Raw genomic sequence first — 108,233 nt, 5'->3', positions numbered from 1 at the left:
TTATATTTTCTTAGTCCACTATTCCTCTTAAATCTCCCTGTCTGCCCTCTGTTTTTCTTCTTGTATTCTATTGTGTTTTACACTAACGTGCTTACCTGGCTTTTCTTTAGATTTAAACTGCCTACTTTTTCTTTTTACATTGCTTTATTTTTAAGTCTTTGGTAGAAGTTCTTTTTTCCTCCTGATTTAATGGCTGCAGCCTCTAGATGGGTGGGGGTGTTTTGAGAAGGGATCACTCAAAGTGGGTTATGGGTTGTGTGTTTGGTTTAATGAGAATCTGCTTTTCACAAACTTTTTTTTTTTCTTTTCTTTTCTGTTTTGTGGTTTTTTTTACGGTTTTTGGCTGGGGCTGGGTTTGAACCCATCACCTCCGGCATATGGGGCCCGCACCCTACTCCTTTGAGCCACAGGCACCACCCTGCTTTTTACAAATTTTTGATTCTGATTCCACTGGACATTATTCTGTGACCCTGAACTTCTGCTACAATCGGTTGGAATACAGTCCCACATGGTCCCTTGCATGTATGCACATGTGAGTGGAAACACTGGCCGCTTTTGTTCTGGACTGACTTTTGAAGGATGTCTGGTCAGCAGCCTTGGAAGAGAAGAAGAGTGTCTCCCTGGAGAGTAAGAGGCAGGTTGGCTTACAGGTTTGGAAGAGAGGAGTTGACGTGAAAAGGCAGGCTTGCCCCAGCCCCTTATCAAAGACACAGGTTTCCTGAGCTCAGACTTCCTTTCCTGTAGTGCAGCCCACTACACGTGGGAGCATCACCTGTTCTGCCTGCGACACCAGCCCCTGTCACATGGTGTGAATCAGATCTCAGAGAAGTAGCAAGCAAATGTTTAAGTCTGGCTGCTCCACTCTTGTCACCATAAAATGACCTTGTCTATTGCCTGAGTCTGGATCTTCCACCAATATCCATAAAACTGAGGCAGCCTACCGTGTACATAACCTGAATGCTCAGGCCCTTCGTGCCCTGGACACTTTTCTTCTGCCTTAAAGTGATAAAAGGCTGGGAAAGGGCCCACCCAGTCGAGCTGAAATAAACCCCTCAGGTCTCCCCCATAGCATTGGCCTCACACTTCTGACTTCAGTTTTTCTGCTCCCACCAAAGCACAGAGGCCTTCCATCTTCTAAGAGATCTCTAATAAGGTTTTCCCTAATTGTTTTCATCTGTATTTCTTACTTAGTCCATCATTTCTACAATTGGGCTGGGGAAGAGAACACAGATTATGTGTTTCCTCAGTATCTCATCAGACCACATAGAATTTCCATGATTTAAATTAGTTATACATTTATCTTAACATGAAGTGTTTGGTTTCTATGTTATATCCTTTCCAATCAGCGCAGTGATTCAAAAACACATATTTGACACACTGGAAAATTGCAGCCTTATGATACACACAGGATGCTTTATAAAAATGATACCTGACGGTGATAAAATTAATTAAAAATCCCCAGGGTCAAAATGTACACAAGCCTAAGAATCATTTTGGCATAAATTAACAGAATGAATAAAAAAGTTTATAGCACTAATTACCCGGGATCTATAAAGAATTTGAGACAGACTAGAAGAACACGTAATAAAAATCACATACACAGTTGAAACAGCCTCTGTGAACCAGACCGATTCATTCTATAAAGTAGATATAGAAAGGTAACCACTTTCAGAAATGATGGGCTATTTTTATGAAGTCATTTAAATGACTTTAAACATGAATTACTTTCATTGCCAAAAAAGAATGCAGGAAATGAGCTGCAATTAAAATACAGATTATTTAAATTGAAGTTATAGATCATTAAAAAAGGAATTATTCAATAGTTTCTTCAGATTATGCTTTTATTTCTTTAACCTCTCTTGCAACAATGCAGTAACCTAATGGTATAACATGACACAAAATCTTTAATGATAGGATACTCAGGTAAGCTAGACGTGTGTATTTAGTCAATATAAATACACAGAGCCTCACTTTTCTCATTTATAAAATGGGGGTGCTGCTTTTTAGAGTTGATTGAATGGAATGATTATCTTAAAAGTCTATTATAAGACTTAACACGTGTTACAAATTTTAAAATATGTACAGCTTTTTAATAGGTCATATTCGGTATATGTAGGTTTTTTTAGGGAAGACCGGATAATTTATTCAGAAGTTAATGATCACGGAATATAAAAGTAGAATTTTTCATTACTAGTAAGGTCAATATCAAATGGAAATAATTCCTGTTTATGGAAAATTTTTGCCCCCACATCAGCTATGTCTTAGGAATTCTTTTTTTTTTTTTTTTGTAGAGACAGAGTCTCACTGTACCGCCCTCGGGTAGAGTGCCATGGCGTCACACGGCTCACAGCAACCTCTAACTCTTGGGCTTACGCGATTCTCTTGCCTCAGCCTCCCGAGCAGCTGGGACTACAGGCTATTTTGTTGTTGTTGCAGCTTGGCTGGAGCTGGGTTTGAACCCACCACCCTCGGCATATGGGGCCGGCGCCCAACTCACTGAGCCACAGGCACCATTGTCTTAGGAATTCTGAGAGGAAAAAATACATCACAAAACTTTAAAAGTAAGTGTGTCTATACTCATTCTAGTAGCACTTTTTATCAATATGTAATTATATGCAATTTAAATACATCCATACAATTATTTTTATTTCTCCATAGATATAATTGACATATAATACATATTATAAAATGTGGTACATATAATTACATCTGTTACCCGAATTTACCCCAATGATATATTTGAACATTCTGTCTTCTGATAATTCTTCATTCAACTGAGTGTTCATTTCAATGAAAAAAATTAAAGATAAACTTATGGTTACTGTGCAATATTATTGGAGTTACAGTTCTTCAATCTGAAGGCAGCAGGCTGTAACGTCATTCCAGGCACATTTCTCAGTGGCTGCCGTGTCTTTCGGTCTTCCATGTACTGGCTGTTCTGTTCCCATCTTCAGATTAGACTCGCGGGCTATGACTGTAATATCGTGTGTGAGCGGGTGATGCAGACGCTTTTAAACTGTCCCTGCATATGTGTTCCTTATTCTGTTTATACGGCCTTCCAGCGGCCTTCTAGCCTTTGTCCTACAGGCTGACTGTTGGTGGTTGTCCCAATTGCTATGAGGCAACGTGATCAGATTTATTTGATGAAAATGTATTTTAATATAAATCATTTTTGGGTATATGATACATAAATCATGGGCAGAATGCATGTATGGAACATTAATTTGAAGCAGTGAGAATAAACAGCTGTGCTTCCCTGATATGATAACTATAGCTTTTATGTTAATTATCTCATGAAATGAAATCTTTGGAATAGGAAATTCATTGTAGTACATTAAGGAGAGAGGAAATCAAAATACTTAATATTTATTCATTTTAAAGTGTACTCTGCTCACCCACATGACCACAAAACCCATAATAATGGATTTTTATTCTTTATGTTGTTTGTTGGGGGGTATATGTGTGCATTTGTGAACTGTGAATATATATATGGCTTTTTTTTTTTTGAGACAATTTCACTATGTCGCCCTCAGTAGAGTGCTATGGCGTCACAGCTCACAGCAGTCTCAAACTCTTGGGCTTAAGTGATTCTCTTGCCTCAGCCTCCCAAGTAGCTGGGACTATACATGCTCACCACAACACCTACCTATTTTTTTTTTGTAGTTGTCATTGTTATTTAGCAGGCCCAGGCCGGGTTTGAACCCACTAGCCCTGGTGTGTGTGGCTTGCGCCCTAACCACGGTGCTATGGGAGCCGAGCCTATGTATGGCCTTTTAATATTTTAAAATAATAAACTTAATTCACCCCAGTGAAGAATTATGATCTAATGTGAGTGTATCCCGAAAATAAAAGTTCATTTCAATATTAATTGTTAGTACATTTTCAATATTTTAGTTGAACTAATACAAATAGAAATGCAATGTAAATAGAAACACTTTCTAAAAATGGAATGTTTCATGAAAATTTAAAATGTTCAAGACCATATTAAAAGTAAATTTAAATAAACAAAGGCAAATACCACGTCCAAGAATTGGGAAACATCAAAATTAATCTTTAGAATTAATGACATCTTAGTAAAACTCTTAGCTGACATTTCAGTTGAAATTTAGAAACATTAAAAAATTTGTAAGAACTCCCTTAGGATCAGAATAGCCAGGACACTGAAGAAAATAAAGAATTCGGTTTTCGAAAGTACCGTTGACCCTTGAACAGCATGGGTTTGAACGGTGCAGGTCCACTTTTTCTATGTTTTTTTTTTTTCACCCAAACACAGATGGAAAATATAGCGTCTGAGAGATGTGAAACTTGTGGATGTGGAAGGGCAACTTTGTGCACAGGCAGGTTCTGCAGAGCTGGCTGTGGGCCTTGGGCAGGCACAATTCTGGTGTGTGCAGGGCCCAGGGGTCACTCCCCAGGGTATGAAGGGATGGTTACTTTGCTCAGGAGTTAGATACACAGCAGCCACAAGCAGTTACAAAGGCAGTGATAGTCATGTGGCTATGAATCGCTTTGGATAACTAACTCAGGAAAAAAGGTGTATTGGAGGGTATTTCGATTATCCCGTCCCCTCAAATTAGAAAATCTTAAAAAGAAAAAAGTTTCAGAATCGGAAGCAAAGCGAGAGAGATAACCTTTTCTATTCCGTCTCTCTCCTGCCATCTCTGTACTCCCACTCTCGTGTGTCTCTCTCAAATGTACGTATTTGTTGTTTGTGTTTCATTTTATTTTAAATAATACTTCCCATGTACCAGATGAGCAAGCTGCTGATACACTGGAAATTTTATTATGTATTTGGTTCGTAGTTTTGAGTGTGATTTGAAGAACCTTAAACTTACCTAAACCTTCAATCTATTTAATGACAACAAGGTAACACACACACAGAATATATCAATATTTTCATATTTGCCTATAGAAAGACTTTGTATCCTTAGTGTCAACCACACAATAAATATTTGTTGATTTAGATGATATGTGAAGGGAAATTACACAGAGCAGGTGTTGGTGACACACTGACTCCTGTGTACGCTCAGTCCACCTGTCAATTCCCTGTACTCAGAGACCATCTGGGATGACATGAAGTTGAATGAAGGCAGGTTGTTTGGCTCATTGAAATAAAGAAAAACACACATTTGGACGTGTGTTGAATTATTTGGGGAAGAGTGCAAAAACCTGTGACTTGACTCTGGAATAGATATCGTCAAGAAGAGATGACAATTTTGTGTTTGGGTGGCTTAATAATTTCTGCTGAGAAGATGGGGGGGTGAAGTTAAACCAAAGCTGTAAGTGGTAAATTTGTAGTCGGACCTTAGTCAGAAAAGGTTGAATAATTTTGTGGCATAGAGAAATTTTTGGTTTTTTCTGTGCTCAAACAGGATTACAGAGTAGTGTGAATTTTTCTCTCGCTCCATCCTGGTCACAGGGAGCTGTGTCTGGGGTGTCCTGAGAAGCAAAACTCACCTGTGAGGCCTGAACAGATCCTAGTAGCACCAGGCTCAGCGGGGGCAGTCCTCCCAGCTGTCCACAGCTGCTTTCCTCTTTCTCAGATGTTGTATCTGGTTTTGATCACATCAGCATTGTGAACTGAATGTCGTGAGCCCCCTCGTATGGTGGAAGCAACAGCAATAACTTGTTAAGATCCACCTGTCTGAGCTGAACCTGGCTTGCACCTGACGCTCACTCAAAATGTCGTTCTAGTTTAACATCCCTTCGTACCAGCTCAGAGGGCATGAAATAGGCAGAGATCTATCAGAACTCTTTGTAGTTTTGAAAGTTAACTTTATTCACTTATTAGCCAGAGGTTTATGATAAACACAGAACAGAGGAACATCTCTAAAATGACCTAAAGATTCTGAATAAGAACCTGAAAGGAAAATGAATTTAGTTATTATTTCATGCACCGTAAGTAGAAGTGCCACAGTAGTATATAATCTGTTTAATAAAAGATGTTTTTATTTTATGGTCACTGTCCTCACTGAAACTTTATAGTAGCCTAAGAAAAAGTGAAAGGCTCGAAAAAGGAAGCAAGAGGACAGAATACAAACAGGGAGACGGAAGAAAGAAAAAATATACATTTCCTGAGCACACCGTCCTGTGACGCTCATCTATTTATCTTTTATTAATACTATGTAAGGTCTTCATTAATGAAGGAAGCATACAAAATGCCTTTACAAACAATTTTGTATTTTATCTAAATGCAGTTCCATTATCTTTTTCTTAATATTCCAGTTTGTAGACTCCAAATCTGTATCAGAAGCAAATTTATATTTATCTTCTAACAACAGATACTTGTTTAAAAGATGACGGAAATCAGTCTTCTGTAGTACTAATCTGATTTGAAGTGGGAACAAAATTACTTGCTTCTATTTGGAAAAATTATGAGGCTTTCACACCATGAAACAGAAGTACCCCTAGTGAGAATCTATCTCATTTTACCCGTCTGTAGATGAGAATATTATAGAAAGAGATTAGAAATGCATGAACCACTCTAGCTATTTCAAGGTAATATGTTGCCATACCACTGTAAGTATTCAAGAAATAAAAGTCAAGGAAGATAGGTAATAGACTCAGATTTTTGCTAGCTCTGTGCATGGCATTAGTCAGCATTGGGCCATCACAACAAAATAACATGGACTATGTGACTCAAGCTGGGTGACCCTATTTTCAGATGGAGTCATGGTAGCATTTAGGGCTTCAACAAATGAGTTTGGGAGGGAAACAATTCGGTCCATAACAGGGAGTGAGATGTAGACTCCAAAATCAGCTCGAGGGAGTGATCTTTGAGGGCTGGGGGAATAACAGCAGCAGGTGCAAAATTCACATCCAACAAGGTCTGCTTGGTCTGGCTAAGGGAACAGAAATAGTACCATGCTCTTCTGTGTTGCAAATATAGCCAGAGTCCCTGCTGAGATGCTGTCTAGTCTGAAAACCTGCTGGCAGGGATTCTGGGAATGCCGTTCAAAGTTTTACAGTCCTACAGGGCAATGAAGTACAAAGGAAGGGAGAATGGTCTTGAGTGGAGAGCAGTCATTATGTCACTGAGATGATATCACAACCAATATGTGGGAGAAAAACCTTCAGAAAAGTCTATGAGCTTCTACAGAAAGAAAATTTTGAACTTCAGAAGATATTACATAACTCAAAATGCCATCTGAGATCAAAAATTCGAAACCATATATAATTTGGGAAGATTGAAAATAGTACAGGCTATTTCTTCTTGTGTAATCAACAGAAGAGTTGAATAGATGATCATTACATTTTGATTTGTTTGTGCAACCTATTTAAAGTTTAGCATTGGTGAAAAGAACTAGCTGAAACTGGAGTTTATTTAATCAAAAAGATATTGTGTCCAGCATTCACTCTGTTCAGCTGCAGCTGTGATCTTGGAGTTCACATTGATGAACAAAATAATGGGACACACTAGTTTGTAACTGGTACACACTGACTTTGCTTTAGTACAGGACCCAGGCCAGGCAGCAACACAACATTCGTCACAGGGAGCGTGGTGACACCCTGTGTGACTTTGGCTAAACGGTTGCTCTGAATCTGGAGTACAGAGGGAATGCAAGGGATGAGGAGGGGAGGGCATGATCTGCCGACCTCCAGGGTCCCCTGGCTGTGGAGGCCTTTACAGTTCTGGGCATAGTTGGCCGCGTACACCAGCTAGACATACGACCGTTGAACGGTTTGTGACTAATGCCTTTCTCCAGGCAAGCTGTGTCACTTCACTGTGGATTACTTATCACTTGAAAAAACTCAACAAGGTGCGAATTCTTGGTCTGGTGTAAGGTACTTGCTAGGTTTTCATTTCTATTTTACCTGATGTAGGTGGACAGTATACCGTTAGCAGTTTCACTTGCGAGACTAAAATAGGTCAGCACAGCACAGTGTGGTTAGGAGAGAGAAAGGAGGGAGAGAGAAAAGCCACGTTCACTTAACATGTATCATAGTGTATTGTTACAATTGTTTTATTAGCAATCCTTGTTAATGTCTTACTGTGGCAAATTTATATTTAAATTGTGTCATAGATGTGTACGCACTGGAATAAAAACAGTATTGATAGGGTTTGGCTCTCTCCGAGGTATTCAAGCATCCCCCATGGGGCTTGGAACAGATCCCGGTGAATAAATGGGCTCCTCTTCTACACTTCCTTGATTAGGAATATGCAGGGATACTCCCTGAGTGTTGTGAGTATCTGAACCTTAATCATAGGGATATAGACTTCTTGACAAAACAATTAATAGTATACAACATTAATTCAAACAATTATATTAAAACTTTGCCAAATGTTTTTACATACCTTGTATAATATGCTCACGTATTTAATAAACATAGGACAAATAGCGTTTAAAGTTTTAAAAATAATATAATATTTTCATTAAGGGCCTTTTCAATTTAACCATTGTTTAACTTTTGCAAAATAAAAGCATCACTTGCAGATAAATTGGCTAAGAAATAAATAATCTCCAAGGAGATGACCCTTGTTATAACAAAATTATTCACTTATGGCAAACAGGACAAAAGGAGATACAAAACATGTAACATCATAAATTGCTTATTATCAAAACACTTAATTTCTTTTTTTTTCTGGTTTTATATACAATTTGAAATATTTTCACCACACTGGTTTACATAGCCTTCCTGGCATTTTCTTAGTTATTGTGTTGAGACATTTACATTCTACATTTAGTAAGTTTCACGTGTACCCTTGTAAGATGCACGTAGGTGTGGTCCCACCAATCACCCTCCCTCCACCCATCCTCCCCCCTCCCCTCCCCTCCCTTTCCCTTTCCCCATATTCTTAGGTTATAACTGGGTTATAGCTTTCATATAGCTTTCAAAGTTTCATAGTAGGGCTGAGTACTTTGGATACTTTTTCTTCCATTCTTGAGATTCTTTGCTAAGAAGAATCCATGTTCCAGCTCCATCCATGTAAACATAAAAGAGATAAAGTCTCCATCTTTCTTTAAGGCTGCATAATAGTCCATGGTGTACATGTACCACAATTTATTAATCCATTCGTGGGTTGATGGACACTTGGGCTTTTTCCACGACTTAGCAATTATGAATTGGGCTGCAGTAAACATTCTGGCACAAATATCTTTGTTATAAGTGACCAAAACACTTAATTTGTTATTGAAATCATTGCAAAGAGTGGAGCTATGTAATGTACTTTGAACCACTAATATGAGGATATTTTCTAATTTGTGGACTTGAATTTAAAAGTGACATGTACATTTTTCTATATTTATGTACATAATATTGGAGTAACAATAAAATGGCAATTAAGCAAATATACTTGTATTTTAACAATAGCAGATAATTTAAGTGTTATTTTTTCAATATTACTTTTAAATAACACTGATTTTCTCCAATTCTCAATTATCTTTAAATCTAGTGTATGGAGTAAAATCTCATTAACATTTCGTTGTGCTTTTCCAAAAAGTAATTATATTGTAATGCAGTTTTTAATTAGACATGTTAGTATACGTGGAAGAAAATTGACTGAATTATTTAAATGATATTTATTGTAAAGGATTTTCTGAAACATATATTTATGGTATTTCATGAACTTGAACATTCATCACCTTTTTCAGGCTTATATATATTGCCCTTGCAAAACCAGACTGTTTTTTATTATTTCAGATGGCTGCCAAATATGCCAACCTTTGAGCTTACAACTTCATTTTTATCCCACAGTAATTCTCTTAATGGCTACTACAATTGATTGTAATAACAGGCAGGCCTTCTATCAATATTATGCAAGAGTAAAAGCAGTTCTGGACAGGCTTCTGAATGGAATTCATCTGATTAAATATGCATTTTTCATTACTGTCCAACCTTCTCCAACCTCTACTATGTGTCTTTTGCCATTAAAGATTAATCATCCAGTCTACTAAACAAAATAATGATCTGAATGGCTCTGCAGTACCTTGCCTCATCTATCAAATCATATCAGACTATTATTTTTATTCTTTGAAATATATGTGACCATCCAGTGGGAAAGAAAATTTAGAATGCAATGCTTTGTTCATAAACTATATGGATAACAAAATCTGTATTCTAAGTATCTAAATTTTTGCCAGGACAAAAGAAGAATCTTGAAGAAAGTAAACAAACAAACAAAACACCCAGAAACTGAATTATCACTATAGTTATTAATTTAGCCAGCCAGCCAATTTCAATAATTGTGAAATCCTGTTTAATATCAGTGTGCTCGTGCAGATTAGCCATTCAAGAAGGGATAAGTATAGCGTGTAGTTTAATTTCCCTTTTGTGAAGACTCAAATATATATATGCATATATACATATGCACGCATACACAAAGCCATAAAATCTTTGCCTGGAAGAAAATACTGTTCTGTGGTAACAAATGAGAAGGATAAAGAGGGTATGGTTGATGGGTACAAAAATACATTTAAATAAAATGAATATAGTACGTAATAGTCAGTAGCACCGTAGGGTGATATAGCTAACAATAATTTGTCATATATGGGGTGGCCATAAATTTTGTGAACAATTCACCTGAACTTTATGGCCACCCTGTATTTTGAATAACTAAAAGAGTAGAATTAAAATATTTCTAACAGAAGAAATTGATAAATGTTTTAACCGACAGATGCTCCTACCTCAGTTATCCTAATTTGATAATTGCACATTGTATATCTGTAAGTTATCACATGTACACCATAAATATATACAACTATCATATATACATAATAATTAAAAACTAAATATTAAAAAAGTCTTACAAAACAAAACCCCCCAGCTGGGCTCCTGTACTCAGTGGTTAGGGCACCAGCCACATGCTCGGGGGCTAGTGGGTTCAAACCCAGCCCACCCTGCTAAACAACAACAAAAAAGAAAATAGCTAGGCATTGTGGCAGGTGCCTCCCAGCTACTAGGGAGGCTGAGGCAAGAGAATCACTTGAGCACAAGAGGTTGCTGTGAGCTATGACTCCAAGGCACTCTACCAAGGGTGACAAAGTGAGACTGTCTCAATAAACACACACACACACACACACACACACACAAACCAAAATCTCCAAAAACCCCTTAAACAGGTGAACAAGTCACAGTTCAGTCAAATTTGAGGCTGTGAAGAAATATTTTCCTCGGGCGGCACCTGTGGCTCAGTGAGTAGGGCGCCAGCCCCATATGCCGAGGGTGGTGGGTTCAAACCTAGCCCCGGCCAAACTGCAACAAAAAAATAGCCGGGCATTGTGGCGGGCGCCTGTAGTCCCAGCTGCTTGGGAGGCTGAGGCAGGAGAATCACCTAAGCCCAGGAGTTGGAGGTTGCTGTGAGCCGTGTGACGCCACAGCACTCTACCAAGGGCAATAAAGTGAAACTCTGTCTCTACAAAAAAAAAAAAAAAAAAGAAATATTTTCCTCTAATAAAGATTGCTAATCTTTATAAATAAATATAATCTTGGTAAGACACATATTATATCACTCTTAGATACGCATATTGGTTGAAAGCATATTAAACATCTTGATAAATTATGCAGAACAATGGAGTTAACAAATTTACATCTCTGTGTTTTTTAAACTTGTTGACTCTGGAACTGTTCTTCAGGAAGCAAAGTGTGCCAGGATACAAATGCCTTCCCGGGGCCCATCTGGGAGATCCTTTGGGAGAGTTGACAGTGTAATCAGAGAGCTTTTCTTGAGCCAGTGATGGCCGGGAACATTCATTCATTATGTCTCGATGGAACACCATTAGTTGAACTGGGGAACCGCTGAGACATGTATGTCTATTTTATCCCATCAGTTCATTCAATAGGCAATTATTAGTATAATTGTCAAGGAAATATTATAATGTGTGAGGTTCATAAAGAAACATACACGAAGATTTGTAAATCTATACAAAGTTTTAAAATATGTCTAAAAATGTATATTTGAAAGATAGAGCTCCTTTAACTCAGACAATGTGAGTTTTAGGTAGTTAAAATTACAGTCTGTGCCACTGTGATAATGTGTCACCTGGTCAATGCTGGCATCCTGTTATGGTCTGAATTACACCCCCATTCATATATTGGGGTCCTAGCCTCTAGCACCTCAAAATATGACTGGATTTGGACATAGGCCTTTAAAGAGGTAGTTATGGTAATATGAATGAGGTCGATAATATGAATGAGGTCATGTGAGTGTCCCTAATCCAGTCTGACTGGTGTCCTGCAGGGAGAGAAGACTGCCACGGTCAAGCCAAGGAGAGATGCCGTGAAAGAAAGCAAACCGGCAGACACCTTGACCTTAGACGTCTGCTCTCTAAAATTGTGATACCCTGTTTCCCCGAAAATAAGACAGTGTCTTATTTTAAGGTGTGCTCCCAAAGATGCGCTAGGTCTTATTTTCGGGGGTTAGCCACCCATAACCAACAGCAGGGAATGGATCCTGAGAAGTTTCAGCATTTGACCAACATGTATGATTTGACTTGGAGTCATATTGTACTACGTATGAAAAGCAACATATAATAACAGCTGCACAACACAAGGCAAAGAGACCACATGCTACTAATCAAAATGACTGATGGGACAATTGCAGTTCCTACTCAAGACGCTGGGTGGAAATATATTAAACAGAGCAAGCAAGAGAAGCTGACAGAGCATCTAGGGATCACATGCAGAACTGTTTCATAGAAGTCATGTGGGAAGTAGAAGTAAAGCAAATAAACTTTTCCAAGTAAGCTGAACTTTTCCAACTAGCATCAGGATAAAAATTTACCCACCTTAAGGGGAAGACTAGTGGAAGCAGTCCAAAATATTAACTTGGACCCTGAATCAGAAAAAGGGAGAATGATGCTTAATACTCATTTTATTAACAAATCATCTCCTGATATCCACGGGAAACTCCAACCTAAAGCTCTGTAACCCCAAAGTGATTCAAATCAGTTACTGAACTTGGCTGTGTTGGTGTTCAACAACCACAACCTGAGGGAGACAAGAATGCCAAATGATTAAATGGTTAGGAGCTATTATTGCTGCCAAAACCTGTGGTCCAGTACGAGGCAGACAAGAAGACAACTGTCTTCTGATTGTGGTGTGAAGTCTGGCCAGGTGTATTTCAACTGTGGGAAACCTGAGCCAGGTCATTTGAGGAGAGAGTGTCACCAGAAGGGGCTCAACATGGAGGTCAGAGGAGACAGGGTATTATCCTGCCATACCTGCTTCCTCTGTGGTGCCCCCAAGACATGGGAACCAAGTAGCCAAGGTGATGACAGTGAACAAAACATCTTCAGATTGAGAGAGCCAACGCTCTTGGGACAAAAGGAGCCATGGGTCATAATGAATGTCTCTGGTAAGCTTGTCACATTGGACATGGGAGCAATAGCTTTTGGTTTTAAAAAAGTCTTTGGTGGTTACCTGTCCTCTTCTTGCTTCATTGTTGACATCAAGGCACAACACATTCCCAGATATTTAAGTGCTTTGCTTTGTAATTAGGACAATGGGCCCACCACTCTTAATATGGACTGTATTCCCCAGGGATTCTGACATACTTCTGGAATTTTGGAAAATTCTCTAAGTAAACTTTTCAGAGAGCTGATCTTGCCTTCTCTAAGGGCACTTATTCAGTAGGTAAATGACTTAGGCTTTGTTCTTTTCCCTGGTGAGAGGAGGCTCTCACCTAAGAGAGTTAAGATAATTTGTTTTCTCACTATCCCCTCCACAAAAAGCAACTTTGAAAATTCCTAGGAACCACAGAGCACTATTGGATATTCTCTCTATATAGAAATTTTCTTAAGCCCGTACATGGTGCTTTAATGGGGGAAGTTGTGGAAGGACTGACATGGATTAGAGAGTAAGAGAAAGCCTTCTAAATATTAAAACAGACTCTTAAATGCACTTTCTTTGAGAATACATAATTTAAAGAAATCTTTCTTTCTATATCCTTGCATTGGGCCTACAATCATGAGCATTCCTCTCTGTCTGCTCAACTTCATTATTAAGTTTGACAGAAAGACAGTTCCAGGGTCCAGCAGTTTCACATTAAGATGATGGTGATGCAGGGACTCCAGCAATTACAGATGAAACCTGTTATCAAGTGGCTAGAAACTTCCAAGCCACAAAACCCCTTTAAAGTAGGGAACTTGAGGAGGGTCTCTGATAGCTGGGCCAATAGCCCATTTTGACAACAGGAAGAAGCTAAGAACGGTAATCATCCATTTCCCTTCAAGAACTGGAAATGAGAAGGAACAATAAGAAAGGGGCATCAAGGCAGGTGGGAGGAAAACCTGGTCTACAAAACTAGGAAGTCTGGAGTGCCCATTAAGAATATGAATAGGAAGTAACCTAGGTAACCAATGACCAATAGAAAACGGCAATATTTGCTAGGGGTGCAGAGAGGCCAGTGAAAGACTTGCAGGCAATTTCAAATGGAGTATTTATAACATTGAAGGCCTTTGAAATAAAATGACATAGGGATAAGAGTAGGTGCAGTAAGTCAATATATTTTATAGAAGAGAAAGAAAAGCAAGGCTTACATCCTATTGATTTTCAAGTTACGTCAAAGGTAGAAAACTGAAAATATTTTGGAGCCTGAAGCATAAGCTTAAGTATTTGTGCATGTGTCTGTATGTGCCTTTGTGTGTTCATTTTTATATGTGTATAATCACAATGATTTTTTATACTAAAAGATTATTTGGAGTTTATGTTAATAATGAGGGGTTTAAGGCTGTTTTTGTTACAATTCCAACCACACATCAATTCTTGATGTATCCCTTGTCATTCTTAATTTATCATAATTGATTGATACTAATCACATCAGGAGGAAATAATTGAACTTTGACCTTTTAAGTTTATTGAAAATAAACACCACAGGGGGAACGGAGGAAACAAAAAGATGTCTGTAAATGTGTGCCTCTGTAGAAAGACTTAAGAGTTTGGTCTCTTGAGCTGAATAAAAAGTTTATTGAGATTAAGTTGACAAAATTACTTGAATACAAATATTATATCCTCTCTTACAATGAATTTAGATATCACAGACCTCTTTTAAATTTCATAAGACATGAATATAATGTAAAATACATAAAAAGGGATAAATTTCCAAGATAGTCATATTTTAAAATTATTCCAGAAATATTTCTGAGACATTTTACTTTTGAAAGACTTGCTCAACAGAGTAAATAATACATATGATATATTTAGTATGTATGTACAGTCTGAAAATATTTATGGCAATTTGCATTTTACTGAGAAGAAACTTTATATACAGGAGTAATAAACATGGAGTCAACAATTCATATCTCAGCCAGTCAACTTAGGTTTGTTGCTACTATTGGATTCCTTGACATTTCATTTCCATTACTTTTATTTTTTCTTTCCTGAAAATATGATAAAATGCTCATACTTCTAGTAACAACATTAATGAACTGGCTATTGAAAGTCATTAGTGACTAGATAAAAGCCTTATGAAAGACAAACATTGAAATAAAGTTAACTTCTAACAATATAATAGGAAGATAAAATTTCAGGGGAAAAAAACAGAAATATAGCTAATATATCTATATTTTATAACGGTTCCTATTATTAGGAACAACTAACATAAGCAAATTTGAAGATGTTATCATTAAAAATTATATTAGCTTATAATAAATTCTATATAATTTAATTAAAATACCAGATTTTTGTGATAAGTTAGCATTTTCTAAATGTGGTTATTTGTAAGTTCAGCAAGTCCAATTTGTATTCTTGTAACATTGTCAAGCAACTATAAAACTTACAAGATCAGATCCAAATGATGTTATTAAGTCTTGATTATAGTAAGAAAGCAAATAGTCACAAAAGATGAACCCTACATTAAGCAAGGAGGAAGGCTAATATGAAGACTTTCTACACATATTTTAATCATTTTCACATCTTCATATGCTATATTTATAATGCTATCAAAAATGCACCGTATGTGTTCTTTTATATTTTATCCTTCTAATTTCTTCCTATTTTTTGGCTCAAAGGAATAAAGTGATCCTTTTAATTATCCTTTAACCATTCCATATTTGAAGACTTCCCATTCAATTTATAATGTCTTCAAAGGATGCCATTCTGTGTCCTGTAAATACAAAAAAAAAAAAAAATGCCACCGTGTTGGTATATTTCAGGAATGCCATTCGACCACCAAGTTCATATGCTATTTAATATGGTTACATATAAGTTATGAATACAGTCATACCCTGTCATACTCAGGTTATATATAGGTATATACAGCACAAAGAATTACACAAACACAAATATTAACATTAAGTGAAGAATGAGATTAAGAGTAGAAGGTATTAAAACTGAAAGTCCTGGCAGTTTTACACACATGAGCAATTCTGGTTTGCTTTACAGGCATCATCACTTGCCAGACTCTGTAGCATTTTGAAGAAGACTGTCTTTTTGTGATAGGTTGATTTCATATTTTAGATGTTAGAAATTGTCCAAGAAATGAGATAAGATATCAAATGATGTAAGAGAAAATGGACCCAGGAACTTTATGCTTAATATTTTGAAGGGTGAGGGCAAACTTGCTGGAAAACACAATTACGCTGGCTAATATGTAGTCAGCTAATAAAAAACAATTCTCAAGTACAAAGTGATATTTACAAACAAAATAATATTCATATATGCATACGTTTTGTCAACTAACATTATTTTTATTATCTTGTCTCTTAAAATAGGATTTTATTTACCAAAGCCCACTCTATCTCTCCAGACCCTATACACCACTAAATCTGTGTTAAACCTAGCATAATTATTGAAGTGGCCATTTGTTTCATGATTGTGTGCACATAGTTAACAACCTTAAGGATCTGAACTAGGTTACATATCGTGGTTATTTATGTGAATTCAAAAAGCATCCTGAAATTACTCTTCCAAATTTGTAATTTTGATGAAGTTGTACGAGTTTATGATTGTCAACTTCTCAGGGTAATTTTGTTAAGACATAATCTTAGAGAGCATATGGTAACATTGTTCTTTAAGTTATGAAATAGGTGAATGCCAAAGAATTGGGTGACTCCTCTATGGTTTGTTTATAAGGATATACATCTCCTAAAACAAGGGTTAAAAAAATCTATTTTAGCAAATATCAGGATAGAATGTACAAACAATATTGACTTATTGTCCCTTGAAAGTCCTTTTTATACAAAAGAATTATTCTTTTCATAGGCCCAATGTGCACAAAAATTGGTGAATTGAAAAGTACCCTGCCTTTGCATCATTATCAGGTAAAACATGAGTTATATGATTTTAAAATTTATCAGCTAATGTTTATTAAATTAACCTTAAAATGAATGAAAGAAAAATAGTATTTTCAGAAAATCCAGTATATTTTCAAATAATGTGACTTTATTACATATAAGAGTATCTGTCAGGCTCTGGTACTCAGAGATCTGCAACACTGCAAACAGATGTGTTCTTTGCTTGCCTGCAGATACTTTATTAAATACCCTTAAATACTGCTTCCAGATACAGTTTTCAATAATGAATATCCATATGTACTTGTATGTTTGAATTTTATAATCAACATTATGTATTTTTTAATGTACAAGACACACCATCCCAGTATTATATTTGAAAAACATTATAGAACTCAAAATAGAAAATTAAGTCCACATATTCCACTGTTACACACACGATTCAAGAAACAAAACTTTTATGAGTTCTCTTGTCTAACCAAAGCAGGTGTGATAAAATATGTAAAGTTGGTTTAACATGAAAGCACTGTATGTTTGCTAAGGCAATCAGTCTAATTGAACCATATCATTCATAAATTTCTAATCTTGTCCCATTTTAATCAGCTCTCTTTAATACCCAGTCTATTAATTGTGCATATTCAGAAGGAAAGAGAACAGTACCACCAACCACAATTTTCTGTTATCTATAAACCCTAGGCTCAAAGCATAACTTTTTAAAGATGCATAACTTGTCCCTTGGGAACTACATGACCTTTAAGAGAGGTTCTATAAGTATCCACATTTGACTGTGGTATAGACTCTGACTTTTTTAACTGAAGAAATCAAAGTGTTAGCAAGAAGCAGGATGTGCACCAGAGCAGTCCCACCTCCAAGTGGAGATCTGTTCTCACATAGGGCAGTGAACCAATTAAAGAGAAGTGTCCTTCTCATTGGTTGATACTTTAAAAGAAGTCAAATCAAATACATAAAAATGTTAATGACAGAATCTAGATGGTGGTGTACAGATTTTCACTATAAGCCTATTACAATGGATAATTTAGTGACTGGAAAATACTTTTAAACACTGGACAAAAAAGTGGAGAATGGGAGAATAGAAGAGAGTGAAAAACCTAGATGCTATAAACCAAACAGCAAAAATTTTTATCACTGCACAGTGCTGCCCAAGGACCATGGAACACAGGTTGGCCAATATGTCTGTCAGTTTGGAAGGAAATAATCTTACAATGGAAAGATGAATTCAGTTATCCCCGCTTAACATTGGTTAGTTAATATTGTCAAACTAACTCCCCTTGTTCTGACACTCAAGCTCAATAAGCAGCCATCTACTGACTGTAATCTGACTTACCACAAGAGTTTTTTCTAGCAAGAGGGAATATACTGGCCAATTAATAGCTACTTGGCAATTAATTTCTTTTCTGTTAGTTAAATAATGGGAGCAATGTGTTTGCTATAATAGACTTATACATTTGGTTAGGCTGACTGGTGTACATCACTAAAGATTTGATCACTAAACCTGATCAAATCGAAGTTCACCCCAATAATTAATGTTTGAATCCAGTCAGATATTGATTTTAAAGGCAACGTAGGCTGGGTGCAGTTGCTCACACATGTATTCTTTGCACTCTGGGAAGCCAAGGCAGGTGGATTGCTAGAGCTCAGGAGTTTGAGATCAACCTGACTAAGAATCAGGTCCTATCACTACTAAAAATAGAAAAACTGGCTAGGCACTGTGGCAGGCACCTGTAGTCTTAGCTACTCAGGAGGCTGAAGAAAGAGGATCATCTGAGCCCAAGAGTTTGGGGCTGTGCTGAGCTATGATGTCACAGCAATCTACCAAGTATGACTGAGTGAGACTCTGCCTCAAAAAAAAAAAAAAAAAGTAGTGGTTCATCTTCAAAACAAATTCTTATGACCTTAGAATCAGAAAGTTTGCTGAGATTGTGGTGTTTATCTATTATTTTCTCATAATTCATTTCTGAGACACTGCATTAATGCCTTTCATTATTCCTTGTTTTTATGCTTAAGGATGATGTTTTCATTTTACTCAGACTAGAAAAAAAAAGGGGGGTGGGCAAAATGTCAGGAGAAGATGCAACTTTAGAGAGTAAGAGCAGTAGAGCAAGGTGAGGATTAGTAATTAAGAACCAGAGAGAGTAGTTCAAAGAAGAGAGAACCAGAGAGAACTGCTTTTAAGATGTGTTGTAACATCTAGCAGGATCTGTGATCATTGTAAAAATATTTTTCCTTGATGGAGGTCCTGGTAGTGTTGGACACCTGAGTGTTCTTTCAGAATGTGTGATAGCAAAAATTAATCCTATAAATTTCTTTTTTTTAATTTTCAACATAATTTTTTTTTTTTTTTTTTTGTAGAGACAGAGTCTCACTGTACCGCCCTCGGGTAGAGTGCCGTGGCGTCACACGGCTCACAGCAACCTCTTAACTCTTGGGCTTACGCGATTCTCTTGCCTCAGCCTCCCGAGCAGCTGGGACTACAGGCGCCCGCCACAACGCCCGGCTATTTTTTGGTTGCAGTTTGGCCGGGGCTGGGTTTGAACCCGCCACTCTCAGCATATGGGGCTGGCGCCCTACTCACTGAGCCACAGGCGCCGCCCAACATAATTTTTATTAAATCATAACTATACAATTGTGGGGTACAATGTGGTGATTTGATATGCAATGTGGAATGCTTATATCAAACTAATATAACTATCACCTTACTTACCTATTTTTGTGGTAAGATCTTTATAATATACTCTTAGCTGTTTTGAAATGCACCCTTGCATTGTATACATTAGGTGAGATCCCGCCAAATACCCTCACTCCATTAGCCCTCCCACCTTCCCCTCCACTCCTTTGTTTGTATTAATGTGTTAGTATTTACATATTGGTTTCATGATAGTACTGAGTACATTGGATACTTTATTTTCTGTTTTTGAGATGCTTTAGTAAGAAGAATATGTTCCAGCTCCGTCCAGGTACACATAAAAGATTAAAGTCTCCCCTTTTTTGGCTGCATAGTATTCCATGGTATATGTATACCACAATTTGTTTCTCCATTCATGGGTTGATACTCATTTACGCTGTTTCCATGACTTGGGTATTGTGAATTGAGCTGTATTAATGGTGCAAATATTTTTGTTGCAAAATGATTTTTGTACATCTGGTTAGATACCTAGTAATGATATAGGAGGATTTAATGGTTAGGTCAACTTTTAGCTCCTTGAGAATTCTCCATACTTTTTTTCCAGGAAGGGTGTATTAGTTTGCAGTCTCATCAGCAGTATTCCTGTTTCTCCACATCAATGCCAACATCTGCAGTTTGAGGATTTATTTTTTATTTTTTATTAAATCATAGCTCTGGGATTCCGAGACAAGATGGCGGACTGAAGCCAGCTTTCAACAAAGGCTCTCGTCCAGAAGGAGAGTTAAGGGACAGGAATTTAGTAAGTATCCTGGTGGACTTGAGCCTCACCAAGAGAGAAGGCTGAAGAACGCACATCAACACCGCTGAGGCAAGTTGTGATCACAAGGACGCAAACAAAAGCTGAGACTTCAAGCCAGAGTAGAAGTTGCAATAGGATCGAACAGAAACCAGCTGAAAACAAGACAGAACCACTTTGCTCCACCACACCAGACAGGGCACCAGTTTCTCAGGCCACAACACTGTACGGGCCCTCGATAAAACCCCAGGGGAAAAACCAAAGGGAGTAAACCATGGGGCGGAATCAGCGGAAAAAATCTGGTAACATGAATAACCAGAATAGATCAACCCCCCCAAGAAAAGATACAACAGATGTGATTGAAGATCCCATTCATAAACAACTGGCTGAGATGTCAGAAGTCGAATTCAGAATTTGGTTTGCAGACAAGATTAATAAAATGGAATTAGGAATTCGAGGAGAAATTCAAAAATTGTCTCAAGAATTTAACGAATTTAAAGACAAAACCACCAAAGACTTAGACACACTGAAACAAGAACTTACAGCCCTCAAAGATATGAAAAATACAGTAGAATCCCTCAGTAACAGAATGGAGCAAGCAGAAGAAAGGATTTCTGACATTGAAGATAAAGTCTTCGAACGCTCCCAATCTCTCAAAGAGGAAGAGAAATGGAGAGCAAAAACGGATCACTCACTCAGAGAACTCTCAGATAATTCGAAAAAAAACAACATAAGGGTTATAGGAATTTCGGAGAACGATGAAGTGGCTGCCAAGGGCACAGAGGCCCTTCTACATGAAATTATGAAAGAAAATTTTCCAGACATGCCTAGAGAATCTGAAATTCAGATAGCAGACAGCTTCAGAACCCCAGCACGATTCAACCCCAATAAGCCATCTCCCAGACATATCATAATTAGCTTCACTAAAGTTAACATGAAAGAGAAGATTCTCAAAGCGGCCCGGCGAAAGAAAACTATAAAGTACAAAGGTAAGAATATTAGAATAACTGCAGATCTCTCTGCTGAAACTTTTCAAGCAAGAAGAGGCTGGTCATCAACTTTTAATCTCCTAAAGCAAAAAAACTTTCAACCCAGGATCTTGTATCCAGCTAAACTGAGTTTCATCTATGATGGAGAAATTAAATACTTCAATGACATTCATATGTTGAAAAAATTTGCCATAAGTAAACCAGCTCTTCAGGATGTTCTCAGACCTATCCTCCACAATGACCAACCCAATCCTATACCACAAAAGTAAACTCACTCAGAAACTTCGGATCAAACTCCAACTTCCACAATGGCGAAAGGATTAAAAATGTCCACTGGACCTTTGAAAAACTCGATACCCAAAATTCCACCAGACTTATCAATACTCTCCATCAATGTGAATGGCTTAAACTGTCCTCTAAAGAGGCATAGGTTAGCTGACTGGATACAAAAACTCAAGCCAGATATTTGTTGCATACAAGAGTCACATCTCAACTTAAAAGACAAATACAGACTCAGGGTGAAAGGATGGTCATCCATATTTCAGGCAAATGGTAATCAGAAAAAAGCAGGTGTTGCAATTTTATTTGCAGATACAGTAGGCTTTAAACCATCAAAAGTAAGGAAGGACAAGAATGGTCACTTCATATTTGTTAAGGGTAATACTCAATATGACGAGATCTCAATTATTAATATCTATGCACCCAACCAGAATGCACCTCAATTTATAGGAGAAACTCTAACAGACATGAGTAACTTGATTTCCTCCAGCTCCATAATCGTTGGAGATTTCAACACTCCCTTGGCAGTGTTGGATCGATCCTCCAGAAAGAAGCTGAGCAAAGAAATCTTAGATTTAAACCTAACCATCCAATATTTAGATTTAGCAAACATCTACAGAACATTTCATCCCAACAAAACTGAATACACATACTTCTCATCAGCCCACGGAACTTACTCCAAAATTGACCACATTTTAGGTCACAAGTCTAACCTCAGTAAATTTAAAGGAATAGAAATTATTCCATGCATCTTCTCTGACCATCATGGAATAAAACTTGAATTGAGTAACAACAGGAATCTGCATACCCATACAAAAACATGGAAGTTAAATAACCTTATGCTGAATGATAGCTGGGTCAGAGATGAGATTAAGAAAGAAATCACCAATTTTTTGGAACAAAATGACAATGAAGACACAAACTATCAGAACCTCTGGGACACTGCAAAGGCAGTTCTAAGAGGGAAATTTATAGCACTGCAAGCCTTCCTCAAGAGAACGGAAAGAGAGGAAGTTAACAACTTAATGGGACATCTCACGCAACTGGAAAAGGAAGAACATTCCAACCCCAAACCCAGTAGAAGAAAAGAAATAACCAAAATTAGAGCAGAATTAAATGAAATTGAAAACAAAAGAATAATACAACAGATCAATAAATCAAAAAGCTGGTTTTTTGAAAAGGTCAATAAAATAGATAAACCTCTGGCCAACCTAATCAGGAAAAAAAGAGTAAAATCTCTAATATCATCAATCAGAAACAACAAAGACGAAATAACCACAGACTCATCAGAAATCCAAAAAATCCTTAATGAATATTACAAGAAACTTTATTCTCAGAAATATGAAAATCTCAAGGAAATAGACCGATACTTGGAAGCATGCCACCTTCCAAGACTTAACCAGAATCAAGTGGAAATGTTGAACAGATCCATATCAAGTTCAGAAATAGCATCAACTATACAAAACCTCCCTAAAAAGAAAAGCCCGGGACCAGATGGTTTCACGTCAGAATTCTACCAAACCTTTAAAGAGGAATTAGTACCTATATTACTCAACCTGTTCCAAAATGTAGAAAAAGAAGGAAGACTACCCAACACGTTCTATGAAGCAAACATCACCCTGATCCCCAAACCAGGAAAAGACCCAACAAGAAAAGAAAATTATAGACCAATATCACTAATGAATATAGATGCAAAAATATTCAACAAGATCCTAACAAACAGAATCCAGCAACACATCAAACAAATTATACATCATGACCAAGTCGGTTTTATCCCAGGGTCTCAAGGCTGGTTCAATATACGTAAATCTATAAATGTAATTCAGCACATAAACAAATTAAAAAACAAAGACCATATGATTCTCTCAATTGATGCAGAAAAAGCTTTTGATAATATCCAGCATCCCTTCATGATCAGAACACTCAAGAAAATTGGTCTAGAAGGGACTTTTCTTAAACTGATAGAGGCTATCTACAGCAAACCCACAGCCAATATCATATTGAATGGAGTTAAATTGGAATCATTTCCACTCAGATCAGGAACCAGACAAGGCTGCCCATTGTCTCCATTGCTTTTCAACATTGTAATGGAAGTTTTAGCCACCGCAATTAGGGAAGAAAAGGCGATCAAGGGTATCCATATAGGGTCAGAAGAGATCAAACTCTCGCTCTTCGCAGATGATATGATTGTGTATCTGGAAAACACTAGGGACTCTACTACAAAACTCCTAGAAGTGATCAAGGAATACAGCAGCGTCTCAGGTTACAAAATCAACATTCATAAATCGGTAGCCTTTATATACACCAACAACAGTCAAATTGAAAAAGCAGTTAAGGACTCTATCCCATTCACAGTAGTGCCAAAGAAGATGAAATATTTGGGAATTTACCTAACAAAAGACGTGAAAGATCTCTATAAAGAGAACTATGAAACTCTAAGAAAAGAAATAGCTGAAAATGTTAACAAATGGAAAAACATACCATGCTCATGGCTAGGAAGAATCAACATTATCAAAATGTCCATACTACCCAAAGCAATATATACTTTCAACGCACTCCCTATTAAAGCTCCACTGTCATATTTTAAAGATCTTGAAAAAACATTACTTCGTTTTATATGGAATCAGAAAAAACCTCGAATAGCCAAGACATTACTCAGAAATAAAAACAAAACAGGAGGAATCACACTACCAGACCTCAGACTTTACTACAAATCGATAGTGATCAAAACAGCATGGTATTGGCACAAAAACAGAGAAGTAGATATCTGGAATAGAATAGAGAACCAAGAGATGAATCCAGCTACTTACCGCTATTTGATTTTTGACAAGCCAATTCAAAACATTCAGTGGGGAAAAGATTCCCTATTTAACAAATGGTGCTGGGTGAACTGGCTGGCAACCTGCAGAAGACTGAAATTGGACCCACACCTTTCACCATTAACTAAGATAGACTCTCATTGGATGAAAGATTTAAACTTAAGACATGAAACTATAAAAATACTAGAGGAGAATTCAGGGAAAACCCTTGAAGAAATTGGCCTGGGTGAGTATTTCATGAGGAAACCCCCCCGGGCAATTGAAGCAGCTTCAAAAATACACTACTGGGACTTGATCAAACTAAAAAGCTTCTGCACAGCTAAGAACACAGTAAGCAGAGCAAGCAGACAGCCCTCAGAATGGGAGAACATATTTGCAGGGTATAACTCTGACAAAGGTTTAATAACCAGAATCCACAGAGAACTCAAACGCATCAGCAAGAAAAAAACAAGGGATCCCATCGCAGGCTGGGCAAGGGATTTGAAGAGAAACTTCTCTGAAGAAGACAGGCGCACGGCCTTCAGACATATGAAAAAATGCTCATCATCTTTAATCATCAGAGAAATGCAAATTAAAACTACTTTGAGATATCATCTAACTCCAATGAGACTAGCCTATATCACAAAATCTCAAGACTAGAGATGTTGGCGTGGATGCGGAGAAAAGGGAACAGTTCTGCACTGCTGGTGGAAATGCAAATTAATACATTCCTTTTGGAAAGATATATGGAGAACACTTCAGAGATCTAAAAATAGATCTGCCATTCAATCCTGTAATTCCTCTGCTGGGCATATACCCAGAAGACCAAAAATCACAACATAACAAAGATATTTGTACCAGAATGTTTATTGCAGCCCAATTCATAATAGCTAAGTCATGGAAAAAGCCCAAGTGCCCATCGATCCACGAATGGATTAATAAATTGTGGTATATGTATACCATGGAATACTATGCAGCCTTAAAGAAAGATGGAGACTTTACCTCTTTCATGTTTACATGGATGGAGCTGGAACATATTCTTCTTAGTAAAGTATCCCAAGAATGGAAGAAAAAATACCCAATGTACACAGCCCTACTATGAAACTAATTTGGGACTCTCACATGAAAGCTATAACCCAGCTACAACTTAACAATAGGGGGAAGTGGGAAAGGGGGGGGTGGGTAGAGGGAGGGGAATCAGTGGGATCACACCTGTGGTGCATATTACAGGGGTATTTGCGAAATTTGGTAAATGTAGAATGTAAATGTTTTGGCACAGTAACTGAGATAACGCCGGAAAGGCTATGTTAACCACTGTGATAAAAATGTGTCAAATGGTTTATGAAGTGAGTGTATGATGCCCCATCATCATATCATTGTATACAGTTATGATTTAATAAAAAAATTAAAAAAAATAGGGGGAAATGGGAAAGGGGGGGTGGGTAGAGGGAGGGGAATCGATGGGAAAAAAAAAACAAAAACCAGTGTGTGATGCCCCATGATCACATTAATGTACACAGCTATGATTTAATAATAAAATAAAATAAAATAAATAAATAAATAAATAAATCATAGCTGTGTACATTAGTATGATCATGGGGCACCATACACTTGGCTCATAGACCATTTGACACATTTTCATCACACTAGTTAACATAGCTTTTCTGGCAGTTTCTTAGTTATTTTGCTAAGACCTTTACATTCCACATTTACTAAGATTCACATATACCCTTGTAAGATGCACCATAGGTGTAATCCCATTAATCCCCCCCTCCACCTACCTCCCCCTTTCCTCCTCCCCCTTTCCACATTCTCCCTATTCCTAGGTTGTAACTGGGTTATAGCTTTCATGTGAAGGTCCTACATTAGTTTCATAATAAGGATGTGTACATTGGGTACTTTTTCTTCCATTCTTGAGACACTTTACTAATAAGAATATGTTCCAGCTCCATCCATGTAAACATGAAAGAGGTAAAGTCTCCATCTTTCTTTAAGGCTGCATAATATTTCATGGTGCACATATACTACAGTTTATTAATCCATTTGTGGATCGATGGGCACTTGGGTTTTTTGCATGACTTAGCAATTATGAATAGGGCTGCAATAAATATTCTGATACAAATATCTTTGTTATGATGTGATTTTTGGTCTTCTGGGTATATGCCCAGTAGAGGGATTACAGGATTGAATGGCAGATTTCTTTTTACATCTCTAAGTGTTCTCCATATCTCTTTCCAAAAGGAATGTATTAATTTGCATTCCCACCAGCAGTGCAAAAGTGTTCCCTTTTCTCCACATCCACGCCAACTTCTCTGGTCTTGGGATTTTGTGATGTAGGCTAGTCTCACTGGAGTTAGATGATATCTCAAAGTAGTTTTGATTTGCATTTCTCTGATGATTAATGATGATGAGCATGTTTTCATATGTCTGAAGGCAGTGTGCCTGTCTTCTTCAGAGAAGTTTCTCTTCAAGTCCCTTGCCTGGCCTGCAATGGGATCCCTTGTTCTTTTCTTGCTAATGCGTTTGAGTTCTCTGTGGATTCTGGTTATTAAACATTTGTCAGAGACATGACCTGCAAATATCTTTTCCCATTCTGAGGGCTGTTTGCTTGCTTTACTTACTGTGTTCTTGGCTGTGCAGAAGCTTTTTAGTTTGATCAAGCCCCAGTAGTGTATTTTTGAAGCAGCTTAAATTGCCCTGCGGGTCCTTCTCATAAAAAACTCGCCCAACCCAATTCCTTCAAGGGTTTTCCCTGCACTCTTTTCTAGTATTTTTATAGTTTCATGTCTTAGGTTTAAATCTTTAATCCAGTGAGAGTCTATCTTGGTTAATGGTGAGTGGTGTGGGTCAAGTTTCAGTCTTCTACAGGTTGCCAGCCAGTTCACCCAGCACCATTTGTTAAATAGGGAATCTTTTCCCCATTGAATGTTTTTAATTGGCTTGTCAAAGATTAAATAATGGTAAGTAGCTGGATTCATCTCTTGGTTATCTATTCTGTTCCAGACATATACTTCTCTGTTTTTGTGCCATTACCATGCTGTTTTGATCACTATTGACTTGTAGTATACTCTGAGGTCTGGCATTGTGATTCCTCCTGCTTTGTTTTTGTTTTTGAGTAATGTCTTGGCTAGTTGAGGATTTTTCTGATTCCATATAAAACGAAGTATTGTTTTTTCAAGATCTTTAAAGTAAGACAGTGGAGCTTTAATGGGGATTGCGTTGAAATTATATATTGCTTCGGGTAGTATGGACATTTTAACAAAGTTGATTCTTCCCAACCATGAGCATGGTATATTTATCCATTTGTTAACATTCTCAGCTATTTCTTTTCTTAGAGTTTCATAGTTCTCTTTATATAGATCTTTCACGTCCTTTGTTAGATAAACTCCCAAATATTTCATCTTCTTTGGCACTACTATGAATGGGATAGAGTCCTTAATTGTTTTTTCAACTTGACTGTTGTTGGTTTATATAAAGGCTACCAATTTATGAATGTTGATTTTTGTAACCTGAGAGGCTGCTGTTATTCCTTGATCACTTCTAAGAGTTTTGTAGTAGAATCCCTAGTGTTTTCCAGATATATAATCATATCATCTGCTAAGAGCGAAAGATTGATCTCTTCTGATCCTATGTGGATACCCTTTATCGCCTTTTCTTCCCTAATTGTGGTGGCTAAAACTTCTATTACAATGTTAGAAAGCAATGGAGACAATGGGCAGCCTTGTCTGCTTCCTGATCTGAGTGGAAATCATTCCAATTTAACTCCATTCAATATGATATTGGCTGTGGGTTTGCTGTAGATGGCCTCTATCAGTTTAAGAAATGTCCCTTCTATACCAATTTTCTTAAGTGTTCTGATCATGAAGGGATGTTGGATGTTATGAAAAACTTTTTCTGCATCGATTGAAAGAATCATATGGTGTTTGTTTTTTAATTTGTTGATGTGCTGAATTACATTTATAGATTTACATATATTGAACCAGCCTGACACCCTGGGATAAAACCTACTTGGTCATGATGTATGATTTTTTTGATATGTTGCTGGATTCTGTTTGTTAGAATCTTGTTGAATATTTTTGTGTCTATATTCATTAGTGATATTGGCCTATAATTTTCTTTTCTTGTTGGGTCTTTTCCTGGTTTGGGGATCAGGGTGATGTTTGCTTCATAGAATGTGTTGGGTACTCTTCCTTCTTTTTCTACCTTTTGGAACAGGTTAAGTAATATAGGTATTAATTCCTCTTTAAAGGTTTGGTACACTTCTGACGTAAAACCATCTGGTTCCTGGCTTTTCTTTTTGGGGAGATTTTGTATGGTTGATGTTATTTCCGAACTTGATATGGGCCTGTTCAACATTTCCACTTAATTTTGGTTAAGTCTTGGAAGGTGACGTGCTTCCGAGTAATGGTCAATTTCCTTCAGATTTTCATATTTCTGAGAGTAAAGTTTCTTGTAATATTCATTAAGGATTTTTTAGATTTCTGAGGAGTCTGTTGTTATTTCGTCTTTGTTATTTCTGATTGATGAGATTAGAGATTTTACTCCTTTTTTTCCTGATTAGGTTGGCCAAAGATTTATCTATTTCGTTGACCTTTTCAAAAAACCAGCTTTTTGATTTATGGATCTGTTGTATTATTCTTTTTTTTTCAATTTCATTTAGTTCTACTCTGATTTTGGTTATTTCTTTTCTTCTAGTGGATTTTGGGTTGGAGAGTTCTTCCTTTTACAGTCACTTGAGACATCCCATTAGGTTGCTTACTTCCTCTCTTTCTGTTCTCCTGAGGAAGGCTTTCAGTACTATAAATTTCCCTCTTAGAACTGCCTTTGCAGTGTACCAGAGGTTCTGATAGTTCATGTCTTAATTGTCGTTTTGTTCCAAAAATTTGGCAATTTCCTTCTTGACCTCATCTCTGACCCAGCTATCATTCAGCATAAGGTTATTTAACTTCCAAGTTTTTGTATGAGTATGCAGATTCCTGTTGTTACTCAGCTCAAGTTTTATTCCTTGGTGGTCCAAGAAGATGCATGGAATAATTTCTATTTCTTTAAATTTACTGAGGTTAGACTTGTGACCTAATATGTGATCGATTTTGGAGTAAGTTCCCTGGGCTGATGAGAAGTATGTGTATTCAGTTTTGTTGGGATGAAATGTTCTGTAGACATCTGCTAAATCTAAATGCTGGATGGTTAGATTTAAATGTAGAATTTCTTTACTCAGCTTTTTGTTGGAGGATCGATCCATCACTGCCAAAGGAGTGTTGAAATCTCTGACGATTATTTAGCTGGAGGAAATCAAGTTTCTCATGTCTGTTAGAGTTTCTCTTATAAATTGAGGTGCATTCTGGTTGGGTGCATAGATATTTGTAATTGAAATCTCATCATATTGAGTCTTACCCTTAACAAATATGAAGTGACCATTCTTGTCCTTCCTTACTTTTGTTTGTTTAAAGCCTATTATATCCGCAAATAAAATTGCAACGCCTGCTTTTTTCTGGTTACCATTTGCCTGAAATATGGATGACCATCCTTTCACGCTGAGTCTGTATTTGTCTTTTAAGTTAAGATGTGACTCTTGTATGCAACCAATGTCAGGCCTAAGTTTTTGTATGCAGTCAGCTAATCTATATCTCTTTAGAGGGCTGTTTAAGCCATTCACATTAATGTAGAGTATTGATAAGTTTGGTGAAATTTTGGGTATTGAGTTTTTCAAAAGTCCAGTGGACATTTTTAGCCATTGTGGAAGTTGGAGTTTGATCAGAAGTTTCTGAGTGAGTTTACTTTTGTAGTAGAGGATTGGGTTCATTATTATGGAGGATAGGTCTGAGAATATCCTGAAGAGCTGGTTTGGTTATGGCCAATTTCTTCAGCATATGAATGTATTAAAGTATTTAATTTCTCCATCATAAATGAAACTCAGTTTAGCTGGTTATAAGATCTGGGGTTGAAAGTTATTTTGCTTTAGGAGATTAAATGTTGATGACCACCCTCTTCTGGCTTGAAAAGTTTCAGCAGAGAGATCTGCAGTCATTCTAATGTTCTTCCCTTTAAAGGTAATAGTTTTCTTTCACCTGGTCGCTTTGAGAATTTTCTCCTTCATATTAACTTTAGTGAAGTTAATTACGCTATGCCTGGGTGATGTCTTGAGTCATGCTGGGGTTCTGAAGCTATCTGCTATCTGAATTTCAGGTTCTCTAGGCATGTCTGGAAAATTCTCTTTTATAATTTCATGCAGAGGGGCCTCTGTACCCAGTTAGGCCACTTCATCTGTTTCAGGAATTCCTATGAGTCAGATATTTGCCTTCTTCGAGTTATCCCAGAGCTCTCTGAGAGAATGATCCATTTTTGCTCTCCATTTCTCTTCCTCTTTGTGAGTTTGGGAGCATTCAAAGGCTTTATCTTCAATGTTTTAAATCCTTTCTTCTGCTTGATCCATTCTGTTGCTAAGGGATTCTACTGTATTTTTCATATCTTTGAGGGCTGCAAATTCTTGCTTCAGTGTGTCTAAGTCTTTGGTGGTTTTGTCTTTAAATTTGTTAAATTCTTGAGACAGCTTTTGAATTTCTGCACGAATTCCTTGTTCCATTTTGTTAATTTTGTTTGCCATCCAAATTCTGAATTTGATTACTGACATCTCAGCCATTTGTTTGTGAATGGGATCTTCAATTACATCTGCTGTATCTTTCCTTGGGGGGGTTCATCTATTCTGGTTATTCATGTTACCAGAGTTTTTCCGCTGATTCCACCCCATGATTGTTTTACTCCCTTTGATTTCTCCCCTGGGGTTTTGTCGAGGACCTGTAGAGTGCTGTGGCCTGAGAAACTGGTGCCCTGTTTGGTGTAGAGGGGCTAAGTGGTTCTGTATTGTTTTCAGCTGGCTTCTATTTGACCCTGGTGAAACAGTTACTGTGGGTTGGAGTCTCAGCTGTGGAGAAATACCAGCAATTAAGTCACTCCACCCACCACGGGCAACAAATGGAAAAGGAAAATCAAACCTTCCTACAACCACACACCCAGGGCACCACCTGGATAGTCCCCAGGTGAGTGGCTCACTTCAAAAGGTCCAAATCAATTGTCTCAGTCGGCAGCTGCTTCAGGTGGGAGAGCTGAAGAGGTCCCTGGGAACTGGATGACAGGGGTCTGTTGACTGCTCTAATATGGTTTGCTCCAGTGCTGTGTGGAGTCAGGAGGAGCCACCAGTAAATAGATTGGTCTAGGAAGATTGATGCCTCTTCTCCACCTTGCAGCTCTGTCACACCCAGTCACTGCTAGCCCCACAGGGCTGTGACCCAGTCAGTTGTCTGCAGTAAGCAGATACTCCAGGGGTTTGCACCTGCCTAAGTCACAGGGTAGTCTGTGTCTGCTCATCTAGGCCGCTACTCTCTGTCTTTATCCAGCAGGGTGTGGTGTGGCCTGTCTACCTCAGGCACTCGATGGAGGCTGGAGGTGTTCACTCAGTTCCAGCCCCACCCTTAGTTTATGTTACTTGGTGAACAGAACAACCCTGTGGGAGTTTGTTTCTGACCCTGCTAGATTTCTCTGCAGAGGACATGCTGATTTGAGTTCCCAGAACCTGTGACTCAGGCCCTGTCTTTAGTTCTGCGGGTTTGTATTCGCAGCACAATTAGTTGTCAGCTGTAGCCTCTTGGCCTCCTTTGTCTATAGGCTGGTGATCCCCTGAGAGCCTGGTGCATCTTAGGCTCAGTAAAGAAGTCCTCTGGATCAGCCCCACCCTGGGAGTTTCCCAGCTCTGTGGGTGTGTTTTCTAGTCCCTGTGTTCCACCCAGGTCAGTGCCGCCTCAGGCAAACCCTTTACTCATGGGGCCTGTGTTTCAGTCCCCGGTCTGTTCCATGGTGGTTGCCATCTGAGAAGATGCTTGGCCTCATCTGGTTGCCCAGGGAGATAGGAGGAGAGGCTATGGAATATCTGGGGGTGGGTCTTGTTATTGCTGAAGACGGCTGTTGCGCTGCACCTCGGGGTACCACCGCTCCAGTGTGATTCCCTCTTAGTCGACCATTGTCTTCTCACTCCTTTGCTGCAAAGTCAGCACTGGCCAGCTGCAGTCCAGCTCCTCTCTATACCTCTTGAGAGTTCACCCAAGAATCTGGACTCCTGGGGCAGCAGGTCTCCATATCACTGAGTGTGAGTGGAGAGGTGTGCTAGGAGCTCAGAGTTGCAGGTCATAACACCAAGCTCATTGAGACCAAATGAACAAATAAACAGATACAAAGGTTGCCAGGCACACAGGCCCATAGATACTGAGACAGAGGGAAGCACATGGACATACAGGCAACAGCCACGACAACAGCAGTAAAAGAACAACTGCAATAAAAATAGTGATAATCATAAAATAATTGAAAGGAAAAAAAGAGAGAAAAAAGTGGTGCTAGTAGAAATGTTAAAAGAGAAGAAGAAATTAAAATTAGAAATATGGAAATAAAAATGTATGTATATAAAAGGTAATAGTAAAAAATTATCGAAATCTCCTCCAAGAAAATGATGAGGAAAAAACAGACCAAAACAAAAAAAAACAAGAAAACCAAAAAAACAGAACAAAACAAAACAAAAAAAGGCACCAACTACAAAAATATTCTTGCATGTAGAAATATACCTATACATATCTGTATGTCTGCTGTAGGGATCAACTTTCATAGGAATATATTCATACTGCAATATACTTTCTGGACACCAGGTGGCACTGTGAGTGGTTCCGGTGCTTATACCTGATTTACAGTTTATACTGTTACCATGGTGACCACCTTCCATGGCCAATCGTCATTTTGGAATTTCTGTAAAAGTTTGTCGCCTAAGAATTGTGTAACCTCAGCTGTTCTTTTCCAGACAGCACTTGCGACCGGCCTTCCCACTCAGTGCAGGTGTCCACACTTCTTAAGTCTTTCCACTCTGTTCCCAGCTTATCCTGCAAACTGGCGACTGCAATAGGTTGTAGGGGGAGTGGTGCTGAATTTGCGGATGTTGGCGGGTTTGCAGTTTTAGCTGCTGTAGCTGGTTCCCGAGGCTGAAGCCAAGTTCACAGCTTCAGTAGCTGTAGCCAGTTTCCGTGGTTGGAGCGTTCGGGGAACTTATTCTGGGTTTTATGGTTCAGAGTTTCCCTTTTGGATTTGCACCCACCAATTCCCCTCGCAGCCTGAACCACCAGCCCCCTCCAACACCTGGGGGAAATGCGCCCGCCCTTCTGGGTAGTTCGAAATGTCTGTTTCCCGGGCAGAATCCCTTCCCTTCAATTGTCCAACAGTTTGCCCAGCTCCCCGTGGTTTTGAGTGGCTCTCTGTTCAGATGCCTCCCTCAGTTCAGGAATAAATACTTGTCAATTGGGTTTTGTCAGCATTTACAAGCTGCTGGCCTCCGTAGGGGAGGTGCCTACTGGCTGGCACGGCCAAGCAGGGAAGAATCTCTACAACAGAGTCTGGTTTTAAATTACCCCTCATATATAGCAATCAGCCAGTTCGCTGTGCGTCTCCAGCTGTCTGTCCACTCACAGGGAATAATCCACACACAGGGAAGGTCCAGACCCCCTTTCCTCTCAGCTGATGGCTTGGGAGACGTGGGATACACATCCGTCCTGTCCGCCATCATGCTCCGCCCCTCCCAGTTTGGGGATTTTTGTAATGTGGGATAATCTTACTGGAGTTAGGTGATGTCTCAAAGTGGTTTTGATTTGATTTATCTGATAAAGATGATGAGCATTTTTTCATGTGTTTATAGGCCATGAGCTTGTCATATTCAGAAAAGTTTCTGTTCAAAACTATTGCTCACAAAGTAATGGGATTGTCTGTTCTTTTCTAATTGATTTGTTTGAGCTCTCTGTGGATTCCAGTTATCAAATCTTTGTCAGAAGGATAAGCTGCAAAAATCTTCTCCCATTCTGATGGTTGTTTGCTTTACTTACAGTGCACTTAGATGTGCAGAAGTTTTTTAGCTTGATCAGATGCCAGTAACATATGCTTCAGTTGCCAGAGAAGTCCTTCTCATAAAATACTTTCCCAGGAAAATATATTCAAGCTTTTACCCTGCACTCTTTTCTAGTATTTTTATAGTTTCATTTCTTAAGTTTATCCTGTGAGAATCAATTTTTGTTAGTGGTTAAAGGTGAGGGTCCAGTTTCCATCTTCTACAGGTCACTATCCTGTTTTTCCAGCACCATTTGTTAAATAGGGTTTTTTTTTGTTTGTTTGTTTTTTACCCCAATGCATGTTTTTGTTATGCTTATCAAAGATCAAATGACATGGGGTGGTGCCTATGGCTCAGTAAGTAGGGCAACAGACCCATATACCAAGAGTAGCAAGTTTGAACCCAGCCTCAGGCAAACTGCAACAAAAATACAGCCAGGCATTGTGGTGGGCACCTGTAGTCTCAGCTACTCGAGAGGTTGAGGCAAGAGAATTGCCTAAGCCCAACAGCTGGAGGTTGTTGTGAGCTGTAACACCACAGCACTCTACTGAGGGTGACAAAGTAAGACTGTTTCTGAAAAAAAAAAAAAATGAAGGAAAAAAAATCAAATGGCAATACGTGCCAGAGTTCATCTCCAGATTTTCTATTTTATTCCATAGATCTATGTCTCTATTTTTGTGTCAATACCATTTTGTTTTGATCACTATAGATTTGTCATATAACCTGAATTCCAGGAATGTGATGCCTCCAGACTTATTTCTATTTCTACGAATTGTATTGGCTATTCAGGGTTTTACTGTGATTCCATATAAAATGAAGTTTTCTTTTTTCATGTTCCTTAAAGTAGCACACTGGTGCATTGATAGAGATACATTAAATCTATAGAATACTTTGGGTATTATGGTTATTTTAATGATGTTGATTCTTCACAACCATGAGTGTGGTATGTTTTTATATTTGTTAACAGCTTCTGCTATTTCTTTTCTCAGGGTTTCATAGTTCTCTTTATAGAGATCTTTCATGTCTTTTGTTAGATATAGTCACAGGTATTTTATCTTCATTGGAATTATTGTAAAAGGAATAGAGTCTTTGATTATATTCCTGGCTTGACTATTGTTGGTATAATAAAGGCACTGATTTGTAAGTATTTTGTATCCTGAGATACCACATAGTCCTTGATCAATTTTAAGAGCTTTATAAAATTATGTCATCTACAAAAAGTGAGCGTTTGAGCTCATCTGTCTCCATTTGAATACATTTGATCTCCTTCTCTTGCCTGATTGTGGTGGCTAGGGCTTCCAGTACTATGATGAATAACAGTGGTGACAATGGGAATCCTTGTCTACTTCCCGATTTGAGGGGAAATGCTTTCAATTTTACTCCATTCAATATGACATTGGCTATGGATTTGTTCTAGATAGCCAATATCAGTTTAAGAAATGTCCCACACTTTATGGGGGCAAGACAAGATTGCAAGAGGGACTTTACCTAACAATTGCAATCAGTGTAACCTGGCTTATTGTACCCTCAATGAATCCCCAACAATAAAAAAAAAAAAGAAAAGAAAAGAAATGTCCCACCTAAGCCTATTTTCTTAAGAGTTCTAATCATGACAGGATGCTGGATATTATAAAAAGCCTTTTCTGCATCAATTGAGAGAATCACAGTCTTCATTTTTTATTTTAATTATATGCCGCAATACATATTTATAGATTTACATACGTTGAACCAATCTTGTAACCCTGCAATAAAACCAACTTTATCATGTGTGTAAAACTTTTTATGTTGCATTGCATTGTCTTTGCTAGGATCTTATTGAATATTTTTGCATCAATATTGATTAATGATATTGATCTTAGTTTTCTCTTTGTTGGGTCCTTTTGTGATTTGAGGATCAGTGTGATATTTACTTCATAGAACATGTTGGGGAGGATTCCTTCCTTCTCTATGTTTTGGAATAGGTTATATAATATAGGTACTAGTTTCTCTTTGAAGGTTTGGTAGGACTCTAATGTGTAACCATCTGGTATTGGATTTTTTTTTGGGGGGGGAGATTTTGTATAGTAAATGCTATTTTAGTGCTTGATATAGGCTGTTCCAATATTTTAATTCTTTCTGGGTGAGTTGGGAAAGGTAGCATGCTTCCAGGTATTGGTCCATTTCCTCCACATTTTCAGATTACTGAGAATAGAGTTTTTTGTAGTAATCATTGAATTTTTTTTTGTATTTCTGTCATATCTGTTGTTATTTCCCCTTTATCATTTCTTATTGAAATTATTAGAGATTTTACTTTTCTGTTTCTTCATAGCCAAAGTATTATCAATCTTAATAATCTTTTCAAAGAATCAACATTTTTTTCATTGATCCACTGAATGATTCTTTTCCTTTCTATATCATTTAATCCTTCCTTAATTTTGTATAATCTTTTCTTCTGCAGGGTTTGGTTTTGGGTTGATCTTCCGTTTACAGATGCTTAAGATGGTGTATTATGTTGCAGACTAGCTCTCTTTCCGTTTTCTTGATGAAAGCTTCTAATGCTATAAATTTCCCTCTTAGGACTGGGTTTGTAGTATCCAATAGTTTCTGACAGTTTGTGTCTTTACTATCTTTTTATTTCAAAATTCGAATGATTTTCTTCTTAATATCTTCTTTGACACAGCTATCATTCACCCTAAGGTTATTTAGTTTCAATGACTGTTTGAGTATTAAAATTTCTGTTGCAGTTGAGTTAAACTTTTATTCTGTGGTAGTCCAAGAAAATACAAGGAGTACTTTCTATTATTTTATGTTTGTTGAGGTTAGACTTGTGTCTTCAGATATAATCATTTTTGGAGGATCATCTATGGGCTGATGAGAAGAATGTGTATTCAGTTTTAGTAGAATGAAATGATCTATGTATGTCTGTTAAGTCCATTTGTTCTAGGGTCAAGTTTAATTCCATTATTTGTTTAGTTTCTTCTTGGAGTATCTAACCAGAACTACATAAAGGGGTCTTAAAATCTCCAACTATTATAGTGCAGTAATAATTGAACTACTGTTCAGAGCCATTAGGGTTTATTTTATAAAAATAGGAGCATTCAGGTAGGGCACATAAATATTAATTATTGAAATGTCTTCATGTTTTGTGTTTTCCTTGACAAACATATAGTGTCCATTCTTGTCTTTTGTTTGTTGGTTTAAATCCTATTGTATCTGCAAATAAAATTGCACCCTCTACTTTTTTCTGATTTCCATTTTCCTGGACTACTGTTGACCATCCTTTCACCCTAAGTCTTATTTTATCCTCTGAGGTAAAGTGTGTCTCTTGGAGGCAATAGATACCTTGCCTGAGTTTGTTTTAATCCACTCAGCCAACGTATGCTTCTTTAGAGGAGAATTTAAGCCACTTACATTAATTGAAAGAATTCATAGTTATGGTAGTGTTTAGTTCTCAAAGGTGCAGTGCATATTTTTAACCCTTTCACCAGTGAGCAAGCTAAGTTTTGTTCTTTAAATTCAGGGTGAGTTTACTTTGGTGGTAGAGAGTCATACTCATCATTATGAAAAATGAGTCTGAGTATTTCCTGGAGAGCTGGTCTAGTAATGGAATTTCTTTTTTAAATATGGATGTCACGAAAGTATTTGCTTTCTCCATCACAAATGAAGCTCACTTTATTCAGATACAGGATCCTGGGCTGAAAGTTGTTTTGTTTTAGAAGGTTGAATGTTAATGACAATCCTCTTCTGGCTTGAAAATCTTTGGCTGAAATATCTGTGGTCATCCTGATATCTTTCTCTTGGTTGGTAACACTATTCTTATGTCTGGTTGCTTGCAGGATTTTCTCTTTCATATTAACTTTGGAAAAATTAATTATAATGTGCCTGTGGGATGCTTCATTTGGATTGAGTTTCACTGGGGTTTTGAAACTATCTACTATCTGAATTTCTGTATCTCTTGTGATGCTTGGGAAATTCTACACCATAATGACTGGAGGTAGAGCTTCTGTGTGTTTGGAACCATCCTCTTCTCCTTCAGGAATCCCTATGATTCACATGTTTGATCTTTTGGAATGATCCCATAACTCTCTCATGGAATATTTTGTATTTTTTCTCTTTTTTCCTGTCTCTCTGAATGCTTGGGATTGTTCCAAAGACTTTTCTTCAACTTCTGAGAGCTTTTATTCTGCTTGCTCAACTCTATTGCTGAGGGCCTTTATTGTATTTCGAAGTTCCATGAATGTCTATTTCAATTCCTTAAGCTCTGCTGTGTCGTTTCTTATTATGTCCATATCCGTGGTCACTTTGTCTTATAATTCATTAATGACTTCAGACAACTTTTGAACTACTTTTTTGATTTCTACTTCCATAGTTTCCTCCATTCTCTTCATTTTATTTGCCATCCACATCCTGTGTTCTATTTCTGACTTTTCAGCAATTTCTCTATAGATGGTATTTTCTGTTGTATTTCCTTTGTCATCCTTTGGGGGAGTTGATCTACTCTTGTTTTCCATGTTGCCAGATTTCATCTGGTGGTTCCCCCCTGCCCCAATCAGTATTTTCCAATATTTGGAAATTAAAACCAGTGGTGTGAGACAGAATTGGGACTGCAGGAACTGGGGCTAAGAAGCCATTCACCAATGATCCTAGGCTTGTGATTGTAGCTTTTACCCTACAACCCTGCAAAGGTTCCTTTAGAACTGTAGCCAGAGATTCTGAGGGCCAGCTTGGTGAGAAATGCTGGCTGGCTCTGTTTGGATATCAGCCTACCTCTACCCTATCCTAATGAATTTTGGTATTAGGCTGGAATATCAGCTGAGGAAAGATACAAACACCTGTGGCACACTGTCACCTGCCAATAACAGCTGGATGAGGAGAATATGTCCCTCTCTACTACAGTACCATTACCACTCAACCTCAGAGGGTCCACAGGTGGACAGCCTTGCTCAGAAGTTCCAATCAGATTGTTCCAGGCAATACAAACCACTGCTCATCCAAAAGAGTTCAAAGGATCATGAAGTGATCAGAAAGCAGAAATCTGTAGGCAAATCCATCTGTCCAATGTGAAGAGGCGGCTGGAACAGGCCAATCTTCCAGTGGGCAAGGGAGTCAGGAAAGATCACCTGCCAAAGTCAGATCTGGGACATCACTGTCTCCATGCCTGCCACTAATTCAGCCCACACCACTGACTCATCAGGTGCTACCATCCCTATATGTGTGCCTCTCTCCCTGAATCTCCTGATTCTGCATCCACCACTGTTTCTGTGCTGCTGTTTGGCAGCCCACACAATGTCTGGGCCACTCAAATACTCCAGGTACTCCAGGTCCTGCAGGGAGAAGTCCTTACATAAGCCAGGATACTGTGTGTTCAGAATTACACAGAAATTATTTCTTCACTTTTGTGCCAGGCAGGATGAAGCCTAGGTTCAGAGGTGAGAAATCCCTAGAGGAGGAGGGCTAGGGTTTAGCAGCTCTTTCCTGTGGGGTAAAGTGATATAACCTCCATGGACTTCCCATTATGGGGAGGGATTCTGCCATCATCCTGCCAATGGATTTCATACCTCATCTTTATTTTCTTTCTTCCTCTTTCTTGGACTCACATCTTATCTCAGCAGAGATGATGTTCACTTCTCTATTTTCTTTCCATGCTCAGCTCCCCCACCTTTGCCTTCATTGAGTCAATTTCTGTCTAATATCTCTCCCTCTGGACAGGATCCTCTGCCAAAAGATGCTTCTATTGTTGGCCATCTTGTCCTGAAACTCCCACAAACTAATTTGAATCCTACTCAATTCACTTCCCTTTATATCAGAGTCATGTTTCATACAGCATTCTATTTAATATCTGGGACATCACTAAAATGTGTTTTGTCCTACAAGGATATTACAATATAAATACAGATTATAACTTTAGTCAGAGGCAGGAAAAATGCAGCAAAGCATTCAGAAGTGGTGTCTTTATTAGACTTTCCATTATTTCAATTGGTTGGAGCAAAGGATATTTTTTAATTGATCCCTGAAAAAACATGAAAATTCTGAAGAGTGGATTTCAAAAGTAGTCAAACAATGACCTTCCAAATCTCAAATGGCCTGGGTTGACTGAACTGCCTGCTCACTCATAGCTTTAAGAAGCTTTGAATTTTGATCCTTCAAACCAACACAGGGAGATTATAGCTCCTCTTCAGTCTTTTGGGTGCTCAAAATGTGAGTGGTCTTCTGTTCCACTTCTGCTTTGTGCTTTTGCTGCAAAGTGCTCTAGTGAGATTCCAGTCCAGCCTTGGATTGGTCTGCTTGCTCCAATTTTTCCAAAAGATGATGGAAGGCGAATGTTCTGTCAGTCACTTCCAATTTCATCTTTCATCTGAATCACAGACTTCTGCCTTTCTGTTTCCCTGGTATTTCTTAAAGTATTACATTCAGCTTCCACATGCTGTAACTGGTGAGAGACTTCTTATAGGTGAAGGATGGAACCAGGCACTTATAATGAAAACAACAATTGCATGAGATTATACATTTTTGGTTCTTGACACCTTTGACAATTTGTGCTCATATATATTTATTTCTGCACTAGCAAATATGTTTATAATGGAACAGACTGTGTCCTTTTTACCCTTTTTCTTCTCCATCATCTACACCATATATGGCACAGAGTGATACTCAGTAAATACTGAGTGAATGAATGAATGCAGACATTCTTTAAAAACTGAATTCAGCAACACTGGAACATATAAAACATAAAACAAAATTACTGAGGGTATGAGACAAAATATTTACAAGGAATTAGCAGGAGCAGAGAAGAAAGAAGGGTTAGGTAAGCCTTCCTAAAAGAAGAGCCACCTCATCTGAGATTTAAATAATGAGGAATCAGCCAGGAAAGTACACATTTTAAAGGGTAGTTTAAGCTGATAAACCAGCCACAAAAAATTTTCTATAGAAGTTAGAAAAAATATGGTTATCTGTATACTTTTCAAATGGTAGTGGGTAAAGTTCTAGCAAGGAAAGGCAAGACAGTCATAAGCCAAATAAATCATAAGAATATTTATATACCATGTTGTCAGAACAATTGAATTTTTCTCTTTTAACTAATGAGGAGCTATTTTTGGATATAGCCCTCTAATTGCTACATCAATGATATGTAGGGTGGGAGGGAGAACAGAGACAGAGAAAAACCTGTCAGGAAGCACTTCCTATACAAAGATGTGACTGACCATAAGTAGGGCACTGACAGTGCTGACAAAGAGAAGAGGATGAATTGAAGAATTATTTAAGAGGTAAAATCAGCAGAACTTGATAATTAATTGTAGGAGTTAAAGAACATGGAGGGAACAAGAAATCCTGACAAGTGTTACTCTTCTGACTGAACCATAGAGTAACAAAGAACTGTGATAAAATATAATAGATTTAAAGCAGGGAAGAATTTTGGATTTCACTTGTTGAGTTTGAGGTGTTTTTGGAACACCCATATGTCAACAGGAACTGGATTAAACCAAATAGACTGGGGAGATGAATATTAGGGAGACATTCATGTGAAGGGATGTAATTTTATATTGACCTTAAGGGAAAATGAGAGAATGTATCAGTGAGAATAATACAGGGCTGACACTGGTCTGCTGGGAAACATTATTTAATGGGCAGGAAGACTGAAATAAAAACAAATAACAGAAAAATCCCAAGATGCAGAGGAAGAGAACCAAGAGAATTGCAATGTTCCAATAGTCAAGTGAATGGAGACCACCAAGGAATAAGTGAGCAACACCAGTAAATATGCAGAAAGGTGCAATAAAAAAAAAGAATTAGAAAATATCCTTTAGATTTGAACATTCTAAAGTGTTTCTAAATGCCTGTCACCAGAAGTGGTTTTGAAGTCTGAATTTTTTTTAAGTTATGGAATATTTGCATTTATATAAGATATCTTGGGGATGGGACATACGTCTAAACACAAAGTTGATTTGTGTTGCTTATACACAGATATGACATGTAATTTTATATTTTTAAAAATTTTTGCATGAAACAAAGTTTGTATTAATACTTATGTGGGAAATTCTTCGCTTGTGGTGTCAGTAGTGCTCATGATTGCATTATTGTACACAGCTGTGATTTAATAAAAAAAATTAAATAAAAGTTTCAGATTTTGGAGCATTTAGGATTTGGGATTTTCAGATTAGGGATGCCAACCTATATGACATTCTAGAGAAACTAGGGCCCTAGACCTGAAAGGACCTATATTTGCCTTATTCATCATTGTTCTGTATTATTATCATTTAAGCACAGGGTATTTGCTGAAATAATGAATAAATGGCATCAATTCTCCAATGGCTTAAAATTGGCTTTTATACTCACTGCCTGACAAATTAAAGTGAAAATGAACACTCTTCAGGCAGGTGATAAAGGTCAGAAGGCAATACCTGGCTTCTCTGTTCAGCAGCAGGAAGCTCCTTTTGCAGCAGGTCAATAACTTTATCACTGCCCAGCAAGAGTTCTTCATATTTTTCAAACTTCCTCTTCATCAATTTCTGAGATAAAAATATTTTACACATAATGAGTTAACAGATGAGCACTATTTAATGATTACCTTTCAAAATGTCATGTAGATATTTACACTTAAATTTCTTGATGTTGAAGATGACACATTAAAGAGCGGGACAGCAGCATGCCAAGCAACCCATATTAGAAAATATCCTTTAGATTTGACCATTTTAAAGTGTTTCTAAATGCCTGTAACCAGAGTGTTTTTGAATTCTGATTTTTTTTTTTTTTTGGATTTTGGAATATTTGCATTCATATGGGGTATCTTGGGGATGGGACCCAAGTCTAAACACAAAATTGATTGAATTTACAAAATGTCTTCTCCATGCAAGATGGTGAAGATGGTGGACTAGAGGCAACTTCTTTGCAGCTGTTTGAGGTGACATTGGAGAGAAAGGACTCCAGGCACATCTGGCTTGTGGTCCCTGCCCAGAAATATCTCTTCAGGGGTACAAGGAGGCAGAGGGAGATTTCAGTACCCCTCGATGAGGTTTGAAGCAGTGGAGAAGTAGCACAAGGGTGAGTATTTTCATGCTGGCAGAGGCTAGCTGGTGCAGTGTGTGGAAAAATGTTAGTGGATTTTCTGAAAATAATATTTTTAGTTTAAAACTGACTTCATTGATTTGAAGTTTTGGATTAGATTTTTATTTATTATTTATTTATTAAATGATAGATGTGTACATTCATGCATTTATGTGGTTCAGTGTACTGATTTGATATACAATGTGAAATGCTACAATAAACTGATTAACACATCTGTCACAATTTTATTCTTTTCTTAATAGAATTGGAATTACCATTGAATCATGCACATTAGGTGAGGTCCTGGCAAATACCCTTCCTCCTCCTGCCTCCCCCAATCCCTCCTCTCTCTCTCTCTCCTCTTCCCTTCTACTTTCTGGACTATAGTTATGTTTTGCCATTTGTATGAATGTGTAGGTGCTAATATATTGATTTAATAGTAGTACTGAGTACATTGGGTATTTTTTTCCCATTCATGAGATACTCTGCTAAGAAGAATATGTTCCAGGTCCATCCAGGCAAACATATAAGATGTGAAGTTACCATCTTTTTATGGCTGGATAGTATTCCATGGTATACATATACCACCATTTGTTAATCCATTCATGTGTTCATGGGCACTGAGGCTGTTTCAATGTCTTGGAAATTATGAATTGGGCTGCAATGAATATTCTGGTGCAAATGTCTTTGTTGGAAAATGATTTTTGGTCATCTGGGTGTATAACTGGTTGAGGAATTGCAGGATCAAAGGGTAGGTTTACTTTTAGTTCCTTGACTATTCTCCAAACTTCTTTCCAAGAAGGTCGTATTAGCTTGCATTCCCACCAGCAGTGTAGAAGTGTTCCCTTCTCCCCACATCAATCCCAGCATCTGTAGTTTTGGGATTTTGTGATGTGGGCTAATCTTACCGGAGTTAGATGATATCTCAAAGTGATTTTTATTTGTATTTCTCTGATGATTAAAGATGATGAACATTTTTCATGTGTTTATAGGCCATGCACCTGTCTTCTTCAGAGAAGTTTCTGTTCAAGTCTCTTGCCCACATAGAAACGGGGCTATTTGTTCTTTTCTTATTGATTAGGTTGAGTTTTGTGGATTGAAGTTATCAGACCTTTGTTGGAAGCATAACCTGCAAAAGTCTTCTCCCATACTGTAGGTATTCCATTTGCTTTACTTACTGCGCTCTTCACTGTGCAAAAGCTTCTTAGTTTGATCAGATCCCAGTAATGTATCTTTGGTATTGCTTCAATTGGCCACGGGATCCTCCTCATAAAGTAACCCTATTATTTTTACAGTAGTACCGAAGAAGATGAAATACCTGAGAATTTATCTAACAAAGGACGTGAAAAATCCCTATACAGAAAATTATAAAACACTGAGAAAACACATAGCCAAAGATGGTAACGAATGGAAAAAACATAGCATGCTCATGGCTAAGAAGAGTCAACATTGTTAAAATGTCCATACTACCCAAAGCAATCTACAGATTTAATGCAATCCCTATTAAAAAACCATTGTCATACTTTAAAGAGCTTGAAAAAAGTAGCGGTTCATTTTATATGGAATCAGAATAAAACCTTGACTAGCCAATATATCACTCAGAAATAAAAACAAACCAGGAGGTATCACGATACCAGACTTCAGGTTATACTATAAATCTATAGTGATTTAACAGCATGGTACTGGTACAAAAACAGAGAGGTAGATTTATGTAACAGGATAGAGAATCAAGAGATGAACCCAGCTATTAATTGTCATTTGATCTTTATAAGCCTATCAAAATCATTCAGTGCGGGAAAGACTCCCTATTTAACAAATGTTGCTGGGTGAACTGGATGGCAACCTGTAGAAGACTGAAACTGGACCCCCACCTTTCACCATTAACCAAAATTGATTCTCGCTGGATAAAACATTTACACTTAAGACATGAAACTATATAAATACTAGAAGAGAGTACAGGGAAAACACTTGGATTAGATTTTTAATGCAATTTTAAAATCAGAAAACTAAAGAGAAACCAATTTCTCACTTTTGTACACATCACCCAACTAACCTCAGCTCCTGAGTACAATCTACCTGATTAGTGGAGTATAAGGGAAGTTAAAGGAAAGAAAAGATGACCATGGTCATTCAATGCTGGCTTATGTCTGTGATGCCACCACTCTGGGATGCTGAGGCAAGTGCATTGCTTGAGCTCAGGAGTTCAAGACCAGCCTAAGAAAGAGGGACACTCCTCTATTCAAAATGGAGAAACTACCTGGGCATAATGCCTGTAGTCTCAGCTACCTGGGGAGCAGAGGCAGGATAATCATGGAAGCCCAAGAGTTTGAGGTTGCTGTGAACTAGGCTAATGTCATGGAACTCTACCCAGAGAACAGAGTGAGACTGCCTCAACAACAACATATAAAGGGTTAAGAAGAACATCACAAAAAAGCCAATAAGGAGCACACTCTGACCAAGTGAAGAGCAGTGGGTAAAGGTAAATGAGTGGCTGTGACGATTTAACTAATCCAAATGATGGTCATTCTACTGACTTGTAGCAACTAACTGCTGCATTTTTGTTTCCACATCTGCCCGGGTTATTAAGAGAAACAGATCATCTTCATGAAGATGAACTTGTGTTTCAAAGCCAGCATCTTTAAAGCTCTAGGAACACCTGCTGCATGGAACTCAAAATACATATCAGAGACACTATACAAGTTACACTCTTCAAATATTGCACAAACAAAACTCACAGACTAATTTCTAAAGATAGACTCTGAGAATTGATAGACAGTAGCTTTTTCTAAATGACATTTTGTCAAGGAAACTGCTTTAGAGAGATAGGCCTCACAGCAACTTTCCAATCTAATAGCAAGCCTATTTTTAAATTCAGAAGTCAGCCTAAACATAAATTTTGATTAAAAAATATTTTTTCTGGCAAGGCATGAGAGCTAATGACTGAAAACCTAGCACTTTGGAGGCCAAGATGTGAGGATGGCTTGAGGCCAGTTCAAGAACAGCCTGAAGTACACAATATGACCCTGTCCCTACAATATTCATATTAGTAAATTAATCTGGATGTGGTAGCATGTGCCTGTAATTTCAGCTACTTGAAAGGCTGAGGCAAGAGTATCACTTAAGCCCAGGAGTTAGAGGTTACAGTGAGGTATGATGATACCACTAAACTCTAGCCTGGGAAATAGAGCAAGATATGTCTCCAAAAGGTGTATGTGTGTGTATATATATATATATATATTTCTAGTAACCATGATATATATTACCGTGTGTGTGTGTGTGTATATATATATATACTAACCATGATATATGTTACTAACCATGAGAGCTAATGACTGCACTCATGGGCATTAGCTAGTGTGTGTGTGTATATATATATATATATACTAACCATGATATATGTTACTAGAAAGAGTGAAAGTACAATTTTAAAAAGTTCTTAAAAGTTTAATATAGTAAACATACAAAGTAAAGTAAGATTTCTGTTAAATCCCAGAAACATCTTTCACTATCACATTCAAGCTCAAAACTTTCAATGAACTTTTCGTATCCTATAAGAGAAAATTCAAATTAATGTATCTTTTACTCAAGAAGCTCTAAAACTGGAAATCGAGTTTGAGAATCAAAGAATGATTCTCTCAGAGAATTGGAAGTGCTTCCAAACCCACACCACCTCCCCAAACAGAGTTTTTCACCTGTCATTCTTACATGCTTTTAGATCATGCTATTTTAACTGGATCTTAACAGAATGAAATGAAAAGAAATTGACTGATGAAAAGCCGATTAGTATTAATGCTGCCATGAGTTTTTAAGTTGTGTGTGTGTGTGCGTGTGTGCGTGTGCACTGATTTATTTCCTTAAGATGGATGGTTGAACTTGCTACCCAGATCTTAGCTTGTCTATTTTTCAGTGGTACTTCAACTATTGCTAATTACTCATTTTCTGATGCCTTGAATTGAACTGGACTCCTCTTTCTGAGAGTTGAAAAAAGTCTTCAAATAGTTGATTATCTGAATTCTGACCTCGTCATTATGAATTTGGAATCTTGTGTTTCAAGTGTGTAAACATTGCAGTCTTTCATTAATCAAACATATCTACTGTAATTTCCTGTAAGTGTCCCATATTGTTTTCCTTTCCTGAGACTTTGCATATGTCACATGACTGAAAATACCTTTCCTAGCTAGAATGTTATCTACTCATCATGGTTTTGCCTCCATCCCATCTTTCCATGTAAGCTTCCTTGACTGTGACATTCACAATAACCTCTTTTACCTCTTAAAATACTTTGTATTGCTGCTTGCTTTGACACTTATTAACAATGGCTCACTAGCCGGGCGTTGTGGCGGGCGCCTGTAGTCCCAGCTGCTCGGGAGGCTGAGGCAGGAGAATCACTTAAGCCCAGGAGTTGGAGGTTACTGTGAGCTATGTGAGGCCACGGCACTCTACCGAGGGCCATAAAGTGAGACTCTGTCTCTACAAAAAAACAAACAAACAAAAAAAAAACAATGGCTCACATCGGGATGGTTCTGTTAACATATCTATATATCCTGGTTTTTCCATATTTTAAGCATCTAATTTGTAAAAACCAAATTTTCTATTTCTCCATCCCATACTGTACATAGTCCTTGTGCAGAAAAAGGACATAGTGAAAGCTAGCAGGTAACATTAAGGACTTCAGGATACAATTTTAACTATACACACAGCAGTATGCCATCCTAACACAGAAGGAACCACTAATACTACAAGTAACTAATAAAGTAAACTCCTGATGAGTAAGAATAGCTCTGTGCTAAAGTACTTCAGAAAAAAATCTTTCATGATTCAAAAACATACACAAAACAAAAATATGTAGGTGGGCGGGGTGTTCAATCATTGCTGGACCTGCTGAACTAAGAAATACCCACCAATTAGGCTATAGTAAATTCATCAAGATAAACATCACTTTTGGAGGTTTTCTGGTGTTCCCTAATGACACAATTACCTACCACACATCTGCTGATTTCTTTTACTACACACCCTTCTCATGACTACTGTAATCCTCTAGCTATGTTTATCTACTAAGACTAAAATTTGACTTACTGAATTACTGATTAGTAACCATGTACTAATCCACTGGACTTCATGGTTCTTTATACTAATTTTACAGGATATTCTCCACCCTTACCTGTGTATCTTGTTCTGCCTGTGTCTGGCTGAGCTGGGCTTGCAAAGCATTAATAAGGTCCTCCTTCTCCTGGAGTTGTCTCTTTAGCATCAAAAACTCTTTCTTCCTTCTCTGCAGAAGTTTTATTAAACTGAAGATATAAAATGAAAAACAGTATAATTAAGCAAAAAAATTAGCACTCTTAATTGTTTCACCTCCCTTTCTTGTTTGCCCTAAATACCTATCTTCCTTCCACTTTCTATATAATACAAAAGTGAATCACATGCACTGTGGTTTTCAAAAAGTAGTCATTAAAATTTTTTGGTCAAGGGAAAACAGAAGAAGTAGCAGAAACATTTCAATTTTTCTGAAACTTCACACAGGGACAGAACAACCAGATAATAAAAGCAAAAAAAAAATTGAAAACATTTATAATAAAATGAGGAGGATGGTCCTATAAACCCTAAAATATAATACAGTAAGAAAAAAACACCCAAATCCATCATATCTACATGGTCTTAAAATCTCTAGAAGAAAAAGGAGGCAGGGATAGTGGCACCTGATTTCCGTGAGAACAGGAAAACCCCCAAATAGCCAATGTAATTGTTGGAATGCACAGTTGGCTGATTTGAGAAGGGCAGCAGAACTTTGTCATTCTCTAATTCTGGCTGCATGCAAGACGTCCACTTTAGGAAGGACACAAAGAGCTAAAGCAATCTAGCCCCTTCGAATTCTCAAAACTGACCCATCAGGGCTCCCATGCTAAGAGGAAAATTAAGCAAGATAACAATAAAAAAGAAGAAAGGGAATATCTATGTGCATGCTATAGTGTTAAATAGCCACAGGTGGATATAGAGGGTTTGAAATATGTGTAGTGGAATATCAAAATTAATTTTTTATATTATTTAATTTTAATTAATTTAAAATTAAGAACAACATATTATTTTTCCGTTAAATACACCTTTGTTTTGGAATGATTATTTTTCACTTTATCTGCTGCATCATGTAAGATACTGTTCAGGAGTTGTGCAAGTAACAAGTGTACATGAGTTGGTATCAGTGGGTTGAGTCTCTTCAAATGATTTTTTTCTACACTCTTATTTAAATTGTGATGTGTTCACTGGGATACATAATGCAGACAGTATTATTAACAGTTGATACAAATATTAATCATAATTGATAATTAAACTGAAATATAAACATTTATTCTTTTAGTTACAATTTATTTTTCCACTTCAAAAATAAGTGTGATGTAAGCATTCAGAATTGTATATACAATCAGCACATTGATTGCATTAATGTACGCAGCTATGATTTAATAAATAACAAAAATCAGCACATTGTATCCCATAAATGTATTCATGTACACAGTTATGATATAATAAAAAAATGTTAAGAGGAAAAAAACAAAAATAATTACAGATGCATTTTTAAGTTTAAAATAAAGGCGTATTACTGATATCTAATTCACTCTCTTTTATTTCTCCGTAGTATTCTATTGTTTAAATATTCCTCTGTTGACAGTCATGTAAAATGTATTTTGTCTTTGGTTATTATAAGTAAACCTATTAATATGGAACAGCGCTGCCTGGTAGAGACAAAAGTAAAGGGCAAGAGAAGTCGGAGAATCTCAAAAATCCGCTCTCATGTATTAAAAAGCAACTCAAAACTTAAACAATAGAAGAAGGAAGTCTGATAAGAAAAGACTTCCTTTCTGTTTCACAATAAAACTTCTTTAAAAGAAAAGAAAAGAACCTTTCCTGAGTCCACTTTCCTCCTAAAAGTTTAGAAGAAAAAGTTTGTACCAAAGTAAGGAACAGAAATAGATCAAGGTCGAATCTTATATAAAGTTACTAAGTTACTATAAAAACCCAAAGCAGGATGTTAACACTCTCAGCCCTTATCCTGTGATGCCCTGCACTTCCTGGGGATACTACAGATCCCCACCAGCAAGATGACTCTCGCCTAATGGCCTCTTGACCCTGGACTTAGTCTCCATAACTGTAAACAATAAATTTCTTTTTTTAATGAAATACTAGTTTTAGGTATTCTGTTATAAACAATGGAAAACACACTAATACAGAAAATAGGCAGTGAGAAGTGAGTTGTTGCTGGTAATAAATATCTAAAAATGTGGAAGTGCTTAGGTATTGGGTAATAGACAGAGGCTGGAAGAATTTAGAGGAGCCGGCTAGAAAGATCCTAGATTCTGGTGATGCTGAGAAGACAAGAGTTTGGCACTCCCTACAGATTAGCTAAGTGATCATGACCAGAACGCCGATAGAAATGTCGCAGTGAAAGTCATTCTGGTGGAACAGAGGAAAAAGGTGTTGGAAACTGGAGTTGAAGCCATCCTTGCTGTAAGCTGGAAATGAACTTGGATAAACCATGCTTGAGGACTCTGTGGAAGGCTGAATTTGAGAGAGATGAACCAGAGTATCTGGTAGAAGAAGTGTCTAAGCAGCAAAGTGCTGAGGATGCTGAATGAGTACTTCCAAGTACTTACAGTGATGTACTGGAGAAAAGGAAAATGAGAAAATATTGGAAAATTTGCAACTGGTGGAAAACGATAGAACAGTTTCAGTAGAGGAATCGAAGACTATGCAGTCACCGTTTGCTAAGGAGATTAGCATGGCTAAAAGACAGCCAGATGCTAATAGTCAGGGCAACAACAAAGGCCTTGAAGGCATTTCAGAAACTTTCAGGCTGCCCTCCCATGATATGCCCTAAGAATGAGGAGGACAGAATGGTTTCTGGGATATAGCCTAAGGACAACACTACCCTGCACCATCTCAGGATGCTGCTTCCCATCAGTGCCTGGTACAGCAGTGATGAAAGTGGCCACAGATGTATGCATACAACAATTCCAGAAGGTATGAGTTACAAAACCCTCGGCAGAGAAAGAGAAGGATGGAGGGAGTGGGGGGACAAGGGGTGTGGTATACATTTTGGGGGCAGGACACAATTATAAGAGGGTCTTTATCTAACAAATGCAACCTATGTAACCTGGTTCTGTGTACCCTCAATGAATCACCAATGATAAAAATAAATAAATAAATGAATGAATAAATAAAAATCCTTTGCGGAGTCTATGGTTCATGTGGTGCTAATTCTGCAGAGTTGTAGAAAGCAAGAGGTGTGAAGGCTAGAAAATTCTCAAAATGTGACCTAGAAAGCAGGATGGCCAGGACAGATTAGTCTCACAGAAAGAACAATTATGGAGAATACCCACAAAAGTCATGCTGAGTGAAAGTGTGGGATTGGAACTGCCTTGATAAGGTGCCCCTAATCAAGGAAATGCCTAATGTAGCTGTGAGTACAAAGCCACTAGGGTAATGCCTGGGGTATAGGCTGCCACCAAGACTTCACAACCACAGACTTATCAGTATGCAAGGCTGGCCTGGGAGAGCTGCGTAGACAGGGCAGAACAAAGCTACAGGAACAGGACTGCCCAAGGCCTTAGTGACCCAATCCCCACACAGTGTGCAGAGGATGCTGGACATAGAGTCAAAGGAGATAATTCTGGGCTCTCAAGACCCAATGTCTCCTCTCTTATGTATCAGACTTGCTGTGGCCTCTCACCCCTTTCCTCTTTCCTATTTCTCTCTTTTAAATATGAACGTGCACCCTATGCATGGCCCTCATTGTAACTTGGAAGGACATAACTTATGTGGATTATATAGGCTTACTTTGTACTTTCCAGTCAATGCTGGGCTGACCTAATACTTTGGGACTACAAGAATGAAAAGAGTACATTTGTACATGAGAAGGACAGGGGTTTTAGAGGACCAGGGATGGAATGCTGTGGTTTGCATGCACCCTCCAAAACTCTTCTGCAAACTTAATACGCAATGTGGCAACACCAGGGGCTGGGGGAGGGGTTTTAACACGGGACTGGATTGAAAATCTCTGCCCTCAGGAATGGATTAATTCATTCATGCTTAATGGAGGAATGAGTTAAAGGGTAGCATAGGAGGGGACCCGGTGGCCCTACAAGAAGAGGAAAAGAGACTTGAGCCAGAAAATAAGCACAGTCACACCCCTCACTCTGTGATGCCCTCACCACTTTGGAGAACCACAGAGAGCCCCCACCAACAAAAAGAAACCCACCAGGTGACTCTCTCCCCCAACCTTGACCATAGAGTTCTCACCATCCACAAGCGACAAATTCATTTTCTTTACAATTTAAAGAAAAAGACTAAGGAGCTTACATGTAATAAGTGCATCCCAGAAGGATATTAACAAAGTAAAAACTGTAATGATTACAAAAGAATTTTTTAATATCTGAAAAATTATGGAACATGAGAAGGAAACATGCATCAGAAGTTTAAAACTCAGAAATGCAGTGACAGAGCTCATAAAAATTTGCTATAAAAATATTTTTAGACAAGAAGATGAAGAATGAAAATGAAAGTCAACAGAAATTAGAATGAGTTAAGTGAAATAAAACCAAAAGAGGAGATTTTAAATGAAACTCTGATAAAAAGAAGATAGAAAAGAACCTAGAGAAAGTGATAAACTACTGAAGATAATCAAAGACCAAATATATGAATGATAGAAGTACCCAAAGAAGTAAACCAAAACAAGGGAACATATCAAATACTATACACTATCTCCTTCAAGAAAACTCTTCTGACATAATAAAATATGAAATCATAAATTGGAGGCCTACCTATAAATTTCAATCAAAAATTACAAACACCAATGTATCTGGTAAAAATAAAAATTACTAGAGAAAATGGAAGAAGAAAGAGTACTAGTGGGGAATCAGTGCCCATTTCTCAGTGGTTAAGGCTCCATCCACATACACCAGGGAAGGGGTTCGAACCCTGACCAGGCCTGCTAAAACAACAACAACAACAGCAACCAAAAAATAGCCGAGAGTTGTGTTGGGCACCTGTAGTCCCAGCTACTTGGGAGGCTGAGGCAAGAGAATCACTTAAGCCCAAGAGTTTGAAGTTGCTGTGAGCTGTGTGACACCATGGCACTCTACTGAGGGTGACGTAGTGATGCTCTGTCTCAAATAAATACATAAATAAATAAATATAATACTAGTGGGTTAAAGGGTAATGCAGAGTAAAATTAAGAAAACAAAAGGATCTCTTAGCTGGGTACCGTGGCTCGTGACTGTAATTCTAGCACTCTAGGAGGCTGAAAGAGGTGGAGGATTTCCTGACTTCAGGATTTCAGGACATACCTTAGCTCTAAAAAAATAGCCAGATATTATGGCAGGCACCTATAGTCCAACATACTAGGGAGGCTGAGGCAAGAGAATCAATTAGCCCAAGAGTTTGAGGATGCTGTGAGCCATGATGCCATGCATTCAACCCCAAGGCAACTGACACTCTGTCTCAAAATAAAAAAAAAAAAAATGTGTGTGTGTATACACATACACATATACATATATCTTCACCCTGCATAAGATGCATACATACATATATACATATACATATATCTTATGCAGGGTGAATTCTTGGTTAACTCTCTAACTATAATGTGCACATGTGAATTGCCTGCCCCTATATTTCAAACTCTCTACAAGATCAAAATCTCCAGTTCTCTAAATAGATGGCAGAATATGCCTATTTGGAGTTTAACCACAGATGAAAGATGATGAAAATGAGTAGTGAGAAAATGCTTTGTTCTTCAAAAGGCAATACTTTCCTCATTTCTATTCGTGTCCACAACCTTAAACTGTTTTCTTGGTAGAAATCATCAACCTAGAGAGCTGCCCCTACAGGGAGTCCAAGGTAATCTAGTTCATTCACACAGGAACCCATGAAACTTTAATTGGCCATTATATGGCCACAGAGAACATAGAATATTCTGTATAAGGTAATTGAAGTGAAGAATTTCAGAGCAGGAATAAATCTTAGAGATCATCTAATCTTCAAACTAATGATTGAAATTCCTCCCAAAGATATATATATCTCTTCCCTAAATGTCTCCTGTCAGTACTTCTTTCCCCTTGTTAAGGTTTTTTTTTTTTTTTTCTTAATGTCTGAGTTACAATTAGACACTTCAAGTCCATCTTTTCTGTAGCTTTTTCTTCTTGTGTTCAGCCTATACTCCAGCTGAACTAAAAGCTCACTATGAAAAGACCGCATGTAGTACTATATTCTTTTACCATTTAAAATGTTTGTGATTAATGGAGATATTCTTTACCATTCTGCTATATTGGGAAGCCTTTTTGATAGAAACAACATAAATTCTACCCAGTCACCATACCGAGGGAGTTGCTCCCCTGAGTGAAATTATGTAGGAACGACAGTCCTGCTCTGTGTCTTCAAATCTTCTATGTGTTTATTTAATTCAGTTACTTTGACTTTTGCATGGAGGTATAGTTTTTTTTATTTTTTTATTAGAAGCTTTTTATGCTTAACATATAAATGTTTACTCATCACTTACCTAGGATATAACAATAGTTATGTTCAGTAGACATCATGTTATAGTATTAGGGAAATAGGGACCAGAATCTTTAATAATCTAACTGAAGAAAAATATCTAAGTGAATGGTGCATCTTTCCTTTACCAAATGCTCTGCAAGGACAAAAAAAATACCTATATTGTTACTATAATTGTTACAATACTATATTATTACAGTACCTGTAACACCTGATCCTTCTGCTTCAGTTCAACATCTTTCTGTCTGATGATATCTTTTAGCTTCACCATCAACGGCTCTGCACATGCCAAATGTTCCAGAACATCCTCTTGTTTTCTATTCTTAAATTCCATGCCAGATTCCTGGGCAGAGTCCTATTTTTTAGGTGAAAAGAGGCCAATACACCAGGGGAAAAGTATTAGCTTCCAAAAGGAGTTTCTTTATTCCAACTGCATTCTTACTTTTTGCTCAGCTTATATCCATGTTAACTTAAGAATCTTTTGAACTTTGATCCCATAATATTAATAATCATAGATACTAAATTGTATTAAAAATTTTGTAACTGTTAAGTGTTTTACAAACATTATTATCTCACTTAAAGTATGATCCTAATATTACCAAGGAGAAAATTAAAGAGAAGCATACATCACAAACTATTAAAAAAAAAAAGAGGTCTCAGTTAAGAGAGTAGTTGAAAGCCAAGAGTCTCATACAGAGATTTGTCTCAGGGGAAGAACCATCTCAGAGAGATACTCCCCACCCCCATGAGAGCCAGGCTGAGTGGAAGTGTGAGGTTGGAACTGCCACAGAGAGGCTCCATTAGGGTGATATAGGGTTATACACTCAGGGCTGGGCTGGGACCTCCATTTTCTAGGCCTCAGCGAGCTCAGAAATCAGTCTCATCACAGACCCCCACCTCTACCTGCAAATAGGTCACCTCTCAAGCAACCTCATGCATTAAAGCAGCCTGAAAAGATCTGAGTGTTTCCTCCTTGACTAGGGAACAAACACCCTAACTCATGGCCTGAGCCAAAAATTGCAAGGGCCATATTCCTGAGCTAAGTTTAAGATCATTTTCTACCCACAGACCTCTAGCTAACTGTGTCATCCTCCCTCAAAACCACCAGCCTGCAGGATAGGAAAAGCAGCTTTGAAAGCCTTACGCTGAAGATCCAGGGGCTTCACACTTAGATTCCTCCCCTCCACTGTTGGAGGTTCTGTTCCCCCTCTTCTGGCTTATCAATCTTTCAATCTTTCCCTGTCAAGAAACTATCTGTCACTTATTTACATGGACTGTGCTTTCATTCTTCAAACCCTGAGACCAAGAACTCAGCATACACAGACATTTCAGCAGTACATTTGGAAAACTCATCTGGGATTCGGGATTTGAGTTCTTCTATGGTAAGCAATGAAACCACTGCCACACTCTGTCTCATGAGTCCTCTTGCTAGAGACTGAAAAATCATGCTCCTGTCTGCTATTACATATGAATAGCCTTTTCTGCCTAACTTGAAGTCACAGATGATATGCGTCTGGGACAGAAGCATTTGATCCCTCTTGGCTTCTTCAAAGGTTGCAGTGCCTGCCAGGGACATAGCTCTCTCCCCAAAGAGAGCAGAGAGGAGGAGCACCAGAGAATGGGGAACACTGGAAGGCTCCAGAACCCATTCTGTGTCTGCTATCTTTCTCTGGTTGAGAGTCAAAGAGCAAACAGAAGCATTAGTCAGAGATCCTGTGTGACTCTGTGTGTGACTCCATGCCACGCTGGCAAGCCTTCTGGCAAAACTCCTCTGAATGCCACTCTCCCACGTCTTCTGCTATTGACCCATGTCTCCAGGGTCCTAAGCCTCTCTTGCTCCTCATCTCCATGGTCTATCTCCAGGATTTCTCCCCCACTGCCAGGTTGGTTTTCTAAGGTATTTTCCATGTGGTGTGAGCACTTGCTTTGCTTGCTAATGACTGCATGTCAGGAAGGGACTGCTTTGTGTGATGGTTAAGCATGTGCTGGCTTCCTCTGGTGTTTCTCAGCTGCTTTGAGTGTGTTTTAAAGGATTATCTTCATGGCCTTTCCTACCAAACTTGATTAATTCCAATTGTCTTTCCTATGTGTTTTCAGAAGAGGCTGAACTGAGTTATGAATAGAGAAATGTGAAGGACATGGGCATTTTACTCTCCCCTGAAAGGCTTCCCTGAGTGACCAGGAGTCCACATGGGAGAAGCCAGGGGTGACACCGTGAGGCCAGAGTGGCCTCATAGGAAATTAAAAATAGTTCATCTAGGAAACCCATGTGAAAGTTGATCACTCTGCATTTTGAGCACTCACAGAAGTTTTAGACTTCAGAGAGAAACTCAGGCACATAGTAAGAGGGAACCAGATTGATGGATGACACCCTGAGAATTTACCCCCACAAGTCACCACTCTGTGGTCCAAGCACATTCAAAATCAGATTCCAATTCAGCTCCATCTTCAAAAAATGGTAAAGAGGAAAACAAATGTAAAAGATGAGGAAAGGCAAAGAAAATAACCCTGGGCAGCCTATTTGGGTGCTCTGTTTTATTCACGTAAATGCAAAGGTTCAGAGGTGTGCTGGGTTTTCTAAGACTTCAGCTAGTTGTTACTCACTTGGTGGAAATGTTTTTACTAGGAAAAGATGTTTGACCTGCCACGATGCGGTTAAAGTGCCTACTCAAATCACTGCTGGAGTATTAAAATGTCTTTAAATGGCCAACTTGCCACTGTGATGTTAAAATATCTCCTATTAAAGATGTTTCTATCAACCCTGTGATTTTTTGGACAGAAAGAAACATGGAATATATGTTTCTTTAAACTCTGAAGACAAAAAAAAAAAAAAAGATAAAAGAAAGAAATGTGTGTCTATCAGTAACAAAGCCTTGTTCATAATGGAGCATTGGAAGCAACAGTTCAGGGAATGCTTCACTGGAATGCCTTCTCATCATCTATGATGGCTTTATCAATAGACCAAACAGAGAAGTTACTGGGAATTTGGCATAAAGACTCTATGGCAGTATAATGAGACCGGGGAAAAATGGATGAAAATCTCCTTCTCTGTAACTTGAATAGAGACTCAGATCCAATCAGGTTTAGATAAAGGTAACACCAGTAGACTCCTTGGGTCTGGCCAATCTGAAATTTCTCCCTGTGCCTTGTGGAACAAAGGAACCCAGTAAGTGAAAATCACCAGGTCAGTAAGCACGACTAAATTTGGGCAAGAGACCTACTGTGTGTGGCTGGGGGCGGGGGGCTTCCTCTCAGTGAACTCCTCCAGCACAATTAAAGAGTAATTCCTGAAGCCCACAAAGGGGAATGCCCCATGGTTGGAGCACCTGGGCCTTGCAACCTATGGGGGATCTCTAGTCCTCCATCTGGGTCAGATCTCTAGTTCTCAGTCTGGGTCAGAGCTCCAGCATGACTGTGTCTCTGGCCAGATATTTAGTTAGGCCCCCAGGGGCAGAACAAGGAGAAGAGAGAAAATGACCAGATGTGGATCTCTGGCTGCCAGTCAGCCATCTCCTTAAATACAGTCTGGGCCTTCCCTCATAGATGGAGAAAACCACTTCAAGTGTTGGGACCCCTCTAGGAGGCCAGGATGCAGTTTACAAGGACTGGAGCTTCTAAGAAAGTAATGCCTAATTTTCCTGTATACAAAAGTTCAGTGCTAACTCAATTCACCCAAGGCTACCAACAGCCACCCCAAGACATCCTGAGGTATCTTCCACTTTGACTTATTTTGCAGAAGAAAACATACCTCTTCCAGCTGAGATAATCTCTAGGAACTAGTCAGAAATTCCCAAGGGAGACACTGCTAACCACACCTCCCCCACCTTCTTTAGCACTTTAAGGCGAGAAAGAGAAAAAGCCTGAAAATAACCCAGTGCCACAGATTTCCCATAACCCTGCAGGCATGGTAATGTAAAATCTCCTCACATCTGTACCTTATTCTCTGTAGCTAAAGTGAAGCCAGTTGAAAGTAGTTTGGGAAACTACTCAGGTAATTCTGATCCTTAGTTAAATTCTTCACAGAGTTAAGACAGCTTTGACCTCTCTTGGGAAGGTACAATGTTGCTGACTAAAGATTGGTCTGACATGAAAGCGTAGAGGTGAAGAGAAAATTGTATTTTTCTCAAACATTTGCTGAAGGATGGACTCACAATTGGGGCAGATTAATGAAACATATGCTTGTGTCCATATGCCACACACCACGGAAGAATCATGAGCATGATTACCCAGTATCTCAATGATACATTTATACCTGCCTTTTAGGAGGGAGAGGGAGAATGTGAAGTACCGGTTGGTAGAGAGGGAAGGCAGAAGCAGCTAGACATCTGAATTAACCCAAGAGACAGGTAGGGTGTTTTAAATGGTTTGGGCCAGGTCTGCTAGCATTCAGACAGTGGAAAGGAAGTCACTTTCCCCTCTTTAATCATTTGGTTCAGTCAGTCAGGTTTTGTGTAGATAAGAAGGAATATCTTTTCCATATGCATTCTGATATGGAAGTGCTTTCAATTAAAAATATTCTTTGTACCAAGTAGTCATATTTGGGAGTAAAATTTTCTTAGCTCCTGCAAAAGGAAGGAAGCCTTCAGAATAAGTAGAAGTTGGAGTGACTTGCAACTCACAGCAATATGTCCCCTGAAAAAGACCAGGTAACCCACACAGAATCAGGCACTTTGGAAGACCCTTAAGGGGACTCTGAGAATTGTCCTCAGCTGCCTTCTATCACTGAGGAGCAGGACAAATATCTACTAGCTTTTCTTAAGTGACCTAGAAAGGCATAAAAATTTTATCTGACTCTAATCCTTATCTTATACATTGTTATTGTTATTAAATTTTAAGTCTTTTTAATTTTGTGAAGGCAAAAAAAAAGGAAACCTAATTAACACATGTATATGTAAAAGATAAAAATTAAAATTAAAAAAATAATAATAAAAATAAATTTACCTGACTCTTCAGAAGGCCAAATTATTTTATAGTGTAAATTCCTTACTCAAATGGCTCCAGACATTATGAGCAACTTGCAAAAATTTCTCTAGGCCCTGATCCTAATTTGAAAAACCTCAGAAAGGAAGCTACATTGGCCTTTCCTATTAAAGCAGGAAAAAAAAGAAAAAGTAGCAGTTCTAGTTGAATGGTGCACTCTATCAGGCAAGCCTCTTCTCCATGCAGGGGTAGCTACTAGAGAATAGTTTGTCTCCAGAGGTTAAGGCCTCAGGGAATCTGAACTCCCTTGGACTATCAGCTTGATTACTGCCTGAGATCCTCAAGTGCCTTGCCTATTGAAGGCCAGGAGATAAGCTTTCATGACTATTGAAAGCCAGGAGAAAAGCTACCCATGTTTCTCTTAAGTTCTGAGTTCTTGATCCCCAAGTCTGAAAGTATTAAGGGAATCTTTGGAAGACTGCTCACCACATTTTCTCTCAACTCTCACAATGAGGGAAATTGACAATTCCCTCATATCTTTCTAGTAATGCCCCCAAAGCCTTCTCTCCTCCCTTTATAGGAGATAGACTTGTTATACCAAGAACAGTAATTACTATGGATATGGGACAGGATCCTCTGCCTTCCTGGATTAAACACAGATGGCAACTCTAAACTACAGGCTACTGAAGGTCTGGTGAAAAGAACGACCATATGCTCAACCTGGTTGTATCATATGTAAAGATCTTGCTTTTTACCTCTCACAACAGTTAAAACAATCAGAACTTAAGACCTTGACTCATCACAGTTGAATTAGACCCTAAGAGAACCTGACACTTCCTATTTCACAACTGGGGGCAAAGAAATGGCTGCAAGACACATTATTTCTCTGCCTCTTGACACTTTTGTTTCTAACTTGGGGAAAGGGATAGAATGCCCTTTCAATGAGATAACAAAGTTTGGATTTACTTTGCTAAAAATGTTACCAATGTGTCTGATTTTTATCTTGCAGGAGGAACTCCTATAGATCCAGTGTGTACATCTTGTTTAATAAGAATCTTTACTCCATTAGAAGTGTTCAGAAACTTCACATTGTTCCATCACAACCAAAATAATCTCACCTATCAGGACTTGAATGGGTAAGAATCAGTGAGACAGACCAAAGAGAGAGGTGTGTTTTCTATCTGCCTTTAAACATTCACTTGGAGAAGAATGTGAAAAGTTCTCAGGATGCTCTGCCTCCTGTGTCAATTGAACTCACAGCTTGCCTGAACGTTGTAAGACAACTGGCATATCTTACACCAGTGTGCACACCATAGTTTTTAAGGGATGGTTATTGCTGTATGGGAAAAAGTTTTTTTCTCATGTTCCAGCTAATATCACTGGAGGACCCTGTTTTTGCCCACAGCACTGGAACTAAAAGATCCTGGAAGTCCCAAAATAGTAATTTCCCAGTAGATTTCCGGAGTGATATTCACCTATTCAGCCCAGATGAGTGTATTTCCACACCTTTATTTATAATATCAGCTATGGTAACTGAATTAAATAAAATGGGTCAACTATCTCTTGTCATATTAAAAGGATTGAATGACACATCATAAGCAATTAGCACCCTAATCATAGAATTTAGACGAGTCTGGGAGATCATCTTAGAAAAATCAAGCAGAGTACAAAATGGATAATTAAACAGCCTACTAAAATAGCTGTGGTGAAGATACATAAAACAAAGCAATATTAGGAAAGGGGTTGGTGCTAACAAACATCGGAGAAGAGACTTGTCAGACAAAACAAAACAAAAAAAGAAGAATTAAGATGAAAAATTATTTGAAAAAGCTTGAAACTGATTTGCAAAGTAATGTTATCAACTCAGAAAAAGTAATGTCCTCTGAACATTAGCCCTGACCCCAGAGAACCAAACAAAGAGCAACACTAAATCAATCAATCAATCAATCAATCAATCAATCTAACCCAGGTACTGGAAAGCTAACTAGTGATTCCAAGAGAAGTGCCTAGTTAATCATTAAAACCCAATTCCCAAGAACTAAGAAAATTAAGACTAAGAATACTAGTGGGTCACAGGGTAATGCAGAGCAAAATTAAGAAAATAAAAAGATCTTTTATGCAGGGTGAAATCTAGGCTCACTCTATAACTACAATGTGCACCCGTGAAATGCCTGCCTCCATATATCAAATTCTCTCCAAAACCAAAGTCTCCAGTTCTCTAAATAGATGGCTGAACATGACTATTTGGGCTTTAACCACAGAGAAAAGATCATGAAAATGAGTATGGGGACAATGCCCTGTTCCTCAAAAGGCAATACTTTCCTTGTTCCTCTATGTGTCCACAACCTTAAACTGTTTTACTGGCAGCAGTCGTCAACCTAGAGAGCCATCCCTACAGGAAGTCCAAGGAAATCTAGCTCATTCACACAGGAACCCATGAAACTTTAATTGGCCACTATGTGGCCATAAAGAACACGGAATATTCTGTATAAGGTAATTGAAGTGAAGAATTTCAGAGCAGGAGTAAATCGTAGAGATCATCAAATCTTCTAACCAATGATGAATCTCCTCCAAAAGATACATATCTCTCCTCTCTAAATGTCTCCTGTCAGTACTTATATCTTCATCTTAGTTTTTTTGTTTGTTTGTTTTGAATCTCTTAAAGTCCGGGTCAGAACGAGAAATTCCATTTCCATGTTTTCCTGTGTGCCACCTATAGTCAAACTAGACCACAAGCTTACTGTAAAAGGATAGCATTTATTGTTGTATTAATTTACAATCTCAAATCTTTGTGATTAATGGAAATCTGCTTTAGTAGTCTGCTATTTTGGGAGGCATTTGTAACACAGACAAGACACATTCTACCCAGTCACCATACCTGGGAGACGGGCTTCCCTGGTTTGTTCAATAAAGTTACTTTGGCCTTTGCATGCAGTCTTATGTTTTTCATTTTTTTAATCAGAAGCTTTTCTTTCTTCCTGAAATGGAAGTCAATATATAAATGTGTATCCATCACTCACCTGGCATATAAATATAGTTATGTTCAGTAGACATCATGTTATAGTTTGAGGGAAATATGGACCAGGTTCTCTACTAATCTAACTGAAGAGAAAAATCTAAGTAAGCAGTGTATCTATCCTTTACTAAATGTTCTCCAGGACAAAAACAGTAGTACCTGTAACACCTGATCCTTATGATGCAGGTGAATATTCTTCAGTCTAATAATATCTTTAAGATCCAGAACTAACTGACGTGTCAAAGACAGATGTTTCAGAATGTTCTCTTGTTTTCTAATCTTAAATTTCATGCCATATTTCTGAGAAGAGTCCTAGTTTTTCGATGAAAACATCCCAACACATCAAGGGAAAGGTATTAGAGTCCAACCAGGAGTTCCATTATTTGAAATTCAAACTTTGCTTTACCCAACTCAAATCCTTGTTAACTTAAGAATCTTTTGCACTCTGACCCAAGAATACCACTACTAATAATAATAATCACAGACAATATAATGTATTAAGTACATTTTTAAGCACTTTACAAATATTATCTCACTTCAAGTATTATCCTAATTTGACCAAAGAGGAACAAAACATTTTTTAAAAAGGGCTCAAAATTTTCAGTTCACAGTGTAGTGGAAAGTCAGGAGGCCCAGACAGAGATTTATCTCAGGGGAAGAAGCATCATAAAAACTCCAAGGAGAGCCATGCTGAGAGGAATTCTGGAGTTGGGAAAGCCACATGGTGTCCCCTTCAGGGTGGTACAGGGTCCCCTACTCTGGAGTGGACAGGGACCCCTATTTGATAGGGCTGAGTGTGCTCAGAAATCAGTTTCATCACAGACCCCCATCTCTACTCACAAGCAGACCATTTTCAAGCAAAGTCAGGTATAAAAACAGTCTCAAAGAATGTAGGTGTTTTTTTCTTAAGTAGGCAGCATGCACCCTAAATACTGGCCTGAGCCCAAAAGTGCAAGGGCTGAATTTCTCTTCTATGTTTAGGATCATTTTCTGGCCATAGACCTCTGGTTAATTTTGCCCTACTTCAACCAAATTCCCTGCGTGAAGGATAGAAAAAGCAGAATTTCAACTCCTAGACTGAAGACTTACGGGGCTTTCAACTTGGATCACCCACCCTCTGTTACTGAAGTTTCTGTTCTCCTTGCCTTATCACTTCTTCTATCAATGTTTTCCTGTCAGTGAAATTTATTCTGTCACTTACCCATGTTGTCTGTGGTTTCACTCTTTGATCCTCAAAACCAAACACTTGGCATAGATAGAAATTTCCACAGCATGAGCAATGCCAACTGGAGCTGTAACAGCAAAGCTACTGCCAAGAATCTCCACTAGGGTAATGCCCCGTGAAACCATGGTAGCAGGACTGCCCCCAAGACTCCACAAACACAGAGCTACCAGTGTGCAAGGCCAGCCTAGGAGAGCTGGCTGCACTGGGTCCAGCAAAGCCACAGGGACAGGACAGCCCATGGCTGTGGTCCACACAAATGTACAGAAGATCATGCACATAGAGACAAGGAAGACTATTCTGGACTCTTCAGACCCAGTCTTTTCTCATAGGTTTTAGACTTGCATGGGCCAGTCACCCGATACTCTTCTCTGTTGCTCCCTTTTGAATGGGAATATGTACCCTATGCTTGGTCCACCCTTGTATCTTGGAAGGACATAACTTGTTTGGAATTCACAGGCTCAGAGATAAGACTGTCTACTTCTTAGTGTTGGACCGACTTAAGACTTTGGGGCTATGAGCATGAAAAGAATGTATATGTGTGTGAGAACAGCAGGAGTTTCAGAGGGCCAGAGGTGGTGTGCTGTGGTTTGCATATACCCTCCGAAACTCATGTACAAAGTTAATACCTGATGTTTCAGTACTGGGGGTGGGAAAGGGATTTATGAGGGAACTAGATCATATGTCTCTGCCCTCAGGAATGCATTAATTCCTTCATAGATTCTCAGATGAATAAGTTTATCGGAACTATAGCCAGGGAGCTGGTGGCCCTAGGAAAAGAGGAAGACAGAACTGAGCCAGCACATTAGCATGGCCAGCCCCTACATCCTGTGATGCCCACAACACTTGGGAGCATCACAGAGAACACCCACCAATAAGAAGACCCTCACCAGGTGATTACTCCCTTGACCATGGAGTTCTCACCCTTCACAAGGGATAAAGTCTTTTTAAATAAATTATACAGTGATTTTTGATCTTCTGGATATATACCAAGCTATGTTAACCAGTTTGTTGTAAATATTTTAAGTTGTATATATAACCAGCACAGTGCACCCCATAAATGCATTCATATGCACAGCTATGATTTAATGTAAAAAAATATTTTTAACAAATTAAAAAAGACTGAGGTGCAGAAAAATATGCTTACATATCTTAAAAGAATCTGAGAATGATATTAGCAAAATAAAAATTGCAGTCATCACAAAAACAATTATTTACTATTTCAAAAATTATGGGAGATGAGAGAAAAACGTGAATCAGAAGTTTAAAACTCAGAAATAAAGTAACAGACCTCGTAAAAATTTGCTGTAAAAGAAAAAATATATTTTCAGAATAGAAGAGGAAGAACAAAAATAAAAGTAAGCAGAAATAGAATAAGTTTAATGACATAAAACCAAATGGGAGAAGACTTTAAACAAAAATTTATGAAAAATAGATAAAAAGGATCAGTGCCTGTAGCTCAGTTAGGGTGCCAGCCATATGCACCAGGTCTGGTGGATTCAAACCAGGCCCAGGCCCTCTAAACAATAACAACAACAAGCAAATATAGCCGGGTGTTGTGGCGGGTGCCTGTAGTCCCAGCTACTTGGGAGGCTGAGGCAGGAGAATCACTTTAGCCCAAAAGTTTGAGGTTGCTGTGAGCTATGACACCAAGCACTATATTGAGAGCAACATAGTGAGACTCTGTCTCAGAAAAATAAAAAAAAGAACCAAGAGGAAGTAATAAAATAGTGAAGATAATCACAGATCAATTGAAAGAGCATTCTAGAGGATCTACACATATCAACCATAAATTACAAACACCAATTTATCTGCTAATATAATTACTAGAAAGCAAGGAAGGTGGAAGAAAGGGAGGAAAATAATAATAATACAATAAAATATAATAAAGTAATAATAAGGAGGAAGGAACGGAAGACAGGGAGGGGAAAATGGAAGGGAGGGAGACCAATAAAAAAAAAAAAAAGGAAGGAGGAGGAGAGAGGAAGGACAGATAGGAGATTGATACATAAATAACTATCCACAGGGCATCCAGAAAAATATATTTGTCATTTAATAATGCTCTTGGATTTAGTGATTTGCTAACCTATGATCCATCATACACCCCTACCTGGGCAGCTTGCTCTCTCTGTCCCAAGGTAAGCTGGGATTCCAAAGAATTAACTCGTGTCTCCTTCTCCTGGAGTTTAATTTTTACTTCCATCTCCTTTACTGTAGAATGCTTTTCAGGCAGAAAATGCAAAAGATAAAGTCATTTCTTTACAGGAATTACAATTAATATGTTTGATCTTTTGCTCTAATTTGCCTCTTACAACCATTTAATTATTGTTTTAATCAATTGTGGAAAATAAGAAAAACCAGCTGACCTAGCAATATGGAATCTTTGGGTTTTCAAGTTACAGTATGACCAAGCAACTCCCGTTAGAATCACCCACCCACAAATATCGGCTATTAACTGTGGACAATACAGAGGAAAGCTATCTGAAAAGATTGGAGAGCAACCTAAGCATGAAAATGCTGGGCAGTGATACTTGGGAAATATGGCACTGAGTTTCCCATTTATATGACTTTTTGTCTGAGGGCAAAATAAATCAGTGCCATGCATGACTAATACTTTATTGAAAAACTACAGTCTATTGAAGAATCAAGGCCAGAGTTAGGAAACAGCTGCTAATTTAGACTGAAAACCCCAGAATAGAGCCGGTGAGAAAAAAAAATTTTTTTTTCAGTAATATATTTCTTCCAAAGCTGTTAGGCTGAGAGGTTCTCTGGTGACATTCTATTACATTCAAACTCCCAAAATAAAACAAGTCCTATTATAGGAAGTAGAAAGAATAATACTGGTCTTTCCTTCACATAATAGTCAAGCACATGAGGATTAACCTCATTTCTTCAATTATATTTTCCACAGAACATCTAACTTTCTTCTGGGTATATCATAGTTAAAGTGTTGCTATAACTAATTTCTGGAGTTTAGAATTCATTTATTTAACAAAGGAAAGAAATGAGCTGCAATATATGGATTTGTTCAAGGTCTCAGAGCTGAAAATTAAGTTAAAAAACAGAGTATAAAGTGGATAATTTTAAAACCTTCTAACATAATGATGAGGAAGTAAGAAGGAATAAACCAACATGGAAGAAAGATTGGTGCTACCACAGCAAGATAAAGAATTGTCACAATAAAAAAAAAAAAGAAAGAAAGAAAGAAGAATCAAGATGAAATTATTTCAGAAAAGCTTTTGAAATATGCTTTGTAAAGTTCAATGACATTATCAATTCAGAAAAAGTAGTGTCCTCTGAACAATAGCCATGGAAAAAAACAAAAAGCAAACAAAATAACCATAAAATAACCAAGATACTAGAAAGCTAACTAGTGACTTCAAGAGAAATGCCTACTTAAAATGATTAAAAGCCCATTCCCAAGAACTAAACAAATTGATACTAAGAATACTAGTGGGTCACAGGGTAATACAGAGCAAAATTTAGAAAATAAAAAGATCTCTTATGCAGGATTAAATCCAGGCTCACTAACTATTATGTGCACATGTGATATGCCTGCCTCAATATACCAAACTCTCCAGAAGAACAAAGTCTCCAGTTCTCTAAATAGATGGCTGAACATGACTATTTGGGCTTTAACCACAGAGAAAAGATAAAAAAAGAGTATTGAAACAATGCTCTGTTCCTCAAAAGGCAATACTTTTCCTTATTCCACTTTGTGCCACCGTTAAACAGTTTTATTGGTAGCAGTCGTCAACCTACAGATGCTCCCCTACAGGGAGTCCAAGGTAATCTCGCTTATTCACAGGGGAACCCATGTAGGTCTAATATGTCACTATGTGGCCCTAGAGAAGACAGAATATTCTGTGTAATGTAATTGAAGTGAAGCATTGCAGAATAAAAATAAATCTTAAAGATCGTCTAATCTTTTAACCAATGATGAAACTCCTCCAAAAGATATGTATCTCTCCTCCCTACAGGTCTTGCATCACTACATATTTCCCCTTGTTATTAGTCTTTTTGATTTCCTTAAAGTCTGGATTACTGTGACACACTCCATGTCCATATTTCTGTAGCATTTTTCTTCTCCCTCTGTGCATCCTCTAGTCTACTGGACTATAAGCTCACCAAGAAAGGATAGCATTTAGTGCTGTATTATTTTACCATCTCAAATGTTTGCGATTAATGAAATCCACTTTACTATTCTGCTATATTGGGAGGCATTTCTACTTATAAAAAGTACATTCTATCCAGTCACCATACCTGGGGGAGTTGCTCCCCTGATTGAAGTTCTGTAGAAAGGAAAGTCCTGGCTTGTGTCTTCAGTTCTTCTATGTGTTTATTCAATAGACTGATTTCAGTCTTTGCATGTAGTCTTAGGTTTTCTATTTTTTTTTTGTCAGAAGCTTTTCTTTCTTCCTGAAATGGATGGTCAATATATAAATGTTTGTCACTTACCTAGCATATAACTATAGTTACATTCAGTAGATATCAAGTTATGGTATTAGGGAAATAGTGACCAGAATCTTTAAAAACCTAACTGAAGGGAAAAATCTAAGTGAATGGTGCATCTGTCCTTTACCAAATGCTCTGCAAGGACAAAAGCAATAGTACCTGTAACAACTGATCCTTACGCTGCAGTTCAACATCCTTCTGTCTGATAATGTCTTTTAGCTCCATTATCAACTGCTGAGCACAAGCAAGGGGTTCTAGAATTTCCTCTTGGTTTCTATTCTTAGATTCCATGCCAGATTCCTGGGCAGAGTCCTAGTTTTTAGCAGAAAAGAGGCCAACACACCAGAGGAAAGGTATTAGCTTCAACAAGTAGTTCCTTTATCCAACTGCATCCTTTCTTTTGCCCAGCTTATATCTATTTTAAAAATCTTTTGAACTCTGATCCCATAATTATAATATTACTTATGTACACTAAATTAAATATTTTATATCTGTTAAGCATTTTACAAACATTATCTCACTTGAAGTATTATACTAGTAATACCAGGAGAAAATTAAAGAGAAGCATACATCACAAACCATTAAGAAAAAGGGCTCAGTTAAGAGAGTAGTTGAAAGTCAGAAGGTCCAGACAGATTTGTGCCAGGGTGGAAAACCATCACAGAGAAACCCCATGAGAGCCATTCTAAGTGAAATTATGAGGCTGGAACTTCAACAGAGAGGCCCCATTACACTGGATACATGATAGCCCCACTTGGGACTGGACAGGCACCAAAATTTTCCATGAGTAGGTGAGCTCAGAAATCAGTCTCATTACAGATTCTCAACTCCTCTCAACCAAGGTCATGAAAAGCAGCAGCCTGAAAGGATGTAGTTCTTCTTCCTTGAGTAGGGACAAAACACCCCAATTCACAGCCTGAAACAAAAAGTACAAGGGTCAAATTTCTGTACTAAATTCAGTATCATTTTCTACCCACAGACCTCTAGCTAATTGTGCCATACTTCCTGATAACTCTCTACTAGAGGGTTTTAAAAGGAGCTTTTAAAACACATTGAATGCGAAAATCTTCTCCCATTTTGAGGGCTGTCTATTTGCTTTATTTGTTGTGTTCTTGGTAGTGCAGAAACTTTTTAATTTGATCAGACCCCAGTATGTATTTTTGATGTTGCTTCAATTGCCCGGGGTGTCCTCCTCATAAAGTATTCTCCCTGGCCAATTTTTTCAAGTGTTTCACCTACACTGTAAGAATTTTCCAACCAAGGTCTAATAACCAGAATACACAGAGAACTCAAACATATTACTAAGCAAAAAGCAAGTGATCCCATTTCATTGTGGGCAAGAGACATGAACAGAACCTTCTCTGAAGAAGACAGGCGCATGGTCTATAGACACATAAAAAAATGCTCATCATCTTTAATCATCATAGAAATGCAAACCAAAACCACTCTGAGATACCGTCTAACTCCAGTAAGAGTAGCCCACATAACAAAATCCCAAAACTACAGATGTTGGCATGGATGTGGAGAAAAGGGAACACTTCTGCACTGCTGGTTGGAATGCAAGCTAGTATGTTTCTTTTGGAAAGAAGCTTGGAGAACACTCAGGGATCTGAATGCAGACCTGCCATTTGATCCTGCACTTCCTCTTCTAGGTGTATATCCAAAGGACCAAAAATTATTTGGCAATAAAGATGTTTGCACCAGATTGTTCATTGCAGCTGAATTCATAATTGCCAAGTCATGGAAGAAGCCCAAGCACTCATCGACCCATGAATGGACTAAAAAATTGTGGCATATGTATACTATGGAATACTATGCAGCATTAAAAAAATGGAGACTTTACCTCTTTTATATTTACATGGATGGATGGAAAACATTCTTCTTAGTAAAGAATCTCAGGAATGGAAAAAAAATCCAATGTACTCAGTACTACTTTGAAACCAACTGATAATCGCTCACACTTGCATATGAAAAATGGAACACAACAATAGTCTAGGATGAAGGAGTGAAGGGGAGGGAGACGGGAAGGAAGGAGGTGGGTGAATAGAGGGAGAGTTAGTAGGGGGACCACACCTATGGAGCATATTGCAAGTACAAGATGGAACTATCTGGCGTAGACACGAAGGTCTTAACGCTGTAATTGGGTAAATGAGGGGAAGACTATGTTTATTAGTAGGATGTAAGCACTCCAATTTGTACAGGTAATCAACACATTGAATCCAATAATGGCATAAATGCATTCAAGATCTATGTGCAAATGACTTAATAATGCATATATAAATAAATAAATAAAACACATTGAATGAATACTCAGGAGGCTCCACTCTTGGATTCCTCCCCTCCACTGTTGGAGTTTCTGTTCCCCCTCTTCTGGCTTCTCAATCTTTCAATCATACCTTGTCAATAAACTCTATCATCTTGCTTAGTTACGTGGTCTGTGCTTTCTTTAAAACTCAAGAGCAAGGACTCAGCATGGAGAAATATTCCAGCAACTTATTTGGAAAATACATCTGGTATTCGAGATCTTCTCTGGTAAGCAATGAAACCACTGCTACACTATCTTGTCTTTCTCTTGAGTCATGTTTGTTTATAGAAACTGAAAAGTCAAGCTCCTGTCAGCCATTACACATGAATAGCCTTTCTGCCAAACTTGAAGTCACAGGTGATAGGCTACTGGGGGATGGGCCTTTAAATCCCCCTTGGCTCCGGCAAAGGGTGCCATCCCTGCAAGGGTCAAGGCTCTCTCTATAAGGAAAACACAGTGAAGGAGTTCCATGGAATGAGGGAACATTGGAAGGCTCCAGAACTGATGTTTCTGCTGTCTTTCTCTGGTTGATAGTCAGACAGAGAGTAGAAGCATTAGACAGAGGTCCTGGGGTCCCCAGCGATGGTGGTGACCCCATAGCACTGGCAAGCTTTCTGGCAAAACTCCTCTGAGGGCCACTCTCCCAGCTCTTTTGTTGTTGACTCATATCTCCTGTATCCCAAACCTCTCTTGCTCCTCATCTCCACAGTCCATTGTCAAAATCTCTCCCTCAGTGCCAGGTTTGTTCTCTAAGGTATTTTCCTTGTGGTATGAGCACCTGCTTTGCTTGCTCATGACTACGTGTCAGGAAGGGACTACTTTGTGTGATGGTTAAGCTTCCTCTGGTGTTTCTCGGCTGCCTTGGGTGTGTTTTAAAGGGTTGTATTCATTGCCTTTCCTACCAAACTTGATTAATTCCAATTGTCTTTCCTGTGTGTTTGCAGAAGAGGCTGAACTGTGTTATGAATGGAGAAAGGAGAGAAAAAAAAACTCTCAGTGTGAAGGAAAGGGGAATTTTACTCCTTCCTGAAACTCATCCCTGAGTGACCAGAAGTCCTCATAGGACAAGCCAGGGGTGACACCATGAGGCAAGAGTGGCCCCATACGAAACCCCCCAAATAAATTAAAAGTTAGCTCATCCAGGAAACCCATATGAGAGCTGATCACTTTGCATTTTGAACACTCACAGAAGTTTTGGATTTCAGAGAGAGAAACTCAGGCACATAATAGTTGGTTAGCAGCTCCGTGGATGACACCTGAGAATGTACACCCACCATTCACCACACAGCAGTCCAAGCGTATAAGTATATTCAAAACCTAGATTCCAGTTCACCTCCTTCTTCAACAATGGTAAAAAGGAAAATAAATTTTAAAAGTGAAGAAAGGCAAAGAAAATGACCCTTGGTGACCTATTTGTTTGTGCTGTTTTATTCATGTAAATGGAAAGGTTTGGAGGAATGGCAAGTTTTCTAAGATTTCAGCTGACTGTGGCTAACTTGGGGCAAAATTTTTTACTAGACAAAATGTTTAACCTGCCACTTTCAGGGTAAAGTGTCTTCCTAAACACTTCTATCACATTAAATTCTCTCTAAATGGCCAACCTGCCACTGTCATGTTAAAATGTCTATTCTCAAGGATGTGTCTTTCAAGCCTTTGAGTTTTTGCAAAGAATAAAGGTCTAGGGGGCGGAGTCAAGATAAATGACTGAAGCAAGCTTTTCACAGAGGCTCCCATCCAGAAGGAGAGTTAAAGGACAGAAATTTAGCAAGTAACCTGGCAGATTAGAGCTGCGCCAAGAGAGAAGTTTGAAGAATGCACATCAACCCTGCTGAGGTGAGCTGTGACCCCAAGGATACGAACAAAAGGTAAAAAATCCATCAACAAGAGGATGGGAGCCCCCTCCCCCCTGAGAACACCTCAGAGTACCCCATAAACAAACGAGCAGAGTTCAAAAGTCCTCCCATTATACTCCACAGGAGAGACCCTCTAAAACCTGGACATACTTCCCTACTAGGGTGCCATGGCATAAAACTGTGTAAAACTGTATATATTCTCTACCTGTGATTCTGAGCTCCCAGCACTTCCCTCCACTCTCACTCTGAGATCTGGAGGCCTGCCCCCAGGAGTCCAGATTCTTGGGTGTTTTCTTGAGAGGTGTGGACAGGGCCTGAACTGCTGCTGGTCAGTGCTGATTCTGTGGCATGGGAGTGAGGAGAGGACGGTTGGCTGAGAGGGAACCACACAGGAGTGGCAGTGCCCCGTGGCACAGAGCAGCAGCTGTTTCTGGCAACAAAAGGGCTCACCCCTGGATATGCCAGAATCACATCCCTATGTCTCTGGGCAACCAGAGGAGGCAAGGCATCTTCTCAGGTGGAAACCACTGGCAGAACAGATCTGGGATGGAAATTCAGGCCCCGTGAGTAAAGGGTGTGCCTGAGGTGGTACTGGCCTGGGTGGAGCACAGACTAGAAAAGCACATGCAGTGCAAGCAGACTTCCAGGGCGGGGATAACCCAGAGGATCACTTTTCTGAGTCTAAGACGCAACCGGCCCTCAGGCGATAATCAGCCTAGACAAAGGAGGGCAGGAGGCTAGAATTGACACCTAACCATGTCTGTAGGACTTGCGCCTGTCTTCTTCAGAAAGTTTCTCTTCAAGTCCCTTGCCCAGCCTGCAATGGGATCACTTGTTTTTTTCTTGCTTATACATTTGAATTCTCTGTGGATTCTGGTTATTAAAACTTTGTCAGAGACATAACCTGCAAATATATATATATATATATATATATATTACATATTTTTATATACAAAATACTTTGTATATAAAAAATAATTTTATATATAAAAATACTTTTTATATAAAAAATAATTTTATATATAAAAAATGCTTTAAAGATCTTGAAAAAATAAGACATTGTTTTCTATGGAATCAGAAAAAAATCTTGAATAGCCAAACATTACTCAGAAATAAAAACAAAGCAGGAGGAATCACACTACCAGACCTCAGACTATATGATAAATCGATAGTGATCAAAACAGCATGGTACTGGCACAAAAACAGAGAATTAGATGTCTGGAACAGAATTGAGGACCAAGAGATGAACCCAGCTACTTACCATTATTTGATCTTTGAGAAGCCAATTAAAAACATTCAGTGTGGAAAAGATTCCCTATTTAACAAATGGTGCTGGGTGAACTGGCTGGCAACCTGTAGAAGACTGAAACTGGACCCACACCTTTCACCATTAACTAAGATAGACTCTCACTGTATCAAAGATTTAAACTTAAGACATAAAAGTGTAAAAATACTAGAAGAAAGTCCTGGGAAAACTCTTGAAATCGGCCTGGGTCAATATTTTATGAGGAAGACCCCCCAGGCAATTGAAACAGCAACAAAAATACACTACTGGGACATGATCAAACTAATTCTGCACATCCAAGAGCACAGTCAGTAAAGCAAGCAGACAGCCCTCAGAATGGGAGAAGATATTTGCAGGTTATGTTTCCAACAAAGGTTTAACCAGAATCCACAGAGAACTCAAACGTGTAAGCAAGAAAAGAACAAGTGATCCCATCCCAGGCTGGGCAAGGGACTTGAAGAGAAACTTCTCAGAAGAAGACAGGTGCACAGCCTACAGATATATAAAAAAATGCTCATCATCCTTAATCATCAGATAAATGCAAATGAAAACTACTTTGAGATATCATCTAACTCCAGTAAGATTAGCCCATATCACAAAATCCCAAGACCAGAGATGTTGGTGTGGATGTGGAGAAAAGGGAACTCTTCTACACTGCTAATGGGAATGCAAATTAATACATTCCTTTTGGAAAGATGTTTGGAGAACACTTAGATGACCCAGCCCGCGGGTCAGTCGACAGGCATATCTGGAGGAGGGGGTGAGAATGAAAAAGGGGCAAGGGGCACAAAGAATGGAGACAAGACAGGAGTCTGATCAAGTCTCGTTTATTGCAAAGTTCTTCCAGGGTATATAAGGGTAGGTGAAGGAGGAGGTTTAAGTCACCAGGTATCCAAGCAACCTGGCCTTGGTATAGATAAGTTCCTGGCCTTGGTGGAGATAAGTTCCAACGGCAAGCTTCCAAGTTTCGCTCATGTGATTTACGAGAAGAGGCCTGGCGTTCGCAGGGAAATAGAAACTTAGGCCTAGCTAGCATTTGCAGGGAAATAGAAACTTAAGTCTGTTAGTACCGGAAATAGCACTTGGCCTACAAAATAGATGCTGTGGTGTCAGCCTTCCACAGGTACCCCTTTTTTATAATATTTTTAAATGTACATTTTACCTTTAAAGTTTTGCCAGCTCTCAACCGAGAGGGCGGGGTGACTGTGTCTGTCTTAGTTTGGGACTGCCTTACCATCTCAGCTGATCCTTCTTACCCGTCGTGGGATACACGGTAGCTATCTGACCGGGCTCCTGTCTTAGGTTGGTAGGATAAGCAAAGTCTGAGATGAGGGTACTTGTTACCCTTCCTTGACTAGCCAGTCCCCTAAGTAGTTATGGTTATGTGTTCATCTTCCATAGCAAGTCTGTGTTAATGAACCTGGAGGGGCTGCATTTTAATAGCATCAATTTGTTGTTTTATAAAGGCCATGACTTTATTAAAAAGAAAAGGTCCTAGCGACAGTAATATTAGTAAGTCAAGGAGGGGCCCTAAAAATGGAAGGAGATAAGGCAGAAAGCCATCTAGCCTGCTCCAAAACGGGTTGTCCATAATTTTTCTTCTTCTTTCCTCTAGATTATCTTGTAACTTCTTTATTTTGTCTTGAACAATTCCTGATTTATTTGCATAAAAGCAGCATTTTTCCTGTAATGCTAAGCAGATGCCTCCTTGGTTAGCCGTTAGAAGATCTAAACCTCTTCTATTCTGTAGTACTACTTCAGCTAAGGAATCTAATTGATCTTGAAGATCTTTAACTGTGCCTGATAGGGCTTGTATATCTTCTGCCATAAGTTGAGATAGTTCAGTATATTTATGTACAGCAATGCCCATACCGGCGGTACCAGTGGCCATGCCAGCAGTGATTCCCAGAGTGGCCAAGAGAGGGAGAAATTGGACAGCTCTTCTAGAACAGCCAGATATATAATCAAAGGATGGTATAGGTAAAGATTCATTTCCATTGACTATATCTATATCGGGTAGCAAAAGGGCGATAGTACATAATCCTGTTCAATTAGTGGGCAGAATGGTATATGCCAAGTTATTGCCACAAACAAATACCATATCATTGGGAGCAGACAGGGAATAAGTAATATTGATGATGTCAGTGCAATTGGTTAAAGAGAGTATGCCAATATCAATAGCATAACTGTCGTCTCTATAAGGGGAGACAATACAGGGTGCTTCAGAAAAGACAGGTTGTACTGGTAAAGGCAAGATGGGAATGCAGTTATTAGATGATAATTCAATGGAATTAACATTGATAGCAATAGGCATAGATAGTCCTAAATGAAGGCATAACCAGCAATTTTGAGCCAAAGAAGGGTTGGATTGATTAAGTAACCTATGTGTGATGTCTAGCATTTTCAGGTTTTGGGGGTCTAGATTCGCATCCTTATTTTGGGGTAAAGCTATTGGATGGTAGTTAACTTTAGGAGACATGTGGTTTATAATGTTTTCCAGTTGCTTTTGGACCATATTCTGTCTCACCTGATCTTGGGGTCCACCTCCATCAGAGATGTGCACAGGTGGAGTCTTATTCCAGCAAACTGTTTTTCCTACTGTATCGGGACAACCAGATTGGGCATATTTATTTGAGGTCCCCTGGACCTGAGGGACTGTGTCCCACTCGCCTCCAAATGTCCCCGAAAAATGTCTGGTCAAGATTGCTGTAAAATAGGTATTATTATCAGTGCATAATTGAACCTGCTCATAACAGGTATTATGTACAGATGGATGGAATTCTATACAAGGGCATGGTCCAGGCTTGTTATTAGAGGTGGGGATAATTTTAGCCTTTTTGCTACAGACCCATGCCTGTGCTCCATGAACATTTTGTCTCATTACTAAGTATGCTGTTTTATCACCACAATCTACATTTAGGAGAGGGGTTATCTCACCATTCCAGGTGCCGCCACAGCACTCACAAGGAGTACCAGTTAATTTTTTTTCATTTTTTTTATTAAATCATAACTGTATACATTGATATGATCATGGGGCTTCATACACTCGCTTCATAGACCACTTGACACATTTTTATCACAATGGTTAACATAGCCTTTCCGGCGTTATCTCAGTTACCGTGCCAAAACATTTACATTCTACATTTACCAAGTTTCACAAATACCCCTGTAATATGCACCACAGGTATGATCCCACCGATCCCACTCCCTCTACCCACTCCTCTCCCCTCCCTTTCCCACTTCCCCCTATTGTTAGGTTGTAACTGGGTTATAGCTTTCATGTGAGAGCCCCAAATTAGTTGCATAGTAGGGCTGAGTACATTGGGTACTTTTTCTTCCATTCTTGAGATACTTCACTAAGAAGAATATGTTCCAGCTCCATCCATGTAAACATGAAAGAGGTAAAGTCTCCATCTTTATTTAAGGCTGCATAGTATTCCATGGTATACATATACCACAATTTATTAATCCATTCGTGGATTGATGGGCACTTGGGCTTTTTCCATGACTTAGCAATTATGAATTGGGCTGCAATAAACATTCTGGTACAAATATCTTTGTTATGTTGTGATTTTTGGTCTTCTGGGTATATGCCCAGCAGAGGAATTACAGGATTGAATGGCAGATCTATTTTTAGATCTCTGAGTGTTCTCCATATATCTTTCCAAAAGGAATGTATTAATTTGCATTCCCACCAGCAGTGCAGAAGTGTTCCCTTTTCTCCATATCCACGCCAACATCTCTGGTCTTGAGATTTTGTGATATAGGCTAGTCTCACTGGAGTTAGATGATATTTCAAAGTAGTTTTGATTTGCATTTCTCTGATGATTAAAGATGATGAGCATTTTTTCATATGTCTGAAGGCCTTGCGCCTGTCTTCTTCAGAGAAGTTTCTCTTGAAATCCCTTGCCCAGCCTGCGATGGGATCCCTTGTTTTTTTCTTGCTGATGCATTTGAGTTCTCTGTGGATTCTGGTTATTAAACCTTTGTCAGAGATATACCCTGCAAATATCTTCTCCCATTCTGAGGGCTGTTTGTTTGCTTTACTTACTGTGTTCTTGGCTGTGCAGAAGCTTTTTAGTTTGATCAAGTCCCAGTAGTGTATTTTTGAAGCTGCTTCAATTGCCCAGGGGGTTCTCCTCATGAAATACTCACCCAGGCCAATTTCTTCAAGGGTTTTCCCTGAATTCTCCTCTAGTATTTTTATAGTTTCATGTCCTAAATTTAAATCTTTGATCCAATGAGAGTCTATCTTAGTTAATGGTGAAAGGTGTGGGTCCAATTTCAGTCTTCTGCAGGTTGCCAGCCAGTTCACCCAGCACCATTTGTTAAATAGGGAATCTTTTCCCCACTCAATGTTTTTAATTGGCTTGTCAAAAATCAAATAGTGCTAAGTAGCTGGATTCATCTCTTGGTTCTCTATTCTGTTCCAGATATCTACTTCTCTGTTTTTGTGCCAATACCATGCTGTTTTGATCACTATCGATTTGTAGTAAAGTCTGAGGTCTGGTAGTGTGATTCCTCCTGATTTGTTTTTATTTCTGAGTAATGTCTTGGCTAATTGAGGTCTTTTTTTTTTCCTGATTCCATTTAAAATAAAGTATTGTTTTTTCAAGGTCTTTAAAGTGTGACAGTGGTGCTTTAATAGGAATTGCATTAAAATTGTATATTGCTTTGGGTAGTATGGACATTTTGATAATGTTGATTCTTCCCAGCCATGAGCATGGTATGTTTTTCCATTTGTTAACATTTTCAGCTATTTCTTTTCTTAGAGTTTCATAGTTCTCTTTATAGAGATCTTTCACGTCTTTTGTTAGGTAAATTCCCAAATATTTCATCTTCTTTGGTACTACTGTGAATGGGATAGAGTCCTTTACTGCTTTTTCAACTTGACTGTTGTTGGTGTATATAAAGGCTACCGATTTATGGATGTTGATTTTGTAACCTGAGACGCTGCTGTATTCCTTGATCACTTCTAGGAGTTTTGTAGTAGAGTCCCTAGTGTTTTCCAGATACACAATCATATCATCTGCGAAGAGCGAAAGTTTGATCTCTTCTGACCCTATATGGATACCCTTGATCGCCTTTTCTTCCCTAATTGCGGTGGCTAAAACTTCCATTACAATGTTGAAAAGCAATGGAGACAATGGGCAGCCTTGTCTGGTTCCTGATCTGAGTGGAAATCATTCCAATTTAACTCCATTCAATATGATATTGGCTGTGGGTTTGCTGTAGATGGCCTCTATCAGTTTAAGAAAAGTCCCTTCTAGACCAATTTTCTTGAGTGTTCTGATCATGAAGGGATGCTGGATATTATCAAAAGCTTTTTCTGCATCAATTGAGAGAATCATATGGTCTTTGTTTTTTAATTTGTTTATGTGCTGAATTACATTTATAGATTTACATATATTGAACCAGCCTTGAGACCCTGGGATAAAACCAACTTGGTCATGATGTATAATTTGTTTGATGGGTTGCTGGATTCTGTTTGTTAAGATCTTGTTGAATATTTTTGCTTGTATATTCATTAGTGATATTGGTCTATAATTTTCTTTTCTTATTGGGTCTTTTCCTGGTTTGGGGATCAGGGTGATGTTTGCTTCATAGAACGTGTTGGGTAGTCTTCCTTCTTTTTCTACATTTTGGAACAGGTTGAGTAATATAGGTACTAATTCCTCTTTAAAGGTTTGGTAGAATTCTGACGTGAAACCATCTGGTCCCGGGCTTTTCTTTTTAGGGAGGTTTTGTATAGTTGATGCTATTTCTAAACTTGATATGGGTCTGTTCAACATTTCCACTTGATTCTGGTTAAGTCTTGGAAGGTGGCGTGCTTCCAAGTATTGGTCAATTTCCTTCAGATTTTCATATTTCTGAGAATAAAGTTTCTTGTAATATTCCTTAAGCATTTTTTGGATTTCTGATGAGTCTGTTGTTATTTTGTCTTTGTTGTTTCTGATTGATGAGATTAGAGATTTTACTCTTTTTTTTCTGATTAGGTTGGCCAGAGGTTTATCTATTTTATTGACCTTTTCAAAAAACCAGCTTTTTGATTTGTTGATCTGTTATATAAGTCTTTTGTTTTCAATTTCATTTAATTCTGCTGTAATTTTGGTTATTTCTTTTCTTCTACTGGGTTTGGGGTTGGAATGTTCTTCCTTTTCCAGTTGCTTGAGATGTCCCATTAAGTTAACTTCCTCTCTTTCCATTCTCTTGAGGAAGGCTTGCAGTGCTATAAATTTCCCTCTTAGAACTGCCTTTGCGGTGTCCCAGAGGTTCTGATAGTTTGTGTCTTCATTGTCATTTTGTTCCAAAAATTGGCGATTTCTTTCTTAATCTCATCTCTGACCCAGCTATCATTCAGCATAAGGTTATTTAACTTCCATGTTTTTGTATGAGTATGCAGATTCCTGTTGTTACTCAATTCAAGTTTTATTCCATGATGGTCCGAGAAGATGCAAGGAATAATTTCTATTCCTTTAAATTTACTGAGGTTAGACTTGTGACCTAAAATGTGGTCAATTTTGGAGTAAGTTCCGTGGGCTGATGAGAAGTATGTGTATTCAGTTTTGTTGGGATGAAATGTTCTGTAGATGTCTGCTAAATCTAAATATTGGATGGTTAGTTTTAAATCTAAGATTTCTTTGCTCAGCTTCTTGCTAGAGGATCGATCCAACACTGCCAAAGGAGTGTTGAAATCTCTGACGATTATTTAGCAGGAGGAAATCAAGTTACTCATGTCTGTTAGAGTTTCTCTTATAAATTGAGGTGCATTCTGGTTGGGTGCATAGATATTTGTAATTGAAATCTCATCATATTGAGTCTTACCCTTAACAAATATGAAGTGACCATTCTTTTCCTTCCTTACTTTTGATGGTTTAAAGCCTACTAAATCGGCAAATAAAATTGCAACACCTGCTTTTTTCTGATTACCATTTGCCTGAACTATGGATGACCATCCTTTCACCCTGAGTCTGTATTTGTCTTTTAAGTTAAGATGTGACTCTTGTAGGCAACAAATATCTGGCTTGAGTTTTTGTATCCAGTCAGCTAACCTATGCCTCTTTAGAGGACAGTTTAAGCCATTCACATTGATGGGGAGTATTGATAAGTCTGGTGGAATTTTGGGTATCGAGTTTTTCAAAGGTCCAGTGGACATTTTTAATCATTTTGCCAGTGTGGAAGTTGGAGTTTGATCCGAAGTTTCTGAATGAGTTTACTTTTGTGATATAGGATTGGGTTGGTCATTGTGGAGGATAGGTCTGAGAATATCCTGAAGAGCTGGTTTACTTATGGCAAATTTTTTCAACATATGAATGTCATTTAAGTATTTAATTTCTCCATCATAGATGAAACTCAGTTTAGCTGGATACATGATCCTGGGTTGAAAGTTATTTTGCTTTAGGAGATTAAAAGTTGATGACCACCCTCTTCTGGCTTGAAAAGTTTCATCAGAGAGATCTGCAGTTATTCTAATATTCTTTCCTTTGTCCGTAATGGTTTTCTTTCTCTGGGCTGCTTTGAGAATCTTCTCTTTCATGTTAACTTTAGTGAAGCTAATTATGATATATCTGGGGGATGACTTATTGGGGTTGAATCGTGCTGGGGTTCTGAAGCTGTCTACTACCTGAATTTCAGATTCTCTAGGCATGTCTGGAAAATTTTCTTTCATAATTTCATGTAGAAGGGCCTCTGTGCACTTCGAGGCCCCTTCATCATTCTCAGAAATGCCAATAATTTGTATATTGCTTTTTTTCGAATTATCTGAGAGTTCTCTGAGTGAGTGATCCGTTTTTGCTCTCCATTTCTCTTCCTCTTTGAGAGATTGGGAGCGTTCAAAGACTTTATCTTCAGTGACAGAAATCCTTTCTTCTGCTTGCTCCATTCTGTTGCTGAGCAATTCTACTGTATTTTTCGTATCTTTGAGGGCTGTAAATTCTTGCTTCAGTGTGTCTAAGTCTTTGGTGGTTTTGTCTTTAAATTCGTTAAATTCTTGAGACAACTTTTGAATTCCTCCTTGAATTCCTAATTCCATTTTATTAATCTTGTCTGCAATCCAAATTCTGAATTCGATTTCTGACATCTCAGCCAGTTGTTTATGAATAGGATCTTCAATCACATCTGCCGTATCTTTTCTTGGGGGGGGGTTATGTATTCTGGTTATTCATGTTACCAGAGTTTTTACGCTGATTCCCCCCATGGTTATTTACTCCCTTTGATTTTTCCCCTGGGGCTTTATCAAGGGCCCGTACAGTGTTGTGGCCTGAGAAACTGGGGCCCTGTCTTGTGTGGTGGGGCTAACTGGTTCTGTCTTGTTTTCAGCTGTTTTCTGTTTGATCCTATTGCAATGACTACTCTGGCTTGAAGTCTCAGCTGTGTGGAAAAATCAGCAATTAAGTCACCCCTCCTGCCCACCTCTGGCACCAGTTGGAAAAGGAGAACCAAACCTTCCTACAACCGCACACCCAGGGCACCACCTGAAAAGTCCTCAGTCTATTAGCCCAGTTCAAAAGGTCCAAATCAACTGTCTCAATCGGCACCTGCCTCGGGTGGGAGAGTTCAAGAGGTCTCTTGGAACTCTATCACAGGGGCCTGGTGACTCCTCTGACATGGCTCACCCCAGTGCAGCGTGGAGTCAGGAGGAGCCACCCAGCAAACAGAGCAGTCTGGGACAGTTGACGTCTCCTTCCCCACTTTGCCCCTCCATCGAACCCAGTCACTGGTATCTCTGCAGATGGCTAACCCAGTTGCGTGCAGTGAACAGGCAATCCAGGGGTTTGCACCTGCCTGAATTGCAAGGGAAGTCTGCCAGGCACCCGCAGTCTGCCGCTATCTAGCAGAAGGAGATGGGGCCTGACATCTTTGAGTGTTTGATGCAGGTGATGGGAAGGAGGTGTTCACTCAGGCTTAGCCCCGTCCCTGATTGATGCTGCTAACAGAACAGAACAGAACAGACAATTTTGCGGGGTTCTGTCTCTGTTTCTACCGAAATCACCTACAGAAGACGGGCTGTTCTGATTTCAAACGTCTTTGCTGCTGGAGGTTTGTGTCCTCTTTGCTGCTTGAGGTTTGCGTCTGATCACATCTCTGGGTCGGCCCCGCCCTGGAAGCTTCCCGGGTTTGGGAGCAGTGTCAGGCAATCCCCCGCTCACTGTTGGCCTCCTCTGGTTGCCCAGGGAGACAGGGATGTCGCCTCAGAATATCCAGAAATGAGCCGTTCTGCTATTAAAGAAAAAACGGCTGTTGATCTGACTCCAGGGAACTGCCACTCTGGTGTGGGCACTCAGCCAACCCTTTTCTCCTCTGTCTCGCGCCCCAGAGTCAGCGCTGAACAGCCGCAGTTTATGCTGGGTCCACACCCCTCGAGAGATCCCCCAAGAATCCGAACTCTTCGGGGACAGGCCCCCAGACCCCGAATGGGAGTGGGGGGAAGCTAGAGTTTCATTCAGTTTTATGCCCGGCTGTATTGTTGCCCGGGGAGGGCTGCTGAACCGCACCGCAGGGAAGTGCCGCCAAGGCTTGATTCCCCTCAGCAGAGTGCCCTCTCCTCGCTCACGTATCTCAGAGTCAGTGCTGACCTGACGCAGCTCGGGCACTATGCACTCCCCTTGAGAAATCACCCAAGGATCCGAACTCTTGGGGGATAGGCCTCCAGACCCCGAGTGAGAATGGGGGGGAGTGCTGGGCGTTCAGCGGGGAAGCTAGAGATTCATTCAGTGTTTTGCCCGGCCGTATTGTTGCCCAGGGAGGGCTGCTGCACCGCACCGCAGGGAAGTGCCACCAAGGCTTGATTCCCCTCAGCAGAGTGCCCTCTCCTCGCTCTGGTGTCTCAGAGTCAGTGCTGACCAGTCGCGGCTTGGGCACTGTGCGCTCCCCTCAGGAAATCACCCAAGGATCCGAACTCCTGGGGGACAGGCCCCCAGACCCCGAGTGAGAGTGGGGGGGAAGCTAGAGTTTCATTCAGTTTTATGTCTGGCTGTATTGATGCATGGGGAGGACTGCTGCACTGCACCACAGGGAAGTGCTGCCGAGGCGTGACTCCCCCTTAGCTGGGTGCCCTGTCCACACTCTCATGCCTCAGAGTCAGCGCTGACCAGTCGCGGCTTGGGCACTGTGCGCTCCCCTCAGGAAATCACCCAAGGATCCGAACTCCTGGGGGACAGGCCCCCAGACCCCGAGTGAGAGTGGGGGGGAAGCTAGAGTTTCATTCAGTTTTATGTCTGGCTGTATTGATGCATGGGGAGGACTGCTGCACTGCACCACAGGGAAGTGCTGCCGAGGCGTGACTCCCCCTTAGCTGGGTGCCCTGTCCACACTCTCATGCCTCAGAGTCAGCGCTGACCAGTCGCAACTCGGGGGCTGTCCACTTCCCTTGAGAAATCACTCAAGGATCCGAAATCCTGGGGGACAGGCCTCCAGACCTCAGTGGGCGGGAAGGGAGTGTTGGGGATTCAGGGTTGCTGGCAAAGGATTTTTAAAGTTTTATACAGTTTTATGCCCGGCAGGAGAACGCCACGGCACCCCAGTAGGGGAGGTAGGTCCAGTTTTTAGAAGGTATCTCCTGTGGAGTGTAGTGGGAGGGCCTTTAATTTCTGCCCGTTTGTTTAATTGTGGGGCTCTTGAGCCGGTCTAATGGGGGAGGGGGACTCCCGTCTACTTGGTGGTGGATTTTGTATCTTTTGTTTGCGTCCTTGTGATCACAGCTTGCCTCAGCGGTGTTGATGTGCGTTCTTCAACCTTCTCTCTTGGTGTGGCTCAAGTCCACCAGGATACTTACTAAATTCCTGTCCCTTAACTCTCCTTCTGGACGGGAGCCTCTGTTGAAAGCTGGCTTCAGTCCACCATCTTGTCTCCCCATCTCACCAGTTATACTTAACTATAGCTTCCCCCCCACACATACATCTCTCAAGATACAGAGAAACCAGGTGTGGGAGGATATTTAACTAAATCGAATTAGGTGGCTCAGGCCTGTAATCGTAGCACTTTGGGAGGTCTAGGTGGGCGGATCGCTTCAGCTCACTGAGTTGAGCTCCCGAAAATGGGTTTGTTTGTTTGCTTTCCAGTTCTGGCGGAGTCCGAGCTTGAACCAACACCCACGGTATAATATGGGGTCGGCGCCCTAATCCTTGAGCCAGGGGCTACGCCCACTCACAGGCACACGCGTTTCTGAACTGAGCAAAACCCCCGCTGAGGCCCCAGCTCCTGACCTCTTGTCGGCCTCCGTGTCTGCGGGGACGACACGTCCCCGCAGACACCGGAGGGCCGGTCCTCCGTGTCTGCAGGTTGCTGACTTGTTCTGACTGCGTGTCCCAAGGCAGCACTTTCGGGGTTTCCTTTTTCTTCTTTTATCCCTTGTTTCTCTCATTGCACATCTCACACTTGTGCTCCAACACATGATCATGACGCCTATGAACTACTAAAGGAGATGCTGCGACACACATCCCTCCGTCCGCCACTCCCTCTCCCCTTTCTTTCTCTCCTTCCCTCGTAACATCGCCCATCCCCTGGCCCCCGCACCTGCATATGAAACACCGGAGCTGGCTAAGAATGAGCACGCCGGGTTCTCCTGCCAGGCAGGCAGGCATGCATGACACCCATGTAGAGCACATGGGGGTGTTAGGAAACTTGGGTCTGCACAGTGCCCCGCTGATGACCAGACGTCCATGGCCGACATCAGAACGGGGATCTTGTCACCTTAGCACCTGTTGGTGGACCAGATGTCTCTTCTGCGTGCTTTGTCCTAGTCAATCCAGCAGGTGGCGGCCTTGTATAAGTTGTGGTTCCCCTGAGGCTCTGAGACTGGCCTCGTTCCTGCAAACCCCGTGTTCCTTCTTTCGTGTTCGTCTTCTCTCTCTCTCTCCCCCCCCTCTCTCACTCTCTCCCTCTCTCCCTCCCCTTCTCCCCCCTCTCCGTCTCTCTCCCCCCTCATTCTCACTCTCCCTTTTTTCTGAATCGGTTGTTCTGACAATACGCACTGCTTGCCTCCTGTGTAACTACTAGAGCTAAGGTGCAAACTCGGCACCGTGTGAGCCTAGGGGTTGTGTCATTCCTATCAAAAAAAAAACAAACAATTTATTAATCCATTCGTGGATCCATGGGCACTTGGGCTTTTTCCATGACTTAGCTATTACGAATTGGGCTGCAATAAACACTCTGGTACAAATATCTTTGTTATGTTGTGATCTTTGGTCCTTTGGGTATATGCCCAGCAGAGCACCTGCGGTGCATCTTACAGGGGTATTTGCGAAGCTTGGTAAATGTAGAGTGTAAATGTTTTGGCACAGTAGCTGAGATAACACCAGAAAGGCTATGTTAACCACTGTGATAAAAATGTGTCAAATGGTTTGTGAAGCGAGTGTAGGTATGATGCCCCATGATCATATCAATGTATACAGTTATGATTTAATAAAAAATAAAAAATAAAATAAAATCATAGAAAAAAAGAAAAACTCTTCTTCATTCAGGTCTGCACAACCAGCTAGGACAGTATATGTGTGTGGGATTATGTATTTATTTATTTATATATTTTTTGGCCATACACCCTCAGTCCACCTTCACTGGGAAGAGCGGCGTGGCGCCATTCACAAGTCACAGCACACTCGAATTCTTGAGCTCCAGGGATGCATTTGCTTCAGACTCCCGAACAGGTGGGACTACGGTGGGGTGTGGGGCGGTCGTCTCCTGTCTCCACCGGCCTCGGCCTCCCAGAATGCTAGCATTAGAGTGGAGATCAACCACCCCCGACCCGGTAACTTCTTTGAGTGTGTATGGAGCTGTTTCTCGGGGACAGATCCCTCCTCTCAAAGCCCAGTGGGGAGGTGGTGCGAAGAAGAGCGGGGACAGATCCTAGGAGTTCTTCCCTTCGACCTCGGCTCCGGTCAGGTCAGGTCAGGTCTGGTCAGGTCAGGTCAGCGCCTCTGTGCTTGGCTGCTTAGCTCTTCTGTAAAACGGAGCAGATCAGAAATAAAGGTCGAAAACTTAACTGAGGGGCGGCGCCTGTGGCTCAGTCGGTAAGGCGCCGGCCCCAGAGACCGAGAGTGGCGGGTTCAAACCCGGCCCCGGCTGAACTGCGACCAAAAAATAGCTGGGCATGGTGGCGGGCTCCTGTCGTCCCAGCTACTCGGGAGGCTGAGGCAAGAGAATCGCTTAAGCCCAGGAGTTGGAAGTTGCTGTGAGCTGTGTGATGCCACGGCACTTTACCCGAAGGGCATAAAGTGACACTCTGTCTCTACAAAAACAAAACAAAACAAAACAAAACAAAACAAAACAGAAACACTTAACTCATTACTGAATTTTTTTCTGGATTGGAAAGCGGGGGTTGGGAGAGAATAAGGGTTTCTGTTCCAGGAACTGTGCTACGTGTCTATTTACTTCTCTATTAGATTGATTTTAACATTTATTCATTTCTTTTTTGGTCCATTTGATTTTTTTTTTGGTGAGGCAGACCTTCACTGAGTCACACACCGTAGATTGCCGTGGTGTGGTATCACAGCTCTCAAGAACCTCCAACTCTTGGGCGTTAAAGATTGTCTGGCCTCAGCCTCCCAAGTAGCTGGGACTGCATGAGCCCGCCACAGCGCCGGGGTATTTTTGCTTTGTTGCAATTGTCATTGTTGTTTAGCTTGTCAGACAGGGCTGGAATCCTCCATGCTCCTCGGTGGATGTGGTTGGTGCATTAACCACTGTGCCATGCACCACCCCCCACCCCATGCCAGCCTATTTATTTATCTATTTATTTATTAAATATTTTCCTTCTTCTGGAGTGTTGTACTGGGACCCGGTTTCAACCCGCCGCCACTGGTACTTGGGGCCGGTGCCCTACTCCTCTGAGGAACAGGCACTGAACCACTTTTACTCTTTCATTTTCCTTCCTTCCTTCCTTCCTTCTTTCCTTCCTTCCTTCCTTCCTTCCTTCCTTCCTTCCTTCCTTTCTTCCTTCCATCGTTCCGTCCCATCCTTTCTCCTTCCCTCCACTCCTCCCTTCCTTCCTTCGTTCTTTCTTGTTTTTTTTCTTACCAGTTTTTTGACGGGGCTTGGGTTGAACGCGCCACCTCCGAAATATGCGGGGGGAGGGCGGTGGTGCCCGCAGGCGAACTCTTTCAGCTAAATGATTTTGAGGAGGGGGCAGTTTTTCTCGCCACCCACCTCCTCTGTATATGGGGCCGGCACCCTACTCCTTTCACCCACAGGCGCCACCCGTTAACTTGTATTCTTTTTCCTTTCTGTAGAGACAGAGTTTCACTTTATTGCCCTCGGTGGAGTGCCGTGGCGTCACACAGCTCACAGCAACCTCCATCTCCTGGGCTTAGGCGATTATCCTGCCTCGGTCTCCCGAGTAGCTGGGACTACAGGTGGCCGCCACAACGCCCGGCTACTTTTTTGTTGCAGTTGTGCCGGGCCTAGGGTTGAACACACCACCCTCCGTATATGGGGCCGGCACCTTGCTCACTGAGCCACAGGCCCCGCCCCCGTTATCTTCTATACTTAACAATAGCTTCCCCCCCACACATACATCTCTCCAGATACAGTGAAACCAAGTGTGGGAGGATATTTAACTAAATCGAATTAGGTGGCTCAGGCCTGTAATCAAAGCACTTTGGGAGGTCTAGGTGGGCGGATCGCTTCAGCTCACTGAGTTGAGCTCCCGAAAATGGGTTTGTTTGTTTGCTTTCCAGTTCTGGCGGAGTCCGGGCTTGAACCAGCACCCACGGTATAATATGGGGCCGGCGCCCTAATCCTTGAGCCAGGGGCTGCGCCCACTCACAGGCACACGCGTTTCTGAACTGAGCAAAACCCCCGCTGAGGCCCCAGCTCCTGACCTCTTGTCGGCCTCCATGTGTGCAGGGACGACACGGTCCCCGCAGACACCGGAGGGCCGGTCCTCCGTGTCTGCAGGTTGCTGACTTGTTCTGACTGCGTGTCCCAAGGCAGCACTTTCGGGGTTTCTTTTTTCTTCTTTTATCCCTTGTTTCTCTCATTGCACATCTCACACTTGTGCTCCAACACATGATCATGACGCCTATGAACTACTAAAGGAGATGCTGTGACACACATCCCTCCGTCCTCCACTCCCTCTCCCCTTTCTTTCTCTCCTTCCCTCGTAACATCGCAACTCCCCTGGCCCCCGCACCTGCATATGAAACACCAGAGCTGGCTAAGAATGAGCACGCCGGGTTCTCCTGCCAGGCAGGCAGGCATGCATGACACCCACGTAGAGCACATGTGGGTGTTAGGAAACTTGGGTCTGCACAGTGCTCCGCGGATGACCAGACGTCCATGGCCGACCTGAGACCGGGGATCTTGTCACCTTAGCGCCTGTTGGTCCACCAGATGTCTCTTCTGCGTGCTTTGGCCTAGTCAGTCCAGCAGGTGGCGGCCTTGTGTAAGTTGTGGTTCCCCTGAGGCTCTGAGACTGGCCTCGCTCCTCCAAACCCCATGTTCCTTCTTTCCTGTTGGTCCTCTCTCTCTCTCCCCCCCTCTCTCCCTCTCTCCCTAACCTTCTCCCCCCTCTCCGTCTCTCTCCCCCCTCATTCTCACTCTCCCTTTTTTCTGAATCGGATGTTCTGACAATACGCAGTGCTTGCCTCCTGTGTAACTACTAGAGCTAAGGTGCGAACTCGGCAGCGTGTGAGCCTAGGGCGTGTGTCATTCCTATCAAAAAAAAAACAAACAATTTATTAATCCATTCGTGGATCCATGGGCACTTGGGCTTTTTCCATGACTTAGCTATTACGAATTGGGCTGCAATAAACACTCTGGTACAAATATCTTTGTTATGTTGTGATCTTTGGTCCTTTGGGTATATGCCCAGCAGAGCACCTGCGGTGCATCTTACAGGGGTATTTGCGAAGCTTGGTAAATGTAGAGTGTAAATGTTTTGGCACAGTAGCTGAGATAACACCAGAAAGGCTATGTTAACCACTGTGATGAAAATGTGTCAAATGGTTTGTGAAGCGAGTGTATGTATGATGCCCCATGATCATATCAATGTATACAGTTATTATTTAATAAAAAAATAAAATATCAAAAAAAATAAAAAAAAAAAATAACTCTTCTTCATTCAGGTTTGCACAACCAGCTAGGACAGTATATGTGTGTGGGATTATATATTTATTTATTTATATACTTTTCGGCCATACACCCTCAGTCCACCTTCACTGGGAAGAGCGGCGTGGCGCCATTCACAAGTCGCAGCACACTCGAATTCTTGAGCTCCAGGGATGCATTTGCTTCAGACTCCCGAACAGGTGGGATTATGGTGGGGTGTGGGGCGGTCGTCTCCTGTCTCCACCGGCCTCGGCCTCCCAGAATGCTAGCATTAGAGTGGAGATCAACCGCCCCCGACCCGGTAACTTCTTTGAGTGTGTATGGAGCTGTTCCCCGGGGACAGATCCCACCTCTCAAAGCCCAGTGGGGAGGCGGTGCGGATAAGGGCGGGGACAGATCCTAGGAGTTCTTCCCTTCAACCTCGGCTCTGGTCAGGTCAGGTCAGGTCAGGTCAGCGCCTCTGTGCTTGGCTGCTTAGCTCTTCTGTAAAACGGAACAGATCAGAAATAAAGGTCGAAAACTTAACTGAGGGGCGGCGCCTGTGGCTCAGTCGGTAAGGCGCCGGCCCCAGAGACTGAGAGTGGTGGGTTCAAACCCGGCCCCGGCTGAACTGCAACCAAAAAATAGCTGGGCATGGTGGCGGGCTCCTGTCTTCCCAGCTACTCGGGAGGCTGAGGCAAGAGAATCGCTTAAGCCCAGGAGTTGGAAGTTGCTGTGAGCTGTGTGATGCCATGGCACTCTACCCGAAGGGCATAAAGTGACACTCTATCTCTACCAAAAAAAAAAAAAAAACTTAATTCATTACTGAAGTTTTTTTCTGGATTGGAAAGCGGGGTTTGGGGGAGAGGAAGGGTTTCTGTTCCAGCAACTGTGCTACGTGTCTATTTACTTCTTTATTAGATCGATTTTAGCATTTATTAATTTTTTTTTTCATCCATTTGATTTTTTTTTTTTTTTGGTGAGGCAGACCTTCACTGAGTCACCCTCCGTAGATTGCCGTGGTGTGGTGTCACAGCTCTCAAGAACCTCCAACTCTTGGGCGTTAAAGATTGTCTGGCGTCAGCCTCCCAAGTACCTGGGACTGCATGAGCCCGCCACAGCGCCGGGGTATTTTTGCTTTGTTGCAATTGTCATTGTTGTTTAGCTTGTCAGACAGGGCTGGAATCCTCCATGCTCCTCGGTGGATGTGGTTGGTGCCTTAACCACTGTGCCATGCACCACCCCCCACCCCACACCAGCCTATTTATTTATCTATTTATTTATTAAATATTTTCCTTCTTCTGAAGTGTTGTACTGGGGCCCGGTTTCAACCCGCCGCCTCTGGTACCTGGGGCCGGTGCCCTACTCCTCTGAGGAACAGGCACTGAACCACTTTTACACTTTCATTTTGCTTCCTTCCTTCCTTCCTTTCTTCCTTCCTTCCTTCCTTCCTTCCTTCCTTCCTTCCTTCCTTCCTTCCTTCCTTCCTTCCTTCCTTCCTTCCTTCCTTCCTTTCTTCCTTCCATCGTTCCATCCCATCCTTTCTCCTTCCCTCCATCCCTCCCTTCCTTCCTTCGTTCTTTCTTGTTTTTTTTCTTACCAGTTTTTTGCCGGGGCTTGGTTTGAACCCGCCACCTCCGAAATATGCGGGGGGAGGGCGGTGGTGCCCGCAGGCGAACTCTTTCAGCTAAATGATTTTGAGGAGGGGGCAGTTTTTCTCGCCACCCACCTCCTCTGTATATGGGGCCGGCACCCTACTCCTTTCACCCACAGGCGCCACCCGTTAACTTGTATTCTTTTTCCTTTCTGTAGAGACAGAGTTTCACTTTGTTGACCTCGGTGGAGTGCCGAGGCGTCACACAGCTCACAGCAAACTCCATTTTATGGGCTTAGGCGATTATCCTGCCTCGGTCTCCCGAGTAGCTGGGACTACAGGCGGCTGCCACAACGCCCGGCTACTTTTTTGTTGCAGTTGGGCCGGGCCTAGGGTTGAACACACCACCCTCCGTATATGGGGCCAGCGCCTTGCTCACTGAGCCACAGGCCCCGCCCCCGTTATATTCTATACTTAACAATAGCTTCCCCCCCACACATACATCTCTCCAGATACAGTGAAACCAGGTGTGGGAGGATATATAACTAAATCGAATTAGGTGGCTCAGGCCTGTAATCGTAGCACTTTGGGAGGTCCAGGTGGGCGGATCGCTTCAGCTCACTGAGTTGAGCTCCCGAAAATGGGTTTGTTTGTTTGCTTTCCAGTTCTGGCGGAGTCCGGGCTTGAACCAACACCCACTGTATACAATGGGGCCGGCGCCCTAATCCTTGAGCCAGGGGCTGCGCCTACTCACAGGCACACGCGTTTCTGAACTGAGCAAAACCCCCGCTGAGGCCCCAGCTCCTGACCTCTTGTCGGCCTCCGTGTCTGCAGGGACGACACGGTCCCTGCAGACACCGGAGGGCCGGTCCTCCGTGTCTGCAGGTTGCTGACTTGTTCTGACTGCGTGTCCCAAGGCAGCACTTTCGGGGTTTCTTTTTTCTTCTTTTATCCCTTGTTTCTCTCATTGCACATCTCACACTTGTGCTCCAACACATGATCATGACGCCTATGAACTACTAAAGGAGATGCTGCGACACACATCCCTCCGTTCTCCACTCCCTCTCCCCTTTCTTTCTCTCCTTCCCTCGTAACATCGCCCATCCCCTGGCCCCCGCACCTGCATATGAAACACCGGAGCTGGCTAAGAATGAGCACGCCGGGTTCTCCTGCCAGGCAGGCAGGCATGCATGACACCCACGTAGAGCACATGTGGGTGCTAGGAAACTTGGGTTTGCACAGTGCCCCGCTGATGACCAGACGTCCGTGGCCGACCTGAGACCGGGGATCTTGTCACCTTAGCGCCTGTTGGTCGACCAGATGTCTCTTCTGCGTGCTTTGTCCTAGTCAGTCCAGCAGGTGGCGGCCTTGTGTAAGTTGTGGTTCCCCTGAGGCTCTGAGACTGGCCTCGCTCCTCCAAACCCCGTGTTCCTTCTTTCGTGTTCGTCTTCTCTCTCTCTCTCCCCCTCTCTCTCTCTCTCTCTCTCCCTCTCTCCCTCCCCTTCTCCCCCCTCTCCGTCTCTCTCCCCCCTCATTCTCACTCTCCCTTTTTTCTGAATTGGTTGTTCTGACAATACGCACTGCTTGCCTCCTGTGTAACTACTAGAGCTAAGGTGCGAACTCGGCAGCGTGTGAGCCTACGGGGTGTGTCATTCCTATCAAAAGAAAAAAAACAATTTATTAATCCATTCGTGGATCGATGGGCACTTGGGCTTTTTCCATGACTTAGCTATTACGAATTGGGCTGCAATAAACACTCTGGTACAAATATCTTTGTTATGTTGTGATCTTTGGTCCTTTGGGTATATGCCCAGCAGAGCACCTGCGGTGCATCTTACAGGGGTATTTGCGAAGCTTGGTAAATGTAGAGTGTAAATGTTTTGGCACAGTAGCTGAGATAACACCAGAAAGGCTATGTTAACCACTGTGATAAAAATGTGTCAAATGGTTTGTGAAGCGAGTGTATGTATGATGCCCCATGATCATATCAATGTATACAGTTATGATTTAATAAAAAATCAAAAAAAATAAAAAAAAATCAAAAAAAAAAAAAACCAAAAAAAAACTCTTCTTTATTCAGGTCTGCACAACCAGCTAGGAAAGTATATGTGTGTGGGATTATATATTTATTTATTTATATATTTTTTGGCCATACACCCTCAGTCCACCTTCACTGGGAATAGCGGGGTGGCGCCATTCACAAGTCACAGCACGCTCGAATTCTTGAGCTCCAGGGATGCTTTCGCTTCAGACTCCCGAACAGGTGGGACTATGGTGGGGTGTGGGGCGGTCGTCTCCTGTCTCCACCGGCCTCGGCCTCCCAGAATGCTAGCATTAGAGTGGAGATCAACCGCCCCCGACCCGGTAAATTCTTTGAGTGTGTATGGAGCTGTTCCCCGGGGACAGATCCCTCCTCTCAAAGCCCAGTGGGGAGGCGGTGCGGAGAAGGGCGGGGACAGATCCTAGGAGTTCTTCCCTTCAACCTCGGCTCCGGTCAGGTCAGGTCAGGTCAGGTCAGGTCAGCGCCTCTGTGCTTGGCTGCTTAGCTCTTCTGTAAAACGGAACAGATCAGAAATAAAGGTCGAAAACTTAACTGAGGGGCGGCGCCTGTGGCTCAGTCGGTAAGGCGCCGGCCCCAGAGACCGAGAGTGGTGGGTTCAAACCCGGCCCCGGCTGAACTGCAACCAAAAAATAGCTGGGCATGGTGGCGGGCTCCTGTCGTCCCAGCTACTCGGGAGGCTGAGGCAAGAGAATCGCTTAAGCCCAGGAGTTGGAATTTGCTGTGAGCTGTGTGATGCCACGGCACTCTACCCGAAGGGCATAAAGTGACACTCTGTCTCTACAAAAACAAAACAGAACAAAACAAAAACACTTAACCCATTACTGAATTTTTTTCTGGATTGGAAAGCGGCGGTTGGGAGAGAGGAAGGGTTTCTGTTCCAGGAACTGTGCTACGTGTCTATTTACTTCTTTATTAGATTGATTTTAACATTTATTATTTTCTTTTTTGGTCCATTTGATTTTTTTTTTGGTGTGGCAGACCTTCACTGAGTCACCCTCCGTAGATTGCCGTGGTGTGGTGTCACAGCTCTCAAGAACCTCCAACTCTTGGGCGTTAACGATTGTCTGGCCTCAGCCTCCCAAGTACCTGGGACTGCATGAGCCCGCCACAGCGCCTGGGTATTTTTGCTTGGTTGCAGTTGTCATTATTGTCTAGCTTGTCAGACAGGGCTGGAATCCGCCAGCCTCCTTGCTGGATGTGGTTGGTGCCTTAACCAGTGTGCTAAGCACCACCCCCCAACCCCACGCCAGCCTATTTATTTATCTATTTATTTATTAAATATTTTCCTTCTTCTGCGGTGTTTGACTGGGGCCCGGTTTCAACCCGCCGCCTCTTGTACTTGGGGCCGGTGCCCTACTCCTCTGAGGAACAGGCACTGAACCACTTTGACTCTTTCATTTTCCTTCCTTCCATTGTTCTGTCCCATCCTTTCTCCTTCCCTCCATCCCTCCCTTCCTTCCTTCGTTCTTTCTTGATTTTTCTCTTACCAGTTTTTTGCCGGGGCTTGGTTTGAACCCGCCACCTCCGAAATATGCGGGGGGAGGGCGGGGGTGCCCGCAGGCGAACTCTTTCAGCTAAATGATTTTGAGGAGGGGGCAGTTTTTCTCGCCACCCACCTCCTCTGTATATGGGGCCGGCACCCTACTCCTTTCACCCACAGGCGCCAGCCGTTAACTTGTATTCTTTTTCCTTTCTGTAGAGACAGAGTTTCACTTTGTTGCCCTCGGTAGAGTGCCGTGGCGTCACACAGCTCACAGCAACCTCCATCTCCTGGGCTTAGGCGATTATCTTGCCTCGGTCTCCCGAGTAGCTGGGACTACAGGCGGCCGCCACAACGCCCGGTTACTTTTTTGTTGCAGTTGGGCCGGGCCTAGGGTTGAACACGCCACCCTCCGTATATGGGGCCGGCGCCTTGCTCACTGAGCCACAGGCCCCGCCCCCGTTATCTTCTATACTTAACAATAGCTTCCCCCCACACACATACATTTCTCCAGATACAGTGAAACCAGGTGTGGGAGGATATTTAACTAAATCGAATTAGGTGGCTCAGGCCTGTAATCGTAGCACTTTGGGAGGTCTAGGTGGGCGGATCGCTTCAGCTCACTGAGTTGAGCTCCCGAAAATGGGTTTGTTTGTTTGCTTTCCAGTTCTGGCGGAGTCCGGGCTTGAACCAACACCCACTGTATACAATGGGGCCGGCGCCCTAATCCTTGAGCCAGGGGCTGCGCCCACTCACAGGCACACGCGTTTCTGAACTGAGCAAAACCCCCGCTGAGGCCCCAGCTCCTGACCTCTTGTCGGCCTCCGTGTCTGCAGGGACGACACGGTCCCTGCAGACACCGGAGGGCCGGTCCTCCGTGTCTGCAGGTTGCTGACTTGTTCTGACTGCGTGTCCCAAGGCAGCACTTTCGGGGTTTCTTTTTTCTTCTTTTATCCCTTGTTTCTCTCATTGCACATCTCACACTTGTGCTCCAACACATGATCATGACGCCTATGAACTACTAAAGGAGATGCTGCGACACACATCCCTCCGTCCTCCACTCCCTCTCCCCTTTCTTTCTCTCCTTCCCTCGTAACATCGCCCCTTCCCTGGCCCCCGCACCTGCATATGAAACACCGGAGCTGGCTAAGAATGAGCACGCCGGGTTCTCCTGCCAGGCAGGCAGGCATGCATGACACCCACGTAGAGCACATGTGGGTGTTAGGAAACTTGGGTCTGCACAGTGCTCCGCGGATGACCAGACGTCCGTGGCCGACCTGAGACCGGGGATCTTGTGACCTTAGCGCCTGTTGGTCCACCAGATGTCTCTTCTGCGTGCTTTGGCCCAGTCAGTACAGCAGGTGGCGGCCTTGTATAACTTCTGGTTCCACTGAGGCTCTGAGACTGGCCTCGCTCCTCCAAACCCCGTGTTCCTTCTTTCGTGTTCGTCTTCTCCCTCTCTCTCCCCCTCTCTCTCTCTCTCTCTCTCCCTCTCTCCCTCCCCTTCTCCCCCCTCTCCGTCTCTCTCCCCCCTCATTCTCACTCTCCCTTTTTTCTGAATCGGTTGTTCTGACAATACGCACTGCTTGCCTCCTGTGTAACTACTAGAGCTAAGGTGAGAACTCGGCAGCGTGTGAGCCTAGGGCGTGTGTCATTCCTATCAAAAAAAAAAAAAAACAATTTATTAATCCATTCGTGGATCGATGGGCACTTGTTCTTTTTCCATGACTTAGCTATTACGAATTGGGCTGCAATAAACACTCTGGTACAAATATCTTTGTTATGTTGTGATCTTTGGTCCTTTGGGTATATGCCCAGCAGAGCACCTGCGGTGCATCTTACAGGGGTATTTGCGAAGCTTGGTAAATGTAGAGTGTAAATGTTTTGGCACAGTAGCTGAGATAACACCAGAAAGGCTATGTTAACCACTGTGGTAAAAATGTGTCAAATTTTTTGTGAAGCGAGTGTATGTATGATGCCCCATGATCATATCAATGTATACAGTTATGATTTAATAAAAAAATAAAAAATCAAAAAAAAAAAAAAAACTCTTCTTCATTCAGTTCTGCACAACCAGTTAGGACAGTATATGTGTGTGGGATTATATATTTATTTATTTATATATTTTTTGGCCATACACCCTCAGTCCACCTTCACTGGGAAGAGCGGCGTGGCGCCATTCACAAGTCACAGCACACTGGAATTCTTGAGCTCCAGGGATGCATTTGCTTCAGACTCCCGAACAGGTGGGACTATGGTGGGGTGTGGGGCGGTCGTCTCCTGTCGCCACCGGCCTCGGCCTCCCAGAATGCTAGCATTACAGTGGAGATCAACCGCCCCCGACCCGGTAACTTCTTTGAGTGTGTATGGAGCTGTTCCCCGGGGACAGATCCCTCCTCTCAAAGCCCAGTGGGGAGGCGGTGAGGAGAAGGGCGGGGACAGATCCTAGGAGTTCTTCCCTTCAACCTGGGCTCCGGTCAGGTCAGGTCAGGTCAGGTCAGCGCCTCTGTGCTTGGCTGCTTAGCTCTTCTGTAAAACGGAACAGATCAGAAATAAAGGTCGAAAACTTAACTGAGGGGCGGCGCCTGTGGCTCAGTCGGTAAGGCGCCGGCCCCAGAGACCGAGAATGGTGGGTTCAAACCCGGCCCCGGCTGAACTGCAACCAAAAAATAGCTGGGCATGGTGGCGGGCTCCTGTCTTCCCAGCTACTCGGGAGGCTGAGGCAAGAGAATCGCTTAAGCCCAGGAGTTGGAAGTTGCTGTGAGCTGTGTGATGCCATGGCACTCTACCCGAAGGGCATAAATTGACACTCTGTCTCTACAAAAACAAAACAGAACAAAACAAAAACACTTAACCCATTACTGAATTTTTTTCTGGATTGGAAAGCGGGGGTTGAGAGAGAGGAAGGGTTTCTGTTCCAGGAACTGTGCTACGTGTCTATTTACTTCTTTATTAGATTGATTTTATCATTTATGAGTTTCATTTTTGGTCCATTTGATTTTTTTTTTGGTGAGGCAGACCTTCACTGAGTCACCCTCCGTGGATTGCCGCGGTGTGGTGTCACAGCTCTCAAGAACCTCCAACTCTTGGGCGTTAACGATTGTCCGGCCTCAGCCTCCCAAGTACCTGGGACTGCTTGAGCCCGCCACAGCGCCGGGGTATTTTTGCTTTGTTGCAGTTGTCATTATCGTCTAGCTTGTCAGACAGGGCTGGAATCCGCCGGCCTCCTTGCTGGATGTGGTTGGTGCCTTAACCAGTGTGCTATGCACCACCCCTCAACCCCATGCCAGCCTATTTATTTATCTATTTATTTATTAAATATTTTCCTTCTTCTGCGGTGTTTGACTGGGGCCCGGTTTCAACCCGCCGCCTCTTGTACTTGGGGCCGGTGCCCTACTCCTCTGAGGAACAGGCACTGAACCACTTTTACTCTTTCATTTTCCTTCCTTCCATTGTTCTGTCCCGTCCTTTCTCCTTCCCTCCATCCCTCCCTTCCTTCCTTCGTTCTTTCTCCATCACCTTAAAGCCTTCGAAGTGATGATCTTAAAAGCAGGAGACGAAATGAAAGCACATGTTAAAAATAGAGTAAATTCCAAAGGTTTCAAAGAACTTGGTTGTAACTATGATAATAAGATGACGAAGTATTTATGTTGAAACAGTTTAGTAACTTTCAGCTTTGTGAAAATACTTTTCAGCCCAGCAGCTGACTTCTTTAGACAAAGTTTTAACCAATGATGGTGTTTGCTTCTAGGATACAAACTGTAAAAGAACTTACTGCCCAGTGGTGGTCATGGATGGCCTTTCGTAAATTGGAGCTGCTTAACTATATTGATAACAAATTTCTTTTTTTTATTTTTATTTTTTATTAAATCATAACTGTATACATTGATATGCTCATGGGGCATCATACACTCGCTTCATAGACCATTTGACACATTTTTATCACTATGGTTAACATAGCCTTTCCAGCGTTATCTCAGTTACTGTGCCAAAACATTTACATTCTACATTTACCAAGATTCGCAAATACCCCTGTAAGATGCACCACAGGTATGATCCCCCTGATCCCCCTCCTCTACCCACCACCCTTTCCCACTTCCCCCTATTGTTAGGTTGTAACTGGGTTATAGCTTTCATGTGAGAGCCCCAAATTAGTTTCATAGTAGGGCTGAGTACATTGGGTACTTTTTCTTCCATTCTTGAGATACTTTACTAAGAAGAATATGTTCCACCTCCATCCATGTAAACATGAAAGAGGTAAAGTCTCCATCTTTCTTTAAGGCTGCTTCAAATTTCTTTTAACCATGAGGAACTGTTCTTATCACCAGCAGTGAAGCACTACAGGAGGCCCCTGTGGCTTTGCTTCCTTAACCAGCTCTTGGTGTGAATGTTATAAAATTGTCGCTTAGATATGTTTTTTAAATGTAATGTTATATAAGATGATCATGTGATGTGTACAAACCATGGTGAAAGCCCTAGTAACTGTGTGAAATCTCTAATTCACAACATTAATTCCTTTGAAGTACACAGCCTTCTGCCGCTGTATTTGGAGTTGTCAATACAACTCATCACAGAAAACTGCCTACTACAAAAATCTCATATATGGTAATAATTTCCCACTTTTGTAGTCTGCACAAGATCCATAAAAGATTGTATTAAACAAGTGATTCAATTCAGTCCGCGCACTAAGCAAGCGTTCACTTGTATTCTTTTATACTGCTGGATTTCATTGTGCATCATTGAAAACATTTTGCATGTTTCTTCTTATCTGGGTACACAGTATGTTCTCGAATGACGTTCATTTGTCAGGAGAACTGTGAGAAATAAACTACGTGGATACTGTCTGTTCATATTATTAAAACAACAACAACAACAACAACAACAACAAAAAAACTTGCCCTAGACTCCAAGTCAAGGAGCCATATTTGAGCTGTGCTCCTCTTTCCTTGTTTGTTTGGCTGGTAGTTAAGCCTTTCTTTTCTCAGAAACTGGCACCATAGTCTTGGCTTCTATGCACACTGAGCAGGGAGCCATCTGCTCAATGGCAGTTTCTGTGTTTCACTGTTTACTACTCATGAAATATGTGTAGGGTCCATGGGGAAGGCTCATGTAATACCTGTCACAGGAACATAAAAAATAATAGGCATTTATTGCCCAAACATTAAAAAGAATTGATATTTTCCTATGTAATAAAGTTTCATTTGTAATTGTCTAAAAATATGCCAGTGGATATAAGAGTATCTTCCTAGATTTTGCTTCATCCTAACTGACAATCGACACGTGACTAACTTTGTTGCTATTAAAGCATTTGAAAACTTTACAATTAAACATTCAGTGTCTTTATTGAACATTAGCTCAAATCTTTTCTTATTTAACCAGTTTAAATTTATATAAAAAAAGAAAAATATCTACTGCTACTGTGTAAAAAAATCTATGATTGTACATTTATTTTATTTAAAAAAAAAAGTTTAACTACAACCTAGCAAAGTGGATCTTCCTTCTTCTCTTACATTAAAGTACATTGACTCTTGGTGTGCTGAAATTACAGCAGCATCTTTTGTTTCTGAAATTAGTTAGACCTTTAAATACTTTTTTCAATATTCTTAAAATAATTATTTTATGTTTAGCTGTTGCACAAAGGTTTCGCTAAGATTTCACCTCCAGTTCCTGCATATCCACGAATATTCTTCTCTGATGTTAGTGTTTTAAATGTAGGTTGCTTTATTTACTTCATTTGAAGGATTAGTTCTATACAATAAGCTATGACAATATGTCGATTCTGAAAAGCATTGTTCTGTTTTACAAAACCAGTGTTCACTGTAACTCATGATGATTTTATAATGCTCACCCAGCAGAAATAGTTCAATATTTTTAGTTTAGTGTAGGTACTCAAGATTGATTCCAAACTTGTTATATTTGAAGTAAAAAAAAAAAAAAAACTAAACTAAAAAAAAATGACATTACCTTTGAGTGTTAGGTATTTCACATACAAACATGAAACCAAGCATTTTATTGTGAAGTTGCCTTTGTGCCACAAGAACACATCATGAAACAAAAGAAGTTACACCGAGATGGCATTTTTTAAAAACCATAAATGCTGATGCAGTTCTTGGAGGTGTCTATTGCACTCAGAGGTGTCCTTTTTCCACAAATGTAAGTGCTAATTTGTTACAACCGACAAAAAGTATTAAAGGAAACTTTACATGAAGAATGGATGAATGAAATGCTAAATTCATGAAAATTCTGCCTTCAGTGTCAACATCTGTTGTTGAATCCAGTGACCTTATCTTGCTTTTTATTTGACGCTAATGTAATAGTTTTTTCTGAAATAATCTTCAGGTTTTCAAAAAAATTAAAATTTCTTTTCAATGCATTATATTTAAAATTCCTAGAATACTGTCCTAGAGCTGACTACTAAAATTTCTCATATTATGGAAGGTCTTGTTTTCCTTTTACCTTTATTTTATTTTATTTTATTTTTTGCATTTTTTTTGGCCGGGGCTAGGTTTGAACCCGCCACCTCCGACGTATAGAGCTGGCACCCTAGTCCTTTGAGGTACAGGTGCCGCCCCTTCCTTTTACCTTTAGAGGTTCAGTTCATAGTGTCACTTTTAATTAATTGGGATTCTTATTCACACAACAAATTTAAGATTAGTTAGAAGACTGTATTTGACTCGCACATCTCAAAGCTGCTAGCTTACAACAGTGCTGCTAACAACTGGACTAAAATTCTGTAATTGTTACAATGGTTTCTTGGCAGTTCAGGCATGTTGACATTAAGCAAGGAACACACATCAAATACGCAGGACCTATAGCAGACTTGTAATCCCATTTTCTCAGGAAGGACATAAACCAGAAGTATTACAATAGGCAAAATCTATGTTGAGAAGTAAAGACACATGGAACAAACAGCTGTAATAGGATTTGGTCCTGGCTGCCCAGGCCCAACAGCCATTTAGTTTAGGCAACCATTGTTTGAGATTAAAAAAAAAATACATTATGAAGAAGAAAATTACTTAGTTAATAGCTTCATATTTAAAGCTAAATAGGAAGCTTGGAAAAGGAAAGGGCATAACAAGAAACCAATTACTTTTGCCAGGTGGGCAGATGTCTGTTCTCAGTTCCTGGTGTGCTCCTGGCTGAAGAATGACCAGACCCAGCAAAGGCGAGGCCGGCATGAGGTGACATTGTGTTGAGGAAAGGCAAGGTGGGGGTTTACAGCACAAGAGCAAGACACACTCTCCACAGACGTGATGGGTTCCTTGCCCCATCAGGAGGCTCTGACTACAGTCTGCGGTCTGGTTTAACAGCATCTGGACTGGATCCTCACTGTCATCCAGATGCCACCATCAGACCACTCTGATGACTGGACCCTCACTGCCGTCCAGGTGCCACCATCAGACCACCCTGATGACATGTGATCATCCTAGTTGTTTTATAGCGTGTCAGACCCCACCAGGCTGGGCTGGCTGGAATGTGAACTAGGGGTTTCCTGCATGCCTTGGCAGGGGCAGGGGTGTCCTCCTCCCTGGGAGTGCCAGTGCTCAGGGCAGGGTCAAGTTGGGCAACACCTGCCAGGGAGCCCCCCTGTCTTTCCTCCACAGCTGGGGCAACTGCTAGAGGCAGCACCAAGGAGGGCACCTGCCTTTGTCTCTCACCATCTACCTAACACTTTGATTAAAAGCAAAATAGAATACAAATTTCTCAAAATGGGAAAGAAAGATGAATTTCTTAGGGAGAAGATGGGGCAGAAAACCGTGAAATAGCGCACTGTTTGTACCCTGTGTTCCGCATGCTAAAGCCTTGAGTTTCCACTGCTTCAAGACCCTTTGTCAGTGTGATGGGGAAATATTTATTTCCCTTGTTCTTTTTCTTGTGTGACTGGCAAGAAATGTCCTCTCATGCATTGTCTGTGGTCACTTTCTATCCTGCTGGCGGAATTGAGTATCTACTCAGTACACTGAAGATTTTCAGAGAAGAGCTGAGCCACTGTGGCTCATCCCCTTTCTTCCACACTACCCTATTTCCCCTCCCCATTTTCTCCCTTTTGGAATCTGCTAGTTTGCAGAGATTCTGTTCTTGGGACCAATGTTGGCAAGGCAAGAAAACTTACTGATAAAGGCAACATTTTTAGAAAAATTGATGCAAAGTCAGTGGCTACAAGGCCAGTGCTTTGCTATCTTTGTGTGTAAATTTTTGGATATTTTAGAGTGGGAAGCGTCACAGGCTTGTTCTTGACTGAAATGAATCTTTGGTTAAACCTGGTTCATTCCCCGGTGAGAGTCACTGCTGCCCTGCCCGGCAGTTAACTTCAACTGTCCTGCTGAACTCTGGACTGTCCTAGCTAAAACTCAGCAAAATTGAAGCTGAGTGAGGCAGATTTGAGTTTTAGTTTCTTTGAGTATTAACTCACGAGCAGTAAAATCGAACCCATTGCAGACATGTTACACTCTTCTCCCTTTCCAATCTCTGTGAGACAGCTTCCTTTGGTGCAGAGACATCCAGCCTGTCTTCTCTGTCCACATGGGAAGAATAAGAGTTCTCTCTGGAGACACAGTGAATACACAGACACTGGCTAAAGCTGATTACCAAAAACGTTCTTACAAAATCAGGCTGGACACCCCTAGTAGAGCAATCACTACTGGTGTCAGGGAAATATAATTAAAAACAAAAGCTCCTCCCAATCAAGAAAATCTCTCCGTATAGGTATTACAGAAAGGAAAGTTTCATAACTAAATACACATTAAACTAAAATGTGATGCCCATCACAGGCAATTTGCTAAGTGATTGCAAAAACAGTAAGAAATCCCATCCTTTGAGGATTGGATTAAAGATGGCAACTGAGTAACAGCTTCCCTGCAACTGAACACAGTGAGCCTGGGGAGATAAGACTCCAGACATCTCTGGCTGGTGATATCTGCCTATAAATCATCCCTTTGAGGATACAGGGAGTCAGCAAGGGACTTCTGGACCCCAAGAGGAGGACAAAAGCAGTGGGAAACTGGCAAGTGGTTGCGTGTGTTCAATGGACCTAATCATGCTGGCAACCGTGAGTACAAGCAGCAGTGAGACTGCAAACTGGAAAAACCTCACCTGTGAACTGTTTCGGTGTTTTTGGACTTGGCACTCAGTTGAGGAGAGCTTAGGCAGGAGTGCGGAGAACTTTGGGCATTGTCTGGGGCACTAGACAGAGCCACTGAGCTGGGCTGCAGGGAGCCATTCTGTGAGAGAACTGCCTCGGCAAGCTCCGCCCTCAGGGTCCCAGAGCAAGGAGCCTGCGGGACCTAGTAACCTAGCAACTGAGCAGCCTAAAGGCAGGGACTGAGCTGCCTTACAGCCTTAACCCTTAGGGGCAGAGTGAGACGGTTTTGGCACACTGGAGGCTCAGGCTGTTGCCCTGGGTAGAGTGCCTTCATGTAACAGCCAATAGTAACCTCAAATTCCTGGGCTTGGTGCTGCCTGGACCTCCATAAGATCTGTGCCATGACCCCCAACCGGGCCTCTGCATGCCCTGACCAGGAACAGCGGGCGCCGGGAAACTCTACGTCCTCCCTCCTGTGTCCTCCCAGCCTCCACACTGGCCCGTTCATCTGGGGAGGGTTACTGGTATCTGCGTGCCCTCTGGAGCCCTCCCTGCCTCTACGCAGAGCCCTTTTCCTGGCCAGAGACTGCTGGTGCCTTGGGCTCTCTGTGCCAAAGTCACTGGGTGCCAGGCACTCCCAGAACTGTGCGCACCACCTCCCGCCCTGTTGCTGGATCTGGATGTGTCACATGCTGGAGCTGCTTCCACAACCAGCACTCCCTAGCTGGAGCAGCCCCAGAGGAACTACACAGGGTCAATCCCTACAAAGATCAAGCAACAATAGAGTGATCCCACTGGCATCTAATCTTGGAGAGACACCTCCCCAACTCTGAGGACAGCCAGAGGCAATGGTGAAAAACAATCATGAGGCAGAAAAACTCTGGCAATATGAATAATCAACTCCCCCAAGGATCAATGGGGCAGACATAGCACAAGATCCCATGCACAGGCAATGGTGAAAAACAATCATGAGGCAGAAAAACTCTGGCAATATGAATAATCAACTCCCCCAAAGATCAATGGGGCAGACATAGCACAAGATCCCATGCACAAACAAATAGCTGAGATGTCAGAAATTGAATTCAGAATCTGGATAGCAAATAAGATTGAATTAGAACTCCAAGCAGTAACCCAAAAGATATCTCAAGAATTCAACAAATTCAAAGACCAAATGACGAAAGATTTTGACACATTGAGACAAGACGTTGCATCCCTCAAACATCTGAGAAACACAGTAGAATCCCTCAGTAACAGAACGGAGCAAGCAGAAGAAAGGATTTCTGACATTGAAGACAAAGTTTTCGAACGCTCCCAAACTCTCAAAGAGGATGAGAAATGGAGGGCAAAAACAGATCACTCTATCAGAGATAATTAGAAGAAAACCAATATTCATCTTATAGGGATCCCCAAAAGTGACGAAATGGCTTCACAAGGTACAGAGTCTCTTCTCCATGACATTATGAAGGAGAACTTTCCAGACATGAAAATAGATTCTGAAATTCAGATAGCAGACAGTTTCAGAACTCCAGCACGACTCAACCCGAATAAGACATCCCCCAGACACATCATAATCAATTTCACTAAAGTTAATATGAAGGAGAAAATTCTGAAAGCTGCCAGATGAAAGAATACCATTACCTACAAGGGGAAGAATATTGGAATAACTGCAGATCTCTCTGCTGAAACCTTTCAAGCTAGAAGAGGATGGTCATCGACTTTTAATCTCCTAAAACAAAATAAATTTCAAACCAGGATCCTGTACCCAGCTAAACTGAGTTTCATTTATGATGGAGAAATGAAATACTTCAATGACATGTTGAAGAAATTTGCAATAACTAAACCAGCTCTCCAGGATATTCTCAGACCTATCCTCCATAAAGACTAGCGTAATCCACCACCACAAAAGTAAACTCACTCAGAAAATTTTGATCAAATTCCAAGTTCCACAGTTGCAAAAGGATTAAAAATGTCCACTGGACTCTCAAAAGGCTTATCAATATTCTCAATTAATGTGAATGGTTTAAACTGTCCTCTAAAGAGGCACAGGTTGGCTGAATGGATACAAAAACTCAAGACAGATATCTGCTGCATATAAGAATCGCATCTTACATTAAAAGACAGATATAGACTCAAGGTGAAGGGATGGTCATCTATATTCCAGGCAAATGGAAAGCAGAAAAAAGCAGGCATTGCAATCATGTTTGCAGATGCAATAGGCTTTAAACCAACCAAAATAATTAAGGATAAGGATGGATACTTCATATCTGTTAAAGGTAATACTCAATATGATGAGATCTCTATTATTTATGCACCCAACCACAACACACCTCAATTTATAAGAGAAACTCTAACAGACATGAGCAAGTCAATTTCCTCCACTTCCATAGTAGTTGGAGATTTTAATACCCATTTAGCAGTGCTGGATAGATCCTCCAAAAAGAAGCTAAGCAAAACAATTTTAGATTTAAACTCAACCATTCAACATCTGGACTTAACGGACATCTACAGAACATTTCATCCCAACAAAACTGAATACACATTCTTCTCATCAGCCCACAGAACATACTCCAAAATCGACCACATCCTAGGCCACAAATCTAACCTCAGCAAATTTAAAAAAATAGAAATTATTCCTTGCATCTTCTCAGATCATCATGGAATAAAATTTGAACTAAATAACAACAGGAACCTGCATATCCACACAAAAACATGGAAGATAAACAACCTTATGCAGAAGGATAGAAGGGTTATAGAAGAGATTAAGAAGGAAATCACCATATTTTTGGAATAAAACAACAATCTAGACACAAATTACCAGAACCTCTGGGATACTGCAAAGGCAGTCCTAAGAGGGAAATTTATAGCACTGCAAGCCCTTCCTCAAGAAAACGGAAAGAGAGGAAGTCTATAAGCTAATGGAACATTTTAAGCAACTGGAGAAAGAAGAACACTTCAACCCCAAATGCAGCAGAAGAAAAGAAATAACCAAGGTCAGAGCAGAATTAAATGAAATTGAAAACAAAAGAATTATACAACAGATCAATAAATCCAAAACCTGGTTTTTTGAAAAGATCAATAAAGTAGATAAACTTTTGGCAAACCTAACCAGGAAAAAAAGACTAAAATCTCTAATTTCATCAATCAGAAATGGTAATGATGAAATAACAACAGACTCCTGAGAAATTCAAAAAAATCCTTAACGAATACTACAAGAAACTCCACTCTCACAAATATGAAAATCTGAAATAAATCGACCAATACCTGGAAGCACGCCACCTACCAAGACTTAGCCAGAACCAAGTGGAAATGTTGAACAGGCCCATATCAAGTTCTGAAATAGCATCAACTATACAAAATCTCCCTAAAAAGAAAAGCCCAGGACCAGATGGCTTTACGTCAGAATTCTACTAAACCTTTAAAGAAGAACTAGTACCTATACTACTAAACCTCTTCCAAAATATAGAAAAAGAAGGAATATTACCCAGCACATTCTACGAAGCAAACATCACCTTGATCCCCAAACCAGTGAAAGACCCAACAAGAAAAGAAAATTATAGACCAATATCACTAATGAATATAGATGCTAAAATACTCAATAAGATCCTAACAAACAGAATCCAACAACACATCAAAAAAATTATACACCATGACCAAGTCAGTTTTATCCCAGGGTCTCAAGGCTGGTTCAGTATACGTAAATCTATAAATGTAATTCAACAAATAAACAAACTTAAAAATAGAGACCATATGACTCTTTCAATTGATGCAGAAAAAGCTTTTGATAATA

The 108,233-nt window shown here is 40.5% G+C and overlaps 1 long non-coding RNA gene across 2 annotated transcripts; it reads right to left on the bottom strand.

Moving 5' to 3' along the window:
- Positions 1-15,617: 15,617 nt before the first annotated feature.
- LOC128588032 (uncharacterized) lies at positions 15,618-64,320 on the bottom strand. 2 transcript variants are annotated; one of them, XR_008380679.1, is made up of 6 exons: positions 64,287-64,320; positions 62,948-63,047; positions 55,352-55,504; positions 48,767-48,896; positions 42,963-43,070; positions 15,618-16,042 (listed from the first exon to the last, which is right to left on the bottom strand). It is a non-coding gene; the product is annotated as an uncharacterized LOC128588032 (long non-coding RNA). The 2 variants fall into 2 exon arrangements; XR_008380678.1 differs by lacking the exon at positions 15,618-16,042 and adding an exon at positions 40,525-41,034.
- Positions 64,321-108,233: the final 43,913 nt, after the last annotated feature.

This window comes from Nycticebus coucang, chromosome 6 (genome assembly GCF_027406575.1).
Source record: "Nycticebus coucang isolate mNycCou1 chromosome 6, mNycCou1.pri, whole genome shotgun sequence".
In the NCBI taxonomy this organism is placed as follows: domain Eukaryota; kingdom Metazoa; phylum Chordata; class Mammalia; order Primates; family Lorisidae; genus Nycticebus; species Nycticebus coucang.
This window is presented reverse-complemented; position numbering and strand designations above follow the sequence as displayed.